We start from the raw sequence: 144,179 nt of genomic DNA, 5'->3' as shown, positions 1-144,179 counted from the left end.
TAATGATCTTAAAACAACAATAAAATCAGAAACAGCAATCATAATGAAAAACAAAGACCTATCAATAAAATGCTACAGGACATATGAATAACTAACCAGCAACAATTAACTAATACCATGATCTCATCTTATGTCAGACCACCAAAAATGTGCTCCAAAACAGCCATGCTTTTAGATGCTTGCTAAAAGATAAAGCATTGTCTGTTCTGAATCCTGCTGTGGTTTGTATGAGTCCAGAAAAATCCTTTTCTCCAAGAGAACCTGGAGTAGTCCCAAACAGCCCACTCCATTATGCAGCTACTAAATTAGATACCAGTCTAGAATTGTTTATATCAGAGAAAGGGGGCTTTTCCTATAAGGAGAAAGTTACAGCTACTTTTACTTGGTCCCCCGAATGCCCATTTAAAAGCTGTCAAAAAGGAACTCAGCAAAAACTGGTTGGTTTTTACAAGCCATGATGATCAAGGGCAACTCCCACATTTACAATTTCCAAAAATCTTACCCAACAAAATGGCACAAGCAGAAACTTCAAATACAATCACACCTAGGCCTGCAAAAATGCCAGAATCCGAGTTGGGAGAAATATCAACAATTGTATCTGTAAAATATCTAGGAAGCTGGGCACAGCAGTCCATTGGCGATTATTTACACTTTGGGAAAACTGAATGTAATAAACGCTTTCCTATTTGGCAGAACTCAACTAGAGGATGTCGATCAGATGCTGTGGTGCCAGAGAAAAATAGAGTTTTGCCATCATCAAATAGACTTTGGGGTGTCCTCTAATTTGCACTCAGTGTATGCTCTGGCTATCTCTCTTGCAACTTCCTATCTTGGAGCTCCTGTGATCAAGCCAAAAGGGCATCAGCCACATTCACACCATATATTTAAAGCACTACGGTCCCATTTTGAACAGGCAGCATTTCTCCCAAAGAATTATTGGAGCTGTACTTTGTTAAAACTGCTGAGATTTGTTAAGAAGCCCCTCACAGAGCTACAATTCCCAGAGTCCCCCATCAAGAGTATTTGATTGTGGTTCGAGGACCCGATCCCCGCTTAGTGAAATGAAGACACACGGACACGTAATATATGGTTAATGGGCAAGAAAAGGCCACAACTTTATTGATTACAGTATTGGATCATGACAATAGACTCCACCCACTCAAAGAGGGGTGAGCCTAAAAAGGGGGTTTATTCACCAGTAGGTGGAGCCTGTTGATGCTAATCCAACTATAAGCTCTCCCCTGATGTCACTGAGGGTTGTGCCATGGCCCCCCGCCACACAGGCATCGGACAGGATCCACGACCACCAGATTCCTTTAACGGAATACCCAAAATTGAAGGCATAGGCGATGGCCACACCTAGCCCTTCCACACACCACAAACACATTCCAATGCCTAACCTACCCACCAATACCAAGAAAGTTGTAACGATTGCTACGAAGTAGGCAAAAAAACCACAAGGGCTAATGCCAAATGGAAAAATTCCTACCAGGCCCCCTGGACAACCTGGGCGACCAACCTAAGGTCCATAGCAAGGCCAAGAGAAAAAAACCCAAACCCTGAGCTCTAAGGGAGTGGAGGGTGGGTGACGGGAAGGTGGAAAATGAGGCCGCATGGCTGGCGCAGCAGCAAGTTGAGCTGCAAACCCCACCCCCTCCAAGCCACCCTGTGGGCGAGGTGCGCCAGCCAGGTGAGTGGGGGGAGCAGGGGGCAATGCCCCCTGCATGAGGCAGACATCGGGTCCTGCCCACAACCCCTCCCCTCTTTGCAAGAGGAGAGGCTTTCTTAAACTACTCTGAGAATTGCAGCTCTGTGAGGGATATCCTAAAACCTTTCAGCACCTTTAATGAAGTACAGTTCCCAGGATTTTTTGGGAGAAGTGCTGCCTGTTCAAAATTGGATTTTAGTGCTTTAAGTGGTGTGAAATGTGGCTTCCTTTGTTTTCTTGTCAACAGAGAGGCCATATGTGCATTGTCATGTCCAAAGCATAGTCCTGTTCAGCCATGCTCTTTCCATGCACTCAGTTGTGTGCAACTGCATTTAGCTGCACTCACAGAGCACCCCTCCAGTATTCGTATGTGTGGCTGAGCATAGATAGGTCAGGATGTGGTCTGCAGGTGTACTCCTCCCTCATGCTTAAGAACAGGGGTTGGCAACCTAAGGCCTATGGGCCACAAGCAGCCCATGGAGGTCATTTAACCGGCCCATTGACCCCCGCCACCTGCTCGGGGACCCCTGCCGCCACTTGGTCAGCTCCTGTGTGCTATGCTAAAATGGCACAGAGCAGGGACCACTTTCCGTGATGCCAGCCGGCTTCCCATTGGCTGCACACCTCCTCCACACCAGAAGGAGTGCCAGAAATAGCATTTGCGCATGTGTGCATGCACACACACACACACACTCCGGCCCACTGTGGCATCTGTGGGACCCTGAACTGGCCCAAGCCACAAAAACTTTGCCGACCCCTGCTTAAGAAGAAGGCCTCAAGAAGAAAGGCTGTGGCTGAAACCATTGGGTCCACCAAGGTAGTGATAACCCCAAATTACCAAGGCATCTCCAAATCATTCTAAAAACCAAGTGGATTCACAAGTCTCTGTGGGTGAAGCATCATAGCTCCTATGCACAGAACGAACTTTCCTCCTAATGCAAGCAGAAACTTTAGCAACTTGCAGGAGAGGACATGGCTAAACTCCCTTTCCCCACCTACTGTGATCCTGGTAATCATCAGCCAAACTCCACAGTGATTGCTATTTGCATTTTTAAAAAAACAAATAAATGTGCATGCCATGTTCAAGGAGTCATTTAATGTTACATCTAGCTTGACCAATAAAGCTGAAGTGTTTAGAACTATATCGTTCCTGTGGAGTAATGAATCATAGGGAGATAGACTTGGGTAATACTTAAAAATCATGGCAAAGGACCAAAATGTAGCTAAATCACTTGGATTCCAAAATGTACTGCACCAGCCTCTGATGCTGTTACCCCAAGACACACCAGTATGTGCTGTGCAGCATTGTCATAAAATGTGATATCACACCAGGATTGCAGTTACAGGTAGGTAGCCGTGTTGGTCTGCCTTAGCTGAAACAAAATTTAAAAATTCCTTCCAGTAGCACCTTAGAGACCAACTAAGTTTGTTATTGGTATGAGCTTTCATATGCATGCACACTTCTTCAGAAGGATTGCAGTGACGCTCCAAAAATCTCTATACCACACTAGATTGTTTCCCACAAAACTCATTGCTGATGATTACTTGCAAGGCTATGATGGGGTAGAGTGAGCTGCAGATGTTATAGTTCTGTCTTTAAGGCAACTATTAAAGTCGCATGAACCCTGTCCCCAAAAGAGTTCAGAAACCCATGGGAAAGGGACAGGAAGGTTGTCTTCAGCCGGACCATGACTCATCTTTGTAACTTATTTCCGGCTATCATCAGCCTAGATAATGGCTGGAAATTAAGCAAAGGGACTATGGTCAAGTCTAAAGGGAGAAGGTTTGGGGAGGGGGGAAGGAAAGCAGGGGGCACAAGGACCTCCGGCAACTAAACCTACAGGGAGTAGTTTGAAAACATGTGGTCTATGTCTGCTTGAGGCTCAGAAATGAAACAAATCTGTGGGTGGGGATTGGAGAGAAATTCAATTCAGGTCTCCTTTGAAACTGAACCTATCGAATTCACACTTTCTGGAACAATTATGAGAACTGAAACACGTATATCCCTTGAATTTTGCACTTACTGTGCAGTTTGCCAACCTTTTTTTACACATGCACACAAAATGCAAATATGTTTTTAAATGAAGCGCTGCATCTGGTAAGCACGTGATGGAGAGCTTGGCAAGCATCTCTTCAAGCAGGACTGTTTAGATCCTTTCACACGCAGCCTGTTCCTCAGTTTTATGGGGACACAGTATCATAGGATTCAAGACTTCCTTTCAAACAAGTCCAAATCCTGGTGATAATTCTTTTGAAATCCTTGAAATATTGCTTGACCTTCACATTACTCATAAAAGAAAGCTTATGGAATTAGGCTCCCTGAACTCTTTCATGTTTTCTGTTCCTTCTTACAGATTTTAGGGAGCTTATTGTTAATTGCTTTTAATACAATTCTAAACACTATAATGCCATCTCTACATTAAAGTATTCCCCTACTGGGGAAAAGTTAAACAACACGAGGATTTTATCTCCTTTGGATGACAGAGAACTCCCTGGAAACTTTTTAATGCCTTTGTACTATTTGCCAATATTTGCTTGATTTACAGGTAGACAAGCAAATGATGGCAGTCCTATAGCAGGCAGTGTATCTGCTTAGCCTAATTCAAACAATTCCAGAGAAGGTAAAAACAAAAAAGGTGAAGGACCCCTGGACAGTTAGGTCCAGTCAAAGGTGACTATGGAGTTGCAGCGCTCATCTCACTTTCAGGCCGAGGGAGCTGGCGTTTGTTCACAGACAGCTTTTCAGGTCATGTGGTCAGCATGACTAAACCACTTCTGGGGCAATGGAGCACCATGATGGAAGGCAGAGCGGACGGAAACACTGTTTACCTTCCCACCGCAGTGGTACCTATTTATCTACTTGCACTGGCATGCTTTCAAACTGCTAGGTTGGCAGGAGCTGGGACAAAGCATTGGGAGCTCACCATTACAGCACCCCCACTTTAGCTAACTCTAGCTAAAATTTTGGCTCTCTCTCCCCAAATTCAAAAGTGCAAACTCTTTCCTTTGCTACATGCATACCTCAGCAGTGCATTGTGGTCACAGATTCCACTTCTTGCAGATAGATTGATGAGGGGTAGAGAAATCTTCAAACTATTATCTCCTCCTGAAAGAGTTTTCGACTGTCCTGGATTATCAGCAACTCAGCAGCCAAGAAAGCTGCAACAACACAAATTTAAATGGCACTGAACCATCTCTTGAGAGAAACGTGGTATAGATATGCCCCTATCTTAGGAAATATACTGCTTCTATTGGTACAATATGGTGAAGGGTTTTATGTAAGTAGCTACAACCAGCAAAGCAAGAGAACACCGAATACTCTTATGAACCCTTCTTTATGAATCAGCAGAACCACAGATTTATTCAATGCTGTAATATGTTCTTTAATAAATGGGCATAAGAGTGGCAAGTGGGTTTGGGTTTTTGACTCCTTTCCTTGACCCTACTTCTCCCTGGAAAGGAATTAGCCTTTAATAAGCTCCTGACCTCCAGGAGGATGTGTCCTGGAGTCTAGTGCACTCTCTTAAATCTCACAACCTCCTAAATTAAGATTCCCACATGTGGGAATTTTCAGGTTTCCAGCCCATCTGGATTCATATAAAATGTCAATTTAGCTATCTTGGTGATGCTCCAAATCTCATAAATCCACTAATCTCTTGCCATTCTTTCTCTCTTCATTTACAGCAAGCCATTTGGCTGATCAGTAAATAATTTACAGTGCAATGTTAATGATAGGTACCCAGACTGAAGTCCTATTGAATTCAGTGGGGCTTACTCTCAGGTAAGCGAGGTTAAAATTGGAGCCTAAATGAAAGATCCTCCTTGTAGAAAGGGGGAGACAAATAATCTGCCTTCCAATTTGCTCATCTAGCTGAGTTCATGCTTTTTTGAAGCAATTATTGGCATTCTTTCAAATGAAAATATAATCATTTTAGTGATTTGTTAAGTTATATATGTATCCGTGCACCATGGAGGGGTAGCAGCAAAATGTTAATGGATGTTAGCACTAGTAGGAAGTTTTTTAGTCCCTTGTGGTGCTAAAAACCAGATAATTCTTTGCTCTATTATACAACATTAGTGTTATGTTCCCAACAGCAATCAGTATTTCTGGCTGGCATTTCGGACAGATAGATTTCCTATCAATCACAGTTGTTTCTGAGGTGCAGTATGGGCAATTTTCCTCTTACAAGAAAATAGTAAGTAAAGACTAAGTAACGTAGAACAGGGAAGACTAGGAAAGATAATGGAAACAGCTTTGCTTCAATAATGGGAAGCCATCTCAGGAATTGATTGTGACAGGACAGTCTGCTTCAGCTGTTTGTGAGAAGAGAGACCTACCATTGATAAGGAAGAAGATGAAGAGTGGAAAATAATTGCGACTGACTGAAGACAGAGCCAACACATTCGAGTTTGTAATGCAATTTGCTGCTAGGAAAGAAATGCAAGGGAAACTGGCACTAAAGCAAAACATAAAATTAAACTGAATGCAAATAATAAGTATTTTTAAATATATATATCTCCTCCTCCCCAAGTATTATGTTAAGTAACTGTATTCCTGAATTGAGCAAAATATTTTGCTTTCTCAATAACAAGGGGCATGTTCAAACTGTTCTTTATCATGTGGCATTACAATGGCCTGGTTCATGAGTCATGATAAGCCAAACGGTGACTTACCTGGACTGTGCAAACATGTGAACTCCCAGAGAGGAGCTCACAGCTGCTTTGCTCCTTCCTGGTAAATTCTCTCTTCACCAACCACAAGTTGAAGCTGGGGTTTAAAGCCATAGTTTAATGTGACCTGCCAACCAGTCCAATGAGTGTGAATGATGAGATTTCAGATGGACCAGAGGGAGAGAATATCACTTATAAATGCTAACACCTGATGACAATCTTCTCTTGAAAACATGATACCCTCCCAGTGATGGCCTGGCGCTGGTCCTCTTAGTTATTGTAACTTTCCTCGAACAGGAACATGTTGTGGGCTTTCCCAAAGAGTCTAGTTTGTTGCTTCTGCTTCTTGGGGTCACTCTGGAAAAGACTCTCAGCAGACAGGCCAAAGGAATTAGTTCTTTTTAAAACTGTTTTTAATGCAAAGTTTTTTATGATACGGGGGGGGGGGACAAAAGTGGGAGGGAAGGAAGAAAGAATAATAAAAACACAGGAAAAAACCCCACAACCACCGGTTAATTAAGAATACAATAAACATCAATTCTTCCATCTTAGTTTGCATACAGAGTGATATAAGCTAACCTAACATTTGAACAGGTATCTAGGCAAAGTTGGTGTTTATCAAAAGCATAAGTGTACTATGGGTGTTAAGGTCTTTGGACATTTGCATAATCAGTGGTGCTGATTCCAGGCGCTTAGAGACCATAACGGTCCATAAAGTCCATTTTTGTCATCCTGCCATTAATCCCCATGCAACTGGAATATAAGCAAAAAGTACATGAAACCCCACAGATATCAAGGATTTCACCTTGCAAAGTTAATACAGGGGTACCTTGGTTCTTGAACGGCTTAGTTGTCAAACAAATTGGCTCCCGAATGCCTCAAACCTTGAAGTAAGCGTTCCAGTTTGCAAATGTTTTTCGGAAGCCAAATGTCCGACGCAGCTTCTGCTTGAGTGCAGGAAGCTCCTGCAGCCAATCGGAAGCAGCGCCTTGGTTTTTGAACAGTTTTGGAAATTGAATGGACTCCAGAATGGATTAAGTTCGAGAACCAAGGTACTACTGTATGGACAACGACTTCATACCATGTGCCTCAGTGAGGCATTTCTAGGATTGCAGCTCCATGACCTATCTGAATGAGATGGCGCCTTCCCACAGAGATGCTGTGGAGTCTACTATACCTGAAATATAAAAGGAAGTCATTAGTTCATTGAAGGCATTTAGTGCCACAGGGTGTGGTCATAGCCGCTGGCTGTAAAAGATGCTGCACAAATTTGCCTACATCCAATCACCAGTGTGCTACTAAATACTAATGGTTTCTGAGCAGTGGTGATAGTGGGAAATGATGGTAAGGGACTTAATAGAGGCCTCTGGTGAGTACTTCTGTGAAGCAGGATCCTGGACTAAGTAGACCTTTGGTGTGATTCAACAGGGCTCATCTTATGACCTTTATCTTATTGTCTCATCATTTTGCCAGCACCATGTCCCTTTCGTGGTCTCCATTACAATAGAGTCTAGATTTATTAACATTGTTCTTTCAAGCTGTGGTTATAATTCCTCAGAGAGCCCTGTCTTTTATCATGGGATCTTTCCAAACTCACAGGTTTTACATTTAATTTAAATGTTACTGCAGAATGATCTATTGCTCTTCCTTATTTCTTTTGGATACAGGTGAAGAACTGCTGACTTTCATAAATCACTGCACTTCTTAGAATTCAGCAATATTCACTCTCAAAGGTAAGTGTCCCTTAGTCTCTCCTTTCACATGTGAGAACAAAGAACTCTTAAACACCTGTGGATTTTCTTTGTGAGCTGGATTCATTAAATAAATGGCATTTTACTCAACTTTGCCAACAAAGTTGAATAGCTTCACAGTTATTGTTTCAATATGATTTGAGTTCTAATCTCACATTCAGACTCCATTTTGCTTTCTAGGTGGCTGTAACCTCACAGTTACCTGTGGCACACAGCACAAAATGCAGCCTTAGCATTAAACTGGATGCCAGGATTTTTCTGTGTAATCATTTTATGAACCGGTGCTACAGTTCCAGGTTGAAAGACTCTGGGTAATTAGTTCTGACAATGGTGACAGAAGTGGCTCATTAGCTTCAGCTTGGATTCAGTAGGAGGTTCAACTGTTAAAGAAGAGGACTCTGTGGTGGAACATATGTTTTGAAGGCAGAAGCCTCCTAATTCAAGCAGATCCTGTCTTCAGTTCTGGAGACTGATTGATTATTTAATTTACACACCACTTAGCATATTTAAAATACGGCTGAGTGGTGTTCAAAAAACTGAAGCAGCGACAAACAACTTGAACAAAAAAATTACATCAATACACAGTTACATATAAACATGTTACATCAATACAAAGTTACTAATATATATAGAAATCAATATCAGTTCATTTTCCTTCTGATACACCGTCCCTCTCAGCACCAGGGTCTAAACAAACTCTCAACTCAACCACAAAAGTCTCACAACTTAGAAGGGTTCTGAAAACAGCAGACATCACCCTAGTCTTTCACTCTAGACTTGCTTTTTGTGGGCAGGCCCAAGGTGGATGCTATTCCCTCAGACAGCCCATAGCTGTGTCCCAGACAGCTGTGCTCTCCACACCCAGTTCCAGAAGCAGTCGGTTTCTTGAGTTCTCCAGGAGGTCCAGAGGATGGGAACCCCCCTCCACTCATAGCTCTTTCTTCACCCTCTCCTGCTCTACCAGCTGGAGAGCTTCTGCCATTCAGTTTAGAGACAGTATACATGGCCATGCTATTGACACAGGAAGCTATAGCAGGTATCAGCCCAAACTGGTGGTTTTGCACAAGCCAAATTCTCTTCCGCTTGTGCCACAGCACCATTGGGTGCAAGCCAATTCAGAAGAAAAGTTTCTGAGTTGGGTTCTCTGCTTTTAGCAACAAAACAACTGATGGAAGTCCTTTTATTTTCCAACAATCAAGTTGGAAGGCGGGGTTGGTTATAGCTGATTGACTACTCTATATCAGTGATCCAGATTGCAAATGGAGTAACATTAGGACTTTGACCACTGAGCTTATTAACAAACATGCCGGAACTTTTGATGTCATTTTCTGAACTGCAAATTTCCTGTCTTGCTCCACAATTCTGCCTTGTGTTTTTATGAATTAGGATCCCGGTTTTCTCACAGGGTGCATATACTGAAGCTATCTTTCATGTCCTTAAACACTGTTTGAGTAATCAGAGTCTCTTTCTGGTTATGAGTTGTGGCCGAATGCTGCTGGACAAAGGCCACAGTTCTTGGCATGAAGTCAGCAACTGCTTGTATGTGTGATATGAAATCGATGTTCAGATTAAGGCCTGTTTCCGTATAAATCGAATCCACAAACGATAGATTGGTGCAACGTTGTTTTTCAAAAGTGCGTAATTTAATTCAGAAAGAGTAATTTTCTTTAGCACTTTTCCACTTCAGTTTAAAGGATTAAAATATTTCCTTCACCTAATTGTTCTTGCAGGCTGCATAAATAATAATAATAATAATAATAATAATAATAATAATAATAATAATAATTTGAATTTAGCATGAAGGGGCTTAAGTTATTAATTTGGTTCTCAAGGCCCTCCACAATACAAAGCAATTCATTCCATTTTTTATATTGAAGGTAATGAAGTTCTTTGCAAATTAGGATAAACCTTTTTATTTGAGCTTTATGTGTAGTTCAGCACTACACATACTAGGGAGTAGGCCCCAATAAAAGGCAGTGAAACTTACTCTGGAGTAAACATGTGTAGGGTTGTGCTGTGAAGCTATATTTCACGCACCATTAAAGCTTCTGTACATAACAACAAAGCAGATGTGCTTGGGAAAGCTCATGGAGTGTCAAGTTTAGCCCAGTGAATGAAAACCAGTTCATTCATAACACTACTGTAATCAAGCATTTATATGAAAACACAGATGTACACATTCCCATAGAAAAGTGCTGATTGACAAAGACACGCATTAGCCTATAGCTGTATTCTGTTAACTGTAAGTTAGAGCTTGCTGAAGTTTTCCTGAGCAGGATCTATGGTTGGGTGAGGAGATGGGAGAAGCCGAGCAAAACAGACAGCAGGGTGGGTGGGTGAGGCTGAAAATATGACTGAATGTTCACTAAAATCTATTCCACATGCCTAAGGGGTAGATAGGCTTTTTTCTTTAGCTTTTCGATGAAGGGAACACTAGTAATCGTCCTTTAATTTTCAGGAGCTGGAGGAGAAGCACAAACACCTTGATTCTTCCAGTTCTTTTCTACCACTGCTAAATGAGGGTGATGGACAGCAACAAAGTCCTTTGACAGATGAAGGAAGCTGAAAAATGACCAGAGCTTGTTGCAAATGTCCCACATTACAAATTTGGAATCACTGTTGTTTGTTTGTTTGTTTTTATCTCATGTTTCCTAGGAAATCATTTTCCATTGCCAAATAGACAGGGAGGCCATCGTAAAGTTACAACTCTCTCTTAAAGGCTGTACTATCTGTAGATATTTTCTTTTTAAAAAGGAATTTAACCACCCACTCCTTCCTCCTAAAGGCTCCCTGAATAAAAAGGACACTGATAACACAAAAAAATAAAATAAATGATTTATTTTAGAATGGTAGAACCAGCATAAAATCAGAATGAAAACCTAAAGGATTTCTTTAGGGTGAGAAAACCAAACGGGGGAAACATGTATGTTGGGTTCTTTAGTATTTTTAAAGTGGTCCACATTGATGGATTAGCTGTGACCCGAATGTGCACTGTCGTGAATAAGAACAGCTTTGCTTCCTTAAAGTTAGATGACAGTATTGCTTTCTAGGGGTGAAGACAGATGTGTGTAGGGGCCTCCAGAGTGTTGCTGTTTTGTGGGAGGAATTTAAGCGCATATCGGAAATCGGGATTTGTGCAATCAAAGCAGAACAAAGCATTCTGTCACCCTAGTGCAACAAATCTACTTGGGGGTGGGAAAGATTTTTTGCAGTAAGGGCAAGGAAATGCTCTGAAAAGTGTCGAATTAATGAATTTCTAATGGGAAGACGTATAAACACTCTGTAAGCAATTCAGTATGAATGTCCCTTGTTGTATAAAGGTAAAGGGACCCCTGACCATTAGGTCCAATCACAGACGACTCTGGGGTTGTGGCGCTCATCTTGCTTTATTGGCCGAGGGAGCCGGCGTACAGCTTCCGGGTCATGTGGCCAGCATGACTAAGCTGCTTCTGGCAAACCAGAGCAGTGCACGGAAATGCCGTTTACCTTCCCTATTTATCTACTTGCACTTTTGACGTGCTTTCGAACTGCTAGGTTGGCAGGAGCAGGGACCGAGCAACGGGAGCTCACCCCGTCGTGGGGATTCGAACCGCTGACTTTCTGATCAGCAAGTCCTAGGTTCTGTGGTTTAACCCACAGCGCCACCCGTGTCCCCTTGTTGTATAGCCACCCCTCAAACAGATCAGAACTGTTGCTCAAAAGGTCCAGACATATTCTAACCTCCATGTAAGCTTTGTGTGAGCAAATCAGGATGAATGATCAATAAACTGGTCATATGGAGCATTTACACTAATTTGAGCCTGCCTTCTCAACAGAACAGTCAAATGATCTTAACAGGATACCATTCTGGTCTTGCTTCCTACTACAGGTGACAACCATTTTAAGCATATCCAATTTACATGCGATTGCTGACACGTGGGTCCTTTTTGACCCAGAAGAAGGCAAAATGAGGGCAGAATAGGGCAGGGCATAAGGTGCACTTATATGTACTTATATGTGCCCCACTGACACAGACTAATATAACACAGTGTTGCATGTTATTTTCACTAATGTATACATTGTTATACACACTTTCCCCTAGGCCATGCATTTTGGAACACATTACATGGCTGGAGAATTGCATTGCAAAATGTGGAGATGTCTGAATTTTGAATGATGGGTATGTTCACTATAATTCAAATATATCATTGCTGAAAACAACCTTAAAAATACTGTGGTACACCTGATGTGATCTCTTGGCAGCCATGCTACTTTAGTGCACGTCATGGAACCTTTAATAGCAGCAGAAATACTTGCAATTACGCTGAGATTGAGGTAAACATTGGATCAGTGTAAGTATTGTACCCATTAGTCACAGAAACTGAGCACTTAAATCTGGAGCGTCATTGTTCCAGTATTGAATGTTATGTTCTTTAATCCTTTGTTCATCATTCAGAATTCTGCAAAATTCGTTGAGAGTCTGTGTACTCACTTGGCAATGTGCCTTGCTTTACATCCCACTAGGAAAAGATTTTTTGATCCACATGCATGACAGAGTATTTTATTCATATGTTCATAAATCCCTTAAAACCTAGGGTCTCTAAGTAGTCATAAATTAAAGGTACCTTTTAAGCATTTGTATGGGGAAGTAGCTGTGTTTGGCTTGAGATTAACCAGAATGGTAAAAAGGAGCTTTGGCTAACAAAGCATATAATTCTGGAAACAGTCTCAACTTGTGAGAAAGACCACAAATATGAAAAAGAAATGCTTGTACAATTGCTTGTACAATTAAGAGATGTTCTTCTGAAATAATTCCTCTGTGTTTTAGGATATTAGATGTTCTTCAATTGTAATTAGCCAACAAAGCTATTATTTGTCTGTATACTTTTGCCTTACAGGTGGTAAAACCTAGCCTTACAGGTGGTAAAAGGTAAGACCCCCTGGATGCTTAAGTCCGGTCAAAGGTGACTTTGGGGTTGTGGCACTCATCTCGCTTTCAGGCCAAGGGAGCCGATGTTTGTCCACAGACAGCTTTCCGGGTCATGTGGCCAGCATGACTAAACTGCTTCTGGCACAACAGAACACCATGACAGAAACCAGAGTGCATGGAAACACTGTTTACCTTTCTGCTGCAGCAGTACCTATTTATCTGCTTGCACTGGCGTGCTTTTGAACGGCTAAGTTGGCAGGAGCTGGGACAAAGCAACGGGAGCTCACTCTATTGCGGGGATTCGAACCACCAACCTTTTGAGCGACATGCCAAAGAGGCACAGTGGTTTAGACCACAGCGCCACCTGCATCCCAACAAGTGACTGTCATCCCAACTACCCACAGCACTTAAGAACAAACACAGATATATCTACGGTAGCCCCATCACAGTTAAGGATCAGCCTTATAACAGTCTTCCTCCATTTTTATGTACTGAAATGTTCAATGTTGAAATGTGTGTTTGTTGGATTCATAGCTTTATCATTAGGTTGGCCTTATGATTCAGGGGAATTAATTTTATTGATTAGGACAGATCAGCCTTGGCCAGTCCAGTGCTCTCCAGATGTTTTGGAATACAGCTCCCATCTGGAAGGTACACCAGGTTGGTCAAGGCTGAGATAGATGTTTACTTTTACTAATTTGAATAAGGGTGATGTCCTATCAGACTCTTGTGAGAAGAAAGGCAGGGATTTCATAACTTCCTTACTATTCAAGCTCTCTGTGAATGACATATTGAAATCATTGTAACATGAAAGATTTGGTTCCCTGAAAACTGGGAATACAAATCTCTTTCTCATGTATGTTGACAATATGATATTCATACGTTTCCTCTCAATCTCAAAGATTTGTGAAAGTGAAGCCTGCATGCGGGGGCAAGGGGGGCTTGTAAGCATGCTCCTCTCTTTAAGCCAAGACACATTCACCTCAGAGGCCCAAAGACTGTGGTGAGGACTAATGTAAACTTAAAATCAATAATCAGTTTTGCATGTTGGTATCATGCCCATAAACTTTCACTGGATAGTATCCAAATCAAACCGGTGGGATCCTTTAAATATCTGGGAACCTTTTCTTTTCTTTCATAGTAAGCTGGAAATGTCAACTTGACGATGCTTAGTGTCCAAGAGCTTAGTGTTACAGGTTATTATGAGGTTTCAGTCAAACAAAGCAGCAAGCCTGTTTCTGCCTGCCCTTGAGGTTTCCTAAAATAACCCAAAACCTTATTGGCTCCTTTGGGGCACTGAGGTTTGGCACCCTTCTACGATAAAGTATCTGAAATAACATTTAATACCACTTTTTTTTTGTTCTACCTACACTCCTGATTCCATTTTGGGGGCTTGAAACAGATTTAGCTTCTTTGAAATGTAAAATTGAGGATTTTCTCTTTAATTATTGGCTTAGGTGTCATTAAAATAATCTTTAAAAAGTGATGCCTTGCCGGGTTGCTCATAATCTAAAAAAGTTACTTTCCAAATGATTGGCTCACCAAGCAGCCTTTATGGCGAAATATGCTTGCATGCTTATTCAGATGCATACAGGATGCTAAAGTTATGAATAATAGAAAATGAAATGATTTATTACTGCACTGAGCCTTGCACTCAGTGGCTAATGGTCTTTTAGGCATACAGACCCCTTCCTAAGTACAATTTTAAACTTCTCTCTCCTCTTCTGCTTTCCAGAATATTTATCTCAGACTATGTAAACAGGGATCACAATCTTGCATACAAAAGTTTGAGGCCCTCCACCTGTTAGTAACTGCAAACATATAACTTTGTCCTGTGCATGCTTTCTGAAATGTAAGTCCCGTTGCGTTCAAGTGTGCATTTAGGATGGTTGCACAGAGGGGAAACTTTCTAGAGTTAGATGAAAGAAACAAAGTTTCAAAACTGGTTACCTCCAGAAAACCTGTTTATTGAGCATTTGCCATAGCTGTCAACGTTTCCCTTTTTTAAAGGGAAATTCCCTTATTCCGAATAGGATTCCTCGCAAGAAAAGGGAAAAGTTGACAGCTATGGCATTCGCCCTGATTTGTAGATGGGAGATTAGAAGACACTGGTTATTTACTGAAGGTTCTTATGAATTGTTTGCAAGGACATTAGATAGCACTGCATCTAGCAAATGCCTCCCCCCACTTTCAGGGACCTTTCAACATTGCTTTCCTTTTCATAAAAAGTTCAGATTTGAGAGGAAGCCGTTTTCTTGCACAAGTGCTTCAAATCCACTATGATTGTGCAACCTGAATTTACCAGGATGTGAATGAATCTCACCTGAAAATAGTGAGTCAGAAAGCACCCTGATCAAGAATCAAGAAGAATGAGGGATGATATATAGCACTGTAAATTTAAACAGGGAAAACAGGTAGAGAAAAACAGGACTCCACATTGCCATCTGGTGGCACAATGTTATATCACATATACAACACATATAAATCACTTTTTCTTTACCAGTCTATCTGAGTCCATAGAGTGGGCTGAGCTACTGTAGCATAGCCAGCTCTGGCTGAATGCGGAGAAGGCTTCCATACTAGATAAAAGTCCTGCTGGGATAGCTTAATAGAACATGACACTCTTCATATCAGGGTTATGTGTTCGAGCCCCACGTTGGGCAAAAGATATGACCCTTGGGGTCTCTTCCAACTTTACAATTCTCTGATTCTATCAGAAGAAGCAATTTGAGACTTCTGAAAATATGTTTTCAAGTTAAATTCCTTCTACCATTTGTCACCGCAGGAGCATGATCTCCACGACATCGGTTGGGACAGACGATATAAATAAACACAGGAGATCGGTACTTGGGTTAAAACAGGCCACAAGTTTATTTATTACAGATGTCAGTAGGTGAGGCCAAGGCAATGGGTATGTATTTCATATCATGCAGCCCACATGTTGATTGATAAAGGCATTGAGATCGGTCCTGAAGTGGAGAGTCACCCCTGACATGAACCAGGTGACATGACCCTGGGAGAGGTGTTTTGGCCCATCAGCCCCTTCCTAGACCCCTTTATTGGGGTACTCACTCAATTAAGGTTCCAACCTAATGCCTTATCAAGGTAAACAATTTCTTCCACCGTTTCTAAGTGAATTTAGTTCTGTTTCCAGACTGTTAACAAGATTCAGTCTTTAAACCAATGTGACAGATGTCTGATTTTCTCAGATGCTAACCAGCTTAGTATTTCAGCAGTCCAGTTATCTGACATTCTGAGTCTTCGAACAGCAGATTCACACTTTACAGAGCAATCTGTTTCCTGGGTGTACACTACTGATACACCAGCATTTACTGCAGCAAACACATAACCAACCTTGGGTGCCCAGATCAGGGGTGGAGCTGGGTGCTCCGGGACCTGAAGTAGAACACATGCTGTGCACCTGGGGGTGGGGACAATCCACCCATGGGGGTGGGGACGATCCGCCCAAGGGGCGGGGTGATCGGCCAATGGGGCTGATCAGCACGGCTGCACGATCCTCCCCTACAGCGAGCCAGGGGAAAGCGGAGAGCCACAGTTTCGTCGCTCGCTGCTTTGCTGCTCGCCAGGCTTGGAGATGTCACGGCGGGGAGCATGCTGAATGTCACCCCCTTCAGGATGACACCCGGGGAGTACCATACCCCCCATACCCCTCCCTACAGCCCTGGCCCAGATGTGTGTACAGTGGTACCTCAGGTTACAGACACCTCGGGTTACAGACACTTCAGGTTACAGACTTCGCTAACCCGGAAGTAGTACCTCCAGTTAAGAAATTTACCTCAGGATGAGAACAGAAATTGTTCTCTGGCGGTGCAGCGGCAGTGGGAGGCCCCATTAGCTAAAGTGGTACCTCAGGTTAAGAACGGTTTCAGGTTAAGAATGGTTTGTAACCAGAGGTACCACTGTACTGTGGTGTTTACAGATGAATTCCCGTGCATTAAGTCTTCACAGGAAGCGCTACTGTAACATGCCATATACAACATTATTGAAACACAAGCCGAAAGAATGGAGTTTCTCTAAGACAATATGTGCTTTCAATTCCATTTTGTTATGTAAGTTAGCTGTTCAAAAGTTTGCAGAATATTATTTGCTTTTGTGCTTTCCTCATATCTACCGGTCAGATATTTTGCAAGAAATTGTTCAGTCCAGCTTATTATGTTCTCTCCCCCATTTATAATACAATACAATACAATTGTATTTGTATTATAATTTGGCATTGTTATAATGAGGCTACTATTGGACCATAATGACCGCTCCCCGCTTAAAACGGGGGCCGCCCTTTGCGTGGACGCGCGCAGCCCCTAGATCTGAAGCGGCTCCAACAGCATAGGCTTGGCTTTGCCTCCCTCAGGTGGGATACCTAGAGGTCTCCGCCTACCTCAGTCAATTGTCCAATCCCACCTGGGGAAGGTATTGCCAAGGAGACCAGGCCAGGTAGGGGAGGGATTACCTGCCCACACAATAGAGGGAGGATCTTAACTGGGAATCCTCACTTGGCTCCAGAGCTTCTCCCACCCTACCCACCCTCAGTTAATGTCTTCTTTTGCAGGTTAATTTTCTTCACAGGTTTTGCAGGTTAGCTTTTCTTCACAGGTATGCGGGCGCTGCTACGTTAAGGTCGCTGTTAAAGGGCCAGAAAGGAATTTCCCTGCATTGGCAGGTTTCGCCTTTCCCGTAGCAAAACGTCACAACTTTGGCGGTATCAGGCCTTGGGCGGAATCCTTTAGTCCATCTTCCTCTTTGCGGCGGCGATACCAGGGTTCCCCGTTAAAGGGGTTTCTGAAGGGAGGCTTTGACCGTATGCCGAAAGGTCGTCATTGCTCTCCCCTGCGGTGGCGGCATACTGGGGGCGGCCTATCTCTGCTTGAACATATGTTCTCCAGAGCAGGCCCATCCCCCCCCACACTGGATAACCCTGATGCTCCCTAGGTCCCCGGCTTGGGACTGGGGAGCGAGAACGCCCAATGCCTGAGCCAAGGTCTACCAACATTTGAAATTTAATAAAGTTGTGGCCAATTTAATCCCATAGCACGTTGTCTTGAGTCGTTATTCCACATGACGGGGGGGGGGACCGCGTGGGATCTGGGGACTCCGCCTGTCCACGCAATTGAAAACTAATAAAAATTATTATATATAAAAATATGTTTTCTTCCCAGCAGCATTATTGTTATGGGAATTTTTTGGATGGTATCATTACTAGCCTTAGGAGTTCCTGATATAGCATTGGCACAGTCCTCACAGCCAGATGAACTGCACCTTGAAGTTGCATGTAGTAACTGGTATAGATGAATTATGGTTTGGAAGGATATTTATATTACATAATTTGCTTACTGTGTTATGTTTCCTTTCCTTTCGGTTCTATCTTGTGTTCCATCTCTTCCATGCTGAACTATGAAACCATATACACTAAGCACCTGGAGCATTTATTATTCCACCTACTTTTGACTTTAGAGCTCTAGACTCTCTTAGCACTGGCAGGTGATCCCTGGAATGCAGCTCTGGGACTTATCATTGTTATTCACCCCTGCTTTTGACCAAAAGGGGATTGCAACTTGCTGAAACTACTGATAGTCCACTGGTAGAGATCCCTACTCAGCCAATGGTTCTCTGGGGAAAGGGCAGCTTATGTCTGTGGTAAAGATACACCCAAGGAGGATACCTTTATAAACATCTTTATTTTTGTGCTTTATGTTTCCCACATCCCTCAAAATGGTTCTGAAGCATTTATTGTGCAGGGTCTTCGTCAGAACAGAACAGATAAATCTGAAAATTCCACAGGGCCACGTTATTTTGAGGCTGACTATATCACTCTATCACCTGCATGTTAGCTTAATAGCTCTTCACATCCATCTTTCAGGTTTTCTTTTCTCCAAGTCCATACGCTTTGTCTCTCTAGTTTCCCTTGTGAGCTAATGATTAAATTACACCATGCCCAGACTATTACTAGAACAAAATACATAAATCTTGTGACCATCTTTTACAGTTTCACTGCTTGTACGTTCTTAGCAGGTAATAAAATGTTGCTTAGGAAGCAAGTATGATGCTATATATCTACTTAGTAACAGTCTGGGGGGCTGTTAAAATGGATATAGATTATTAGGCTCACTGTTCTGCAGCCCCGGTGGAAGCAATTACCCTTAGTATTTATTCAGGTGATTCTCTCTCTCTCTCTCTCTCTCTCTCTCTCTCTCTCTCTCTCTCTCTCTCTCTCTATTATTCCATAGTCTGATATAATTATTCAGCAGTGTCATTTACACTTCTTATTTCTTGCTCCAGAAGCAATGTGTTCAAAGTTATGGAAAACTCATTTCACTGGAGAGAGAGAGAAAAAGCTGCAGAACTTAGCTGCAATCCCGCAGCAAGGTGACACAAAATCTTTAGATGGTCTGAAGCCACACAGTGCCACCTCCTTGCTGAAGCTAACCAAATCTGTGTCTAGTCACTTTCTGAACTGGAGACCTCCTAAGGACTACATGCGTGTCACCTTAGGTGAAGAAGGTGGACTATGGATGGAAGAGAATATGATAAATGTCTGGTGCAAATAAATAGTTCAGGAAGAATAGATACTGCCCATGCACTGAGCTCTGTAAATCTTCCTCTGTTGTGCAAATTATCATGTGTGGGGGACAATAGGCAACTGCAGTTGTACCTTGGTTTTTGAACAGGCATTGGTACTTGTACATTTTGGCTCCTGAACGCTGCAAACCTGGAAGTGAGTGTTCCAGTTTTCAAAAGTTCTTTGATACCCGAATGTCCGACACGGCTTCCACAGCTTCCAATTGAGTGCAGGAAGGTCCTGCTGCCAATCACAAGCTGAGCCTTGATTTTTGAACATTTTCGGAAGTCGAATGGACTTCTGGAATGGATTACGTTCCAGAACCAAGGTACGACTGTACTTTACATCAAGTCAGATTGTCTGTACATCTAGCTCATATCTATTCTCAACTTGAGTGAACAGCAAGTCTTCTACAAAAGTAGAATTTAGGACCTTCTGCATGCAAAGAGCTGTCACTGAGCTACATTCCCTTCTTGTGAAAGATCTAGTGGTCAAGGCTGTCAAGTGCAGAGATACAGTTTGACTGTGGGTACTGTTGGATGTTGTGCCACACCATGCACCAAATCTTATAGCTTTGCTCCTCAACAGTTCCCCACTTACCGGTATGTTCCTGCCTCCTTTGGAGAAGATGCTCTAGAGTTTAGTAGCTGCATCTCTGAATGTGGCTGTGTATGTGGTGCTCTGTTGCAGAATGTCATCCTCCCTTACATTCTTTATTCTCAGAGTAGAAAACTGTTCCTGTGCTGGTCCAGAGATCCAGATGTGCTTAGCTGTGCATGCAGACTTCCTGCATAGCAGACTTGCTCTGCTCATTGAATACAGAAACTTAACCCCTTATGCACATTGCCTTTATGGATATGGATTGGGTCCTGATGTTGAAAAAGAATGAGGAATCTTTTTGTTTGCCCCAGAGCAAGAAATGGTAAGGAAATTTGCAGAAGGAAGCACAGGGAAGCAGTGCTAGTCTTAAAACAACAGTAGCCCCCAACACTCCCAGCTGCAGCATCTCAGGAGCCCCCCCAAAAAACCCACTTCATTGAACCACTCAAAAAGCTTAGAACTTCTTTCTCAAGTTCGTATTATACAGTCTCCTCCTTTCAGCCTCTACCCTGTGGGTTAAATGTGGCTTCCTTTGTCTTCTGCAGTGAGCTTTGAATAAAGATGGGCCATTAATGACTATTAAGGAAACCTCTAACATTTCTCACCGATCTGCTGACTTTACAAGAACCTAGGAGGAGTAGGTGAGACATTTGATTGGCACTCTGAACATTATCGCCCACAGGAGGCTTTTGCAGCTGGGATCAGAGTTCCTTCCTTAATAATTGATTGCTGGATTGGAATGTTTTTGTTCTGAAGCCTGGGGTGTTTCCAGGGAGCTCTTCAGCATCCATCTAAGCACCTTGACTCCAGTTATTTCCATTTTCCTTGGCACACACTGACTATGCAGGCAGCTAGGGCTGGAAAGTTCTAGTTTGTATTTGATTACCTTGGTTTATATTAGACAATGAGGTACTCTTGTTAGGTATGCATACCAGCATGAGAACATGCAGATGCATTTCTTACCTTGCAATTCATAACTTACTCAAGGCTCACGAGCTCAGTCACAGTAAAGCTTCACACTTAAAACATCTTCACTGCTGGTCAACCCATTAATAGCTGTTAGTATAGTTTAATGGTAGAAAACTTCCACCGGAGGTATGTGCAGGACATCCAACTATTTGATGCTCATCAATACCTTTCCTTCTCTTTGTTGTTGTGCAAAGGGGGAAAGATCTCTGGCTATAATTTGACCCATAAGAGGATTCCCAATTACCGGTAGGTCTCAGTGTTCAGTCTTGGGTAAGCTCTCAATGGGTTTGTTTTGTAGGTGAAGGACGTGGTCTTACTTCGTGGGATGCTCAGGCTTCTCCAACAGCCTCCTTAGCTTTATTTCCTTTCTTCCTTCTTTCCTTGGTTTCCAATGCCCTTTTTTATTCTGTATTTTTGTGGAGTTTGATTCAGGGATTGGAGAGAGGAATGTATTCTTTTTTATTATTAATTTCAAAAACGTTATACTGAAAACTGGAACACTAATGCATCCTACACTCCAGTTTTGATGAATGGGGAACTTTGGTTCTTAAATCATCATCATCATCAATGAGCAGTTTCTGTCTGTGAGTAGTACAGAGGGATTCATTGCCCGGTGTACATGCAAGGATACTGGAGGCTCACAGTTGCTGAATTGTTAACTGGCTGTGCCTCACTGGCTCATGCTGTGGAGGTTCAGTCTCACATTTTGTGACTTTTGTGTCTGACAGCATAGAGTGGCATGGGGAGGGAGGGATTGTCCCACCACTGAATGAGGATTGGCTCCATCGGCACCTGGCAACTGTTGACATAGGGCTCCATGATTGGTGGGAGCATTGGCAGTCTTACCACAGATGCTGGCGGTGTGCTTGATAAAGGTGCTCTGTTCTGTGTCTCTTGTGTTACCTTTGTTTTCTCCTTAGTATAAATTATACTAAGACTGTGTACACACTCTACCTTGAAATCACATTTGAAGCACCTAAGGGCTGCTGGGAACTCTGTGAGGGGTAAACTGCAGTTCCCATAATTCTCTGAGAGGAAAAATGTGCTACAAGTGTGATTTCAAGGTGGAGTGTGTATGCTGCATCATGCCAATGTTATGTCAGTGTAAGTGGCCCTCTCGTGTGCCAAGACCATAGGATTGCCTGGTTAATGTGTAATTAATGTTGTCAAATCTTGTTCATTACACAAGTTCTTAAAAGATGCTGAAACTAAAAAAATTCAAAACCTTCAAAAACTCACCTAGTAACATCAGTAAGAAGGCAGAACCTGTTTATGGAATAAAGCACTGATATTTACAAGCATGCAGATGCAGATTGAGATTAATGAGGAGGTATTTAGTGCTGTGAGTGACTGTAAATCTGATTTCATATACAGTTTGACAATGAACAAAGTTTTGTACAAGTTATTGCTTGCACCAACACTCTTGTCAAATGCTTTCAGGCTAGCCAAAAAACAAATGCTACAAATGATGAGCATTTCAATGTATGAAATGATAAAGTTTTCTTCACATAAGATATTTTAATTTTGCTTCTTCAGGTGCTAATAGTTTGACATGGTATTGCTGCTCCCTTGATTACTTCCTGCCTGAAGTGGCCTGTCCAAGCCACTTCTCACATGGTTGGTGCCTTGTTTTGATCCAGCAGAAGACACTTGTGGAATATCCTCTTATTTTGTGAGGGAGTGGAAAGCGTGCCAAATTACAAGATGGCAGGACCAGCATTATCATTAGGAAGAGCGAGGCAACCCCCTTTGGGCAGCTGATGTTGGGGGGGTGAGGTGACGGACAGGTTTATTGATGGGGGCTGAGGTGTTGGAGAACAGCCCTGTGTGTGGCACATGACTTATTTCTCTCCCCCTACCCCTAAGTGAGACTGGCATCTTGTCTACCTTAAAAAGATAACGGACCCCTGACAGTTAAGTCCAGTTACAAACGACTCTGGGGTTGTGGTGCTCATCTTGCTTTACTGGCCGAGGGAGCCGATGTTTGTCCACAGACAGTTTTTCCGGGTCATGACTAAGCTGCTTCTGGCGAAACCAGAGCAGTGCACAGAAATGCCATTTACCTTCCTGCCAGAGCGGTACCTATTTATCTACTTGCACTTTGACATGCTTTTGAACTGCTCGGTTGGCAGGAGCTGGGACCAAACAACGTGAGCTCACTCCATTGCGGGGATTCGAACTGCTGACCTTCCAATCGGACAGCCCTAGGCTCAGTGCTTTAGACTACAATGCCACCCACGTCCCTTGTCTACCTTAGGGTGAAGTAAAATTCAACTGCCTGCCTAGTTTGCTTTCATTTGCTGCCTGGTTTTCTTTGGCCACAAACAGCAAAATATTTTGGGCCAGTCCTGCTTGCTTCCCACAGAAATTGGGCTGATTGAATGTGGTTTAGTTAGCAGTGTCTGGGAAATCAATGTTCTCCATTTAGCATTGCTCATAGCCCTTTTGGTGAGTGATTGTGGTGATTCTCTTAAGTCTCAGGTGGGATTTAAAATAAAGATCCTGCATTTAAATATTCTGCATTAAAATATTTTTTAAGGGCTTTGTCTCCATGTGCCAGAGTTCATTTAATGAAGATAATGAATTTTCTGGGAGTTGCCTCTAGCCTGTGTTTCTTCAAAGAGTGTCTGGTGCTTGCACACTTGGCAGAATGTGGCAAAGAGTCTTTCCTCGTGCAAAGTGGCAGAGCTATTTTGATTTCCATGGAAATCTGTTTCATAGTTGCTGAGGACCTCAGCCTTCCCCGCACAAGTATGCTTTCAGAGGCCATTTATTTATACTGTAAGGTGCCCTTGGTTCTGAGAATATACCATGCTGGCTTGGCAGATGCACAACACAGCCCAGCTAGCATGTCTGCCATTATTAATCTGAGCCGGAGCTCAGTCAAGGAAACCAGCCAAAGGAATCCCCAAATAAGTTTTTCTTCCCTAGCTGTTGACGCTTTCCTCCTGCCTGTTTCTTCTCAACTGGAAGAAGTATTCATCCCTGTCCCACTGAAGTTTATTTACACTGCAAAATCTGTAGTTCTAAAGCTAAATTTTAAAATGACATGCCGTGTGGTTTCCACCTTCTTTGGAGTATGCAAAGAATTGTAAGCTTTGTGGCTATCCAAACAACTCCTGCGGAATTCAAATGACTCCATCATTTTCAAAGCAGCACCCTTCTCTCCAACTCCTTATGCAGTACCAGAAGTAATCTCATTAGCAGTTCCACACAAAAACTGTAACTTTTACAATTCCAGCTACATTGACTAGGCTTTGTTCCTATAAGCTCCTTGCTGTAATCAGATTTGTTGGGGAAGCTGCACTTACCTTCTTTGCTGGAAGAAGCCAATTAAGCAAAATTAATAACCCTAACCATGGGGGGGGGGCAGGAATCTCCAGTAGCTTTGAGCACCATTGACCTAAATTTATCCTCACTTAGGACTTATCCACACTTCTCCATGTATCTGAGGGGAAACTACTCTTTAACACTCAATCAGAGCAAACAGCAATTTGGGTCCCCCCCCCTCTGAATTACCATTTGTTCTGCACACTTCTTCAGATACACTGAAACAGAAGTTTCCAGACCCTTCTATATAGTGAGAAGGTGGGGAGGGGTATTACTCAGAAGGGTGGTGGGAATGGGTGATTGGCAGATAGCTGTGATGAGCCTGTTGACGACTCTTAACGACTGCAATAGGTCTTACAGGAAAAAGCAAGGGGTGAAAAGGTGAAAAATGGCTTTGTCATGTATAATGAGATAAGAATCCAAGGTCTTTGTTCAGACCAGGTTTTTCCATGGTTTTGAGTTTGGTGATAAGTTGTAATTCAGCAGCTTCTCTTTCCAGTCTATTTCTGAAATTCCTTTGTAGTAAAACAGCTACTTTGAGATCTTGTATAGAATGTCCTGGGAGATTGAAATGTTCTCCTACTGGTTTCTCTGTCTTGTGATTCCTGATGTCCGATTTATGTCCGTTTATTCTTTGGCGTAAGGTCTGGCCTGTTTGTCCAATATAGAGAGCTGAAGGACACTGTTGGCATTTTATGGCATACACAATGTTAGACGATGAGCAATTAAATAGTCCCGAGATGGTATGTGTGATGTTGTTGGGGCCAGTAATGGTGTTGTCCGGGTGTATGTGGCAGCAAAGTTGGCATCTGGGTTTATTGCAGGCTCTGGTGCCAGTGTCCGTGTTAGGTCTGGTTGTAGTATTATTGTGGGTTAGGAGTTGTTTAAGACTGGGTGGCTGTCTGTAGGCAATGAAAGGTCTTCCTCCCAGAGCTTGAGAAAGAGAACTGTCATTGTCCAGGAGAGGTTGTAGATCTCTGATGATGCGTTGTACTGTTTTAACTTGGGAGCTGTATGTGATGACTAGAGGTGTTCTGTTATTTTCTTTTTTGGGTCTGTCTTGCAGCAAGTTCTCTCTGGGTATCAGTCTGGCTCTGTTGATCTGTTGTCTAACTTCATCTGTTGGGTATTTTAGTTCTAAAAAGGTTTGTTTAGTTCTTTAGTTTGTTTAGTTCTAAAAACCTTTTTAGAACTAAAATACCCAACAGATGAAGTTAGACAACAGATCAACAGAGCCAGACTGATACCCAGAGAGAACTTGCTGCAAGACAGACCCAAAAAAGAAAATAACAGAACACCTCTAGTCATCACATACAGCTCCCAAGTTAAAACAGTACAACGCATCATCAGAGATCTACAACCTCTCCTGGACAATGACAGTTCTCTTTCTCAAGCTCTGGGAGGAAGACCTTTCATTGCCTACAGACAGCCACCCAGTCTTAAACAACTCCTAACCCACAATAATACTACAACCAGACCTAACACGGACACTGGCACCAGAGCCTGCAATAAACCCAGATGCCAACTTTGCTGCCACATACACCCGGACAACACCATTACTGGCCCCAACAACATCACACATACCATCTCGGGACTATTTAATTGCTCATCGTCTAACATTGTGTATGCCATAAAATGCCAACAGTGTCCTTCAGCTCTCTATATTGGACAAACAGGCCAGACCTTACGCCAAAGAATAAACGGACATAAATCGGACATCAGGAATCACAAGACAGAGAAACCAGTAGGAGAACATTTCAATCTCCCAGGACATTCTATACAAGATCTCAAAGTAGCTGTTTTACTACAAAGGAATTTCAGAAATAGACTGGAAAGAGAAGCTGCTGAATTACAACTTATCACCAAACTCAAAACCATGGAAAAACCTGGTCTGAACAAAGACCTTGGATTCTTATCTCATTATACATGACAAAGCCATTTTTCACCTTTTCACCCCTTGCTTTTTCCTGTAAGACCTATTGCAGTCGTTAAGAGTCGTCAACAGGCTCATCACAGCTATCTGCCAATCACCCATTCCCACCACCCTTCTGAGTAATACCCCTCCCCACCTTCTCACTATATAGAAGGGTCTGGAAACTTCTGTTTCAGTGTATCTGAAGAAGTGTGCATGCACACGAAAGCTCATACCAAGAACTGACTTAGTTGGTCTTTAAGGTGCTACTGGAAGGAATTTGTTTTGTTTTGACTATGGCAGACCAACACGGCTACCTATCTGTAACATTTGTTCTGATTTATCAACAAAGAGCAGGTTTTCCCTTGGAAAAGGACTGGGGCAAGGGGAAACCACTCAGACTCATGTCTAGAAAGTTCAGGTCAAGTGAAAACCATTCTGTCCTGCACATTCAAGGCATAGCACAAGCGGAGGTTTGGATGAGCCCTTATATTTCCTGTAATCCCTTACCATTGACTGGGATGTTTTCTTGAGACAGGGATAGAAAAGGCCTCAGTCACCCTGAGCTGAAATGGACACTGTTACATGCTACAAGTTTCACGTGACAATTTTGGCAAGGGTAACACAACATGTTTGAGAGAAAGAGCATCTGATTCTCCAGATGATTTCAATATATATCTGGATTTCTTGTAAATTTGTTGAACATATCCAAAGAAGTCTGGATGAAATCTGTCTGTCTGTCTAATCTATACACACACCCAGACCCATCTTACCCATAGAGGCTAGTGGCGCAGGGCACCAGGGCACCAAGTTCTGGAGGATGCCAGGTGAGAGTCCAGGGAACACTGAATGAGTGTGCTGAGTGCACTGCTCCTGCTGAGCGTCAGCTCAGGTTTTTCCCTTTTAGCCTGCAGGCGCCGAATTCTGCGGGGCACCTGAAGGCTAAAAGGTAAAAAACCTGAGCTGACGCTTGGCAGGAGTGGTCACACACCCTTGTTCACTCAGCGCAGGCCCACTTGCTCAGCATGCTGCCTGCTGTGGCCAGCTGAGCCAGGAAGCGCTGCGTCCAGCCTTCACCTCTTCTCCGCTGGAGGAGCCGCCTGCCAGCCTCCTCCAGCCCTAAATAAAGGTCAACAACTCTGGGAAAGGGGGGAGGCGCCGGATATGCTTAAGATGGCCCTGCACACAGCTTTATTAAATACAATGAAAGAAAATAGTGCACATGTTTTGCAATTCCCCAGACCTCTTTACCAATCTTTATGCTACAAAAAACAAGGGGTGGAAAAAAGCCATTTTTTCAGTAAAAAAGAAAGTGTTTTACTGGTAATTGATTATTAGTATTGGTGTCACTCTAGTGGAATTGGATTATATTGCTTTGATTCCTCTGCAGTTTGCATGAAATCTATAAATTTGATTTAAATACTTGCTGGCACTGCAACATTAATTACTTATGGCTGTGATTATCTGTGAACGGACTCTTGCTACCATCTACACTTCTAGTCAGATGCATAAGTGTTAGACAGTATTTGCTTAATTAATCTAGAATCACAAAGGAGTCTTTGTTCAATCCAGTTATGTTCTGGAGAAAAATCAGGCTCATTTCTCCCCGATCTAAAATGTATACCTTTCAGTCTGTGGTTTCTGAGACAATATGTTCAGCTTGTTTCTAAATTAATTTCTTAAATCTTGCCTTCCCCCTATGTATGCCACAGCAAGAGTCATCCATAAGAGTCATCATGGGCAAATGGCAACCTGCTTAGAAAGACACATTCTTCCCAACTTGGTTTCAGAGCGAATTGTTCCCCCTGTACGTTTATTCTTATTATATCCTCAATCACAATGTCTGCAGGGTGGAACTGTTCAGAAGAGAGCCAGAATTCCTTAAGAACTTGAAAATGCTAAGGACACACCAAACCTCCTGATACTTGCTAACGGGAAGAAGCGTGTAAGTTTTTGCAGGTGTCCCCATAGCCTGACTTCTGCTCTGCCAGTATGGGAAGCATTTGCCACTGCGAAAGCTGCTGATACTTTAAAGCATGACCAACTGAACACCACTGGCAGCTGTGTTCCTGCTGGCTTTGGCCAATGTGGTGCCTCAAAATGGAGCATTATGGTTAGCAAGGGCTGGGCATGAATCTACTAGATCATAAGTCAGTCCATTACCTGGAGAAGGGCCTGATTCAGATTTGTTGTCTGCAAGCCAATGTTCCTGCTATGCAGCAGAAATGGCAGGAAAACTGCCCTCACTTTCTAACACGACTAGCCTAAAAATGTTACCCTGAGGAAAGTAGCTTTGGATAAAATGATCTGACCTTCTCTGTGACTATCCCACCCCGCTCTGCCACCACCTTCTTAAATTCTGTCAGCTTGCTTATATCGTGCAAGAGGAGCAGAAGGAACAACAGCTTTGTGGCTTTAAGGAGACCATTTGCAGAATCTTGAGGCATCAACATTAGAGCCTCTGGGATTTAGTAAGGCCTTGCGCTCTTTGCAGCTTGCTCCATGGACTGTATACACTTAGTGCCAGTTGGCTGATGGATGGCATGGGAAGCTGTATAAATATTTCCCAACTTTTTGTGCATTAGATTAAACATGATAGGTGAAGGGAGGGCTTTTTGTACTGAGCTGCAATACTTCATAGGAGAAGAAAAGAAAAGCCTTCATCTCTAAGGCTATGTCCAGAACCTAATCATCATTGAATATATCGCATTATCTCTTGAGACCAATGTTTTTATTTTCAAAATAAAGGACATGCTAGGGTACTTGCAGAATTTCTCTTCAAGCTAGTATCCTAAAACCATCTGTTACAGCAGGATGTAGCAAAGTGAGAATAGATTAAATGAAGAAAGAGGAGGAGGGACTTGCTGGAAGGCCTCCAGTCTAATTATTTTAAATGGAAAAGAATGCACAAGATACTATTTTTGCAGAACCACAAGAACACATTTTTAATAGAAGTGTACTCCCAGGGATTGGTCTGTGGGAAAAGTTGTAACAAATCATCTCCCACCATTGTACTGCCAGGCAGACTAAAAAGCAAATAAACAAAAGTTTCCTTTCCTTTTATAGAAAATTTCAGCTGTTTATGAGGTTGCTGTTCTTTCACTCCTCAAACACCACAAGGTCTATATTAGTGGGCAAGGACGTGGCGAATTTCATAATCTACCCTGAACCAAATATTCCTGGTCATTTTCAACTAAGTTTTTCTCAGAGTTACAACCATTTAAATTAATGAACATGACTAAATTAGGTCCATTCATTTCAGTGGTTCTGCTCTGAGAACCAACCTCTATATCCGGACATAATAGACTTTTAGAAAAGTCAGTCTTTTTTCTTCAAAGCAGAATTCTAGTGACCAAATGCAGTGTCAATTTGTTTTAAATTTCATCAGTGGACAGTCACCACTGGACATGGCTCAACGCTTTTAATGTCTAGTATCTAAAGGGGTATTTTAATTGTTTTATTTAAAACATATGCATCAATTCTATGTGCACCTACTCATAAGTAAGTCTCAGCCCTCCAGAGCTGATTGGCAGGGTGCACATGGGGCTGAAGGAGGCACTGGAGGAAGAGGGAGTTTCATTGCTTGCATGGAAATCCCTTGCTTCAACAGAACTACAGTGTTGGATATGGTTCATTCTTCTCATTTAATATTTTTAGGTCCATTACAAAGAATAAAAGAACAGTTGACTACCAAATCATTCTGACTTAACAGAAAAGGATCTGGGTGGGAAAGAAGGAAAGGAATCCCTTGCTTGCTTATTTACTTAGAGAACCTATGGTTCACCTACAGTACAGAGCAGGGTTATCCAAATTCTGGTCCACAGATGACGCACTTCATTCATGTGGTTCACAGCATGTTCACATTAAATATTCATATTTATTTTTATTGTCTTTCTATTGTTTCTTTTATTTCTTATATTGTATTGCCTTACAATTGGCATTCCATAGAATTCAAACGGCAATACAATAAAATACAATATAAGAAATAAAAGAAGCAGTAAAAAGACAATAGAAAATACATGGCATCTACCATAGCACATTACATTTGCAACAACAGGCAGAAAAATCTACTAAGACCATCGGCAGTTTTCAAATGGGAAAGTTTGGGAACCATTGTTCTAGACAGGGAAGAGAAATATACAATTCAAACATCAATAAAATGATCCGAGGGGGATAATAAACAGATTAAAAGTACAGCTACCAATATAAAAGAAAGTAAGCACACCTTGCAGCAACTGCCCAAACAGGTTACACATGGATGCCCATCTAGATACTAGTTGGCTTACCTTTTGATGTTCTATTACAGTCAACAGCAGAAGGTGAATATGCACCACCAGATTCTCGGTCAAGAGAGTCAGTTTGGTTCCTATAGGCCAAATCCAGATTCTAAGTGTTTGTAGCATGAAGCTTGGCAACTGTCCTTGTTGACTGTCGAAGCTAGGATTTTTATTAGGCTGTGCTTGTCTGTATCATTCCTGAGTTCTTTTCAAAAGGTTTGTTATCACAGCAAGCACAGAAAATTTAAATGTAGGTTTCTGAGTGCGAAAGAAACACTACCATATATACATAGTTTGCCTAGATTCCTCTGTCCTCTGAAGAGATGACAAGCCATTCTGCAACACATAGAACTAGAAACCTGGTAGCCACTAAATGAAAAATAAATGAAGGAGTTTGTGTCATTTGCATAACAGAGGTTGAACAGCTGTCACACTAGACTAAGGGCTTGTCCACACCTCTGCTTGTCCCATGCCTAGAAGGCATGGGTTCAAGACAATTTGCCTTTGCCCCATCACTTGCCCCCCTCCAAATCCATAGAAAACTCAATTGCCATTTGTTCCAATCCATCGCTAAAGATTGGGGTTCCCCAGGGGAAAGTGGTGAGGCAAATGGGTATGTTGTTGAGCCCTAAGCCACTGTTTTCTTTTAAATTTATGATGCTGTCATTCTTTGTGACTTTAGTTGGTGGAAACAATGTATTGCTTTAAATACATGTTCAGATTCATATCTATTTTTGCTAATGGTCATGAATGATGAGAGTTGCAGTCCAGCAATATCGATAACGCCAGAGGTCTTTCTCTACCCTCGTTGTAGAGGACAGTCTACATGGTGGGAATAATAGAAAGGCAAATACTAATACTGTCATTTTCCTGCCAATAATTCTGGGACTGACCACCCCAACCCCTTCTCCAGAAGAAAAACATGCTCTGTCACGGTTCTGCCATTCCACAGATCTCAGACAGTGCTATTTCCTTCTCTTTCCATGAATTAATTCCTCTTTAATTCTGTTATGTACTGAATTGAATAGGATCCAAACTGCAGCAGTCTGATTGGTCCTAGAACAATGCAGCAGTATGATTGGTCGGCAGGAGCCACCCAATCCAGCTCCAGATAGAAGTGAATCCACAACCTGATTGGCTTACAGGAAAAGTCTGGAATTAGCCAATCACGTGCAGCCCATTGTGTAAATAACGTATATAAAGCAGATACTTTGCGGGGACTTCCATTCCTCCTCACCACTATGAGCTGAATAAAGAGCATGAAATCGCTTTGCGACTCTGAGTATATTTCAAATTCTCAAATCTAAGAGCACTGCTTTGCATTTGTTTAAGCTGTGGAGGTAAACTACCCCCATTTTAATTAGCAAACCCATCTTTGTTGATATATGATGATGATTAAGAAAAAGTACTACTGTACAATAATTATCGCTCACAGGAGCATTATCAGGATCATGGCCAACTAGCAGCATTCCAAATTCAACTTCCTTAAGCTTAATTCTATGAGATGTCGATTGTGGTGTTTGGCAGGACTATTTGTTTTTTGTGGGGGGTTTTTTTCTTTAATAAGTCCTAAAAATCTCTTAATTAATGGTTTGAATGCATGCCATCAAACCAAATTAGGCCAAGGAAGCAATCCTAAACACATTGCTAGGGGATATTTTGAACTAGGAAGGATTTTGTACCTAGTTTCTGTGACTTTTTGTGGCATTTGAACAGAACCCCCCCCCCCCGATGCATTTTTTTTAAATTTTTATTTTTGCATTCCTTTTAACTCCCTGGTCCAGGCACAGCTCCAAATTTCTGGGACGCAGGGTATCAGTGGGCCCTTGGCCTCTCCCCTTCCACCTCAAACCATACCCCTTCCTCTTAACCCTACCCATTTAAACTAAAAATTGTGTCCTCCCTAAAAGAGGATGTGTGTTGTGGTGAGACCTAGAGACTGACCCCCTGCGTTGTGGGTGGGTTGGATTAGTTAGCCACAATACCCGATTGGTAAGTCCCTCGATGTTGGGTTCAAACTGCCAATGGAGTGTAGTCTAAATGGATCGAGGGACCTATATATACCCATGCACGTGCCCAGAGCTTCCTCTTTCAGCTTGTGCATTCGGAACACCCGCCCACCTCTCCCTACTTTTAAGGCTTGTGCACTTGACCTTGCTATGCCGTCGTGTGTCGTCTGTCATTGGGACAGGGGCAAGGCAGGAATTTCCCCACTTGGCTGATTGGCTGTTGCTATTTGGGTTTCACCTGCCGCGAAGCAAATCGTCACAACTTGTAAGGTTGCGGATAGGCTCTGGTTCAGGTGATAGGGATAGGAGAGCGGTCTTGCCATCCCTATGTGAAGGGTATTCTGTTAAAGGAATCCAGGGATTCAACTGGTTTGGTCAACCCACAAGAGGGGGTTGTGCCCATGCCTGAATCCAGCGGGGTATCTGGGTGGCGAACATAGTCTGTTCCCAGCTGTTCGCCTTCCCAGGTGTTCACCCTTGGCTGACCTATGCAAGGGTGCAGGGAGCTAGTTGAACCAGAGCCTGTGCAACCACTCACCTTCTGTAATCAATAAAGTTGTGGTCTAAATTCTGCCAAAAACCAAAACTAAAATTTTAGTCATGTGTGAATTTATTTAGTGGGGAGGTCTCTGGGTCTGAACACGCAAACAAATGGTGAGCAATATCTCACTCGGGATTTGGATGTGAACCAAATCAGGCCACTTCCAAAGTGCTTTGGACCAAAAGCAGGTTGTGTTCTGAAGCATTGAACCAAATCTTGTGGTTGGTGCACACCCCCAATGTACTTTTCAAGGTGATGAATTCTGGGAGGTTCCTCTTAACTGAGAGCTACTAACTTTGTTAATGCACTTGATGTGCATGGTAAATCCAGATCAAGAAAAGCTCAACATCAAGACCCTTCTTTTGTTCAAATGTTTTCTTTTAAAAATATGTAACAAATAATAACTTTACTGACTTGTTTCCCTCTTCTGAACAGTGCTAGTGCAGAGTATGTTCTTTATCCCAGAATGGGCCCTTGAAAGCCACAGAAGTATCTAGATGGATTGTTGGCCTTTCTGTGGAAGACTCAGAATAAAAATCTGATTCCTTATCCTGCCTGTTGGAACATATGCAAACGCCTGCATTAAGTTTATTAGAAAGTAATTAGGTGATTGGATTTGTTGCTGGAAAAGCACTAATGTTTTTTTTAATCTGCTTTGACACTTTGATTGAATTTGTTTATTTGGCCTTTAGATGGCTGATATGGTTTTCCTTCCTTACTAGTTGTTTGCCTATTTTTTTATTATTATTTAAAAGGGTCTCTTTATCCTCCCACTGTTTTTTAAAAAACAGCTGTATTTCAGTGATTACAACATAGCTGTCAACTTACAGATTTGAAAATAAGGGACCAGCAGCCAAAATAAGGGATTTTAGTCAACCAGTTTAAAGGGATCAGAAAATTTTGGAGAGCAGCGCCAGTTTTTAGCCCTTCGTTTCCAGAGGTTGCTGCTCAAGACACCAGCCGATGAAACACTGCAATTAAATAACTACAAGCAGCAACCACTTTTCGCGCAAAACGAAGTCCAAGCTATGAAGATGCTGCTGCAGTTCTGTATCTTTTCTCTTGTGCTCCATCTGCAGCTCTCAATTCCATTAGGTGTGGGGTGGGGAGGGGAAATAGCGCCCAAAGTAAACCCGCAGATCAGACCATCTATGCTAGTCTACCACTACAAATCTATGGGAGAAGCACTTGTCCTTCCCTTGTAGCCCTTGGAACACCTGCCCACGCCTCCGCCTCCTCCTCTTCCTCCTCTCTCTGAACTGCTTTCTCTATGGTTGCCCTCGCTCTCCTCTCAAGGCTCCTCAGCAATTCATAGGCCATGCCAAGCTGCCCATCTCATCCGGGTCCTTCGGTGGCACAGCTGCAGTACAGCCTAGCGGGAACGGGAGTGGCGGTGATGGGCAGAGGGGAGGCCCCAGGCAGAGATGCTCAATTCGGCAGCCACAAGGAGGATGGCGGCGGAAGAGCCCAAGGCTCCCGCCAGTCCCAGCGGGGAGGGGTTCCCGGGGGCCGAGGCTGGTGAAAGGAGGCTAGAGGAGGGTGGACCGGGCAGCCAAGCAACACAGTTGGAGCCTCCCTCCTCCCTGGCTGGCAGGGAGGGAGGGAGAGGAGCTGCTTCCTTTGAAACCTGGGAAATTTAAGGGACATCCATCAATAAGGGACAGCAGTGGGACATGGCGCTGGGATAAGGGACTGTCCCTCCAAATAAGGGACGCTTGACAGCTATGGATTACAATCTTTTGGTATCTCTTTCTTGCATGCAGCAAAAGTAAACCACTCATTACTCACTTTTTATGATGTTTCTTCGATGTCAATGTTCAAAAGACAGTTGTCATGATAGTGGTATAGATGAAAGGGTTCTACCCACCTAAGTCCTACTCAGAATAGATCTACTGAAATTAATGGGGCTAAGTTAGTCGGGCAGATGGTCTTCTTGGTGGCGGCGCCTGCCCTGTGGAATGCCCTCCTATCAAACAACTATTTGACTTTTAGAAGGCAGCTCTGTTAGAGCGGAATTGACATCTGGGGGGAATTTCCAAAATGTGGCGCTTTTGCAAGTCAGTTGCAAAATTGCATGGTGTTTGTTTGTTTGTTTTTTTGGTGTTTCTGTAAAAAGAAAAGCTCAACTTTGGGAGTTTCCTAAAAAAGTTCAACCGTTTCAGTGGTTTCCTCAAACAAACAAAAAATTCAACTTTGGGGTCTTCCTAAAAAAAAAGCTCAAAACTTTTGGGGTGTCCTGGTTTTTACTTTTTGAAATGTTTGATATTTTATTGTGTTTTTAATATTTTGTTGGGAGCTGCCCAGAATGGCTGGGGCAACCCAGTCAGATGGGCGGCGTATAAATAATAAAATTGTTGTTGCTGTTGTTGTTAGTCGTGTCCAATGATTTCAATGTAGGGCTTGCATTGTATGCAACCCATAGTCTGGACCAGGAGGGTCAAACGTTTTATACCAAGTGGGCCACAAGAGTACTTCAACATGAAACCGATGGGCCACACACTGCCTTGTCATGGTGTGTGTGGATTCAACACTCCCAGCCCTCGTGCAGCCTACCCAAAGCCAGCTAAGTGAGGCGCCAGGCTTTGGGAAGGAGGTGCAGAGTTCTGGTAGGTTCCTAGAGCCCTCCGTCCTCCTTGCGTGTTGAGGTCCACAAGCCACCCCAATAACTCACATTTCACATGGAATTTTAAAGGTTTTTGGCATAATTTTGGCCACAACTTTATTTAAATACATAACTGTGATTGGTTGCTTAGGCATTGGTTACGACTATCTGTCCTTGCCCCAGGGACAGAACTGACTTCCGGATTCCAGCGGAAGCCAGTCAGGGAAAACAATATTGGGGAGCGATGAGGCTGGGCAGCAGACCCTCACCTCATCCCCGCATGCTCCCAAAGGCTTGCGCGGTCCAAGCCCGATGCCAGGGACTTGGACGAAATCATGGCAAGCCCCTGGATTCCTTTAATGGAATTCCCTTACCATCATTGTGACGATTTGCTAAGCAGTAGGCAAAAATCAAATGGCTGCAGCCAATCAGCCAAATGGGCAAAATTCCTACCAGGCCCCTGTCCCAAAAGCAGGTGACCCCATGACAGGCATAGCAAGGTCAAGTGCAAAATCCCTGATTCAGGGAGGGTGGGCGGGTGATCCAGTGCATGCAGCAAAAGAGGCCGTTCAGAGCTGCGTGCCCAATATTTAAAACCTTTGAGCCCAACCCACAAATTGGCAACATCAAAATCTTCCCAGAAACTCAAGTGCCCAATCATAGCCTGTGGCCATCCAAACAGATCTGCCCAGCAACAGTGGGGTGGCCTACAAGACCCCACCGCAACATGTGCTCTCTGTTAAGGAGAACACACTTTCCAAAAGCTGGGAAAGCACTAACAAGGCACTGAGAAAGAGACAGGAGGACTCTGGGACCCTGTCAGAGCCCTCACGCCTTTCTCCCAAAGCCCAGCACCTCCTTACTTTGGTTTAGGAAGACAGTGTGAGGGCTGTAGGCATGAGGTGTAAAATGTTGTCGAGGGCCACCAAAAAGGCATAGAGGGCCACTTGCATGTTAGACTGCCCTGGTTTGAACTGTTTGCATACTGCAGATGTTTATTGCTACTGTTCAGCATGCTACACAATCCTCACTTATTCTGGGTCAGGGAAATAAGTCTTGCTTGTGTGTTTGTGGCAAGCATCCAGCAGGTAGCAGTAAAAGAGGTAACTGCCCAATGATCAAGTTGCAGAAGAAACAAACATACCTTGGAAACAGGGAACATTTTTCTGCAGAAGGGTCATGCCCTCTTCTGGGCAACTTTCTGAGGGAAAGCACATGCCACTGGGGGTGGGCCAGAGGCAAAAGTGAGCAAAGCAAGAAATGGAATTTTTACTTCTGTGCAGTAGGCTAGCTTCTACACACATTAATTGCCTTTTCCTTTTATTTGCTAAGAGAGAGGGGAATAACACTTGTTTTCCATTAATAAACATATGGCTCCTCCTTTGTTGGTAGTCCTGAAAGGATAAATGTTAAAAGACATTCAGTTCCATGGGCAAGACAGATGAATTGTCATAATATTCAACAAGGAAAATGAAAGCTATGAGGAGGAGGAATGTCTAACATGCAGGCCGTTTGGCATTTGTGCTCTTTGGTCACTTAAAACTGATACAAGCCACACATTCTGCCTTTCAGCTTCTTTAATTGGGCCTATTTTACTATTACACTTCATTCACCATGGCACAATAGCTTACAAACAAAGAGGCGCTTGTAGTCTCCAAAGAATCTTTTTTTTCACAAGTTCAAGAAAACCTCTCATTTTGCCAAAAGAGACAGAAAACTGCCCCTGTGTTCAGGCCTGGACAGAAGCCCAAAATGTCACATACGTCTGGAAAAAATGAATCTGTGCTCTGAGTTTCTATTCTTTTTCCATGGAATTTACCAGAAGGGGCTGGAGGTCAAAAGGGCCATACTTGTTTATAGAGTCAGCCCTGTATTATGCCCAAGTTGTTGAAGATGAATGAAAAATAATTTAAAAAGACCCTGGGGGGGGGGGAGTAATAGCAATTTAGAAACGAGAAGCTGAATCAATACCTGCCAACATTTTGCAGTGCCTAGATTTACAATAATATAGCCTATCATTTTGTTTGTAAGTATTTGACATTTTGGACCAGTTACCATTAAAGCTCCCCTCCGCCAAAGCTATTTTCTATTCAAGCATTGTAGATAAACAGAAAGGATTATAGAAAGCTGTCTATCTAGCTCAGTATTGCATACCCTCCAAGTGTCCAGATTTTCCAGGGTCAGTCCCAGAATTATGAAAGCTGTCCCAGCTTCTGATTTGATCCCAGAATGTCCCTATTTCCCCCACTGCTGCCGTCAGTGGCTTCTGTAATTCCTGGACTGTCCCTGGAAAATTGGGACACTTGGAGGGCATGCCAGACTCAACCAGAGAAGAAGTGGGTATGAAGTGGATGACCTCTTATCAAAGGAGCTCCAAGTGATGGAGCTAACACTGGCCACTGTCTGGAATCTGAGGAACCACTAGGTTGCTTGTGCAACCTGATGCCTCAGGCGTCTCTTCCATGTGGAGTCTCTTGGAAAGTCCTACAAGCGACACAATTAAACACAGTTAGGAGCAAAATAAAATTAGGCAAGTTCCATTTGTGTGTGGAAATGATGCAGGGGACTTTTGACCCAGGCTAGAGCAAACATTCTGTTTTTAAAAAATGTATAAGAACATATTAGTACATGACTGTGTGCACATATGCGTGCACACACACACACACATTTCAGTTCCTTTATAATTTATTCTTATCCTTAGAAGAATTTCAACCATTAGTTTGTAAATAATTGATGGTAGAAGTAGACGGAGAGCTCCAACTTCTTAAGCTATAGTAGAACTTGAACTACTGAACCTGCTTGCCCCAGTAAAACAAGATAATGTTCCCAGGTTTCCAAAACGTCCTGTAAAAATGGCTTTTGATAGCTCATATGGAAACACTCCATGTTAACATGTCAGCTAGAATTACATCTGCATCACTGGGTTGGATTTTTGTCTAATGTAAACTGATGTAGCAGTAGGAAAAGGCATACAGCTATGAAGTTCTGCAGCAGCCGAGAGTCAGAGTTATAGGTGAAAATATTAGCGTTTACATTAATTGCGGGGACATTTTGGTTTCTATTACTCTGGAAAAGGTGGCCTGGAAAACTGGCCTGTCAACCTCCCATCTAATTTTCAGAAGCTCATTTGCTTGTAAAATTGGAGCGACAGGCTTGTAGGCTAGGTGATGCTGTGAACTATTATAGTGTATTCATACCTGCTTTCCCCCAGAAGATCATGTCCAGGAGCAGCTGGGGCATTTTGTGTCACATTCCCTGTGGAGTCACTGATGGGCAGAGCAACCCAACCCCCCCTTGTCTTACGAGTGGTTTTCTCATAGCTAAGCCAACCTGTCACTGCCCATGTGGGAACATCCATGGAGGACCAGGGCAGGTGCTGTCCCGACATGCACGTGGGCATGTTCCCAAGGGGTGCAGAGGGTGCTCTCCCACGCGCGGGGTAGCCATGCATGAACCCACCCATCCTGCTTCCTTCCTCTCCCCTTCCTGCTCGCCTGCCTCCTCCAGCTGGGAGCACGGGGCAACGGCACACCGCCCACCCTTGACCCCCGTGCCTACTGCCAACTGTCAGGGGGAGGGGAGGAGCTGCTGCGCCAATGGCTCACAGTAGGCATGGAAGTCCGAGTCACGGGTGGGGGGAGCACCAAATGTCACCCACACTCAGGAATGACACCTGGAGCGTTCCTCCGCCAGCAGTCAGCACAATGGCTCTGAACAGAGTTTACCAGAAGTTTGAGGGGGGCTGATGCAGTTGGGAATCTATTGAACCCAAGCTCGCCTCATTGCCATCAGGGCTGATCACTGAACCAGCTCCAGGCTGCTGTCCTTCTGCCTTGGCTGCTGTGTTCAGAAGGGTTGCAGATTTGGCTCTGCCCCTCTGGAAAGTGTGACTGGATTGCAGCATCACTGTGGTTACAGGAAACCATGTTCCTCACCCAACACAGCATGACTTGTTATGCTCCATGTAACATCTAAAAAGATGTTGCCCAGATGTTGCACTGCCTTCTTCCTCAGCAATGAATTCTGAAGGAAAGTTTTGTTTCTGCACATGACTAGAATGTTCAGTTCACATTGAGTTCATGAAAACATTGCATCCTGACCTGTTCTTAGTGCTTGGTTGACCACATCTACGGATGAATGCTATATATTAATCACTAGTAATAGATTAAGTCTTGCTATATCAATCACTGGTAATAGTTTAACAAGGAGATTTTCATGCCTGTCCAATTCTGTGTTCCCTTTCCCAGCCTTTAATCTATTGATGATTGATGCCTATATGCAACCTTTGCATTGTACTTGTGTTGACCAATCAACAACAAGCACATATGTGGCAATGCTGTAATATTCAATAAAAGAGACTCCCCGAGACATGCTCGGGAGATGCCTCCCATATGACACCCACCACTCGTCTGCCGTTCATTTCAACCCAACAGAATTCAAGGGCTGCGATGTGCGCTATGGAGTGAATCTGTTTTGGGTTTGGTTTTTTTGTGAGCCATGGAGTGAATCTGTTGAAGATGAAGTCTGATCTCCTGGTGACTAAGCACATCATCTTGGCATTGTTTAACCGTCTAGAGGTTCATGCAATTTTCACCTCTGAAGCAATTTGCTCCAAGCAAGGAAGCAGGGCAGCCCGGCTTCGTGCAGTGCTGCAAGGCATGGCATAGAAGCATCCAGTGTTCTGCACCCACTGAAGATTTCACCTGTCAGAAACAATGCCCAACAGTAGAGGTTTTTTCTTTCTCCCTACCAGGTGCAATGGGCATCACCTCTGTTTGCTGGGCCCTCACTTGTGGGGTGCCTCAGGGTTCCGTCCTCTCCCCCATGCTTTTTAACATCTATATGAAGCCACTGGGAAAGATCATCAGGGGGTTTGGACTGGGTGTCCATCAATATGCAGATGATACCCAGCTCTACCTCTCTTTCAAATCAGAACCAGTGAAGGCGGTGAAGGTCCTGTGTGAGTGTCTGGAGGCGGTTGGAGGATGGATGGCGGCTAATGGATTGAGGTTGAATCCTGACAAGACAGAAGTACTGTTTTTGGGGGACAGGGGGCGGGCTGGTGTGGAGGACTCCCTGGTCCTGAATGGGGTAACTGTGCCCCTGAAGGACCAGGTGCGCAGCCTGGGAGTCATTTTGGACTCACAGCTGTCCATGGAGGCGCAGGTCAATTCTGTATCCAGGGCAGCTGTCTACCAACTCCACCTGGTACGCAGGCTGAGACCCTACCTGCCCGCGGACTGTCTCGCCAGAGTGGTGTATGCTCTAGTTATCTCCCGCTTGGACTACTGCAATGCGCTCTACGTGGGGCTACCTTTGAAGGTGACTCGGAAACTACAACTAATCCAGAATGCGGCAGCTAGACTGGTGACTGGGGGCAGCCGCCGAGACCACATAACACCGGTCTTGAAAGACCTACATTGGCTCCCAGTACGTTTCCGAGCACAATTCAAAGTGCTGGTGTTGACCTTTAAAGCCCTAAACGGCCTCGGCCCAGTATACCTGAAGGAGCGTCTCCACCCCCATCGTTCTGCCCGGACGCTGAGGTCCAGCGCCGAGGGCCTTCTGGCGGTTCCCTCATTACGAGAAGCAAAGCTACAGGGAACCAGGCAGAGGGCCTTCTCGGTAGTGGCACCCGCCTTGTGGAACGCCCTCCCATCAGATGTCAAAGCGATAAATAACTACCTGACATTCAGAAGACATCTTAAGGCAGCCCTGTTCAGGGAAGTTTTTAATCTGTGATATTTTAATGTATTTCTGGTTTTTATGGAAGCCGCCCAGAGTGGCTGGGGAGACCCAGCCAGATGGGCGGGGTACAAATAATAAATTATTATTATTATTATTATTATTATTGCTGTGAGGCACTGGCAAAAGCCAGGTCTCCCCCTCCTCCGCTAGTGATTGGTGGTGGTAGCAAGTAGCTCATTCACACTCCTGCATGTGCTGCAGCTGAGTGCACAATTGCTTATCACAACATACATATCTTCACAGGAGCCACTCCTGTTTTCAAATTTCAGAGGGAGAATGCTGTAAAAAACAGCATCACTAGATGTGGCAAATGTTAAAACCTCATCATCTTGCTTATACTCATGCACTAAGACCAAGCTTAAGTCTTTGCTAATAGGGTTTATCAAGTTTGGGCAAGTATCTAAGAAATTGAGTTCCACAGGTGTAGGACTGTCGAATTTGCTCCTTACAGGCTTCTTTTTTCCTCCAACATGGGCACACATAAGAAACTAATTCAATGCCAGCTGAACAGCTGGCCATCTGGCACAGTTCCTTTGGTGAGCATTATAGTAATCTAGCCACAAGCACAATGGCTCCAGGGTCAAAATCCTAAGGCTGCTAGCTGTTTCACTAGAATATAGCCTCTCTAAGTCACAAGGTCTCATTTGTCACCAATGTTTCATGATTGTCTGGATTCAACTACAATTGAGTCACATGCACCCAGTCCTTAAAGGCTTCGATTCCAAACATCTGGCAAAGTGCAGTACAGTGGTACCTCGGGTTACATACGCTTCAGGTTACATATGCTTCAGGTTACACACTCCACTAAGCCAGAAATAGTTCTTCAGGTTAAGAACTTTGCTTCAGGATAAGAACAGAAATCTGGCTCCGGCAGCCCGGCAGCATCAGGAGGCCCCATTAGCTAAAGTGGTGCTTCAGGTTAAGAACAGTTTCAGGTTACGTACAGACCTCCAGAACAAATTAAGTACTTAACCTGAGGTACCACTGTACTAACAAGAAATACATACATTGACTGTTGCAAAAGGTTTGACTAATAGCAAATGTGCTGATATTAGGAAACAGCTTTGGGACCATTAGGAAGAGGATTTCCTTAAAGATCTAGAGAGCTTTCAAAGCTCATTAAGAATATAGCAGTAATAATACCATGAATTCCACAGACGATGGAAGGAATCAATTAGGGATATGAATTTGTGTTAGTACCGTGTACACATCAGTGTATATAATATTGCTGCTGGTGGAAAAGGGATGCCATATTTAAAAAACTGCTGATCTTCCCCAGGAAGCCTCTCCTTATGGAGTGAATGAAAGGAATGAAAGGAAAGCACTCATTAAACCTCAGTGCATAAAATTCATTGTTTAGAACAATAAAGCATATGTATATAATTTCAGATTCAACCAATATAAAAAAGGACAGGGGTATACATCTATTTTTAAGAGGACACATAAGATACACATTACATTTTATAAACTTGGTCAATTAACCTTCAGTCAGATTACAAATACACATCAAAATATACATAATCTCAATCCATGACCGAGCCAGCAAAGGAATATATCTGTCTGATAAGAAGGAGCCTGAAGTTTCTGAGTTCCTAGGACTTAAATATATTTAATAATAATATTTTTTTTTTACATGGCTTCTTTTAAAAATACAGGTGAATGAAATTACTAGTGATACAGGGGAAACTGTTATGTAATTCTCAAACTCTTATTCCAAATAGCTGAAACAATACAAACGTAGCTTTTTGATTTAACAATTAAATAGTGTGTAGTCTGGAGAGTCAACCACATTCAAAAGAGAAAGGAACATAGCATGGCACATTTGTATTAAATATGGATCTAGAATGAGCTTGCAGTGAAATAAGTACCATTAAGTTATTCAAGTAAAACCTCTTGTAACATAGCATATTGAAATTTGCCCTATGTAGCTAGCTGCTTCTGTTTCCACAGAAGCTATCCATGAATTCACTAGATGCACTTTCACGAGCTCCATAAGGGATAAAATGATGTAGGCTTAATTGATCTATTAATTTTCTTTAAAAAACAGCATTTTTATTCTTTTGGAGGAATATACAGTCGTACCTTGGATCCCGAATGCCCTGGAACTCAGACGTTTTGGCTCCCGAACTCCACAAACCCAGAAGTGATTGTTTTGGTTTGTGAATGTTCTTTTGGAACCTGAACGTCCAATGGGGTTTCTGCAGCTTCCGATTGGCTGCAGGAGGTTCCTGCAGCCAATCAGAAGCCGCGATTTGGTTTTCAAACATTTTGGAAGTCAAAAGGACTTTCAGAACAGACTCCTTTCAACTTCCAAGGCACGACTATAAGGGCCCCTTGCTGCAAAACACCCACCTCCCCCCCCCCCCAAAGAGCACTACATACACTACACAAAGAGAAAATGTTGGATCTGGAGATAAGTCACTGGGGGAAAAACATGGGCAGTGTCACTGATTTGCATACTGTTGCACAGGAAGTAGGTCTTTGTTCAACACAGACTTTGCACAAGCACACATCTCGAGATGTTGTGCAACAGAAGCACACCACTGGATTTCCCCATGGAAGGATCTTGTGCTGTTGTTAGGAGTAGCCCTTCTGTTTGTGGAAGGACATCACTTGATCCAACCCAAAGGATGTTTAAAAAGGTTTTTATCTGAATGATAATGGTGGCTCCTACCCTTATACTCAGTAATCAACAATCCAAAAGAACTCATAAGCACAAAAGAAAACCCCGCTGGGGTTCTGCCCACACAAAAACTGATTCATATCCTCAGTCTACTGCTAACTATGCACTGAGAAGACAGAAGAAGTTCCCCCATCCAGATTCTGAATTTAACTGAATTCTTAAATGGTATTGGGGTGATTAATCTGCATTAAGTGATCTTCAGTATGTGCTATGCCAGCTTCCCACCTCTATTTCTTTTAAAGAGTGTTTGCCCCTTCTCCATGCTGTTGTGAATGATCCCTTCACGAAACACTTGGAGCTGCAACATCGCACACACAGTGATTGGCATTGTCGAATCTAAAACAGAGCTCTGTGACTCATGAAAGCTAGACAGCCATGCTCTACTTCCCATGAAGAACAACTAACTCATTCCTTTAAAAAGAAATCAGATAATGTGGCCACTCTGAACTATTTGCCTTGTTGCCCAGAGTCCTGGCTGTGACCAGGCTGGATCCCAATTCTGGCACAGATACCAATTTTACCTTTCTGGTGTAGTCATGCTCTTAAACTCAATAGTAGCCACTTTGACAATTCCAGAATTCAAAATCTGGCCACGAATCATTTTAATATCACAATAAAAGGGAAATGAGCTATGTCCACAACCAAATTTAGGTACAAAATAAACAAACTGGATTTGGATCCAAAGATTGTTCTTCCTCGGATGGAGATATCCATCCCTTTACAGTTTTCAAAGATTAGGTTGCCAAATGGTAATCCTAAGTAGTGAAGTAGTCTCCAGATATTTCATCTTTGTGACATTCAACTGAGATGGCCCAAACCACTCAGTCAAATGTCTTAAGCATAAAATGCCAAGGAAATGCTATTCACTGTCAAAATGATTATTCAGTATTCAGCTTTAGTTTTGATGGGATGGTATTCCACTTTGTGCTAATGGAGGTTATTTACATTCAAAGCGAGAACAATGATTGTTATGCAAGCATGGTAAGGCCAGTAGGATTATACTTGGAATTTTTCGTTGGCTCTGTAAATGCCTCTTGACCTTAAATTTGTCTCGTTCTGTTTTTTTGGGAAGGGAAAAAGAATGTGGCATTGTTATAAACCCTGCAGTATAAATGAATCTTTGCACAATATGTACTGCAGTTTCCAACAAGTATGCAACGTTACCTTTAAAGCCATTTTAATCAAGCAACAAATGGGTCCTTTGTTCCCTTCTGAAGATTTTTTTTTTTTTTTAAAAAAAGCAGGTTTCGGATATTGCATCCACAACTGTGTTCCAGAACACTTACTGGAATGTGAAATGTTGTCCATGTTTATGATGTGCATAGTGATTTACTGAGGCATGTTACTATTGACTGAGGCTCTAGTTTCTACCTTGTCGGGGCCTGCACTAGAGCTACATTCAAGCAGATCTTCCTATATCTTTAGGTTGCACAGAGATTTTCATGATTTTCCAACTCTAAAGATGGACAGTCACAATTGTAGGCTCTGATCTAGCTATGGGCTATAGTCACAGACAGATGCTGGTGGACCTAGGCATCATCAAGCCAGCTCAACAGATCAGCTCTGTCATTTGGACTGCAACATGCTTCCCAAATATGCCTCATAGAATTGTAGAATTGGAAGGGACCCCAAGGGTCTTCTAGTCCAATGCCCTGCAATGCAGGAATCCTGCTCAAAGCCATCCATCCCTGGGTAGGCTCCAACCACCAACTTTCTGGTTAACAGCCAGACACACTGATCTCATCCTAATTTCTACAAATGGTTTTGGTGGTACGTATGCTGTCATTTGGCTTCGATGCCAGCCAAAAAAATAACAGGACAGAGATTTTAGGAATGCCAGATTTGTGTTATTTTTAAATCTATCCTAAATACATTCTATAGCTTTTCATATATTATTTCTAAGAGTCTGTGACATATATGAAAAATAAATAAATATGTGAAAATCTTTTAAATAAAGTATCCCTTAAGCATAGGTAATTTAATCACTGCGTTGTAAATGAGCATTTTAACAATAGTTAAACTTTTAGTTTAACAAGAGTTAAGATTATAGTTTAAGGTTATTATTGGATTAGTAGCTTGGAATGTAGAGCAACCCAGCTGTTTCACAGAATACAATATCCTGTGAATATCTCTTCCGGAAATAATAATAACTTAAGTAAATTCTATATGGGCTCTGATTAACTTTTAGTGCCCTCTTTTAAATTTATGAATAGCAGGTTATTTTCAGTCTTGGATTTGTTGTCCACAGCTTTGCTACAAATAATATCAAGAGGCTGACAACTATTAAGAAAGTTTTCTCTTTTTTTATTTGAGCTGAACTAATATAATAATTGATGGAGAAGGCTAAGTGATGAGAAGTATATTACTTTTAAAATTCATTTGCAAATATGAAATGGCATACAGTAAAAGCTAAACTAAACCTTAGTATCTTTGAGATGACATGATTTTTTTGCAAATGTCAAGAACAAAATTGAATGTTTATATGCATTTTAAATAGACGTCATGGCATTTTTTTTTTTTATTCCTGAAGCTGACTTCTTTTCTCTCTCTCCATTTTCTCACTGGAACATTAATAGGAGTCTCCCCAACATCAGGCAGCCAATGTTCCATTCTATTCCAATTGCCCCATTTTCATGATCCAGTGTTTACTTCTCCTTGATGGATATTAACAGCTTTGCCAAAGTGTATGTTTGTTTTCTGTGACATGGAATAAAATTTCACTTACAGCTCGACAGATATCCAATCTTATTTAATATGAACCCAGTTCCACCGATGAAAGAAAGCTAGCACATTAGTCCACTGCATAACCTTACTTGCAAGTCTTATGTACAGTGCTGAAGATTTGTATTCTCATTCATTTCTGCGTTTTTCTCCCATTCAGAGTTTCCTTTTGTACACAAAATGCAAATCTCCTGATGACTTTTGGAGTTGGATCACATAAATCCAGAATTATTTGTTCATGCATTCGCAAAATTCCACTGCAAATTTGAAGATGCAAAGAAACAAATCTGTCTGAATATAAAAATACAGTCCATTTCAGTGCAGACTCTTCTTTGATGTTTAATTCAACGTTGGTTTCACAGTAGCACACTCTTTGTCCACAGCTCTATATTCTCAATATGGAGTCACGGGCAACAACAACAGATGCAGACTCAGTCTGTCACTCCAGAAGGAATACAAATATGCTTAAAGCTGCTTCATTTATGAAGCAAACATGGAACTGTTAGCTGCCTAGTAGAGAAGAGAGGGGGAAAAGAAAAACGCAATAGCTTTTGGGAGATGTTTTCTTGAAATTTGTTTAATTTCACAAATTAGCAAAAGGCACCTCCAAATGACAAAACCAAGCAAATTCCTCCATGTGAAGCAGTTTCAGCATACATGCATTATGTCTGTAGCAGAATGGACTTGCCCTTTCAGGGAAGGAAGTGATAGCATCACGAGGTATCAGGGAAGAAGGAAGAGAAGAAGATATAGGAAAGAGAGGAAAGAAATGTTGGGCAAAGTGTGAAAATTTATGAAAGGAATGGACACAGAAGAGGGTTAGAGGATAGGACCGTGGGATGAGAATATGGGCAACAATGAAAGCATAGAAGAATATTATCCCACGCTGTGTTAACTAGGGGTGTTTGTTCATATATTACCTTCAACATGTCTATGTGTGCCATGCAGACGTACGAGTTGAACTGTGCATTTGTAGTTATAAAAAGGTAAAGGTAAAGGGACCCCTGACCATTAGGTCCAGTCATGGCTGAGTTTGTGGTTGCGGCGCTCATCTCGCTTTACTGGCCAAGGGAGCCGGTGTTCAGCTTCCGGGTCATGTGGCCAGCATGACTAAGCTGCTTCTGGCGAACCAGAGCAGCGCATGGAAACGCTGTTTACCTTCCCGCTGGAGCAGTACCTATTTATCTACTTGCACTTTGACGTGCTTTCGAACAGCTAGGTGGGCAGGAGCAGGGACCGAGCAACGGGAGCTCACCCCGTCATGGGGATTCGAACTGCCGCCCTTCTGATCGGCAAGTTCTAGGCTCTGTGGTTTAACCCACAGCGCCACCCGCATCCCATATTTGTAGTTATACAGATGCAATATTCAATGAGCAGTACTTTTTTCTAAAAAAAACATGTTTACGGGGTACTTTCATTTTCCTACTCATATTGAGCCCCTCAATGAGGCTAAACTTAGATTCACAAAATGTTTAGGGGTATGCGTACCCCTGCGTACCCCCAGGGGGGAAAAAACACTGTCAGTGAGTATACGGTCTGTGTAGCTCTATACACAATAGTGTGCTCTTTCACATCATAAACACATGTATGTGTGTAAAGATAGTTTGTACCTGTGTTCAGTGTAAAGTAGGACAAGTCATGTGTTAGTGTATGCATGTTTGAGAGGGGGGCGGAGAAGAGGAGAAATGTTATGGTGTTTGCCAGCAAAAACCTTGGCCACAAACCTCATTTTATGTACATTCTAAATCTTTAACTTAAACTCAGTTCACATCTGAAACATATTGGCCAACTTAGCTTAGTCTTGTCAAAAAAGTCAACCCCTAGATACAATTGACAATCAAATTATACCAGTCAAGGAGGTGAGATTGTCTTCAGGAAAGCAGCAGTGAAGGGAGGTTTAAGCCTCCCTGGCTGTGATATTGATGAATATCACCCCCTCCCTGCCCTGGATTAGGTGCAAATTGTAAAGCTGCTATAGGTCGAGGGCTGGATTCCCCCCCCCCCCATATATGGCTGCAATACAAAATGAATGCTATGGTGGAAACTGGAAACCCAGTGAAGGCCCTTATCAACCCACTATATGGATAGGCCATAGAATGCCATATTTTAAAGTGGTCGTTTGTACCACAGCAACTACTTTGCAGGTAAATATCCTTTAATACTTTGGAATGCTAATGCAGAGTTTCACAGGAACACATGAAATTGCTGTATACTGAGTCAGGACCATTGGTCCAGCTAGCTCAGTATTGTCAACACTGACCGGTGGTGACTATCCAGTATCTCAAGCAGGGAATATTCCTAATCCTATATGTAGATGCTGGATATTGCAACCGTCTGCATGCAAAGCAGATGAGAGTTCCTGGGAGTGCCAGTACTAGATGAAATTCTAGCCCCAGAAGGGCACAAGTTGTGTTTTTAGATACTAGAGCTCAGAGGTCTCATTGAATAGCCTACCATCTCTTGAATGCCTCTCTAAAGGGAAGCAAAGGGGCTTGCTTTCAAAGGCTGTGACTCTACTGTTACTGAAGCAGTACTTTTTAAATTAACAGCCTGTTAGCTTCAAGTTTTATAAAATAATCCTTAGGGAATAGTTACTACACATTTCAACAGGCTAATCATTAGAAAAGGTTTGTGGGCAATTCAAAATTGTCTTTTCCAGAACTTACCAAGACATGAAACAGTAACAGTGTATATATATAAAAAAGCAACAGCTACACCTGTAGAAGTATTTTCTCTTTTTGCTGCAGCATACTGAAAGGTAAACAAAAACCAAAGTGCATTTTTTATCATATGGGCAGCAGAGAGGATCAATTTTAACACAATTTTAAAGGTTAAAGAGCATCCATTTGTAGAGAAAGGTCATAGGTGGGTTTCAGACTTATTGTAAAGCATAATTGGATGAAAATTATGATTTTTCTGTTCTTAAGACTCCTCTGAGTTTCCTGTAGGTAAGACCCAGTTATTCAATGGGCCTTATTTCGGAGTAGGCATACAAAGAACTGTGTTGGAAGCTGGCAAAAGAACTGCAGTAAACCTGACGTCTGCATGGGAAGAAAGCTTTCTTCTAACTTTTCAGCTGTTTGTTTTACGTTCTGACAGCACAATCCTTTTGCATATCTACTCAGAAATTAAGTCGCCCTATGTTACCCTGAGTAAGTTAGCTTTGTACTGGAGGCTTAATGGAATATAGTATATGAGACATGACCCAAAGTTTTCCCTCAGATGTATTTCATGTTCAGGCCTCACCTTCTTCCTATCCCTGAAGCAGCACTGCACAGAATCAAATCCCCTTGATTACCAGCTGCTAAACAGGAGGAAGAAGAGTTTGGATTTGATATTCCACTTCACTACCCTAAGGAATCTCAAAGCGGCTAACAATCTCCTTTCCCTTCCTCCCCCACAACAAACACTCTGTGAGGTGAGTGGGGCTGAGAGACTTCAGAGAAGTGTGACTAGCCCAAGGTCACCCAGCAGCTGCATGAGGAGGAGCGGAGTCGTGAACCCGGTTCACCAGATTACGAGTCCACCACTCTTAACCACTACACCACACCCATCCTGCATAGTGCCAGTCACTACTTCTCTGTGAGTGGCTTCCCTCACATACATGAAGCCACCTGCAAAGGGGTAGCTTCCCATGGGATCAGATTATTTAGCTTACCAGCAGGAGGATTTGATCCTACGTGGTGCTATTTGCAAAGGAACAGCACACCTCAGGAATGAACCAACATCCTCTAGTCAGCACCGCCACCTACCCCCACCAGCTCCTGTTTGTTAAAATAGGGTTTTAAAAAATCCTTATGCCCCTTCCACTCCATCCCCCAGAGCAGCACAAAGCAGATTGGTCTGATCCAGGAGCCATGGAATTTATTTATTTTTTAATACCTTATTTCGTTATCCTCTTGGCAGATGTTTGATTCTGTATTCTGGTCACTTTCTGAAAAGTGTTTGCGGGTTGTTTTCTATAGAAAAACAGTGGTATATAAGTATTTTTACATGTCAGCAAATGCATAAAGTAAGCCAGCGTTCTATTTGGCATATCTCACCTTCCAGCACAGAGCTCCCAAAATAAAGCCAATAAGAAGAGTCACCAGCCCTGTTAGTGCTATGCTGATTCCATGCATGCTGGCGCTGTTGAGGAAACCCAACTCTGCGTCTGTAATTGAAAACATTTCCAGTTAGTTTAGGCAGATTTCTTTCTTTTTAATCTCCGGGGTAACATTGTTCATAACAGGTAGTTAGGTATCACCTCTGCAGACCGTACATTGCAAGTTATACCTTGAGAGATTTGTTTGTCATTAGGAAGCATTTGGCTCCCTGAAATTCACAGCTTTATTTGCACTCCCTCCGGAAAGGCAAACATTCTGGCAACTGTATAATAACAATTTTACCATCTGCGGAGCAACATTTACCAAGCTATTTTCTTCCTCTCTCTTTGCAGCAAAAGATCTCCTCTCCCCGTTCACCTCCCAAGGCCGCTTAGCAGAACACAACAGACTTTTCAGCAGGAAGATACTAGGAGTAAATTTCATATATGGGCTCACAAGGGACTGAGCACTATAAACTTAAATACTCTACCACCCCGGAAGTATTTCCCCCCACTTCTCTGGAGTAATAATAGCAATGCTTGGAAATGAGCAATGCTGTTGACCACTGGATGATGCTGACCACATATTTCCAATTTACAGGTTATGATTTTAATTAGCAGCCTGGAAGTAGCTCTGTTATATGCAACAGAGCAGAGGTGTGGGGGTGGACAAAAAATGAAAATAATAACAACAACAACAACAACAACAACAACAACAACAACAACAACTAAACCAATGAAAAATGAATATCGGTCCCTATTCTTTGCAAGCAGCCTTTGCTTGTTAAAAAAAAATCCTTTCATACCAAATGGAAACAATTCATTTTTAAAAAATATTGCAGCTTTGTGTAAAAATATTTGATTGAGCAACCTACAAGGTGTGTTTATACGTGTTTCTCACACACTGTTGCGTTGTTTTACAGTTCAGAAAGATGCTAGTGGCATATGTGTGTGGTGCTGTGTTATGTGACACATAACTGGGCAGGCTGATACCATAAGTGAGTGATATCATTTGGCCCAGAGTACTTAAGTCTGTGGTTTTATCCCTCCGACCTATATCAAGATTGCGTCCAAGCCTCCATTTCATGATCATGACAGCCACGATATGGCACGTTCCCACAATCTTGACTAGGCTGCAAATCCACTGGATGTCTTTTGAACTACAGGGGAGGAGACATGAGAGCTACCTACTGTTTAAACCAGGGGTGGGGAACCTGATGCCCTCCAGACTTCACTTCCCATAATCCCTGGCAACTGGCTATTCTAGATGGAGCTGATGGGAGTTGGAGTCCAATAACATATGAAAGTTCCCTATTGGGGCAATCGTAGTCTTGGATGGAGGGGAGGTTGTAGTCTCTTTGCCTGCCCCTCCAAATACTGGGGTATCCCATTAAAGGGATCTGGGGGGGGGGGGAGTTGCCTGTGGGGTTCACCCTATTTGATGTAAGTATTAGAAACCCCTGCACAGAATGACTGATAGCATCACTTTCAGCAGGTAGGCTGGAATAATTTGATTGCCCCATGCCCAAGCCAAACCTCTTTCATCTGTATTCAATAAAGTTGTGGCCTGTTTTGATCCAAACCAGTCTCAGTTGCCTTTTACTTCCTTGTGGGGTGGGGGACTGGGGGGGCATGACGCCTGGGCCTGCAACATCTAGACCAGGGGCAGGCAACCTAAGGCCCGGGGGCCAGATGCGGCCCAATTGCCTTCTCAATGGGCCCATGGACGGTCTAGGAATCAGCATGTTTTTACATGAGTAGAATGCATCCTTTTATCTAAAATGCATCTCTGGGTTATTTGTGGGACATAGGAATTCGTTCATTATTATTTTTTTCAAAATATAGTCCGGCCCACCACATGGTCTGAGGGACGGTGGACTGACCCACAGCTGAAAAAGGTTGCTGACCCCTGATCTAGAGGTTACCCATCCTTGCTCTCAATCAGGGTATCCCAAACTTGGGTATCTAGCTGTTTTTGGACAACAGCCCCATCATCCCTGACCACTGGTCCGGCTAGTTTAGGATGATGGGTGTTGTAGTCCAAAAAATATCTGGAGACCCAAAATATCTAATTTCCCAAAATATTTGGGAAACGCTGATCTAAACCAAGCCTGTCTATTCCTGTCACAGTGCAGGTGAAAAAAAACTATTGTTGCATGTTTTAGTTTCGATCGTTTTTCCTGCAGACAAGCAGCTAAAAACTCAACAAAATCAAATTAAGCACACTAGGGAATGGGATAAGCAGCAGCTAAGATGTGCCGGTATGATGTGGTGCCAGATATACTCGCCATTCTGATTCCTTCCTGTAGACTTTCTATTCATTAGGAACCACTTCTTCTGCCGATGAGATTTTATTTTCCCACTTCAATTCTACCACAAAAATCCTGCCCACTCGAGTTCAAACCACATCTCAAGCCTCAGTGCAAACAGGGACTGACAATTTACAGTTCATAAAGCTGTCTTGGATTCTAAACCTTGTTTCTAATCAAATCTCTAGCCAACATTGTTTGAACTTTGCGTAGCCCCCGCAGGTGTGCCAACTCTAAAAGGAAATTTTAGTCAAGCAGAACAGAAACTTCATGATTGCATAATGGGAAGGTGGTTATTTTACACCATGCACGCTAACCGTAGTAGATAAAAGGTGAAGCTCTGAAAAAAAAACCTTAGTAGAAACTTAGGAAGCTGCCCTTTCCAGACTTGTGTCCCTGCCTGGGGCATCTAGGTCAGTGTTGTTTGTGCTGACTGACAGTGGTTTTCCAGGTGACTTGGAAAAAAGGCAGGATACTCCCCATCCAGCTGCCCTGTGGCTCCAATCAGGCTGGACCAACCTGCTTCAGCCTGGATCTGGTCCCAAATTAGTTCAGTGAAGGGACTAATGTTTAATTGGATTTTTAAAAAACAAAAGCAAAAAGCAAAACCTTAATTAAGCATCCAGCTAGGATGGGGGCGGTGATGGGAGATTTTGCATCTTTCAGAGCAGGTGCAATCTGTCAAAGTACCAGAGTAATGGACTTTCCCTCCTTGCTCTGCCAAGTGATTGAAGTGCTTTCAAGCTTGTCTGTTGCAGATTTGCACAGAGCAGGGGGGGCTTACCTGTCTCCCCCTGCCCTCCAGGATGCTGATAGACTTAAACTCTAATCAGCTTCAGCCAGAATGACCATTGGCCAGGGATGATGGATAGTGCAACTACAATGGGGAAGAAGTGGCACCGGTTTGCCACCCCTCGCATAGAGGGAGTCAGAGGATGAAGAAGGTTCTTTTCTTTTCTTTGATGGGGTCGAAAAGTAAAGAATTATATAGCTGCTGGCTTCGGACCTTTGGTTCAGGGTGTTTTATAAGGTGAACCTCTGCAGTCAGCAGTAGGCAACAATGGAGCAAGCAATGGAGCTTACTCCCAGGAAAGCATGAAGAAGATTATGGTCCTGTTATTCTATCTACAGCTGCCCTATGCATATAATGGATCAACCTTCCTGCATTTTTGGATTCTATTTGGAGGCATGGACTCTCCATAGGGAGTGATCAATGATCCTGTATCACTTTATTTTATGTTTTCTTACAAAGAATTTTATTTGCCATTTTGCTGCCCATTTATCTAAGTTTGGAGCCCTCTGCAATTGACTTGGGCTTCCACTCTCCTGAATATGTTGGTTGTTGTTGTTGTTTAGTTGTTTAGTCGTGTCCGACTCTTCATGATCCCATGGACCAGAGCACGCCAGGCACTCCTGTCTTCCACTGCCTCCCGCAGTTTGGTCAAACTCATGCTGGTAGCTTCGAGAACACTGTCCAACCATCTTGTCCTCTGTCATCCCCTTCCCCTTGTGCCCTCAATCTTTCCCAACATCAGGGTCTTTTCCAGGGAATCTTCTCTTCTCATGAGGTAGCCAAAGTATTGGAGCCTCAGCTCAGGATCTGTCCTTCCAATGAGCACTCAGGGCTGATTTCCTTCAGAATGGAGAGGTTTGATCTTCTTGCAGTCCATGGGACTCTCAAGAGACTCCTCCAGCACCACAATTCAAAAGCATCAATTCTTTGGTGCTCAGCCTTCTTTATGGTGAATATGTTGGTATCATCTGCAAATCTGGCTTCCTCACTGCTTGTCCCAGAATCTGGATAATTTGTGAATAAATTAAATAGCAATAGTCCCAATACAAATACTTGGGAAACTTCACTGCTTAGTCTTCTTCACTGTGAACATTGTTTGCTTGCTCCTACTCTCTGTTTCCACTTGCACAATCAGTTACCAATCCACAAGAGGCTATGTCCTCTTATTCCATGCTGTGTTTACTCTGGTGAAAGCATTTGGTCAAAAGCTGGATCCATCCAATCTACATTCTTGTTGATACTCTCAATGTACCCTAAATGAGGCATGCCTTCCCTTTGCAGAAACCATAGGGATACTACCTTGCAAAGATTTGTTATTCTATATAACTGAAGGGTTAAAAAATGCTTTCCCTGCTCTTACCAGGAACAGAAGTCAATGGACATTTTGCTTCCTTGATCTCCCTTGAATTCTTTAAAACAAAAACAAAAACCTGGCATTGTATTGCTTACCATCCAGTCCTTGGAAAGCTAATTGATTAGTGGCAAGTTGCATTTTGTTTTTGAGTTCGTTAAGCAATCTCTGGTGTAAGTCATCTAGATTTTGTGATTTTTTCATTTTAAATCTGTCAATAAGCACTCAAGCTCATCTGGTCATCGCTATATTACTCGGCTCTACAGATGCACCCCCAACCCCCACCCAATGTAGTTCAGTTCTGAGTCTGTCCAACAGTTTTTTAAGTGTAAGGTAAAGGTAAAGGGACCCCTGACCATTAGGTCCAGTCGTGGCCAACTCTGGAGTTGTGGCGCTCATCTCACTTTATTGGCTGAGGGAGCCGGCGTAGAGCTTCTGGGTCATGTGGCCAGCATGACTAAGCCGCTTCTGGCGAACCAGAGCAGCACACCAAAACGCTGTTTACCTTCCCGCTGGAGCGGTACCTATTTATCTACTTGCACTTTGACGTGCTTTCGAACTGCTAGGTGGGCAGGAGCAGGGACCGAGCAACGGGAGCTCACCCCGTCACGGGGATTCGAACTGCCGCCCTTCTGATCGGCAAGTCCTAGGCTCTGTGGTTTAACCCACAGCACCACCCGCATCCCTTTTTAAGTGTAGGTGGTTGCAATGAATTTGTTTGCCTTCTCTTGTAGTAATCCTTTCACATCTTTGCTTCCTGGCAGCCTGAGTGCTAGCTTCTTGCTTGTGATTTTCCCTTTTTTAAAAAATACACCTCCATCAAGCACATCACCCCATTTTAATGGTTGTGCTGATCTGGTTGTTGTTGTTTTCCTTCCCTCAAACTCTGCTGCTGAAGCTGTAAACTGAAGTAGAAGACTAGTTCTGAGAAGAGGCAGTAGAAAGAGGGACTCACCTGTCTCCCCCTCTAGAAACTGCCGCCAAAGGGAGACAGTTAAGAAGTTGCTCCTCTGCCCTCCCCATGCCAGTCTTCTGCTTCAGTTTACAGCCTCCACTGCTGCATTTTGTAAAACACACACACACACACTAGGGTAGGGCACAAACTTGCACACATGTATAGCTTGGGTTTTAATCAGCAAAGGCGCTGTGGATCTTAATATTTCTATTGTAACATCGTCAAGCTTCAAGAATGCAGCAACTCCCATCTGGTGCCAGGCAAGGTGAATAGAGTTGGAAAACTGACACAATGAACCACATACTAATCCTGCTGCCAGCTTTGTCACCCATGGATTTGCTCCAGATTAATTAAGACAAGATTTTAATCTATGTTACTTCAATGCTTTTCACACCTGCACATTTAGTCATATAATTAAAAATAATTGGGCAGAGGAACAAATATGCAGAGCCGATCCACTCTGCTTTAAATTGCAAATGTATTCATTCTTAGGGAACTTACTGACTGAATGCCATGGGTTTTTTTGGTATTGCTTTTAAATGTTTGATTAATTGGGGACATCAGAGACTGAAAACATGGAGCCACAGAGATCAGAAGGGTGGTTTCTGAAAGGATGCGTGCCAAGCTTCAGCCAAATGGCAGAGGATGGTGCTTTGCTATAGCAGAGAGTCAAGCTCTCTGTGAAATGCAGTCACTGATACAGAGGCCAGTCGGAGAATAATACAAATAAATACAAAATGAAGAATGTGAAACTGGGTAGCTCCACATATTGCATTAAAAAAGATCCAAAAACAGCTTCTCTGCCTTTCTCTCCATGCAAAAACCTTGCTGGAGAAGGCACCAGAACACATCACGTCACTCTCTGGGGCACCTGTGAGAAATGACTATTAGCCACTGTATGGGATCTCGAGGAGATAGTGATCTGACATGGTCCACCCTTCCGTCTCTGGTCTCTTCATAATTCTCCTATCTGTATTTTATTACTTTCAATATCCCTTGTGAAAAGGCCTTGGATGTACTGATGACACTGGTCAGCAAAGCCTTTGATGTATAGCCTGGCATTTTTGTCTTTTGATGTAGAGTAGCTCTGGTTGAGCCTGTATCATCCTAATATAGGGGTCAGCAAACTTTTTTCAGTAGAGGGCCAGTCCACTGTCCCCCAGACCTTGTGGGGGGCCAGACTATATTTTGGGGACAAAAGAAGAAGAACCAATTCCTGTGCCCCACAAATAACCCAGAGATGCATTTTAAATAAAAGGACACATTCTACTCATGTAAAAACATGCTGATTCCCGGGCCGGATTTAGAAGTCTATTGGGCCGGATCCAGCCCCCCGGCCTTAGTTTGCCTACCCATGTCCTAATAGGACACAGGTCTATAAAATACCTGGCTATGGAGCATGCCAAGTAGAAGCTCAGCAGAGTCTATCGGTCATAGAGCTGTGCACCAAGACTATCTGGGGGGACACTTTCCCACTCCTTCCAGGCTTCTCAGTGGCAGATTGAGGTGCTGCTTGGTAATGTATATTTTGCTTGCTATATGTAATAAAATCTGTAATCTTCTTACCCAATTGTGTTTGTATTGCTTCTGAATCTAATCATTCAAAGAACCATCTTGCATTTAGCAAAACAGCCACAATACCCCCACAGATGGAGACAGCAATACTTCTGAATACGAAGTTGCTGGAATCTACAGGTGAGGAGAGTACTCTTTTGCTCAAATCCTGATTGCTGGTTTCCCACAGGCCTCTGGTTGCCACGGGATGCTGGACTAGATGGACCATTGACCTGATCCATCACGACAAGTTGTAGTGAGGAGTTAGCAGCCCCCAACAGTTCCTGTTTAGCTGATTGCAGCCTCTGGGAGCTTGTGGCCAGGACTTGTAAACAGGGGTGTTTGCGAAGGTGTTTTGAGGGAAAGGCCCAGAATGCGGTCTCGTGGTGTGCATAGGACCAAGAGACAGTGACCTGCAGCATCCTTGCTATATTTGTCTTCCTGCCTGAGAATGTGCACTATTCTACCTGCAGCAAGTGCAGTCTGGTTGCCTTGCTGGAAGAGAAGGTGTAGAAACTTGAGGCCCACCTATAACCACACTTCAAGCTACTGGGCAAGGTGAGGAATTTCTCGATAGAGCTGAGTGGACAGTCCTGGAAGAGCAATGCAGGTGGGGTGCCCCCAAGGAGGAGGAAAATTTCCTATTCTGGGAGACAAACCCCTGGAATTATATCTCCCCCCTACACACACATGGATAACCTCCAAGTGCCCTCACACACCTGCCTTTTTGCTGCACATTTTAACAAGGTAAACCCCTGACTTGGATTCTGAAGGATAACCAGCTTGGCTTACCATCACAGCCAGATGGCTAAGCAGAATAGTAGCTTGTCCTTCTTTGGTTGTCCACTATGGAACTATGCCCTGGCTCTTGAGACAAACTTCACGTGGCAACTTCATGTGGCAATTTTGAGTCATCATTATATTAGATGTTAATGTGTATTTCCAGCCCCTAACAAGGTTCCCGGAAGCCTGAAACAGGACCTTGTGTAGCCATGTACGGGACTTAGCATATACTACTGAAACCTTCCAGCAATGTAATATAGTGCTAAGAGAGAGGTAGCTCACAACCATAGCATACATTTAAAGCTCAAGGCTTCCTCCAAAGAGTCCCAGGAACCGTAGTTTATTTAGGGTGTTGGGAATCGTAGCTCTGTGAGGAGTAAACTACAAGTCCCAGAATTCTTAGCGAAAAGCCATGTGCTTTAAATGTATGGTATGAACACAGCCAAGTTCTCTTGAACTTGACTGGGAAGCAGATTCCACAGTTGTGGTGTTAATAATACCAGCCAATCATTTGCAATATGGACTCCATCCTGCAATTCCTAATTGGCGCCATTATATAACTTATACAGTGGTACCTGGGGTTACAGACGCTTCAGGTTACAGACTCCACTAACCCAGAAATAATACCTCGGGTCAAGAACTTTGATTCAGGATGAGAACAGAAATTGTGCTGCAGTGGCACAGCAGCAGCGGGAGGCCCCATTAGCTAAAGTGGTACCTCAGGTTAAGAACAGTTTCAGGTTAAGAACGGACCTCCAGAACGAATCAAGTTCTTAGCCTGAGGTACTACTTTACCAGCTGTGGGGAACCTTTGTCCCTCCAGATGCTTTTGAAGTAGTACAACTCTCAGCCCCATCAAGCATTGCCAAAGGTCAGGGTTGATGGGAGTTGTAGTTCGGCAATATCTGGATGGACAAACGTTCCCCACACCTGCCTTATAGCAACAAATAAAAAACAAACCCATGTGTTCTTTCTCACTATGTTGCTGCCTCCACCTTAGAAGTGATGTCAATTCTAAGTGTTATTACTACTTACTAACACTTATAACTGCACAATGTGCTTGCAATAAACTGTATTCCTTTGCAAGCACAAATGCTGATTTATTTATTTCGTTGATATTCTACCTGTCCTCCAAGGACCTCATACTTCTCTTCCTCCCCATGTTAACCTCACAATAACCCCTGTTAGGCTGAGACCAAGTTCACCCAGTGAGTTTCATGGGTCAGTGTGGATTTGAACCCCTGTCTCCCAGGTCCTAAGTCCAGCAATCTAACCACTACGCCACATTAGATACTGACAACACACACCCATTCCCTGCACAATGCAGTTGTTTCCCCCTGTATAAATCAAATACAAATGGGTACAATACTTACGCTCGCTGCTATCTCCACTGCTGTCATTCTTAAGAGAGCTGGCAGCAACAGGATGTAACAAAATGGGCTCTGTGACACTGTTGCCGGCATCTAAGACAAACAGAGTGGATTGGTGGTCTATATTTGGGGAAACTGCAGATTATTTTGCCTGTATTATAGCATTTAACCAAGTCAACGGAACTGTTTGCAAATAATATTGACCAATAGCAACAATGCAAATATAAAAAATGGATAATAGTGACCCCCCCAAAAAAATCTGTTTTTTAAAACTACTCAGCTGTACCTCAGCTCAAACTTCAGAGCTGTCTTTCCTATTGGGCTTAGTGGTGCGTTGCACCAGGGTGCTGGCCTTTCAGGGGCGCCCCAGTGAGTGGGAAAGCTGTGTGGCTTTGCCGATGGCCTCCCCTTTCCCTGCACGCCCACCAGCTGTGCCCTGTCAACCATATGGCTGGGGGGCATGCAGCCTCCTTCCCAAGCCTCCGCGGGAGGAGCGCGATCTCCGCAAAGGCTTGGGTAAAGGTCGACAACTCTTGCAAAGGGGGGGGGGGCGCTAGAGGGATCTTTGAACCACGGCGCTGGATATGCTTAAGACGGCCCTGTCGAACTCCCTCATAATAACCCCAGAATATGCTTGCAACCATTTTAAGAAATAGTCACCAGAAGGCCTACTGATGTGGATCAGCCCCAGTATATTGGAGGGAGGTGGAGAAAAACAGGGGGATTCAACCCTTTGTCCTCTCTGCAGTCCCGATCCAACTTCCCCCAACACCTTTCACCCCATTCACATAGGGAAGAAACCTTCCATTAACATCAAATGATTGTCACATTCAGCAGCTGATTGTCACTACTAGTAAGATCTATGTCCATATATAATCAGCTGCAGCTTTATATAACTATATGTGCCATATTATACAGAATTAGCACAGTCTTGCTAACAGTGCAGTCCTGAAGTTGGCATGCGGGGCAATCCACAGGTAGTTTAGCTGTCCAACCAAATCCCTACTGGGCTCATTCCTGCAGGGTGAAAGTGAGTTTGGAGGAAACTCATACGGTTCTCTGTCCATTTTGTAACTCCCAGCAACAACCTAGATTGATGGGATGGAAAGAAAAGTCACAGGTGGTTTGGGATACATTGGAACCAAACTGCTTCCCAGTCCTCTACAACATGCCCATGGACCTCAGAGCTCAGAAAGCAGCTGGGCCAGGGCATCAAATGTTTCCAAGGTGGCAGAACAGGGAAATTTGATATTGGACCTCCTTCTCCAAAATCTGAGACGTCTCTTCAGTGTCTGAGTGGAAGATTAGATATTTCCTCCGGCCCCTGAGATAGCTTCCCGGGGACCATAGATGATCAGAGTTTGTGTCATTTGAGGACACATCCAGATAAAAAGGAAGTCTTACCATTTGGGGAGGGCTCTGTTGCCGAAAGCAGAACACAGTCGCTCTGTTCTGGTGCTTTTGCAATGCTTTTGTAGACATCAATAGTGCTATTAAAGTGCTTAAAGAACTCTTCTGGAAAGAATTTACCTTCTTCATAAAGATGGTCATTATATTTTCTAAAGTTCTAAGGGGAGAAAAATAACAAAATCCATTTGTAAAGGAAGCACAAATAAGCTGAGCTACCACAGCGTGAAATGGTATGGATCATGAATAGATGGAAATGGGTTTAACAGGTGGTACAAACTGGGAGGTCAAAACTGTAAATTATAAATGTCAAATTCAGTTGGACACATTTTCCTTGATACAAAAGCTCTGTTCCCTGGATTGCAATTGATTTCTTTCTTGCTGCAAAACTTTATCAGTTAATGGCAAAACTGGCTCCAAACAATATGGTTTTCAGTTACATCATACTTCTTTAACATGATATTTCAGTTAACTACTAAAACATGGTTACTTTGTGTATTGTAAACATGGGGATACCTTGGGCCAGATTGCGCAATACTCTCCTGATCAGTGCCATGCATTTGTTTGTTTTTTTATACTAAGACTTATACCCTGCTTCCCCCTTCATTTTAACCAGCAAGTTAAGACAATAATACTAAATTCATGAGGCAGGGAGTTCCACATGCAGTATGCTGCCACCGAAAGGCCCTTCTGCCACCAATCATAACACAGAAGTGGCTGAATCTAGACTCATCAAAGAAGTGTTTCAGTTTAAAGCGTTGTATATCGCACATACAACACATAAAATCGGTTTTTCTTTACCTGTCTAGCTGAGTCAAGGTCTTGACATGCAAGAGGGTATCAAGGCAGCTTCACGTGGGCAGCAACTGATACTGATATAACTTGATCCCAAGATGTTTAGGTCTTTAAATGGAATACCTAGTGCTTTGAATTGCACCCCTAAATCATATGGCAGCTGGTGCAACTGATAAAATAAAAGTGGTGAATGAACTCACCACTTGGCCCCTGTCAAAATCATGGCAGTGGCATTTTGCACCAACTGTGGTTTACAGGTTGTTTTCCAGAGCAACTCCATGTGGAATGTGCCACAGTAGTTTAATCACAATGTAATAAAGACACATGAATCCATGTGGCTGAAACAAGGGCAGGTTTTACACCTGCCTGCCTTCAACATCATGGGAGATCTATGTGAAGGCATAATTACTTCAACAGTATAATGTTATATGCCAGTAACATTTGTAAGATTGCTATCACTTAAATTTTGGGGTAAGCAGTCCTTGAACAGATTTCCTAAATCTGTTTTAGCTATTCCCAATGGCTCAAATGTGCAGTGACTTTGCTTTTGGAAATGTGTGTGTGTGTGTGTGCGCGCGCGCACACACGCACACACACAAACTATGCAGGTGGCGTGTACGAAACTGCCTCAGAAACTCACTTAGATTTAAAAAATAGTTCTGTAGATGTCCAGAGCTTCCTTAGGTGTGTGGAGCCTTAGGTGTGTCTCCCAGACAACAAGGAGTCCATCCATACTGTATATAAAAAGTAGTATTGCATCCCCAGTCAAATATTAAGGATGCAATCCAAAAAATGCTTACTTGGGAATAAGTACTATTGAGCTCAATTGGGCTTACTTCAGAGTAGGCATCTACAGAATCACACTGAAATAAATGATAAAAAGTGGACAGGAAATCTAGTTGCAGGCAGACTGAGGGTCTTAAATATAATAGCAAGAAACTAGTACAAAGTGAAACAATCCTAGAGACAAGATAATTTCCGTGTAACACTCAATAAAGATTTAGCAATATAGGCATAAGCAAGGGCAAGCCCAAGCAAAGTCTTGGGCTTGTGTTTTCCACACACACACCCCCTTCTACTATGATTGGAAAAAGGACCTCTGCAGCATTTAGTTTCACTTTTAGAAAATCCTGGCTTGATGTTGTTACCTGTGAACTACAGACCATGGTTTAAAACAAATTCCAAAATTTTAAAACAATCAAACTGCAAACTGACTTGTTTAATTAACAACTTTAGAATAAATGTCTCTGATTTGCACATGAAGAGCTGGGATTTTCTGAAGGCAAAATGAAGCACTGCAGAAGTCTTTTGCCTGGCTGTGCAGGAGGCCGAGATGGAAGCAGGTGCTGAAGCTCAGCCAGGATCCTTCCCACTACATACAAACCAGTCTATTCTGTTCTGTTCTGGTCTGCTCTCTATACACAAAGGTATTATTTTGCAACCAAGAGGGAAGATTAATCTTAGATTATTACCTTATTTTTATTAGTAGACAGGCATGCCATTAGATCATTGATGATCCTTGTGAGATTATTGATGATTGAGTAATTACTTAAGACATCTGACATATCTGAAAAGTCTTTAAATCTGTGCAGAAGATTATTCAGACTCGCTGACAATTCAGGAACCATCAGATACAACCAACAATGATTAGGCTGTCAGGGGTGATAAAAAGAAAAGAGAGAGAGATTACACTCCACACACAACTGTTTAAGTAATTTAAAGTGTGTAAAAGTAGATTAACGTGTCCTTTCCAATAGGTATTAGCTTGCACTTTGTCAGATTGAAAATTCAGCTGCCATTAGGTTACCTGCTGTTTTCTTGAGTCCTTTTTGGAATTCCTGACAGTCCTTCTTAACATAACTAGGTCAGCCATGACTGTCAGTAGATGTTGCCAGTTCTGCTTTATCCCTGAGTCTACCAGCTTCAAAGCTGTCAAAAAAATCACTGCTAGCGTTTAACTTCTTTCACACTGAAGTATGCGGGAATCTAACACACAATCTTGTTCTTCTTTACACAATGACTTGTAGATTGATTATTATGCCTTTTATTATTCTAATTATGCTATACTTTTTTTAAAAAAGTGTATCTTCACATTAGGTTCCACAAGACACCTTTGCTGTAAAACGCATTATGCAACCCCACCATCCCACAATTTATGCCTTGAATTTGTCTATCTCGATGTCAAACATGGTTTACTAACACTCACAACTAAAGCACAATTTGAGATCTTTAATGCAACGATTCGGTGGAGCTGCACAGGGCAGGGATGGAGAACCTATGGCCCTCCCGATGTCACTGGATTCTAGCTACTGCAAAAATCTTAACTGAGAGCAAACAGAGATGTCAAAAGCAAATAAACCAATACTGTAGAATCATCTTGGAAACTGACCCAAATGATGAAACTCATGGTGTGTTCATTTGAGAAGCAGAAAGACCCAACTGAAGAAGCCAAGGGCCTCATTTACAAATTTCATGAGGACGAAGTACAATTTTGACCTGAAGTATATCAGTCTATTGCATTTATTTAATGAGCATTTATATGTGCCTTTATTTGTATTTGCACCCACTGCCCTACATGCAGAATTCTACAACACAAATCCTCGCTGCTAATTTCACTATCCTTTTTCTGGGTGGTCCACCATAAAAACAGTTGTTGGCAACAAACTAGGAAGATGGTGGGGGGAGAGGAGTAAAGGAGAACCATAAAATTCACTATACAGCTTGGTAGCATATTTCAGAGATAAGAGAGTAACTCAAATCTATTAATTCTGCTGCTCCTACAAACACTAACTTTCAGTAAAGAACATCAAGTTTATGGAAAACTGAACTTAATAGTAACATTTAAATCATAGAATCATAGAATTGTAGAGTTGGAAGGGACCCTGAGGTTCATTTAGTCCAACCCCTTGCAATGAAGATGTCCCGTATGGGGATCAAACCTGCAACCTTGGAGTTATCAGCCCCATGCTCTAACCAACTGAGCAAGCCACAAAACTTGGATTACCCACCCTATCTTTTTCAACACTCGCAGAAGAAGGTTCTTCCTCGTTCATGCTTCCGTTTGCACATGCAAGAATGCACACACACACATACACACACTAAAACCATTTTACTTACTCTTCCTGCCAGCAAACAGACTTCCTTTGGCCTTTAACTGAGCAGCACCCACCCACACTATTCTTTGCAGTTTGTACATTTGCTTTTTGGCCCACAGAATTAGATGCTTGGCTGAAAGTAATTTGCAATGCATTAATTTTTTTTATTAAAAAAATGTTGGCATTGGATGCATTTTATAGATCTGTGTTGCTGACACATTTTGGCTTGGAATATTTTTTGTTGCACCAAGTGCCAAAATCTAATATATTTCTTCAGTTGACTGAAAGCATGCTAATTGGGCTTGTTCCACCTTGCCCTCCCCCACATATTGATTTAAGTTTAAAACTGATTTAAGGGCTATCACATGGAAGGTGAAGAAAGCTTGTTTTCTCCTGCTCCAGAGGGTAGGACCCAAACCAATAGTTTCAAGTTACGAGACAGGAGATTTCTACTAAACATCAGGAAGAACTTTCTGGCTGTAAGAGCTGTTTGACAGTGGAGCAGACTTCATTGGAGGTTTTTAAGCAGAGGCTGGATGGCCATTTGCCATTGATGCTTTAGCTGAGATTCTTGAATCACAGGGGATTGGACTAGATCAGTGTTCCCCAACCTTGGGCCTCCAGCTGTTTTTGGACTACAACTCCCATCAGCCCTCGCTAGCAAGACCAGTGGTCAAGGATGATGGGAACTGTAGTCCAAAAACAGCTGGAGGCCCAAGGTTGGGGAACACTGGACTAGATGACCCCCAAGATCCCGTCCAATTCTACAATTCTATGGTTCTGTAAGAACTTCATTAGATGTTTTGAAGGGCGGTACTGTTATAATACTGATGATCTGCAGCTTTGGCTTTCTTATTCATCAAAGCAGAGCTGTACACTGTGTAGATGAGGCAGCATGAAAACACACCAATGGAATTTATGAATGACCACTTCACATCCAAACTATTGTAAAGAACAGTCCAGAATGGATTCAGTGTCCATGTGTTTTTAATTTAAGGTACTGAATATTGTGAGAAAACTGCACCACAAGTATGAAAACAAAAAGCTGCTCCACTGATGTGGATATATTGATAACCGCAGTTCCACATTTTGGAACACTTGGGGGAGGGGGAATAGTGGAAGGAACTAAGGGCCTCAGACAAAAGAAACTCAGAACAGCTGTGCTGGAGCAGACCAAAGGACCATCATTTCTTATGCTGGCCGGCTGGACGCCTTGGGAATGCATAAACACAGCATGAAGATCAAAGAAACATTGTTGTTGTTGTTGTTGTTTAATCGTTTAGTCATGTCCAACTCTTCATGACCCCATGGATCGGAGCACGCCGGGCACTCCTGTCTTCCACCGCCTCCCGCAGTTTGGTCAAACTCATGCTGGTAGCTTCGAGAACACCATCCAACCATCTCATCCTCTGTCGTCCCCTTCTCCTTGTGCCCTCCATCTTTCCCAACATCAGGGTCTTTTCCAGGGAGTCTTCTCTTCTCATGAGGTAGCCAAAGTATTGGAGCCTCAGCTTCACGATCTGTCCTTCCAGTGAGTACTCAGGGCTGATTTCCGTAAGAATGGATCGGTTTGATCTTCTTGCAGTCCATGGGACTCTCAAGAGTCTCCTCCAGCACCATAATTCAAAAGCATCAATTCTTCGGCAATCAGCCTTCTTTATGGTCCAGCTTTCACTTCCATACATCACTACTGGGAAAACCATAGCTTTTACTATACGGACCTTTGTTGGCAAGGTGATGTCTCTACTTTTTAAGATGCTATCTGGGTTTGTCATTGCTTTTCTCCCTAGAAGCACGCTGCATTATACCAAGTCAGAGCCTTGGTCCAGCCTAGCTCAGCATTGCCTTCACAGACTGGCAGCAATTTTGATGGCCTCAGTTGGGATTTTTTTGCAGATCAACCTGGAGGAGATCTTTCCATGCAAAGCATGTACATCAGGCAAGCAGCAATGTTGAGAGGCTCACACGGCAGTCCAAGAAGTAAGGATTCCCATCTCCTCTTTTCCTTGTCCCACTCCCAGTCCTATATCCAGCCTCCTCCCCTCCCTATTTTATCGCTTAATATATCTGGATACTTGTCCTGGAAGCTTACTGTCTTTTCCACCTTTTCCCTCTACTGGTTGGGCAACCTCTATCAATTTGACACTTTCTAATCTTAGCTTTCACTGTTATTACAATATTAATATTTTAATAATAATGTTTTTTATTATTTGCTGGGGGCAGGGAGTGTATTAGCAGAAGAAAGGAGCTATGTTGCCCCATTTGAAAACATCTTCCAACATCACCTAAAAAGGAGGGAGTCTCTTTCTGGAAAGAGAATTAACCCCTTGTGGCATTGTTATTAACACAACGGGGGTGTTAATAATACCAGTTGTAGGATTAATTATTATGTTCTAAATATAGTTTGGGATGTGGGTGGCGCTGTGGGTTAAACCACAGAGCCTAGGACTTGCCAATCAGAAGGTCGGCAGTTCGAATCCCGCAACGGGGTGAGCTCCCGTTGCTCAGTCCCTGCTCCTGCCAACCTAGCAGTTCGAAAGCACATTAAAGTGCAAGTAGATAAATAGGTACCGCTCCAGCGGGAAGGTAAACGGCGTTTCCGTGTGCTGCTCTGGTTCGTCATGCTGGCTACATAACCTGGAAGCTGTACGCCGGCTCCCTCGGCCAATAAAGCGAGATGAGTGCCGCAACCCCAGAGTCGGCCATGACTGGACCTAATGGTCAGGGGTCCTTTTACCTTTTTAAATATAGTTTAAAATATACCTACTAATGCAAAATTAACCAATCTCATAAATTTGTTTTTGCCACTCAAAACAATGTTAATCTGAAGGGAAGTGTCCCTGTTTTAATATTCCTCACAAAACCAAACAATACAGCACTTAAGAGCTCTTACCAAGGCTAACAAAATTTGCAGGCATTTCGAGTTTTATTCAACTAAATTATACTCATGAGTAGAACCACGGAACTCAATAAACAAAATTTAACAATGGCCATTAACCATGTCCAAACTTTCTACTCTGAGTGGATTAACACTGAATACACTGAATACACTGATTTATTTATTTATTTTATTCTACAAGCATCTGGATATTTCTAAAACAGCATGAATATTGCATTGGAATAAGGAGCATTTAGGACTGGCAGAATTATGCAAGAAAACAACAAAGAAAGGCATATATGTCAGGGAAATAAAATATACTTTTGATTACCCAGTGCATTCATTAAAGAGATAATCATAATAATTATCACAACTAAAGAAGCTGTTCACCTCCTTTATCTCTGGCAATGTCTTGTATGGATTTCCACTGTGGAAATGATAATTATACATAGGCTTATCCCTTTTGCTGCCAAAGTCACTGTACAATAGGATCGAAAATATAAATCAAAGATTCAAACCAAAAATCTATGTTCTCTGCCTTGCACACTAATGAGCATTTATTGCATTTTATCACTAAAGAAAAGATATGGGGCACTCTCAAGCAGAAATATAGTGTGGTTAATGGTAAGGGGAAAGGTTTAAGTCAGGGGTTGTTAGATGTTGTTGTTTTTCCCCTGAGGGCATTCACCTGTGGTCCAGGCTTGGGGCAGAGCATCCCTTTCTGGGTGTGGCCAAAAAGGGGCATTGCGATCCCACACTCTTGCATAAACTCTCTCACAGAATAATAATAATAATAATAATAATAATAATAATAATAATAATAATAACTTCAAACATTAAAAACTTCCCTAAACAGGGCTGCCTTCGGATGTCTTCTAAAAGTCTGATAGTTGTTGTTCTTTTTGACATCTGGTGGGAGGGCGTAGCACTTCAGTGCCCGGGCTGAACAATGGGGGTGGAGACGCTCCTTCAGGTATACTGGGCCAAGGCCGTTTAGGGCTTTAAAGGTCTACACCAACACTTTGAATTGTGCTTGGAAATGTACTAGGAACCAATGTAGGTCTCTCAGGACCAGTGTTATATGGTCTTGGCAGCCACTCCCAGTCACTAGTCTAGCTGCCACATTTTGGATTAGTTGCAGTTTCCAAGTCACCTTCAAAGGTAGTCCCACATACAGTGGCGTAGCGTGGGGGGTGCAGGGGGGGCCGGCCGCACCGGGCGCAACATCTGGGGTTAGGGCAAATCCACGGGTTAGGGGGCGCAAATCCACGGGTTAGGGGGCGCAAATCCACGGGTTAGGGGGCGCAAATTACTTGCCTTGCCCCGGGTGCTGACAACCCACGCTACGCCACTGCCCACATAGAATACACACATGGGAATATAGGCCTCCACATCAGCGGATTTGGGCAGATCATTTGAGGAAGTGTGATTAAAGCTCACCTCCATGCATTAAATGACTGATCCGATAATGGGTGAGGAGGTAATTTCTGTCCCAATGAGGGTGTTGGGCTGGGCAGAGCATTGCATATATTTACCCTTCTTAGATCTGCCCAAATTTGTGGGGGTCATAGGGTGTGCTGAAGCTTAGCCACTCCTGGTTTAAGCTTAACTCACCCACAGAAACCACTGAGTCTTAGTACTGATCAATATCTTTTGAAGTAAATAGCTTTTGAAAGGCCTTTGTTTAGTAAGAGCTTTAACAAAACCTGAAGTTCTCATCTCATAAGAGCAGAAAACAAGAATCATCAAAGACTCTCATGGTTGTTTTACAAAGAATATAATTCAAGCGGTTGTACATACCAGACTGTCCATCTTCCGGACATATTTAAGGGTTATCATATAATCATTTGGAAGATTTCCAACCTACAGACAGACAATAAAGGACATTAAAGGTTATTTAGTGGTTCTATATAAAATAAAGCTTAAATTTAATTATGTGCTATATAGAAAAATATCATTAAATGTTCTGCTAAAGCAGGGGTGGGAAACGCATAGCTCTTCAGATGCTGCTGGACTAAAACTTCCATCATCCCTGGCCACTGGCCATGTTGACTGGGGCTGATGGGAATTGGAGTCCAATGAAATCCTATACAAAGGTAGTGCATGAATCCAAGACTCATCGTGGCTTGTGCTTATTTTCTGTTCTGAACTGGAACAGTAGGTTATTGGGAAAGGCTGCTAATTCCTCATCCCAGTCATTGCTGGAGAAGATTTTCAGCTTGCCAGATGGAATGATTCCCCCATACACTGTTCTTAAGGTTGTCCGGATCCCCCTAAGCCAGTTTGGGGAGATGGGGGCAGAAGAGGAGGCAAAGCCCCATTGCATTAGTGGAAGTCCTTATGCAGGCATCCATGAGTCGAATCCCACCCTGTATTTCTCATCATCCTGACAGCAGATAATTTGGGATCCAGCAACAGCCACACTTCAAGCAAAAGGGAATACATTGTTTTCCATACTCGGTATGCAGGAAGGGACTTGATACTTAGCAATGTCAGCAACTGTATATTCCTTTAAGAAAGGTCACTGCAAGATTAAATTTGTTCCAGATCAACAAGCACTACAAGAATTGGCATGCATTATGTATACAATCTACTTTACCGGCATCAGGGCCTGTCAAGCACTTTTCACGCACAGTTAAAAAAAACACACACAAAAACGTAAGTGGTCAAGACTACAAATTCAAGGAGTAAGAGCATTACTTCCAAACAGAAAACAACTCAGCATGAGGCAGCTTGTGCATGACAGTGGATAATATATATGCATGGTGTCTTACTCAGAAAACTTTCCTTAATTGCAAATTATTTATAGAATTGTCTATCAAATATAGTTGTAATTTTGCAGTCTCATCTATGTCCAAGTCACAGCAAGTCCAAAGTGGTCACATGGATACTATCTCAGCAAAGCTCATACTTAGAAGGATCCTCCTCAGAATCCTAATCCTCCAACCCTTTCAGCCTTGCATTACCTTCCTTGATTTCCGAAGTATTTGCCTTTCCTGCCTCTCTTAACACTGTCAGCTGATCTTCTTTGAAGGTTGCATGCCTCCTCTGATGTCACAGAAAGCACTTGGATAGACCCTTACAATTTAAATGTCCACAGCCAACAGTTGGGAAAATTACATAAATCATGTGAAATTCAGTAAGACCTTTCAAGGTCTCAGTCAGGGAGATAGTTGCACACCCTTTGGCCAAAAGATAACACAGGCCTGTGTATCACTTCCTTAACCCATTTGCAATGGGTTGTTCCTGGTCCAGTAATCTGGTAAGCAACCAACTCCAGCGCTACTTGTGACACAGCTGCTTGCAAGGTGCTCTGTAAAGCACCTGCTTCCTGCATGGGAACTGGAAAATTGAGGTGTGTCATGCCCTTGGCAGGCCACATCACACGGAGCAGATGAGCCACTTTGGCTTGTGATGGCACAAATTCTTCTGCAAAATAATGCTTCAGATGTCTTTGGGTGCCACTTCTCTTTTTTTTTTTTTTTTTTTTTTTTTTAATTTTTTATTGAGTTTTGCATAAGTATATTTCACAAACATACAAAAGACAAAAGACAAAAGTAAATAAAACAAACATAAAAAAGAAAAAAGACATACAGTGCATACTACCTAAACAACACAACTTAACATTAATTTTACAACAACATTGATCGACTTCCCTTTATCTCGATTTCGGATAATGTTATCTTAGTTGTCTATCTGCTGTATCTATTCCAAAATGACATTTGTAACGTAGTAAGCGTTATCTCATGCCTACTGTGATTTTTTATTTTTTTTGATACATATATACTTCTGATTAACACTTTGATGTACCCCTTGTCTCTATATCAAAGAAGAAGATAGGACCTTTTTCCAATACGCAACAGCTGCCGCTAGAACCCTCATAGCACAGTGCTGGAAAACACCAAAAATCCCAACATTAAAGGAGTGGCAATTTAAATTATTGGATTATTTAGAATTGGCAAAATTGACACAAAAAATAAGAAATCAAAAACGTACAAAATTTAGTAATGAATGGGATAAATTTAAAACATTTGGGTGCCACTTCTCTGGCAACAGAGACACTGTCAGAGACCTAAGAAGGAGGGGAAATAATCTACTACTACTGTGACTTAGGGAAAGACAGCCAGGAACACCCTAAGGAAGCTGCCTTAGTCCAGCCTTCTCCAACCTGGTGCCCTTTAAGATGAACAAAACCTCCAGCTGGTGAGAGTGGTAGTCTAACCAGGTTGGGGAAGCCTATCCATTCAAACTGGCACCAGCTCTAGAGGGTTTTTCTAGGCTGAAAGTTTTCCCAGCCTAGATATCTAATTAATTGGGCTCTTAACACAGAATGAACATCATTTTTTTGTGTCACTAGCTCAGAAGACCAATCCCCTTCACCTGCCTGCTTCTCTATTTGCATGCCAAGCTGTATATATAGTACTCCAAACAAACATACATAACTAGACTCAGAAAATAGGCCTGACATTTCTGGTAGAGCTGATGACTAAGCAATGGTGAGGCCTGGGTAGAGCTGCTCACTAGGAAACCTGTACTCCAGTTCTACCTCTCCATCATTTCTCAACGAGTAGACCTGCTGTCCATCTGTGGTTGGGCTGGGCACCCAGATAATGCTTTTCTATGCACTACTGCAGCTCTCAATTGCCCCGCTGCACCTTCAGCCCTTCATTAACTGCAATGCTGCTACAGTCAACTTCACAGATTCCCCACCCCTCTATTTCCCTAGGAAAACCCACATAGCCATGATGATAATACTGGACTACGTCTCCTCAAAAGGAACATGAAATAGTGGGTTGTTGTTGTTGTTGTTCCCCGCCCATCTGGCTGGGGTTTCCCAGCCACTCTGGGCAGCTTACAGCATATATAAAAACATAATAAAACATCAAACATTAAAAACTTCCTGATATAGGGCTGCCTTCAGATGTCTTCTAAAAGTTGTGTAGTTCTTTATCTCCTTGACATCTGAAAGGAGGGTGTTCCACAGGGAGGGTGCCACTACTGAGAAGGGTCTCTGCCTGGTTCCCTGTAACTTCACTTCTTGCAGTGAGGGAACCTGCAGAAGATCCTCGGAGGAGGACCTCAGTGTCTGGGCTGAGCGATGGTGGTGGAGACTTAAAGTGGGCTGGGGGTACCTCAAAGCCCAGAGGCAGAATGTGGACCTCTAAGCCTCTTGGGGTTCTCACCAGTCATATTCCCCACCAGCCTTCCTCACCACCCTCCAACAGACCATATGGAATGTGGGCTGATTCCAATTTTTTTGAGGACTGTTTACTACCCAGCACCTCAGCTCTGTGGTGCTTCTGTGTCCTTTTCCTCCTTTATGTGATGTGCCCTGAGCCATTTTCTCCAGCTGGTTCCTACTAGGAGGATTTGGGGAAAGCTGTAGAAAGATGAAGTGGGATTACCATTACCGAATTATCAGTACAATAAATGTTTATGTGTTCAGCAGTAGCATTGCTGCAGGGCAGGATCAAGAATGAATATCTGATCCGTAAGTTTGTTTTGGGAAGGAACACTGAACGTTTTGCTCTTGGAACTCAGGTTAAAAGGCTGCAATGATTGCCATAAGCAATTACATATACTAAATGACAAACACATGTATTATATACTTAGCCAAGGCTGTATTTGTTTTGTTTGCCTAATGTTAATAGTTTAGATATGATGTTTCCAGTGTGAGTAGACTATGAAACAGTAAAGTGTTTCTTACCATAAAAATGAACTATCTTAGCATATACATTTTGATATAAGTTGAGCTTGGCCAGCCCTACCACTAGACAGAGTGAGGCAGATGCCTCAGGTGGCAAATGCCAGAGGACAGTAGTATCCCTCCTATCATTCACTCCAAGGGTAGCGCGCGCGCGCGCGCACACACACACACACACACATATATATATATATATAGGGGGAACCTCTGGTTGCAGATATCTTTGGGGAAATGCCGTAGGTCCCATGATTAGTGCAACATATAGTACTTCTGATACAGAGAGGAATCTCCTCTTTCATTAGTATGTGCACAACTACTCTGGAAGCACTGAATGACCACTCACTTTGCATCCCTTCCTTGCATAAGCAGAAAATGATCTGCGGACTTGCTCTGCTAGCACACAGAGTACATGTTCTGCATGTGCAACAATCCTCACACACACCCAGGTGATACCTAGACCAGAAGAGTTTTATTGAGCTTTTTGATCACTATCACAATCTACAACCGTGGGACCTTTTCCCCTTGGGAGCTTTCCCAAAAGTTTCAAGTGTGCTTTTATAATTTTAGTGTGCTTTTAAAATTCACTTAAGGCAAGTTAAAATTTAATTTGTTGTTACTCACAGTCAGAGTTTTCCGGGTGCAAATTAAAAACAAACAATGAGAAGAGTTGGAAAGGCACAGTTGTTGTAGGATGATAAAGAGAAGGTGGGATGGTTCAAGAGAGGGTAGAAGGAGCAAAAGGACTGGAGTGAGTTCCTTTCAGATGGCAGAATTGGCTTCAGACAGTGAAAAGGAAGGTCACAAAGGAGGGGTGTTTGAAGAATGATTCCAAAGGTTTAAAAAGATGCCAGAGATTATGAGCAAATTGATGGCCACCTCTTTCTTATTGATGGTATCATAAAGAATGGCAACTTAATGTGTTACAGGATCACAGAAAACCATCACAGTAATCCAATCATGGACACACAAACTTAGAAACAGCATCAAAAGAGCAGCACCAACTAATCAATACAACAGCAACAGAATCAAAAGTTTGTATATCTGAAGAAGTGTGCATGCACACGAAAGCTCATACCTAGAACTAACTCAGTTGGTCTTTAAGGTGCTACTGGAAGGAATTTTTTTATTTTGTTTTGACCAACTAATCAATACAACAGCAACAGAATCAAAAGTTTGTTTAAAAAGCAAAGTTTTCCACTGCTAGTAAACACAAATAAGGAGGAAGATGATTTAACCTCTTGAAGCAGGGAGTTCCACATATGAGGTCTGACCACAACACACACACACACACACACACACACACACACACACACACACCATAAAAACATTCCTGTCTTGCCAGCAAGTCTCCTCAAAGGCAAGGGAACATGCAAGGGAAACACCCACAGATGCTCTTGGGGACCCCAAGCCTGGGGGCCAACTGTGCCCCCACAAGCCTCTTTATATGGGACTCTTCCCAGCACTACTTTGAACCCTCCTCAGCTGTTTTTGCCTAGCTGCAATATGCCCTCTAGCTCTGATAATGCCTCCTTGAATGGAGGAGAGAGGGCGTGTGTGAGCGTGTTTGTAGAAACTAGCCTACAATACAAAGATCTAGTCAGCCTTCATTGCTCTGTCAATTTTTGTCTCTGGCCCCTCCCACCAGTGGCATGCAGCCCCTGGAAGGTTTTCCAGAAGAATATTCACCCCTTGTGCTGAAAATAGCTCCCTCTGCAGCTGAGACAATGAAGGGGCCACGTGATCTTTGCTTCTTGTCCAAGTCAAGATTTTAGCAGCAGAATTCTGTACCAACCAATACTTCAGAGTAGTTTTCATGGGCAGTGGCACATATATCCATTATGGTAGTCCAGCTGAGATGCAGCTAATGAATGTAGGACCATAGTCAATAGGGGCTTAGAGAATCGTAGAACTGTAGAGTTGGAAGAGACCATGAAGGTCAACTAATCCAAACCCCTGCAATGCAGGAATCTTAGCATCCACGACAAAGGGCCATCCAACCTCTGCTTAGAAACCTCCCAGGAAGGAGAGTTCACCACCCCTCATGGGAGACCTTTCTGCGGTCAAACAGCGTAATACAGTGAAATGTATGAGACTGACAAAAATCAACCTGTTTATGAGTCAATGCTTATTTGTGTCATTTGGTTCAGATTACTTTGTTGGTTGTATAATACCTTCCATTCAAACGAGGACAATAATAATTTTTAAAGGGAAGTTACAGATAGGTAGCCGTGTTGGTCTGCCATGGTCAAAACAAAATAAAAAAATTCCTTCCAGTAGCACCTTAAAGACCAACTGAGTTAGTTCTAGGTATGAGCTTTCGTGTGCATGCACACTTCTTCAGATACCAATCTGATTGGTATTCAGATACCAATCTTCTTCAGATACCAACCTATCTGAAGAAGTGTGCATGCACACGAAAGCTCATACCTAGAACTAACTCAGTTGGTCTTTAAGGTGCTACTGGAAGGAATTTTTTTATTTTGTTTTAAAGGGAAGTTTGCACTTAGACCAAAGCTTATATGTGGCTTTTGTGTAGGAACAGGCCATTTGTTGTTTGAATAAATAGCTGAACAAAGCCTTATGGCTTCACTTAGCACAGCTGCTAGATCTTCCGTTTCATTTCATTTGCCCCTTCTCTGTATTTGCAGTTTGTTTCTTCTGCTTAGATGTCTGATTCTCACTTTCTTTCCTGCTTGTACATTTCTCCTCTCTTGCCTCTTGTTTATATTCTCCCACACTATACATTTCCTCTTTCTCAGCTGGAAAAGTGTGCCTCCCTTCTAAGTAGAGCAATGAAACAGTTAATGATATTTACTTATTTAACAGTGCAATACTAAAACCACTTATGCCAGACCACTTCTACTGAAGTTGATGACTCTTGAGTAAGTGGATTGTGAACAGTGATCATAAAACTGTGCGGCATCACTCATAAAACCATATTACATTAACGCAATTAATAGAAAATGAATATTATGTGCATAGAATGTTTCCAGGCAGCTCATGAAAATATAAAAAGCATTGTTTCAGAGTTGCCACTTTAAATTAAAAGCCTGGAGAGTAGGGTAATTAAAATTAATCACAGCAATTAAAAAATAGGAACAGCAGCAATGCACACTAAAATTGTAAATTCTTCCAGACCCCCCATCATATTGCCTTACATGAGTAAGCTGAGCAGAGACACACATAAGAGCGCCTTTGAAATGGTTTGTAAAAGGCCAAGCATGTACATTTATTTTTAGAAATCTGAAAAAAGACTGTCTGTCAAACAGAGAAGGGCTGTAGCACAGTGGTAGAGCACAAACTTTACATGCAGGTTCAATCCCTAGCACCTCTAGATAGGGCTAGGAAAGATTCATGACCCAAACCCTGAAGAATCCCTGCCAGTCAAGTATATTGTACTGAGCTGGATGGACCAGTGGTCTAAGCCATTTCTTTTGCCTCACAGATCTAAGCAATAACTTAAATATTTTGGCCCCAGTGTAATGCTCTGCTTGTTCTCAGAAAACTCCCAAGAAGTGTGGCATAATGGTTCAAATGTTGTACTATGACCTGGGAAACCAGAGTCAGAATCTTCATTCAGCTATGAAGTTCACTGGGTAACCTTGGGCCAGTCACCATCTCTTAGCCTAACCTACCTCACAGGGTTGTGAGGATGAAATAGAGAGGAGGCGAACCATGCACACCACCTTGAGCTCCTTGGAAGATAAAGGTGGTATATAAATGTAATGTATAAAAAAATAAAGAAGTTCAAGCATAGAATCACACTAGGAACTGTTCTTGGCGCTTGAGTAACTGGCGATGGTGGGGAACCATGCAAAGGTGGGAATTGTCTGCACATTGTGTCTGAAGAACTGGACACGGAGGAAGGGGTTGATTTCCTTCATGAGCACAAATCACTCTATGTATGAGATAAGCCAACAGGTGCAGAGTCAGCCCAGTCAGTGCTGACTGTATAAGTCAGGCATTGCCAAACTTGGCCCTCCAGCAGTTTTGGGACTACAGTTCCCATCATCCCTGACCACTGGTCCTGTTAGCTAGGGATGATGGGAGTTGTAGTCCCAAAACAGTTGGAGGGCCAAGTTTGGCCATGCCTGGTATAAGTGATTACGGCATATCACACTCAGTATTGTGCTGTCTGTGTCAGAATCAATCTTGAGAAGTGATTCAAAGATTTGAATTGATGGAGCAATGGAGGTATTTCTACTTATCTGTATCTGTATCTGCAAAGCCTACAAGCTGTATGTATATATCAACGCCCAGAAATGTATTACTGAAGCCTTATCTTCTGCAACAGTAAACTATTTGGACCTTAAGCTGCCTCTGTGTGGCGAATGGAACTGGGGGCAACTTCCGCTGTGTGGGGTATCTCACCTCAGATTTCCAACACATTTGAGGATCCATGTGTGCATTGTTTATAAACCTCACCACCACCACCAAACAAACAAACAAACAAACAAACATTAAACTCCTTGTTAGGAAAAACAACAACATGAAACTATTTCATTTTCCCTTGGGAAGCTGGTAGGTGTGATTGTTCATACTGCACAAGCTAATAACCACATTTCTTCTGATGTCGAGATCAGCTTCACCATAAATATTTATGGTAGCATGAAATGGATTGCATGAAAGCATGTAAGGTGCAAGAGCTCAAAAATCTCAAAGGTTTACTGTACCGAAAGAGAGATGATCATATGCAGGAATGTTTCACACCACGACTTACCATCTCTTTTCCCTCCCCACAGCCACACACATTGCAAATACCACAAAGCTAAACCATGGCTTGACACAAGCACATGACTGTGGGGGCTCCAGAAAGAATATTGTGGTTACTTGCTCCTCCTTCGGTCCTGCTACATTGCTGTGACCTAAACTATGGTTTGGCTTAGTGTGCCATCCAAACCTGGTTTTGTAATTTATCTCCTCCACATAAACCACAAGCCAAATGCTATAGAACAAACATTTGTTATAGTTCATTGTTTCTCTAGAGGGAGAAAAACCACTAGCCTGGATATGGATGACATGTTCAGCCAAACCATGGCATAGTTCACAGAAGCACAGCAGCATCAGGACTGGAGGAGGAGCAAAATGACTGCAACCTCCTTTCTGAGATCCTGTGATTTCACACTAAGCAGGGCTGTAGTTAATGGAGCGTTAGCCAGGCTCTCAGCCCTGGGTGAAGCTTCTAGAGGGGCACCACTGAGGCTCCCAGCTTACAGGGGCTTCCTCTGACCGCAGCACCTCTTTGCGGCTCCATAGTCTAAAAGTGTCCTTTGTAACAATGTGGATCTTAAGCTGCTGAGCACCAGAGGGGTGCTAATTTGCCAGGGGAAACAGGAAAACCTGGAAAACGATCCTCCTGCTCCTTTCCCCCTGTCTGTTATGGAACTGTGTGTGAAAGAGAAATCCTGGAGAAAGTTGCTCTCCAAGCACGTTGAAAAGGCAAAGTTTTCTTTCTTTCTTCTTCTTTTGCTTCTATCAACGTCTCAAAGATCAATTAAAAGTGGTGAAGAGATCAGAACACCACCTCCTACCCGTTTTGGGAACAAAAGCACTTTGGAGTATTGCTTGCTTATGTTCGTTCTCTCTCTCTCTCTCTCTCTCTCTCTGTGTGTGTGTGTGTGTGTGTGTGTGTGTTTGGAGCTAGAGGACAACATACATGTTTACACCATATGAATACATAAAGAGGGCACTGCTGCAAAAATCAGCTGCAAACATTGAGTCCTCTTCATAGTGAAAATAAAATATCTGCAATGAAATAAATGTGATCCTGACATATGAAGCACTTTGTATTTATCCCTTCCTGTAGTGTGTGTGTGTGTGTGTGTACACAAACACATGTGGGGTGGTGGTGGCAAACCGAGTCTTTGCCCCCGGTGACAGAAAGCCTAATTTCAGCCCTGCACTAAACCATGGGTTTGGCTTAGCTTAATGTGCAAACTGGGTCAATGTGGAGCACTATCAGCTAATCTTTCCCTTATTTTATTTACTCATTTCCACATTAAAAGCAACATGTTTCTCATAAGTGAGGGAACATGTGTTTTCTAGAATCCATGTGACTTTAAAAAAACTGTTCAGCTCACAAGATCACTGTACATTGTTCATAACTGTACTGCATGCTGTTTTTCTTGCTCTTTACTTGGGGGTAAAACATGCAAGGCTGTGTGTTACGAATTGTTTCTGTGACATTTCCATTATCTGAGTCTTGCTGGGATGATCTAATCTAAATTGGCAGAAACCCCTTTGAGATGCATTTTTGTAAAAGAAAAAAAAAATACAATTAATAAAAGATTGCCCTTTTTCTAATTAGGGAAAAAGCACGCGATTTAGTTTTTCTTCCATAAGATTGTGAGAACACAAGCAGAACGCTCCTCAATCCATTATTTTCAAGTAAAAACACACAAATGAAACTCTCAGGTTTAGGTTAAGGGGCCAGGGGGCCTATTTACCATGGGCTTGAGAGAAAAGCTAATACTAGCACTTGGGGAATTTGCTAATGGGCATCAAAAATGGACCAAAGAAAACAAATTAAGGACATCTGAGATATGCTGCTGACTGTTAGAACAAACATTTGAGTTGAAAAGGAAGCCCTTGAAGGCTTCTGTCTTGGGTGCTGCAAATCTGGGGTAGCCAACATGGTGCTCTCCAGAGGTTGTTGGATTGCAGCAATTATTGCACGCCAAAGTGCTGTGAAACCATTGCCCCACCCAATCAAGGACTACACATGGCAATATTCATTTTGGATTGAATTAGCCACAACCCTATCGATTACAGATGTAAGGAGTTTGGCCTGGGCATTGGGTATATCCTATATCAACCAACCTACTTGCTGGATGTTTTATGGGGGTCAATCCAGAGATGGTTAGGCCCTGTGACATACATCAAATATCTCCTTGACTGGATTGATGCCTTGAGGAGTGCTATGACCCTGGACCCCACACATGGGCATCTGGGCAGAAGCACCTCCTGCTGGATTCCTTTAATGGGATACCTGTTCCCTCAGCGGGGCAAACAGAGGCTTACAGACTCTCCTCCAACCAAGACTAAGGCCTAACCCATCAAAGTTGTGACAATTGATATGAGGAAGGTAAAACCTTCAGATGAGGCAAATTAGTCTGACAGAACAATTCCTCCCTGGTCCCCAATATGGGGACTGAGATCATCTATAACAAGGTCATGCACTGAGTAATCACTCACAGTAACAGGTAGGCACAAGATGAACCCAAATGGAAAAATGGCAGTGCCATGGAAGGGCCTAGCTGCTTTTTATTTCTGAGAAGTGGACCAGAGTGAAGTCTTCCTTTGGACCTTGTCTGCCCTGGGCCCATCAGCAATTGGTTAATTTTCAGGCAAGTTGAATCCAAGTCCCCCCAGCCGACAAGAGAGGGACCTGGTCCCTCACTGGCTGGAGGTCCTTAGCAGAGAGAATTCCCTTGGGATGAGGTGGTGGAGTCAACGTCTGACTGCAATGCTGTGCTACAGTGGAGATGAGCAGAATTCCCATCATCCATGACCATTGGTCATGCTGGCAGTGACTGCTGGGAACTGGAGTCCAACAGTTTCTGGTGGGCACCGAGTTGGCTAGCTCTGCTGTAAACACAACCATTTTTGTGAATGCACTTTCAATCTTCAATTGTCAGTCAAGAAGCACTTCCGTCAACATGCTTTCCCCAGTGTCCCTTCTCGCTTACTGTAGTCTGCTTACTGTGGCTGCTTAGCATAGTCACAACACTTAGTATATAAAAAGAAGGTTACAAGGAAAGCCACTTGCCAGTTTTGCAATGTCATACACATCATCCGTCACAGGATTCCCGCAGGGACTTTGGGCTCTGATAAGAGGATTAAGGAGGAGCAGCTGAAGATAAAAGCAAGTGATAATCCAAGTCTGTAAAAAAGAGGGAATATTTGCTTGGTAAACTTCACAAGAACCAATTACATACAGTAACATGTGATACTTTGAAGTGAAACATTTCTTGGCTAGTAAAATAGTCAGTCACTAGCTTACAGTGATAAAAATGCTGATATCATGGGTTAAGATTTCATTGGGCAATATTTGCAGAAACCAATTCATGCTTCCAAGGCAAATATAAAGTTCTCTACAGAGCAGACTCATTGAAATTAATAGACCTAACTCTGTAATGTTCATTAAACCCCATGGATTCAACTCTGAATAAAACTTAGTTGAATACTACCCAAAATGTTTATCTCCCCGACCCAATCGTCTCAAGGAGACATGAAAATGCCTAGAACAGGCTCAAGATGCCTAGAATGTATTTCATAAGTTAAAATAAATGTTTTTGTTAGTTGGATAATAGGGACATAAAATAGGCTATTCATTTGACTATAGGTTGCACCCAAGTTTTACTGAGAGTAAACTCAAAATGAAAGGGATGCACCTAAGTGTTCATTCATTTAAAGGGGCTTCTGCTGAGTAAGGCTAACGTTGGATGCAAACCCTACTTATATACAGATTTGTTTACTGCTCTCATGAGCCATTTTAAGCATCATTTGGAAAAGTGGCAAATGGATTATTTTGAAGATTAAGTACCAGTAGCTGGACAGGAACAGTGGGAAAATGTATTCTGCTTTTAAGCCATGCTGGTGGACTTTCCAGGGAAGTTGGCTTGGCCACTGTGAGAAGAAGCAGGATGCTGGACTAGGTGGCATTTTGATCTTGATCTGGAAGGGTTCTTCATTGGCCCTTACCATATTCACACAAGGAAACATGTGAAATCCTACTTCAGGTAACCAGTTCCATGCAAACAATGTTCCTGAGATACGGACACACTTCAGACATTAGAATGGCACATCCAGCTTTCACATGCTACAGCTGAGCATTTCTCCAAGCCAGAGCAGCACACCCAAGGGTAGCACTCTTTGAAATTGCACTTCAGTGTAATGAAGTTGATCACAGAGACTTGCCTATAGTTTCATTTTTGCACTTCCCCAGCAAACCACACATTTTTGCTTACATTTTATCTCAAAATATGCATTCTATATGCATTTTAGCACCTTTTTTAATCCAATGACTGTTATCTCAGAATTAGACATGCAAGAACCAAAGGATAACCATGTTCTGATGCATATATTTGTCTCGGAATTGTGAATTAGTTTGGCTCCTTAAAAATGTAAGCAGAGGCCTGCCAGATCAGGCCAAAAGTCCATGCAGTCTAGCATCCTGTTCTCACAGTAGCTAACTTGATGCCTTTTAAAAGCTCACAAGGAGTGCATGAGTACAAGACCACTCTCCCCACCTGTGATTGCCAGCAACTGACAGAATTCAGGGCATACCGCCATTGAGAGCCTTCTACTCTATGAGTTTGTCTACTCCTCTGTTAAAGCCACTCAAGTAGGTAGCCATCACTACCTCTTGTGGGAACAGATTCTAGAGTTAAGTACTGTGTGAAAGTACCTCCTTTCGTCTGCCCTGAATTTTCCAATATTCACCTTCATTGGATGAACCAGTATCATAAGAGAGCAGGAAAAACCTTCATTGCGTGCCTATAAACCCAATGCACACATGGAGTCTGTTCTCAGCTGTTAAGGCTACTAGGAACATCCAGACCAATTTGTTTGATCCTTTTAACAAACCGATCTGTTCCAGTGACCCATCTTGCAGCAATAAATCTGTAAGTCAACTGTGTAGGAAAGTCACTCGTTTCACAGTTATCAAATTACTAGCAATTAATTTAATTCATTGTAATTATCTTGAATTCTTTGTGTAGAAATGGACTGCATATAGTTTATTTTGTTTCCATATTTATTTTTGGTAATTGTATGCTGCCCTATAACATGAAGTTCTCTGGGTAGCTAACAATAAGTAAGCAAAAACAAGTGAAATACTATGGTAACCATTAAAAGGGGAAGAAGCCGGACAGATACAATGAAACAGAACTTGCCACATCCTCAATTTTTTTTTTTTTTTTTTTAAAAACATGGTTCATAAGCAGAGAGGGAGACTACTTAATTTATGTCAAAGGCTTGGGTGAACAAAAAGGTATTCAGCCTGGCAGCAAAAAGACCACAAAAATGGCTAGTCCCCCTGGAAACCTATTCCATGACTGAGATGCCTCTACTGAAAAGGACCTGTCTCTGGTGATTGCTCATCTCACTTCATTAATCAGAGGTACCAGGAACAGGACTTCTTAAGAGGATTTTAAGGTTTGGGTCAACGTGTGTAGGAGAAGACAGTCTTTCATATAACCTGGTCCCATGCTGCTTAGGGTTTCTAAGGTTCAAACCAGTGTTTTAAATAGGGCCCAGGGGCTAGTGCAACTGACAACCCACAGGCATAGTGTAATCAAGCAGCCAAGTCTAGATTGATTCTTATTGTGTTTTATTTTGGATTTTTTATATTATTATTATTATTATTATTATTATTATTATTATTACTATTACTATTAAACTGTTGAGTCTCAGGGCACTTTCAGACCTGTTTATTGGGCATTCGTCATTATTCGTTTTCAGGGAGATTAGATGGCAATTGCTGTTTAATGAACATTCACTCCAGTTTGCTTGTGGGAAGGTTGGGTGCTGCTGCCTCAAAGCAAAAGCTTTTCTACACTTTCCAGTGACTCTCCCCATCACTTTCCTTATTACAAAAAGTCCACTCTTTGGGGGAAATGGTTTTTTTGCATAACACTTCCCACTCATCTGTGCAATTGTTCGACCTAAATTTGTATGCATGTGACTGAATTCCACCCCAAAACAAATATTGTCTGGAAGCAGCTTCAGTTAATAAACTCGTGACCCTCTTCTGCACCAACCACAGTTTCTGGATTGCTTTTAAAGGCAGCCAATCTATCATGCATTGCAAGAGTCTAAACAAGAAACAAGCAATTCATAATTTTCTAAGCGTCTCTTGTGCTACCTACCGGTCACCATCTCTTTACCACTAGCTAAAAAGCAGTATAAAGCTTTTCTTCACAAGAAAGCTGCTCCACTTTCCTTATCTTTTGCCTTTTCTGTAGAGGAGTTCTGCAATATCCTTTTTGAGAGGAGGTGGCCAGTGGTGCACAGAGTGTTCTGAATGTGTCTCTCTTATGTGCATCTCTCCATATTCTTACAAGTTCTACTCTGTCATATTTTGTTTTTTATATTTTATTCCCTCAACTTTTGCCTGTGGTTGGACATGATTTTTTTTGTCACTCATGTCCACCCAAACTAGCAAAAGCTTGATTTCATAAACATCATCTTAAGGTGCTTATGGCTCCTTAAAACTCTAAGTGGTTTGAATCTATGTTTGTATTTATAGCTATTTCCAAACGTGTGTTTCAAAATACTCTCCACATCACATTATGTATTAGATAAATGCTAGGGTAGATGCAGACGACCACTGATCTACTACCTATTCTATGATTAAAAAATTCTCCTTACCAGTTGACAAGATGATACAATAACCTCACAATAACCTCACAATGAGAGAAGTGACCCTGAAATGCATGGGCTTGTAGTTTCTTTTGAATTGAACCTGCCTCTTGGGTTCACAGAAAAACCTCAAGTTCTTACATTTTGAGAAAGAGGGAGATTTTGTTATGCCTTTCAACTCAATTTTCTAAGTCTGTATCATGTCATGCCCAGTAAGTGAATAAATGCACACAAAAGCAGCTTTGTGAGTGCTGACTTTTTTTAAAAAAAGGGTATTTTCTGCAGTTGAAGTATATTTCAAAAACCTATAAAACCTTTTATTTTGTTGATGACTACCGTTGGCAGGGTTTAAGCTGTCATGAAGTGGAGGGGTTAACAACTGATTATTCTTATGACTTTAATAAAATGCTTCTGTGGTGGAGCTCCTCTCCTCTGTAGCATGCATCCTATCAGCTTGTTGAAAGAGTAGTCCTCACTTTGCAAAGCTCCCTTTTGGTGAGCCACAGCTATCCTCCCCATCACTTACATGTGAACAGAACTGAGAATGAGACTTGCAAGAGTCCCCCCAAAAGACTTTCTTTAACTGATGTGTAGGAGAATCTCCAGTGAGCACCTCGCATTTCAGTCAACAGGTTTTCTGATACATGTCAACAGCTGCACAAAATTGAATATGACAGCAGATTTCACAACACGGATTATACGTATTAATTGGTACTTTGATCTAGTTAACATTATGCTGTTAAAACAAACCTCCCACATACTGTTATGCCTCATAGCTACATGCAGTTATAGAATTGAAAATAATTAATCCTAGAGGATACAGGGGAAGAGCAAAGATGGGAAAACTGCAAGACAAACCTTGGCTGCATACGCAATATCCCTTTAAAATGCATTTGAAGCACATTATTTTCCTCTAAGAATTCTGGACACTGTAGTTTACCCCTCACAGAGTAACAATTCCCATCAATCTGCTTGGAATGAGCTATTGAGTTATAGTGTGTATGTAGCCCTTCTTAACATTTTCCTGCGGAATTAAATAAATGGGATTACATAATGGAGCATGACCCCAAGCGATCCATGTGAATCTCGTCTGCTCCCAGAGGGGGAAAGGGGAGTTCCAATGTTTCCTGCGGCCTGTGAAATACCCTCTGAACTGCATGGTAAGATGTATTAACTGGATATTTCAAGACTGAGACCACAGTGGAAGGCTTCAGAATTTGGGTGTGCATCTCAAGTTCCCTGCTTTTTTTAAAAAAAGCAAGTGGTGCACAACTTTCTCTTTTACAATGTTCAATCAAACATACCCATCAATATCACACATTGTTTGCCTAAAATAAATTCGAGTGGGGCAGAGCTTTCGATCTTAACCAAGGAAAAATGCAGAGCTTGACTTAGAAAAAGACCTGATTTCCTGGCCAGCAGAATTAGTTGTTCAAAGTGCATTTGAACAAATTTTGATCTTTCATCATTACTTGGTCACACTAAGGGTCAAATTAAATGTGAAATTAACTGTAGGAATATCATTACATCAAGCTGGGGGTCTTAACTGGAGGAACAATAAGTTTTGAAATGGAGAAGACCATTTGTGCTCACTTTTAACGTAAAAAAAATGTGTTGTGAACTTAGCAGTACAGGAGTGGAAGAGCAGAAATCAAACTGGTTTTTACTCTCTCTTTTTAAAAAAAACAACACAAAAACCCCCAGCTTTTAAAATGTTAGGACATTTCTTGAAGGGAGAGTGTAGCATTTCATTGTGGGGTTTCAACAGGGGTTCATATACGCTGGAAAAAACAATTTAAAAATAAAATGTATTTTTACAGCAGCACAAAAGCTGTCAAAGTGTTCACAGCAGGGCAGTCATATTAAATTGCAGCTCACAAAATGCTCTTTAATGCTTGCTTCCCTTCAGTACAGGTAAGTCTTCAAGGTACAATGTCTGTATCTCTCACAAAGGAATTTTAAGGTCACTTTCATTGTGAGTGTGTGTGTGTGTTTAAGGTCCATATAAATTCATAAAAATGTATTGCCAATTCAGTGGTCCTTTTGGAATCAAATGTGGAATGCTGTCACAAAGCTTTATTGACAACAAAAGGTCTTTTTATTTCCATCCAAAAACACGAACTAGGGGTTTAGTTCCACTGAGCAAATTCAGACTTGCCTCTGAACAGGGATGGGGGAGTGGGGAGATTCAATTCAGTTTGCATTTTAAGGCAAACCTGGGTAATTTGACTTTCCAAAACAATATGCAAGCAAAAACCCAGCCATCTTTCGAAATTTGCTCTCTTTCTGAATTTTTCACTGCTGTTCTTGGTGAGTACAGTGGTACCTCGGGTTAAGTACTTAATTCGTTCCGGAGGTCCGTTCTTAACCTGAAACTGTTCTTAACCTGAAGCACCACTTTAGCTAATGGGGCCTCCCGCTGCTGCTGCGCCGCTGGAGCACGATTTCTGTTCTCATCCTGAAGCAAAGTTCTTAACCCGAGGTACTATTTCTGGGTTAGCGGAGTCTGTAACCTGAAGCGTCTGTAACCTGATGCGTCTGTAACACAAGATACCACTGTATAGTCTGCATAAAATTGCACATATTAGGGAAAACAGCATACAAACATGTGTTATATTAGGAGACATTTGTATTAAGCACTGATGAATTTTCATGCAAAAAAAAGTTTGGTGTAGAATTGTGGAGAACTGAACTAAAATAGGAAAACTAAGAAACAGAGGCAAATTGGAATTGACAGATCCACACATACTTACTTTTGAATAAGCGTGTTTGGACTGAGCTATCAGGCACAGTAATAGTAGCAATGACACAGGAGTATTATTTTTTCTACCACATTAGACGAATTTGAACTTGAACTCCCTCCACCCTGTCCCAAAGAGCTCCAAACAAAGCATAGAATATTCAGTTCAACATTCAGGCAATTTGGATCACCAAACCATGACAACTGAGACACTTTTTCTGATATCAGTGGGACTTCTCTACATATCCCAAACACTGTGGCTGCTAACATTTTGCATGAATGGCACATCTATGCAGTGAAGTAGGAGTATGCATATATGTAATAATAATAATAATAATAATAATAATAATAATAATAATAATAATTTATTAAATTTCTATACCCTTCATCCAAGAATCACATGGCAGCTTACAATATAAAAACACAAAAATGCATAACATAGTAACTAACAAAAACAGTAACTGTCCCCCGTCCCATAATCATACTTGACTGGTTGCAGCTTCCCAAAATGTATAAACATATGACAGGTGGATTGTTTCATGCCTTTTCCTACAAGAAAATTCTCTTTTTGTGTAAGAAATGTATTACTTCTGAAGAAGCCCTCAGAGAATCCTGGAGTATATCTATAACTTATACCCAGTGCATAGTTTTCTTTGACGGATTCTCAAACACTTTGCCTAACTAAAGATCCCTTTCCTTATTTTCAATGCATTTCACTTTTAATATTTAATGCATTTATTGAACCTGTGTTCATTATGTATTTACAATGCCATTCCTTGTTCACGAGAACCATTTATCAGCTGCAAGAGACTTGTTTATACAGGATGCAGAGCTTTACATAGGAGCTTTTCCAAGACTCTGGAATGTGCTCCTTCAAGAACCAAGGACTATTGTTCCAAATGCAAAATGTGTTTATCCAATCTCCTATTTATAAACATTGTCCTTAAAATCATTCCTCCTGGGAATAAAGCAAATGTTAATAGCTTCTCTCGATTTTGTACCTGGAAAAGTCTCAAATACTTCAGCAATGTTACAAGAAAGTGCCACAATAGATTACAATAGTTCATGGTGGCCAGTCCTAGAATATTAGGGCTTAGTGAAATTTGTAGTCATCTTGTTTAAACTACTACAGTAAAACAGCATCCTCTGTGTATTTTCATCCATATTTGCACATATGCAGTGTAGTGGTTAAGCATGTGAGCCAGAGAAATCTTCATTCAAATTTTGCCTCAGCCATGAACTCAGGAGATAGCTTTAGGCAAGACACTATGGGCCAATTCATTTTTATTGGGAAATCATTGTTCCCTGTTCCATGAACGAGACTCAGGCCTGTGCGCTTCCTGTTTCACCCTCTTCTTCTTTTGTGAACCACAAGAAAGGATCAGAAGTTTTAAGTTCCAACTTTAAAGAAACCACAGTTTCCCATTACACCCATACTTGAAACACTGTGTCTTGTTAAAACTTAGAGCACAGCAGGATCAAGCTATGGTTTGTTCACTAATTAGTTTAAACAAACCACAGTGGCTTGAGATCAGACATAACAGGGATCTGTGGTTTATTTGAAAGTGGAAGTTCCTGAATGGCCGTCACAGCCACAAAAGAGGGGAATGAGTGAGAACATGTAAGTCCAGGGCTCACCAGTTTTTTCATGTAGCAGGAAACTATGGTTTTCCCAAGCCATCTGAAACAGTCCTCTTTCTCAACATCAGCTCATCCATCCATAAGAGAACAGCTGTGGCTGACTTTATAGGATGTTGTTGTTATTGTTTGGCAAGATTAACTAATTGTTATCATTCTTATACAACTGAACTAGAAGTAATGGGGAGTAAAAAAAACCATACACTCTGCCAAAAAGTGTCTGTGAGAGAGTCTGTTAGGAAGACTGTTGAAATCCACCCTGATAGCTCTAACATATTTACTACTGAACAAAACATTGACCCTAAATGTTTATTTGTCTTGTTCCTTTCAATGGGACTTGCTTCCAAGTAAATAGGATTAGGGCTGTTGGCCGAACAGTCATAGGCACACTTTGGGAGAGTTAAACCCCAGTAAGCACATAGGGATTTACTTCTGAGTAAGCATGCCTAGAATCACTCTGTACATCAGCCTACTGGGTTGTTACTGAGTACACATTGTAACAGATAACTTTGGAAGATTAGCTACTGAAAATAAAAACTAGAGAGACTTTCACAATTTAAATTACTGCTTTTGTTTTCCCCTAACGTCAACGTGAAACAGTTCTGCATTGCTAACATCCTGTCAGAAACAGCACCAGACTGAAGGCTCAACTGTAATTCATGCACAAACATGCAGAGTGCATACCACATGTTGGAAGAGTGTTTTATAATATGCATATGTAACAAGCCAAGATGCTGGAATGGAGAAAGAAGACAAAGAGTAATCAAAGTCTTTTATAAGGGTAGGGGATTTTTGTGTGTGCCAGAATCAGAGAATTGCAAGACCACTAAAAATCCTCAGGAAAACTTGGAGGGAGATCAAGAGAACTCTGACTCTCTAGAGCACAAATGGGGGACCTGTAGCTCTCCACATGTGCCTGGACTACAACTTGCATCAGCCTTAACCATTAGCCATGATGGCATGGAGTGAGCTTGACAATGTAGCCGCTATGCCACACTGGTTTTCCTTGCATCTTCATCAGTCAGTGTATACAGGCAAAACTCTTACTTGTTGTTGTTGTTTATTCGTTTAGTTGTGTCCGACTCTTCGTGACCCCATGGACCAGAGCACACCAGGCACTCCTGTCTTCCACGGTTTCCCACAGTTTGGTCAGACTCATGTTTGTAGCTTCGAGAACACTGTCCAACCATCTCGTCCTCTGTCATCCCCTTCTTCTTGTGCCCTCAATCTTTCCCAACATCAGGGTCTTTTCCAGGGAGTCTTCTCTTCTCATGAGGTGGCCAAAGTAGTGGAGCCTCAGCTTCATGATCTGTCCTTCCAGTGAGCACTCAGGGCTAATTTCCTTAAGAATGGATGCGTTTGATCTTCTTGCAGTCCATGGGACTCTCAAGAGTCTCTTCCAGCACCATAATTCAAAAGCATCCATTCTTTGGCGATCAGCCTTCTTTATGGTCCAGCTCTCACTTCCATACATCACTACTGGGAAAACCATGGCTTTTACTATACGGACCTTTGCTGGCAAGGTGATGTCTCTGCTTTTTAAGATGCTGTCTAGGTTTGCCATCGCCTTTCTCCCAAGGAGCAGGCTGCATTATACCAAGTCAGAGCCTTGGTCCAGCCTAGCTCAGCATTGCCTTCACAGACTGGCAGCAATTTTGATGGCCTCAGTTGGGATTTTTCGTGACAGCTGTGATCATGGAGCCCAAGAAAGTAAAATCTCTCACTGCCTCCATTTCTTCCCCTTCTATTTGCCAGGAGGTGATGGGCCCAGTGGCCATGATCTTCGTTTTTTTGATGTTCAGCTTCAGACCATATTTTGCACTCTCCTCTTTCACCCTCATTAAAAGGTTCTTTAATTCCTCCTCACTTTCTGCCATCAAGGTTGTGTCATCTGCATATCTGAGGTTGTTGATATTTCTTCCGGCAATCTTAATTCCGGCTTGGGATTCATCCAGCCCAGCCTTTCGCACTCTTACTTAGTGCTGCACATTATTATTTATTAATTAAATCTGTATCCTGCACTTCCTGCCAAAGGAGCCCAGGAGAGTACACATCAAGACATTAAAACAACACAATATAAAGCACATTTAATACTATTAAACACAATCTAAAAACATATAAAAACAATCACATACCCTCACTGTTGCTAATTTCTAAGTTGTCTTGGCCAATAACTGTCAGCCAGCAAATGCCTGGTTAAATAGGAACATCTTTCCATTTCTCCTGAGTCAGCAGTTATGTACCAAACCAGGCTAGACATTCCACAAACAGGGAAGCACCACTGAGAAGACCTGTCATGGGTCAACATCACCAGACAGCAGTCAGAGGTGGCACCAACAGCAAGGCTTTCCTGCCAGTCATAGGGCCTGAGATGGTTGCTATTGGGGGAGTCACTCCTTTTAGAACTTTGTACGTTGACACTAACACCTTGAATTTGCCTCTATAACCTGCCTAGTATAAGAAGACGGTGACCTAATCTGCAGGTAAACCAAACCAAAGGGAAAGGAAATCAAGTATATTAAGATAAAATATCAAGATAAACTATTAAGATAAAAACAAAGTTGGAAAGGATTTGCTGAAATATCTAATTGAATTAGAATACAAAGATGGGAGGTGTGAGGAGGTCAAGGAAGTAAGTGAATGAAACCAAGTGATGTAAAGGTTTGATTTGTTCTTTTTTTAATTGTTTGTATTTTTTCTGCTTTTTCTTTTTTTCTGTTTTATTCTTTTTCTCTTTGTAACCTTTAAAATTTGAATAAATATTATTATTTTTTTAAAAAAAATCAAGTATAATTCCAGGCAACCAAACCTTGTGGTGGTCCAAGGCTGTTTGCTATGCATTCAGTGTACTTCCGGTTTGGGAAGTGGTGTTCACATGATCCATATCTATCCTGTTGTTTCTTAGGTAATTTTGAGTTTTGATGTATTTTAGCACAAAACATAATTCAATCCAAATTGAAAATAGTACAACCTAGCTGTGTGTTAAGCCAGTAATGTTTACAGCCTAAGAGGCAGCTGGGGGTGAACAAAAGAGGGAGGCCTAAGAAAACTACACTGAGGGATCCAAACACTCATGGGTGACAATGGAGATATCAGATAAGAAAGCACAATAATTTGTTCATAATAAGGAAGGCCAAGAAGTTGTTCATAAGTTGATCCAGGTCTGTTTTGAATACAGTTAAATACCGTATTTTTTGCTCTATAAGACGCACCAGACCACAAGACGCACCTAGTTTTTGGAGGAGGAAAACAAGAAAAACAATATTCTGAATCTCAGAAGCCAGAACAGCAAGAGGGATCGCTGCGCAGTGAAAGCAGCAATCCCTCTTGCTGTTCTGGCTTCTGGGATAGCTGCGCAGCCTGCATTCGCTCCATAAGACGCACACAAATTTCCCCTTACTTTTTAGGAGGGGAAAAGTGAGTCTTATAGAGCAAAAAATACAGTACCCACAATTACCTGGAGGATTGCTCCTGATTTTGCACTACCACCAGTTCAACATACTGTTTAAAATAATTTTTATTAAAGATTTTCCTTGTTTATAAAACACATGCATTGTCTCTTTCTTCAGGTTGTGTTTTCTACAGATCAGTTACATTTGTTGTGAGACATTTAAGTATGGGCATCTAAAATTAAGCAGAATGTCTTGTTTTTACTCTGGGGTTATTTTTCTTTTCTCTTCCTTTTCTCTAAATTAAGTTGCTTGTACAGAATCCAGAGATGCTGAAGTAGCTTAAAATAGCAACTATGATTTATCACCACCACAGTTCTGGTAGCATACCTGCTCCTGGACTAGGTGGGCACACACACATACACACATGCATGTTATGAGAAAGTAGCATTTTTAGAGTTATCTGGAAAAGCCCCAGACCAGGGGATTTTTGCAGAGACTTTGTCATATTCAGATTCAGATGCATAGCACAAATCAATAAACAAAATAATGTGAACCTCTCTGAATAAAACTCTATTTCACAATGAAGGTGACTGGATCAGAGGTCACTCTCATCCAAGGCACAGGGCCAATCAGATCAAAAGAAAAGAAAAGGGAGTGAGCATTTTAAGTTTCCCAAGGACAGAGGGACTTGAGAGATGACTGTGTGGGAAACTTTACACCAAATCACTGCAGAACACCTGACTCAGCATTCTGCATTTCCTTATATTAAGCCCTCTAGGGAACACAGGAAGCTATCAGGCCACTGGTCCGTTTAGCTCAGTACTGTACACTTGACAAGCAGCAGCTCTCCAAGATTTCAACCCTGCCTGGAAACACCAGGGATGGTATGTAGTACATTTTGAATGCAAAATAGGTCTTCAAAATAGGTCCCTTGCCACTAGGGACCTGTGGAGCGGCCCTGCTCTGTAGAGGATGTTTCCTTAAGAACAACCTTAAGAAATAAGCTTCATTTTTCCAATAAGACTGAAACACACAACTCCTGCTGCATTTGAACTCCCAAAGGAAGGACTGGGGTTCTCAAAATTTCTACCCCCAGGACCCACTTCGGAGGGCTAGAAATTACTGAGACCCATTAATTGCAAAATGGTGGCACAGGTGCAAAGCCCGTCACAAAATGGTGGCAGATAAAGGAGAAGTTGGGCATAATCAGCCGGCATCCACTAGTGGTCATTTTCTATTGATATGGAATATCTGTTTGGGAAATTGTTAAATTCTTTTCCTGGTAGTTTATATTTCCTCAAGTTGTATACAAACTGTCTCAGGAGGTATTGTGCATCCATCTCTCCAATTTGGGCAGAACTTGCCAATTCAGTGGCTGTACTTGGAGAATATTTTTATTTAATATTTTCGCTTTCTTTCACAATTAATACTTCTCTCTTGTAATTTCGTCTCCCTTTTTACTTCCACACTTAACTTGTACCTTTCCACTATCCCTTGCTTCAAACTGCTAGGTTCTTTAATTTCCCCACTGTGCTCCTTTTACAGTTTTTTTCTCTTATTCCTTTTGTTCCTTTTAAATCACATTTTCTCTCTCCTTCCTTCGACTGCTCTTCTGGCATTTTCCCTCAAAGAAGAAAGGTTTCCCATTGCTCCCCCCCCCCCCGACCTGAACCTCTCTGTTACCTGCACATTTTTATCAGGATATGGGGAGTGGCTGGTGCTGGTATCCATCCAACCAGAAGGGATGCAGGCAAAGCCATGGGGCAGGGTGGGAAAGTGATTAAGTCCTGGGCAGGCTTGAGGTGGTGAGGCCCACGCTGGGACAATCCCTTTGATATGCCCACTCAAGCCCAGCAATCTCCTTTTTAATTAACACATTTCCAGCCTCAACGCCTGGCTCTGAAAGGTGTTAAGAGCACTTTCCTAGATAATAAGCAACTTGGCTCACGAGTCATGCTCAACCCACAAGTCAGTCTCTCAAGGCCACCCAGCCTAACAAGGAACAAAATAGAATAATGGGCCCCAATCTAAATCAACTTGGGTTGCCCTATGTGTATGTGGACTCCCCTTCAACAATCTTTCATAGACTAGCAAGCTTTTAAACATTTTTTGACAAGCTTTTTCACAAATCCATGGAAAAGATGGCTATTAATGGCTGCCGGCCGTAATGGCGAAGTTCTGCCTCAGCAGATGGAAGCCACAAGAGAGGACTGCTCTTGTGCTCAGGTCCTGCTTATGGGTTTCCTGCAGGCATTTGGTTGAGCAGGCACTGGGAAAACAGGATAATGAACTAGATGGGTCCTGGATTGCTAGCTTGCCCTGGAAAAGATGCAACTCATAGTGCTAGTCTCCTCCCAGGAGTTAGGGCATGAGAAATACAAATGAAGATTTTTGGCCAGCCTACTCCCCAAGGAAGCTGTGTTCACAGTGCCTGTCCCAGGACCACTTCAAAATATTAAAATAGCTACTACTGCTTGATTTGCTTGGAACAAACCATAGTTAAAAATAAAGTATCAACAAGAAGCATGCAGGTGCACACAGGTAATACCGTACCTGCTTGGCCCCTCTCCTGCTGTTTCCATGTAGGGGGAAACAGAGGCTGCCTTAGTTTTATATGCAAACCTAAATTCATTGCTTGTTTCCTTCAAAGAAAGCTTGAGAGGTTGGCCTTGACTCCCAATCACAGTTTGTCTGGAGAGAAACAAAGCATGAAGCTTTATGTATGAACCAGGCCAGGCAAGATACAACAACTGAAAGCCATACTGAAATTCAGGCCATATCTGCGTAATTCATTCAGCATCTTCTAGAACAATACTATAAATAAGTGTATTCATTGTGCATGCATGTATTCCTGTCATTGTGGCACTTTGCAAAGAGAAATCTAGCAGATTTGAGACAGATTAAACTTTGAAGTTCTGAGAATTGTTCTGAACGCTTGGCAGAGTCAAAGTACACAGCTCTCTAACCTATTGAAATATTGACAAGCGTAGACAGGTGACAATTACTTTACACAAATGAATAATTCCCATTTTTCTCCTCACAAATTTGGTGGCAAAGAGGCCACCAAAAAATCTGGGGGGAGGGAGTCAAGCCTTAGGGTTTGGAGGTAAAGGAAGGGCCATAGTTCAGTGGTATAGCATCTGCTTCGAATGCAAAGGTCCCAGGTTCAAATCCTGGCATCTCAAGATAGGGCTGTGGATTATTCATCTCTGAATCCTTGAAGAACTGCTGTAGACAGTTAGTGTGGACAGTATCAAACAGCAAAGGAATACAGAGAGAAAAACCTCATAAAGCACAACTCTGCATAAGAGAGAAGCACTGACACAAGTACAAACAATTTGCAGGGAAGTGGAGGCAGTGGGGGAGGGACCCATGTGGGAACCCAGAATATTAAGACACTATGACTGTGTACACATTGCCAGCTTAAATAGGGATGTGGGTGGCGCTGTGGCCTAAACCACTGAACCTCTTGGGCTTGCCAATCAGAAGGTTGGCGGTTCAAACCCCCACGACAGGGTGAGCTCCCATTGCTCTGTCCCAGCTCCTGCCAACCTAGCAGTTTGAAAGCACACTAGTGCGAGTAGATGAATAGGTACTGCTGCGGCGGGAAGGTAAACAGCATTTCCATGCACTCTGGCTTCTGTCACGGTGTTCAGTTGCACCAGAAGTGGTTTTGTCATGCTGGGCTGGCCACATGACATGGAAATCCTGTGGACAAACACCCTTGGCCTGAAAGCGAGTTGAGCACCACAACCCCATAGTCATCTTTGACTGGACCTTTTTTTTTACCAGCTTAAAATGCAAGTAGGTTTTTCTTTTTTCTCAATTTGGATGGAAGATTGCAGCATTTCATAAGAAACCACAGAATAGATATGGGTTGTGGCTAATACTGTGTGCATACCTCTTCCCAAATCAGCAGTGGGAGCACACTGGATGCAGAGTAAACAGGACAACTGGTGGGGAGGGGATGGGGGGGGATAGCATTAAGTGGTTGGAAGAGAAAAAAATCTAATATAGGTATCTATTAGGGTAGGAAACCTGCAGCTATCCAAATCTTTGTGGATAACAGCTCCTATTATCTCTGACCATTGCTCATGCTGGTTGGGATGAATATCTGAAGGGCAACAGATACGGTACCTCCACCTGGATGCATCTAATTGGTAATTCACACTCACACTATTTGCTCACAGACATTAATGGAGAAACTAACAAATTTACTGAAGCTAGGATTAGGTATGAGTGTGTCTACCTCCACCCCCCAAAAAGGAGAAAAAAACAGAACAGTCCAGTGCATGGTCAGCGGGCACAGAATGCCAAACAATTGTTTGTTTTGTTTCTTAGCTTAAGTGTCAAAGGAGGGAAGAAAAAGGAGAGATGAGTGAAGGAATGTAGTGGCTTAAGACCTCAACAGAAGCACTCCAAACTATCGTCCAGTTGAAGGGCTCACTTGTAAGTACGCAAAATCATATGTGAATGAAAGAGTTTCACTACACTCACATCCTTCTAAAAATTGGATCCATTCAGAGACTTTCTTTTACATCGGGGTAGAGCCAAATGCACAGAGCTAAAGTGAAACTTGCAGGGTGTTTCCCTATATAGTAAATGGGTATTTATTGATCCAAGCCACGTCATCTTGCAAGCCCAAAAGCTAAATTCCACGGAAGTGGATAAATTAGTAACTGAGACTAATCTTCAAATCTTACTAGCAAGTCTTAATGTAAGTAGATGCATGAGTCGGATGATAAGCCCTTTATCTCAGATGGCTAGTGCTTGTAATGACTTACCTAAATGCTTACAGCAATTTAAAGCTGAGTGCTAATAATTAGCAGATCCGTAATACCTATTTTTCTAAATTTCTGCTTTGATGTAGCCATTTTTTTAAAAAGTAAAACTTGAATCAATCATGTTCTGGTTACTGCAGTGTAAGTTGTATTACTTCTGCAAAATGGATAGGGGGTCACATGTTGAGATTCCTGCATTGCAGGAAGTTGGATGAAATGACCGTTGAAATCCCTTCCAACACTACTAATCTATGATTCTATAATTCTATATGTAGCAAAAAAAATACAATTAATTATGTATTACCCTATGTAGGTCACATTTATTCAGATTTTCAGCTGTAAAGGTCTCCCAGCTTCTTTGACTTCAGAAAAGGTTTTACTATAGAAGAGATTTTGCTAGCCACTCCTCTATAAAAAATGGTCACATCTGAAGTGTGTACTGTGCGTATGCACTACCAGAAAAGGAAATGCTTAATTGCTGCTTTGGGAAGCAACCCTCCCCTTTTATTTTTCTTGGTAGAAATGCAATGCAATCAGCTATAAAATGCTAAGCTTAAAATAGAAAGAGAAGGGATGGGAAGGGGACAAATCCTTTAACATGAAAAGCCACTTATAATGTTATTTCATTAAAGACACATGTCAGTCTCGTGTTGTTGTTTTTAAAAAAGAATCTCTAAATTTCTTTTTAAAATGGTTTCCATCTGTTATTATTTAATTAGATGTGTATTTAAACATCATTTTGGTATATATTATAGAATATACATTGATAAAACTGACATGCATCTTCTGAACTGCAATGGTTGGACTACTTTTCTCTTCCACCCTTCAATCTCTTAGCAGAAGACTTTGTATAAAACCCTTTTAAGAGCTGGTTACAAATTATAACAGACTGAACAACCTCCTGTTCTCCCCTACCAGAACCTGGAGTGCCTTGGATTCCAGTTTAAGTCACAGAGTAGACAGGCCTCATAAACCATCTCAGAGTATCTTATTCTGATGGAGCATCGGAAATGTGTTGGAAGAACTGTGAAACATTGGACCAAGGAGGCATATTCTAATCCAATACTCCTGCAAACACTGCTCCCTGCTTCTATGCTGAAGTAATGTTACATTGAAGTAAGTAGCAGGGCAAGTTAGAACTACTCCATTCAGCTCAAAGGCAACAAGTGAAAACATAATATTGGCAACAAATATATTACTGGCAACAAACAAAAACATACTATCGCAGCACCCTCTCCCATTCTGCCACCACAGAGCACAGCATTCACTTTAACTGTATCAAATCACCACAGCAGTATAAGAACTCATGTCAACACACCACATTTGGCAAAAGCTGCAGCTCCTGGACCAGTCTCAAGGGCAGCCCCTCCTAGAGCACATTGCAGAAATCCAGCCTGAAGGTTACCAGCAAGTGGACTAAAATGGTCAGGTTCTTCCAGTCCAGAAATGGCCATAGCTGTGTCACCAGTTGAAGTGGGTCACCTGGCCTCTAACAACAAGGATAGAGCATCCTTGGACCACAAGCCATCCTTCAGGGAGTGCATGACCCCACCCAAAGCAGTCAGTCATAGGCCTCCCATTCCTACTCCCAGCAATTTTCAAGCATGTACTATGCTGGCCAACCATTACTTTCTTCTTCAGCAGCTAGGAGAACTACATAGGAGACCCAAGGGAAAGTATGCAAAGTGTAGAAAAAGCAGCCAAAGATCCCCCACTCACTGTTAAGACCGCAAACTAACCACACCAGTGGAAGTCAGAGGCAGCGCAGTTATGCCATTGAGAAGTAGGGATGTCAGAGAATTTCAGCAAAAACAGAGAAGGAAATTGTCACAGTTTTATGAGTCTGTCTCTGGTCAGGAATGCAAATCAGTCAAGCAAATATAATGTTCACATCAGTTTTTTTAAGTCTGAAAAAAAAATATGATTACCGTAAGCCTGAAATTTGTGCACATTTAACTTGTGGACATTCAACCTTACACGTGTGGCTTAAAAACAAAAGGTGGACAGTGGGTGGGTTTCTGGGGGAAAATGTCTTTAACAATCCCACCCATCGTTGAACTCAATGGGTTTTGACTATATTTAATTTCAGCTTTAGGCATGATCCCTGGATCATAACCCAAGTGTAATTTGCAGGCTGACTGTACCTAGTTTTTAAAACATTGTCCTGACATTTCCTTTACATTGAAATGGATGCAAGGTACGTAAGTTACATAGTTACATAACTTAGCTGAGGCAAGAAAAATAATGCAGTATCTGGCAGAAACCATACTGCAGCAGAACAGAAACACTTCTGATTGTGAGATCAGAACAGGAATCACTGCTTCATACAAGCCTATTGCTAATCAGCAAGCACTCCACTCTCATTGTTGCCATGGCTGGCCAAGTATTCCCTCCCCATCCAGAGTTCCAAAAGAACTTCCCAAAGCGATCATACACCCTCCCCCCAATAGGTTGAGGCACAGAGACAGGAAGAGATAGCACCACGGTCATGGCATCCATTCTAATAACCAGCAGACACACAGCATTACTCATTATTCTTCCTGTCTCTCTATCAACTCTCCACAGAGTGCCAGAACAACCCCAGTCACTGTGCTTCTTATGGCTTCCCCATCTACCTGTTTGCAGGAAGAGTTTTGGGGCAAAGGTAGAGCAGCGGTGGTAGGCATGGGCCAAAGACAAAAATTGTCATAGCAATGAATGTAAAAGTTATAGACTAGTTTCTATAACATTTACTTTCCCCTCTCTAGCTTTCATCCAGGGAAGAGGCCTTATCAGAGTCCAAGGACGTGTTCCAGCAAGGCAAAAACACTCAAGGAAGGTGCAGTGCAGTGCCAGTGGGAGATGTAGTCTGGGAAGAGTCCCAAGGGACAGACAGAGAGATTTGAAGGGTCACATTCAGATCCTGGACTTAAGGTTCCTCACCCCTGACATAGAAGAATGGGCCCTCCTGCATTGCCCTTAAGAGAACACAAGCAACCTTGTCTTCCCAGAGCTGGTGAGGAACCCTCTCCTCGGCCATTTGGGAACAGCAAAATGAACATGCACGACACTAACATTGGAAGAGGAGCAGGTGGCATGGATCTATGGGTTACAGGATTGGGAAGGGGAAGTGTGTGAAAAACATTGCCCAGGGAAATCACTTTGATCATAATGACTTGCCATCAGTGGTCTTGCAGCATGGCAGGGCTGCCCGTCAAATGAAATGAATTCTTTCCAAGTGTCTCTGTGATAATTCTGAACACAATTATTGACGCAATCTGTGATACTTTTGGTAGACCACATGAACACTAAAGTAAGATTATACAACACGCCATCTCCTTACTTGCATAAGTAGCCATGAAAATGAAGGTGTGATCCTAAACATACTTGCCAGGGATTAAACCCCTCTGAAGTCAGTGTGTCTTTCTTCTGAATAAATATGATTAGGCTTTCATTGCTGGGGCCTACAAAAGTGCTGACCAGAACAAGCAGCTGCTAACAGATGGTGGCTTAGAGGTAAATATTTGGAAGGCTGACACACAAAGAACCACGAGTAAAGGTACTTAGAAGTATTTCATGTTTAAATATGGGGTGGGCCTCACACCAAAAGGACGGCCTTACAGTTTGTGCTGGCCTAACGTTCATCCTCGTATTCACAGTCGTATGTGTTTTGGAAAGTTGCTGCATTTCCCCAGGTTTGCTTATATTGCCATTTGTAGGGGTTAGTGAATAGAGGAGTTTTCATAGTTGTGAAGGACTTTACAAAGAGTAAAGGTAAAATGCAAGACAAAAAAAAAAGGTTGCCTCCTTCTCTATGACTCGGAACACCCAAATTTTAGATGTGCACAGCTTTCCCAACAATACTTTATATCAAAAATCATGTCATCATATTTTAAAATAATTTCTGAAAGAAGGGAGAGAGGGAAGATTTTATATAGACATATAAAAAACACCACAAATAAATGAATGCTGGGATTCTCCAGATTCTAACAATAGCTCACAGGCTTCATAAAAGCCATTCTGGGGTGACTTTTCATATGTAATTGGATTAGATGTCATTAAAAGGGGATTTAGAAAATTGTGCAGGCCTTGGAGGACTGAGTATGCAAAAAGTGCTTCTGGGGAGAGGTGTAGATCTAATCTTTTACCAAACCAGCTTAACACTACTTAGTCACTGTTACTCAGTTTAAAAGTTTGGCGAGAGACCCTTAGGATAGAACACAGCTGAAGTGAATTTTGGGACAAAGTATAGCATTATGTAAGCATGATAGCTCCCACATTGATAGATGTCCCAAGCAGCTCCAACATTGCAAAGAATACAGTGGTACCTCGGGTTAAGTACTTAATTCGTTCCGGAGGTCCATTCTTAACCTGAAACTGTTCTTAACCTGAAGCACCACTTTAGCTAATGGGGCCTCCTGCTGCTGCCATGCCGCCGGAGCATGATTTCTGTTCTTATCCTGAAGCAAAGTTCTTAACCTGAAGCACTATTTCTGGGTTAGCGGAGTCTGTAACCTGAAGCGTATGTAACCTGAAGCGTATGTAACCCAAGGTACCACTGTAATAGAATTGTAGAGTTGGAAGGGACCCCAGAGTCATCTAGTCCAACCCCCTGCACTGCAGGAATCTCAATTAAGGCATGCTCCCATCTCGTTTCTCTCCCCTGACATCTGCAAATAGCTTCTGCAAGGACAGGGCCTTCATGGATGCACACACAAGTTTCTACAAATGTGGTTCCCCTCTCGAAATGGAGAGTGCTACATCCAGAATGGGGCTATTTGATGCGGTCTGGCTCCTTGCTCCCACATTCATCAGCAAGGCAGAGGGCTATAATCACCATCAAAGTGTTATCCATACTTGTACAAGCTAGCAATCTATCACATGAAGGTCAATAATATATTATGCCTCTGAGAAAGTCATCCCCGTAATGGTCGCTCACTCACCTTCCTTACGAATAAGATTACTTTTGTGCTCAGTCATTTATGAAAATGTATTCCAACATTTTGAATCTTATATCATGCTGCTAGGAACAACTTAAATATATCATGTTGGTCTTTCATGATCAAATCGTGTGATTTGGATTTAACAAACATGCTGTGTCTTATAATACAGTTAATAGGGTTGTCAAAGCTACATCCCATTTTCTAGGATGACAGTTTTTATTACCTTGTTCTGGCTGCCCTCTACTCTCCAAGAGCCCTTTCAGATACAGATTACTTCTGATGCCATAAGTGTGCCGCTTCTTCATTTGTAAATCATGTTTGGAATGTGCACGGACAATGGAAGCATTCACACAAACTTTGCCCCCGCTGCAAAATAATCCCCACATGCACCCCATGACAATCAGTAAGACATGAAATAGTGTATTCACTGTTCCTCCCCCCCCAAAAAAAACGGGGCTCAGTTCCTTCTCTTGAAATGGTTCCAAAGATGTGGGTATAATAATGGGATCACCACAGTCCAAGCCAACAATCGCAGAATAACTGAGCCCACGACACAATACCAGAAGAATGTCCAGAGCTCAACCCCTGGTGACAGCAGAGTGTGGCAGAAATGGGCTTACTATTTTCTCTATCACACTATGGCCTCATGTTTCCCTGGCAGTGTTCACATGAGAACAAAAAAGAAAAGGATTTAGAAGCACAGTGGAAGGAAGATCTCTGCATAGAAGCCATAACCTTTGCTTTTTCCCTCAAGCAATACAATATTTTATCAGGGAGATTTAAAGTCAGCTACAGACTTAAGGCCAACTCCATCTAAATGAGATCTACAAACCTACTGAGCTTTGCCTCTTGCAGGACTCTGTATCTCTTGCAACTTTTCCAGCAATCTATAGTTTCCTCTAGGGACGTGGGTGGCGCCGTGGTGTAAACCACTGAGCCTTGGGATTGCTGATCGGAAGGTCGGCGGTTCGAATCCCTGCAACAGGGTGAGCTCCTGTTGCTTGGTTCCAGCTCCTGCCAACCTAGCAGTTCGAAAGCACATCAAAGTGCAAGTAGATAAATAGGTACCACTCCGGTGAGAAGGTAAGTAGCATTTCTGTGTGCTGCTCTGGTTTCACCAGAAGCGGCTTAGTTATGCTGGTCACATAACCCGGAAAAACTGTCTGCGGACAAATGTCAGCTCCCTTGGCCAGTAAAACGAGATGAGAGCCGCAACCCCACAGTCGTTCACAACTGGACTTTACTGACATAGTTTCCTCTATCGTCTATTCTCTCTTCCTATATTGTAACCAACCATCAGGAACACACAACCAGTGTGGTGTAGTGGTTTGAGCGTCATATTAGAACTGGGAGACACAAGCTCAAATCCTCACTCAAGTCGAAGGGTTAACCTTAGGTCAGCTAAAGGGGTGGACTTAGTGGGCCAAAAAGACTTTGGCAATCCCACCCACCACTAAACCCAGTATGTTTTGACTATATGTGATTTTGGCTTTAGCTGTGATCCCTGGAATTTAACCCCATGTAAGACACGGGCTTACTGCATATCGTTCAGAAAGCTGCTATAGTTCCATAACATGACTGGTAAAGAAATGCAAAGAAAGAAAGAAAGAAAGAAAGAAAGAAAGAAAGAAAGAAAGAAAGAAAGAAAGAAAGAATTGGTGTTATAATAGATAAAACTAGCACAATAAATCCCAGTTCTTCATGCATTTCTTTTGCCAACACCTTAGTTAGACTTTGGCCTTGGCAATGTCTAACCTGCCAGGTTTTGCTATTGTTTTTCACTTTCACTTTGCTAATCCATGCTAGCCTCAATTGCCCAACGTCATTAATAATTCTATTATTTTCTCTTCAAGGTCAATGTTCACTGTACCTTTTGTACAAAATACAAGCAAGCCTGATCTACTCTGATGCACATCTATTCCAGCGGGTTAGCCACTGTGAAATGCAAACATGGGCCATCGGTCTGATCCAGCAGGGTTTTGCTTACATTCACTTGGTCCCTTTAAAACCCACAAAAGCAGGAGCCCCATTCTTTACTGAGCATAGATTCTGAGGATGTAGGGAGACAGAATGTGCATCCTTCAGACATGACAAAAGGTGCATGTATTTTGCAGTTGCAGATAGATCCGTGGTCAACTACAAAATGAAAAGAGACTCAATCCCAACAACAATATACAGTGGTACCTTAGTTTAATCTGTTCCAGAAGTCTGTTCTTAAACCAAGGCATGCTTTCCCATAGCAGTGGGGGACTCAATTTACAAATGGAACACACTCAACAGGAAGCAAAACATGCTCTGCTTCCAAGGCAAAGTTCACAAACCAAAACACCTACTGCAGCATTCTTAATCCAAGTTGTTCATAAACTAAGTTGTTCTTAAGGCACTGTATAGCCATTGTAGGCACAGGAGTCTAAGGTACCTGCCAATCTTGGGACCAGACTTGGCAGATCTCCTGAAAGTCTTTTGTGTAGCACACAAAAGTGGCACACCTCAAATTTCAGAAGTGCCCCGAGCAATGCCCAAATTCGGGGGGGGGGGGGGGGCTCCACCTCTCACACTCCATTCTAAATCATAGTGGAACCCCCAAGGCTCTGTGCTCAGTGTGACCGAACAGGCTGCATTCCCCTAAATCCGTCTCTGCACACAAATTCTGATCACTGTTCATTTAAGCAATTGCAAACCTGTACCTACTTATCGGCCAGTAAGCCCCACTGAATTGAATGGAGCTTAGCTCCAAGTAGACATGTATGGGATCGCACCAGCAAATCTGTATTCCTCACATCTGCAGAAAACAGTTCTCAAATGCAACGATTTCACCGAACATACCTCAAAGGCTCTGAACAACAGCACAGATATTTGACATTTTTCATTAAGAAAAAGGGTGCCCTCGAGATATGGAATTTCCTGGCAGGTGGGAGGGAATCACACCTCCCAGAGTGCCCTTGTATGGAGATGGCAGACATGTCTAATGCAGCTTCATGCATCATTAGTGTCAAGCATCACTATGAATAAGGAACTTCAATTTACTGCAGGCACAAATCCCAAATATGTATTAGACCAACAAATGGAAACAGTCTAAACAAGGAAAATTGAGCAAATTATTTTAAAAAATGTAACATAAATGAAATTAGTCGTCATGGCATGCCACAGCAGGATTCTCTCGGATATTGGCACTAACCCAGAGTTGCTTGCTTGGAGATACAGAATTTATGATTTCCTACCTATTTCTGTAATGCACCATGGAGCGATCCTTTACTGAGTTCTTGCCAGCCAGTTGTGGCCTCTTCAAGTACACTCCATTCCAATGCCCACAAAAAGTCGCTCATCGTTTCAGGCCCACTGGGCTTCATGTTAGGTCCCACCCTCCAAATTATTTATTTTTGTACTTCTGCAGTAAAAGGTTAGGGGCAGGCACTTATATAGTAAGTTAAAAAGCAGTATATAGAATCTTTTATATTTTTCCTTCCATAATGGAGTAACTGCCAGTTTTTCCTAAGCCAGCTTGAAGATATCACCACTCCACATAACTATAAATAAAGTGAGTTTTGGAAATACCTTCCCATATTACAAGGTGACTCATTACTAGGCTGCAGCACCACCATTCCCACGACTCAACTGTATATGTCTCCTTTAAAAAGTTGCTTTGCAAAAGCATGCAGTTTCCTTGGCTCCCATGAAAAGCAGTAAAGAGGAAGTGTGTGGCAGTATAAAAGGCTGGCGCAACCCTACTGAGATGGGCTGAATACATCAACGCAACAGCCACTTTTGCTATATGCTGTAATAACATAAGGCACTTTTGGGGGGTAAGATTTCACCCCCTTCCTTGATTGGTCAAGTGTTTTCAGCATATTTCTAAGAAGCAAGATAATTTTCTGCATTGTTTTACAATGTTTTCTTTGCCTGGAAAGAAAACCATAAGGACAAGAAACTAAGAGAGAAAAAGAAATTTCCCATGTGCCAAATCTTGTTAACTACACAGTAGTTAAAACTGTGAAACTTCACAGTTTGACAGTCACATTTAGTACCCTCATGTAAGGAAATGCACCGAAGTGTAAATTGCTTATTGTCACTGAGTGGTGCCACGGAGGGCAAGGAGACTTTTACTCTTGAAGCTAATAAAAATAATGTGGTAAGCTACAAATTGGGTTTACTCCTGATTTGAAACGTTTTGCTAAGAATGGGCAAGATTCTAGAAATAGCCAGTCAGTGATTATTGTTTGTAGGTTTTGTATGAGGGCTGGAATGCCTTTGTTTTAAAGAACAAGACCAGGAAAAGGAACATTAAGGGAACAATGTATTTAGGTTGTCAGGGGTATTTAAAGTTTGATTCATATTGAAATGTTGCAATAAGATTCAAAAGGAATAATTTAAAAAAACAAAGCAATACAAAGCACACCCTCTAATAACCTTCACTGCATATACAGGAAAATCATTTGCAGCCTATGGAAGTATTGAGGCTGTTGTTTTCATTTCTTTCATTTTTAGCACAGCACAATGTCTTCGGCATGGGTAATGATATTCCAGGTTAGATGCCTATAAAATATTAAAACTCTCAAAAAGACAGCATCAGAAAAGATCACTGTCAAATATTGGCTTTAACAGCTGCTGAAAATGGATGAAGCAAAAGATTGTGGCTGCACAAATCTTGACTGGCCTTAAGTAGCAGGACCTACAGCTAACTTCAGAGGCCTCTCTCAAGCACCACCCTCTGGGAGCGCCCAGCACAGCACTAGTGCCCCAGTCCCTTCCTAAGGGTAGCAGATGAACAGCTAATGCTGAAAATGGGAGTGGCAGGTGTAGTCGCCATCTTGATTTACCCAGAAGGCCTCTGGATCCTACATTGGGGTCCAGAGTTGTTATGGGAAAATTAAGGTGACAATGGCAGCAGACGCTTCATCTGGTGCTTTGTTTCAGAGCAGCAGGGTCTAAAAAGTGTGCTAAAACTGTTTTAAAATTGTTCATTTACATCAGCAGTAGCGTGGAGGACTCTGTGGGCATTGTGCCCTGGCATTAGCCCTACAATGTCAAATGCTGATTCCATCAATGCTTAGCAGTCAGGACATGTGTTTACCAAGAACCTGCTTCTCCTCAATGGACTCCCACATACGAATTCATTGGCTTATAGGCAAGGTTTCATAGGAGCAAAAGAAGAGCCCTGCTGGATCAGACAAGGCCCACAAGCAGGGCTTGAGCACCATAGCACTCTCCTCATCCTGATCCCCAGTAAGTGGTATTCAGAGGCATGATGCTTTTGGTTCTAGAAGTAGTAGCTATCATGACTAGTTGCCACTGGCAGCCCATTCCGCTATGAATTTCTCTTGCCCACTTTTAACTCTGTCTACATTCCTTATTAATAAGATCACTGTGATCCTTGGTACAATTTGTTCTTAAACACATGCCACTGTGGACAGTTTGCCCAGGCATTCCCTAACCTGTAAGAATAGACTCTGTTTATTATTATTATTATTATTCACTTTTATGCATTTTTATATTGCTGCACTATTGCTTTAGGCCAAGTTTTTGTTTTTATGACAGTCTGTTTGTTTTTTAGACTGTACCATTAAGAAGTAAACAAATGCTTTTAAATAAATTTATTTTAATTCAATAAAATAACTAAGTAATAATAAAAATACATTATGGCTTCATGCCTGCAATTTTTTTGTTTCTAAGTCTAATTTTTCATTGCTTCTTTTTCCAAATTCATTAAAGGGAAAAAAGAAGATATCAATTTTAAAAAATGATTCCAAGGCTACATCTTTCACCTATTATCCGAGCACATGATTTGCACACGTGCAGTCTTACAATACAGTTAACAGAGTTATCAAGTTTACCTCTCTTCTAGGATGACAGTTTTATTACCTTGTTCTATCGGTCCTCTAGTCTCCAAGAGCCCTTTCAGATATAGATTACTTCTAATGCTGCAAGCGTGTTGCTTCTCCATTTGTAAATCATGTTTGGAATGTGCATGGACAATGGAAGCATTCACACAAACTTTGCCCTGGCTATGAAATAATCCCCAAAAGCGCCCCATGACAATCAGTAAGACATGAAATATTGTGTTCACTCTTTGTTCCTTTCGCTGATTCCAACAAGCCCAGCTGTCCTCTCAAAACATGGTTCCAAAGCCATGGGGAGAAGGAGTGTGTTGTTGTTTTTTAGAAAATCAGGGATGGGGAACCTGAATCCTGCCAGGTGCTCTTGGACTCTGGGCTCCCCATCAGTCCTGACCAGTGCAGCTAATGATTAGGGAAAATGGGAGCTAGAATCCAGCAATACCTGGACGGCCATGGTAGAATGAATGGGACAAGGGCTGCAGTTGTCACACTCAGTGCTCTTCTTCAGAGCAACAGGCTCTGGCCTTTGCCTCATGGGTGCCAGTGCTGTGGCTACTTGGTAATCATCCAAAACATTCAACTGCTAAGAATCTGCTGTTCCCCCAATAGAAATAGAAGAGGGCAGGGCTTCAGAAGCCTATCCAGAGATGGGGAGGAACACTTGCCATAATACTTGCCATAATAACCCCTGAATATTGTTCATACTGTCACCTACAATCAGTGGCATGTGGTCAGTGGACTAGGGGGACTAGGCTAGTCTCCTAAATGTTCCCCTGGTGCCCCCTTTCCAAAGCCTGGGAAGCTTCTGCCCTGCTTAGTGAAGGAGGTACAGGTCCAAGAGCCCACCTTCCACCTTCCCAAAGCCCGCCCAGCTTTGGGAAGGAGGCAGAAGGGTTCCAGCATCCTGTCAGAGCCCTGGCAGCTCCTCCCCAAAGCCCAGGAAACTTCTGTCCAGCTTAAGGAGGAAGGCACAATCCTCTCATGTATCACCCTCACAAGCTGGTGCCTCTGGTCCTAACTGTTCCCTTATGAAAAAGTTCACCGCATCTCACTGCCCACAATTACCCTTTGGAGCAGCGGTGGGCAGCTTATGGTTCACTAGATGTTGTTGGGACTGTATCACCCATCATCCCAGACTATAAGGGGATGCTGGCTGGGGCTGATTAGGAGTTGAAACCCCCAAACCATAGGTTCTCCATCCCTCAGGATGACTATGTAACTACATAGTAATCATTGAACCCAGCTCTGCAACTGGTTTGACGCTGAAGCCAATATGGTGCTTTGGGCTGATCTCATAGGCACATTGGATCTAGCACATATAATACTAAATAGCAGGACTTGGTTTTATAGAAAATCCGCACAAACTAACAATTGTTAGGTGCAGACTTGTGGAAATGGACAGAGACTAATATTTACATATTTCAACTGAGGCTTCCCACTGCACCCCCCCCACCCCCAGTTTTTGATCCTGTAGTAGGAACTGAAATTTCCATATGCTGCCGCCGCCACCACCCTAATAAAATTATTATCATTAATAATAATAATTTATACCCTGCCCATCTGGCCGGGTCCCCCCAGCCACTCAGCTGTACTAAAATACAGTTGTCCATCAAACATTAAAAGCTTCCCTAAACAGGGCTGCCTTCAGATGTCAGATTATGTGGCTGCCATTAGAAGCTATAGAATAATTTTGTGAACTACAGAAACTGAAGGTGACTCATCTTATCCAATGTGGTTCTGATTAAATTTGGCCTCAGGAACAGCCCGGTAGTCACAATTTATGTGCAAAAATGTGTTAAAATGTTACAGACAAAATAAGGTGATAGACAAGTCACCATCTCTGAGACGTCTTGATAATTTTCACATTCCCTGTGCTAAACATGGGATGACATTTCTGGAAAAGGAGCTTTTGAAATGTGTCTGGTGAGGAAGGAGATAAGCCAAGTAACAGTTGACAAAGTCATGTTTCAAAAATGTAGAATCTGCAAAAGTCATTGTCAATCAGCTATTTCAAATATAGAAAATAATAAGGAAAGGAAAGTGACTGTATGAAAGTCTCCAATGCAGAAGGACCACAGAGATTAAGAGATGAGGCTTCATTCACAAGACCCAAAAGTCCTTCTGTGAAGGCAAGGGTCCTAGATTTTTTAAAAACAACAACAAAACAACCCAAATTTAAGAAGTATTAATATCTTTTTAAGTGACTGACTTTTGGAAGGCAATCCTGAGAAGGCGAGTCCTTACCAGGTCTCCTTTGAAATTTGCCCCACAGAGAGTTGACCATTTGTCAAAGCAGCCCTTGCCCTGATTAAGTGTTAGCCATGGCTGCAACAGAGACTCACACAAAGAAACGGAATTCGTTTTTTCCAGGTGTTTGCTCAGCCCCTGCTATGCTGCCTCCCGTACTGTTCTAGAGTATTCCCAGTGCTCTAAAGCAGATTTAAAGAGGACTCAGGAGGTTGCAAGAGGAAGAGAAATTGACCAAAACCACCTCCCTGCTTTATGCTGGTGGGACTCAGGGCCACCCTTTCCATGAGCATGTGGATATGCAATGCAAAGTACAACTGCTCCTTCATATCAGGAGCTCCTATGGTCTACAAGCTCTTTCTTCACCAATCATCATAAGGAAGAAAAATAGCCAAAGGATATTGCCTAATAAAAAATATGTGGCACCCTCCAGATTTTGTTGGACTACAACTCCAATCATCCCTAATCATTGGCTATGTTGGTTGAAGCTGATGGGAGTTGGAGTCTAACACCTTATGGAGGGCACCATGTTGGAGACCCCTGGTTGGATAGGCCTTGCATGGATGACTGGATAGAAGAAATGTAACTGATCTTGAGAGAGAGATAGCTTGGGCAGAGAGAAAGTGGTATTAGGCATTACAAAAAGCAGGTGATAGTTAAGAAATGCCACAAAGGATTACTTTGTGTTTGTCAAGTGCAGGGTTGCAGGAAATTTTCAGAGTAAGAGACATTGGATTTGTTGCATCTCTTTTGAAGTGTCCTAAGGAACTTAAGTGCTCTGAAATAAGAGACGACTGACACCTGGCAATCATTCTGGGAGGACTAAAGGAGAAAAGGAAAAAGACTCCCAGTGTTCTAGCAACAACCCCAGTACAGCTAGGCTCTAGGCATTGCGACAGGGAGCACTTTGAATCCCCTTATATTCCTCACAAGCACAGGTAAGTGATTTTTTCAAAAGTGAGCTGAGGAACAAGAAGACAAACCACAGTACCCACGAGGTTCTCTGGGCAGGACACCTGCACACACACAGCACACACATAGCACACCTGGAATGGGACTCAAGGCCCACCTAGGGGAAAGGCTGTTTTGCAAGCAGCCCAGGAGAGGGGCCAGGACACACAATAAGGATGTACACAGCACACAAGCGCTGCAGGGCATAGGATTTGGAAGCTGGAGATGAGAGTTCAAGCCCCACCCACCAGAGAAAACAGGGGAAATTCTTCCAGTTACCTTTTTGTAGTCTGGCAAAAAAGAAGAACGACAGTCATATTGAGGATATTGTGGCCCTCCAGATGTTGGAAGGCTTCAACTCCCTTCACCCCCGGCATGCTCAATGGTCAGTGATGACAGGCATTGTAGAGGACCACATGTTTGAATTAACTCCATCAGGAGAAGCTAGCAGATCTTCCATGCTGCCATAATTTATTGTCAAAGCTAACAGTAGGAACTCCCTGAGCATGCAGAGTTCTGGATTACAGTTTATGGATTTGTAATCAATGAAGATAAAGTTTGCTTGCTCTGGAACAAAAACATGTCAATAGAAAATCTTTATAAAACATACAAGAGATGTCATAACTTAAAACAGGTGCCAATTTCAAATACTCAAAAATTATTCTACAGAAGGAATTCTGCACATTCTTCTCTATGGAAGCTTAGTTTGTACGTGAGGTTTTAAAAAAATCCAGAGAGGGAGTGTGCCAAGTAATATTATACAAGTTTTCTAAATTAAGCTGGCTGCCTATTGTTCACCCTCCCACATACGACTCAAAGCGTATAATTTTTATTTTATTTTATTTTATTGCTGCTCAGTTGCTATTCAGTTCAAACAAGAGTTGACATCCAAATCTGTAACAGTTTTAAAAAGGAGTTGCTGTGTAATTATTGCATTAGATACTGGAACAACAGAATTCATTGCACAAGCCCTCTTGGCTACAGCATGGACAGAACTAATGCTTTATAAAGATGTTGTTCCATATTAAGAGCCTCAACTCTGGTCTACACACACATTAGCATGAAAATGCAGGCTCCTGTGATTACCATCAGGACTGTGACATTTCAAGCTATCTGTCCACAGAGTTCCATTTTTTTAATTCTCCCTCGGGTAAGAAAAGTTCCAACAAATTATTTGAAAACATGCACGAAAATCCTTTGTAATAGCTCTGTCTGTTTCCTGCTACATTTGTCTTCTACCTGCAGTGAGAGCAGTTTTTTGGGCATGGCATGGCCATTCCAAAAATATAAACCACTCACCCAAAATCTGAAATGGGGTAGTACGTTTATCCACTGTAAGTTTTTAGCCACATCATTCCCATCTCACTCTGCCAAGTTTAAGACCCTTATCCAAAGATACAGCTATGGTCTGTTTTGCTGTGTGCATGTATCTACAAGTGCCTAATCATCTAACACAGAGACAACACTGACCACTGGTTTGTGGCTGTTTGCAATTCAAAGTGAGCTAAATAGCAGAAATTTCCCCACTGTAAAAATACATCCCATCATGTTGATAGGTTATATCCCATCTTCCCACCAAGAAGCTCAATCAGACATGCATGGATCTTCCTCTTTCCAACAACCCTGTGATGTAAGTTAGGCTAGAGGCACCAATCAGCAAAGGTCACACACTGAATTTTCATCACTGAGTGGGGATTTGAACCCTAACCTCCCAGATCCTAGTCCATCTGCTATGTCATGCTGGCTCCACATCAACATAACACCTTGTGTCAGTACAGTCATACCTCAGGTTACAGACCCTTCAGGTTGCGCGTTTTCGGGTTATGGCCGTGCCGAAACCTGGAAGTACTGGAACAGGTTAGTTCCGGGTTTCAGCGCTCATGCATGCACAGAAGTACTAAATCGCACTTTGCACATGCGCAGAAGTGCCGAATCATAACCTGTGCATGCGGAGACGCAGTGCTGCGGGTTGTGGACACTGCAGGTTGCGGACACTGCAGGTTGTGAACGTGCCTCCTGCATGGATCATGTTGGCAACCTGAGCATCCACTGTACCAGCATGGGAAAAGGAGTGTTCTTTGCTCTCTGTCAAGGAAATGTAAGACCAATGGTTCTGCCAAGTGATATCTCAATACTGTGGAACAGATCAGTAGGATACCCTCATTCTTTTACCCAACGCCCTGCCCCAATGCCCTGAAGGCTTCCTTCCTCAACACCCCATCTGTATCCTCTAAGAAGGAAAGAGAAGAGATCACAGTGGGGAAAGGAGGGTGGAAGAGTGTTTGTCCTTGCCTTCTCACACCTACACACTCCTCCAACATGGTTATGTGCAACAATCAACAAACAAGCACCATTTGTTCTGCAGTGTTGTTGTTGTTGTTGTTGTTGTTAATACCCTGTCCATCTGGCTGCATTTCCCCAGCCACTCTGGGTAGCTTCCAACAAAATATTAATATGCAATAGTCCTTCAGATATTAAAATCTTCCCTAAACAGGGCTGCCTTCAGATGTCTCCTAAAAGTCTGGTAGTTGTTTATTTCTTTGACATCTGATGGGAGGGCGTTCCAGAGGGCGGGCACCACTACCGAAAAGGCCCTCTGCCTGGCTCCCTGTAACTTCACTTCTTGTAGTGAGGGAACCGCCAGAAGGCCCTCGGCGCTTGACCTCAGTGTCCAGGCAGAACGATGTAGTGCTTAGTGTGTCAGACTAGGACCTGGGAGACCAGGGTTCAAATCCCCACTCGGCCGTGAAGCTCAGCAGGTGACCTTAGGCCAGCCACTGCCTCTCCACCTGACCTACATCACAGGGTTGTTGGAGGGATTAAGTGAGGAGAGGGAGAACCATATGTGCCAAATTCAGCTCCCTGGAGAAAAAGGTGGGATAGAAATAAGATAGTGTTAATGACCCACACCACAGCATCAGAAAGGGCACCTAGAAATAGCTTGTTATCTCTTTCTCAATTCTGTCCCTCACTCAACAAAATGGCAAATGTTCATAGCATGTTTCTCTCTGACCAGGCAAGGGTTGTAGTAGGACAAGGCTTATTATGGGCGGCTGCTGCTTTTCTCTTCCCTCGCCCCACTTCCTTTTTGCTGCTCATATGACACAGAGCAGAATATAGCCACTTTACTGTGCTCTCTCTGGTATGATTGCAACTGTGCCCACTATCTTACATGTATAATGTAGCAGGTTTATTTTTAAACCTCGGTCTAAGGAGAGCAATGCATAGAAGAGGGAGAGGTGGGGGGAAAGATAGCTCATTAGCGGTATCGGGGGGGGGGGACTGTCATACAGGCAGTTAATTTTCATTGTACTGCTTTGCCAGCTGAGACAGTAAATTTTTTTAGGAAAGAAGATATGTGCTTGCCTTACATACACCTTTGAAATAAAAACCAATTTAAAAAAACAGTCCGACACAGCTTTTTCAGGCATAGAAAATGTGAATGGGATTAGTAATAATTTGGAGTGCTTGCTTGCAATGATTCACAACTTGCGGTAAACGAACAGAAGAGGAGACGAAAAGAGCAATCTGCAAATTTAAACAGCTTCCCTCCTCCCCATTGCTTGATGTTATAAGCATGTTTGCACGTGAACTTATGCAACTATAGATCTCTGCTTGCATAATTTTGAAAACTGCTATTTCCAGCACAGCCAGCAGATGAGAACTGACTAGTAACTTTGCAGTGCAGGAACTTCATAAGGCGGCAACATTTTTAACTTTTACACATGAGCAAATGCATACAACAAGATTTTGCTCATAAGCAAACTGACCGCTTGCTTCATTTTTCATTTTTCTGGTTGACAAACTTGTTCCATTTTTAAAAAGTACTATTGGATAGTCTATCATGCATTCTAGATTTAGAATATGAATATGTATATCTGTATTATGTATTGCTAAGAATGTATCCTGGCATCACTGTGCTGCAATTAGATCTGCAAAATTAGTTAGCTAACCAAATGAATGTCATTTTGTTGATCAAAATAGCAATGCTGATCAATCAGGCTACTTCCCTTCTTCCTAAAAATCCCACCCTATAACTTGAAGGAAAGTATGTGGGAGCTTTGACTACCAATCTGGAGGGAGCACAGCAATTTTGAATCTGAATTTATTTATTTTTTGATATTTCAAACTCATCCTTCACCTACTGGTTCCAGGGTGAGAACACAACAGTAAAACAGGTCAAGAAAACAATAAAATACAGAAGACCAAGTAGCAACAGGAGACAATCAGATTCTAACTGACTGGTTCATTTCAGGTCTCACTACCTTCCAAAGGCCTTGACAAAGACCTGGGGTAGATTTCCATTCAAAGTAGGGTTGGGTGACTCTCAAATTTTGCTTTAAAAACACATGAAAATTAATCAGCACTTTAGTGCTACAATATTTTCTCCTAATGTACACATTTTGTATGCGACTTTTTCCTAACATCCACAGTTTTGAAAAACAATTTCCCCAAATAGTGCTATGAATATGAGTCACACTGAGTCTTGGGCTCAGCAACATTTCCATCCCATATTTTCATCCAGCATGGGCACAGGATCAATATTAGAATCTTTCCATGCCATTAAAACCCCCCACAAACTGTAATTAATTTTAACTATTGTATGTTAATACAGTACAAGGTAACTTCAAACCATAGTTTATGAAGGCTTGTTTCAACTAGCTATAGCTACAACAAATTACAGTTTAGGGTTTTGATGACATGTGGCTAATAATAAAGAACTCAAAGCTTTTGAGCTCCTCCACGCAGTCACAGCAAGGTATACCAGCCCAAGCTCTGTGAAACTTGTTCTCATAAAAGCTAAAATATGGTTTGGCGTTAGTTCCAAACCAACCCATTGACTGAGTCAAGGACTGTAAGTGCTCCAGTGTTCTTTTGCTAACTGGAACCTTCCTGCAGAAACACAACTGATCTCACTATTTCAAATGTTGGGACATACAAACCTGTACATGTTACTCACAGATAAATCATTAACATGTGAGGAGAGCAGCCACATTTTAAGACCCTTCCCAAACGTCACCTCTTCCCTCCCCCTCAAAAAACCAACTTAATGGTTGAAAAGACCAACATGTCTCCATCTGGGTAAGACTGAGCCACTGATATGGTTGAAGGAAACATTCTAGCCATGCAAACAGCACTTGAGAAGGGTGGCGAATACCTGAGGAGATTTCTGGGGGCAACAGGAATGCATCTGAACCCAAGCCAGAATCTCCCCATCATGGCCTATACAGTGGTACCTTGGCTGTCAAACTGAATCCGTTTCAGGAGTCCGTTCGACTCCCAGAACCATTCGAAAACCAAGGAGCGACTTCCTATTGGCTGCAGGAGCATCCTGCACTCAATCAGAAGCTGAATCAGACATTTGGCTTCCAAAAAATATTTGCAAGCCGGAACACTCACTTCTGGGTTTGTGGCAATCGGGAGCCAAGCCGTTCGACAACCAAGGTACCACTCTACTGCCAGTCAGCAGTTCTCTGTGATTTCATGCAGGGAGACACATGGCAGTTCTTATATTACCAAAGCGGAATATTTTTTTAAGAAGGTGGTGTGCTAAGGAAACAACACCCGAGAGGATTGTTGTGGGGAGAATTGTTGTGTGCCACCTTGCATTCCTTCTAGGTGAGGTAGGGATACAAATGTGATGACTACACACAGTCAACTGCTGATATGCACCAGATGCTACTATAGAAAATATTAGATCAGCGGAACTTTAAAAAAACAAATTATTCTCAGTTAGATATATAGCAGAGTAATGAATAAAGTCATTCCTTTTTTCCCAACAGTGTTTTAGAATTTTCACAGGTCAGTTCCTTTTTACACAACGTGCTACAACTGTTCTCATCTCAGCTTTATTCTGTTGCAAACCTTTCAATAAACCTGAACATCTGTTTACCAATGGCACCCTGGGCTCCCTTCTATTAAGCTTCAAACACAATCCTTCAAACCACAAGAAATTGCTGTTTTCACACAATATAATTCCATTTACAATTCCTAATCTAGGTGTCAGTCGAACAGAAAAAAAATCTAGGGATGTTCAGAGTATAAACAAGGTCAGCAGGAACATCCCTGAGGAGATACAATTTCTAGAAGTATTAGTGTGAGTCGCCATGGCAAGGAGCAGCGCAGCAGGGTAGGAAACGTGAGGAAGGATTTGGAGAGAGAAAAAAGTGATGTCGGGAAAAGCCAGACATGGCAGGAAAACTCACACAAATCCATTAATACATCCATAAGCACAACAACGGTCGTTCATCAGCTTAGCATTTCATTACCATCAATACTATTGGCACATTAAATGGAACACACGATGAAAACATTGTGGTTTTTGGACACTTACGGTCCCCCCCCCCTTAAAAATCTATTTAATCTACAAGAACAAATTCTTTAAAAAGATAAAAATCCAAATTTATTTCTTTGTTTCTTTGTCTTTGGGATATGATTAAGTCAGAAATAATATTCAAAGAGTTAAATCCTACTATGCATGTCTACAAATTGGGACTTACATAGTTATGTGTAAGATTGCACTGTTAGTGAAAGGAGCATGGTTTGAATACACACTTGCTGCTTTGAAAACAAATGTCTTGAAAATCGTTAGCTTTCTTACTAAAAGAAAATATGCAAGAACGCAACACTTATACAGTAGACACACATGATGTGGGGAAGAGATGAGGAGGCTCGTCATTGCTCACTTGGCTATTTGTGAAATCCTTATGTGTGCTCAAACTGTATGTTCATAGGATTTGTATGTGTATATTTCTGCTACACAATGTTGTCTCCTTTCATCCATAAGTGGAGGTGAGGAAAGAGTGTGTGTGTGTGTGTGTGTGTGTGTGTGAGAGAGAGAGAGAGAGAGAGAGAGAGAGGGAGGGAGGGAGGGAGGGAGGGAGGGAGGGTTTTGTTCCACAAATGTGAGGGCACTCAAATCTATGCAGCCAAGGGAAAACATCTTGTGCCAAATACTCTCTACACTGAGGGTAATCAATGTGATGCCCTACAGATGGTTTGTGACCCTGAATGCATCCCAAGCGCTCTCATGACCACCAGGCATTCAACAGCTTTTCTGCACCGGGGCTACAGATTCATCCATCCATCCATCCATCCAACCATCCATCCATTCGAATATTTACTTCCAATGCATATAGGTGATCAGGATCTGCCCAGAGAACTCCTGCTACAGGGCAGCTACATAAACACAGTTAAATAAATAAATATGCTCTATTTAAATATATCAAAAGTGGACAAGTAGATAAAAATAAATGCTGGCGGTTTGCCTGACTGTTTTCCCAATTGGGCAGGCACACAACCTATGTGCATATGTACACATATGACACAGCCCTCCCCTTTCATGTGCTCAACATACCCAGGGGGCCAAATGAACAGGCTTTTATATTACAATCACCTTTCTACCAACTGCCGCCAAATGGATAAGAGTCTTTGAGTCTCAGTGAAATTTGATTAGGAGCCCCTCAAACTTGTGAGTTGGTCACTCTGCTCTACAGCTTATCGCTTTGGCATTTTCCCATCTCCCAACCTTCAGCGCAAACCCTTGCTCTGATCTTTCCCATTAAGGGAATTTTATTGATTGATGGGTTGAAATGATTCTTACACCACTCCTCATTTACAAAGAAATACTAAACTGGTTCGCATCGTAGCAACACAGCACTGTTGGTATCTGGCTCTGATCTCAACAGGGACTGCATTCTGCACAGTTGCACCACCAACAAAGAAGGCCCTCCTCTGGATGCCCAGTAGATGAACATAAAGAGATCCCTGCTGGATCTGGCCAACGGCTCATCTAGTTCAGCATCCTCTTCTCACAAAGGGCTGCCAGATGCTCATGGGAAGTCTGCAAACAGGACCCAAGTGCAGAAGCTGGGATGAACCTTTGTAGGTTATTTGGAAGAACAATGGAAGAATATTCAACCCAGTTGGCAACACCTGTCCTCTTCTCCCCCTAAACTGAGTAATCCGATTATTTAAAAAAAGGCAGTGCCAACTTGATCCTGTTTGTTCATTTATGCAGTTTTTACACCACTTAATTTAATAATTTAAAAACCTTAAGTGGTTTACATAAGCAATTTACCAATGTCCCCAAGTTAAATTAAGCCAACAGAGCAAGCGTACCTTTTCTCTTGCCTTCTCTTTCCCAGCAACCTGTTGAGCCTGACCCAATTCTAGGAGTTGACTCAGAATTTGGGAAATTACTAGATAAACAAAAACAAAAAAAACCCTCACCCTGTCACAAAGATTCGGAAAGAGCCATCAATAGCACACTCTTGGAATCTTGTTTAGCCTTGCATTTACAGCATCTACCTAGATGTTGATGTCCACCTCAACTACTGCTTCCTCATATCTTATAACCAAAGGTGGGTTACTCAGTTGCCACTCTCCATGCTATCCCAGAGTAATAAGAACACAAGAAGAGGTCTGCTAGATCAGCCAAAAGGCCTATCCAGTTCAGGATCCTGATTTCCACATTAATTTACCAGATGCCTTTGGGAAACCCTCAAGGAGGAGGAGCTCCTTTGAATTGACCTGTCTGGGTGTTAATGGCACTGCCACCGAACTCTATGGTTTTTGAAGGGCAGGGGAATATGAGAGAGCTGGTTCTATGGTGGTTCCCTGGCTTTGGAATGACCTTCCCTCTGAAGTGCATTGGTATGCCATTGTTGCACACACTTTTTTCTCATTCCCTTGAAAAAAGCCATCTATGTAGGTAGCAGATGCCATATCCTGAGCAGCAACTTCCAGAAGTTAACTTTGCCCTATGTGTAAATACATCCTCGTGTCTGTCTTGAATGCTCCCTTATTCCACTTTGTTGGATCATCCCAGGCTCTAGTGTTATATGAGAGAGGAATAATGCCTTCTCTTTCTCTGAGCCACGCATCATTTTATAAACCTCCATGTCCCTCAGCCCCAATCATGAGAGAGAGAGAGAGAGAAAGAGAGAGAGAGAGAGAGAGAGAATATGCATTTATCTAACCACTGTAGGTCACTACAAAATATGTACGGCTGACTCACAACATTTGCGTCTTTAACATGCTCGATTGCAGATTTACATGGTTGGAGTCTGGCCAGCTGACATGGCACAAATTAAATGCATGCAAGGCACAGGAAGATCTTTTAGGCTCTTCACCTTGCTTACTGGGCTCTGGGAAGCTCTCATGAGATCTCACAGGGTCATCCAAGATCTTGCATGAGCCTTCCACAGTCTGCACGAGAGCTTCCAAAAGCCTAGTAAGCAAAGCGGAGACCTTAAAAGCTCTCCACCTTGGGGTGAGGTAGCAGCAGCAAGGCATGCTCAGTGTACCAGCTTCAGAAAGGGAGGGGGCAATTTCAGGGTTCTTTTGACTATACATGATTTCGGCTTTATGCACCACCCCTGGAGCATAACCACTGTGCAAGTTGCGAGTCAGCAATATGGATTTTGCATGAATCCAATGGAAAAGCATTTGCCACTGTAGGAGTTTGTTGTCCTTTTAACGCCTTTGTCCACTCTCCCCACACACAAAATGATAGAATGCAAGGTGTCTCACCTCTGTCCCATCTTGTATTTTCCTGGTTTCCCTCCACACACTGCTTTTCACTAAACTTGATTTAGGTATGAAATAGCCAAGATGCTTCTATCCAGCATGCCTGAGGATAGGCCAGCTACTGTCATGCAAACCCAGTGGGTTTTATGCAACTAAGTCCAACACAGACCAGACCCACTGAAATGAATAAACCCAAGTTAGTCGTGTCCATTAACATCAATGAGTCTACTTTGAGTAGGACTAACATTGAATACCACCCTGTATATCCCAAAAAGGAGTCAGAGGAGAGCCTCGGTAGGAGGGAAGGATACATGAAAAGACAAGACACAGAAAAATGAGCTGTAACTCTTGCACGCCAAAACCACAGAAATGATTCCCAGGCCAGCAGTAGTGCAGACAAACTCTATGAACGTGATAGAATGGAAGTTACTCACATCAAATCACTTATAAACTGCATTTTGAAACAGTAACGACTTCCCAACAAAACCATTGCGGTTCAGCTCCTATCTTCCCCACATACCTTAGAGGTTATTCTAAGCGGCCAGGAAAGCATTTTAGCCAGTATAACTCATGTTTTAAGAAACCTTGGTTTCAGATCTCCAACTAATTTCTTAGTAGCAGACCTGATGGCCTTCATGGATCAATGCCAAAATGAGTAGCTTGAGAATTACAACCTGTGGATGCTTGCAGTTTTAAAATCAATTATTCAATGAAGATTACATCTCTGTGCTCCCCATACACATCCCCTCCAGCAGTTATTCACTTCATTTCCAAATGAGTTTTTTAACTAATAAAAGAACTAATATTCACACTTATACAAGTTTCGGTCATTACAAAGACTTTGGATCAAAAATATTCTTTTTTATTTGCCAGATACGCCCCTTAAGTGCCCTATTAAAATAAGAAATTCATCAGTTTAATTAAAATGATAGGCATTTTTAAAATGATGTGCTAAGTAAATGGAAGGATGTGCAGAAATGAAGCTCTCCTTCAACATAATATTTATTCTGTCTCTCTTTCATGGTGGCATCGCCCCACAGCATTCAACAGAAAGACTGTGAACTGGTTTTATATGCTTTCTTTGTAGCAGGTGCCAATTTTTAATGTACGTTCAATTTTAACCTATGCATCCTATGTTGTACAACTCCTGAGCTGGCTTCCTGGATGGAATAACAGCTTCCCCTATGGCACTGTATAAAGATGGAATAACACCATGCATTGCTGAGTCATGCAAAAGCAAGAACAACAGCAAGCTTCCAGCACAGGACTCTCAGGTCTATCATGGCTCATCCATCATTGAAATGTTGCATAAGGTGTTAGAACACTCATTTCAAGAACATGTGCCTAAATTAGATAATGGAGTTCTGCTGGAGTTATAAAAGAAATGAACCCTGCTAAAGGATCACAGATTTTCTGCAGACAGTTGGGGTGCAAGAAGTCCTCTGAACTGTGGGAGGGTTGGTTGCAGCCACGAATTCCAAGGAAAATTCCCTCAGCACCAATTAAAGACACATTTATTTACTATTATGCTTTTTCCAAAACCTAAGCACCGATACTGAAAAAAGATTCGGAAGCTTACTGCTGGTCTAAACCAAGCCCTGAAAAACAACGCCAGAGGTTTGTTTGTTTTTTAAGGGGGAGGGAAGAAACTGTCACTGAGTTTTAAACATAAGCATACAAACAAATGGCCAGACACCAAGATCACACTTTATTGGTCTAGGATTATGCCTGCAATAGTCAGGTGTCTCACTCTGGCTCACATAGAAACTGAAATCAAAACCCAAACTTATTTCCAGCTCAGCTCTTTTGCATCTGGGCATAATCATTGAATCTTTGAACCTTCTCCTCTGATTCTCAAGGAGGTGCTGCCTCTCACCCCAGGTGTTCTCTTTGGTATTCTTTTTATTATTAGGCTATTAGGAGAACAAAGTGGCGTTTCAGTACTACAGGGACTCAGCTGGATTGGTAAAGAGAAAGCGTTTTATATGTGTTGTATATGCGATATAACAATGTGACACCAGATGGTGCTGTGGAGTCCCGTCTTTCCCTACTGGATTTCCCTGTACAGTATGAGTTTACAACACATTTAGCTGAATCACCCCCTTCATGGATCACTACCTTGTCGTGGCGAAGGGGCTTGAATAACTCCAAGAAGCTCTGAACTATGCCGTGCAGGGCCACCCAAGACAGACAGGTCATAACCAAGAGTTTAGACTAAATGTGATCCACCTGGAGAAGGAACTGGCAAACCACTCCAGTATTTTGCCAAGAAAACTCCATGGACATAAAAACGGAGATTTGAGAAGCAAGTGAGAGTTTCCAAGGCATGCTCTGGTTCATGGGGTCAGGTCACGGAGAGTCAAACACGACTAAGATGACTAAACAAAAAGCTGAGTCACATCTTGGACACGTCTAGATCCAGACCAGGTCAGTAAGTTTAGCTGCCCCTTTATGAGTGCAGCTCTCATTTCCCAAAGCAAAGACTGCTTTGTCACAAAAATTGGGCCTTTAAGAAGGCTTCTGAATCAAGTGCACAAGTCCTTCAAGTGGTATGGGAATATGGGTGTCTTGGTTTGTCTTGCAAGATATGATGATGATGGTGGTGGTGGTGGTGGTGATAATATCATCTTCCCTTTATTTCTGCTCTCCTTCAGGAAGTATTCTGGTATGGTTTGCACTGCCTGCTTATTTCCAAAGATCCTCTTCAACAGCAAGAATGCTGCACTACCAGGACTGTCCTCGCTGAGAAGCCCTGAAGGTCATATAACTGCTGGCAATGAATGTACGCATTCAACAAAAGAAAGCTGTATTCTTTCTGCCTCTAGCTCTTTTCCACTACTAAGGTCTCCTAAAGTTTGCATGTCTAGCCAACAGGTCAAATTTATGACGGGCTCTGGGCAGTTATCACCAAATTCATTATTATCCCTCATATTTCAATGCCTGACATACAGTTGGTGCAATCACTGCAGTATCTTTTTAAAACACACACACACTTCTCCCAATATATTAGCTGCAGAATCGAAGCTGTAAAAATAGGGGCTTTTTTTGCAAGTCCAAAATTTTCTAAACTCATTCTCCCCTGCCCCCATTTTTTCTTAAAACACATTTCCAACAATTACTGTGAGAACTTCAATGTTTTGAATGATAGGGTCAAAACTGTATAGATTTGCCTCTTGTACTAGTGTTTCTTTTACTAAACTTATCATCCTGCAAATCCTCTCACCCAAGTAATCCTTCAATGTGCTTACATCAGTGTGCTTACTGTAAATGAGTAGCTGAATGTTTGAATCCTACATGGTTAATTTAAAAGGCATTACTACAAAGACATTTTTGTAAAGACCATAACATATAATAAAATCTTGTACATACATGCTCAGTTCCCAGTTATGAAAAGTGTTTTCCAATATGATAAAAGTGGTGCCAGCTTACTTTGGTTCTTTCAAGTGTGGGAGGTCACAAACTACCCAGCAAGGCTGTTATAAATGAAGTTCTTCTCTTGCACATCAAACTACTTTATTCATATGCATCTGTTTTTCTAACTGTACCCCTAACCATAATAGAAGAGTTAAACTTCCACGTTACGATATACTCACATATTTGTATATATAAGCATGTTCATATCTGGCATATGTCCTATAATGAATTTTAAGGATTAAAAATCATAATAACAACAAAAATGGTGATCTTCTGTGTAAGTCATACCAGTTGCTCAAAAACTTTATTTTTAAAGCCGCTCATAAATACACAGGTCTCACTGAGTTCAGTGGGACTTACTCCCATCAAGCATGCTTAGCATTAGAACCTTAGGTTGCAATACGAAGCATGCTTGCTACGAACAAGGTCCTACTGAGCTTAGTACTGAACTCAGCAGGACTTACTTCCAAGAAAAGACGTTTGGAATCAAGCTGAAAATCTGACCTGAAATATTTAACACAAATTGAAGCAGAAGCTATTCGCTTATCCACCTTGTTTCTCTCACCCCCCTTTTTTTTCTTCAAAAAGCCATTGGGTGAAAATGTGGTGGGAACAATAGGGCATAATACAGAAGCAAGATGAAAGGTATAAAACAATGGTTGACGTACAATGATGTAGTGGCTGATTACATCACACTCTGAAGCCACCTAGAGGTCATTCAGTACAATCCCCCCTCTCCCCGGGTCAAAAGGCAGGCACCTACTAACATCAACCTACATCCACACCTCAGATGAAACATCCTCTGGTTTAATCCATTTCATTCGCACTCTGTTGCATGACACAAAGGGAGCAGGGGGAAATCAGGTGTGCTTGACTATCACCACCAGATTAGTTTCCACTTGCCTTGAGTGTGGAATGTTACTTTTTCTAAAGTGGGGAGAGGGGGCAGAGGCACTTCCTCTTCTTGCTTGAAGCCTCGTCTACTCTGATCTCTCCGAAGGAATCAGACATTTGTTTTTGCCCTTCTCGGCTTAGATTAACATCTAACACTGTTCAGCAAGAAGAGAACAGATCTTTCGGCAAATGGCCCCCACCCTCCATTTTTTCCAATGACAAAAATAAAAATATCGCTCTCAGCCTGACCACAACCCTGAAACTGAATTCCAGCTCACAAGAAGGCTGAGTGTGTGGTGGTGGCTGATGGATGCTTCTCTGCTAAGTCAAAACGGTGCCATAGGCCACCGTGAGGAACTCCTGAGCTCAGCCATATGACCCAGAGCACCAAAGCTAACTGCCTCCTTCCTCAGATTAATGGGATGAGATCTATCATGTCAGCTTTGCTGGAATCTGGAATGTTAACATTAACATTACATTAAAAATAAACTTTCCTTTTCCAAAAGACTCAAGTTCTAGTCTAGGAGTGAGATCCGGCCAGCATTGCCGTTTAAAGTTTTTATTTTTGAAGCAAATCCCTTGTCCTCATTACATTATATTGCAACCAGCTTTTGGGAGGGCTTGTGAGTGCTCATTTAGTTCTAAGCAGATTCAGACACCTGGAAGTTTGCAGCATACAGCCTAACTCTGCAAACTTTGTACCCTGGTTGGGTACAAACCAGGCAATTAAGGGCCAACCACCAAACAGCCAAAGTTTGTAGGACTTTTACTTTCCAGGACTACAGTACTACAAAGACTGTCAGAGATCAATCTACCCTGCAAATAGGTATTAAATCTTTCAGGGTGCCTAAGAACTCAGGCTCCCAAAATTAAGTGCTAAGTGTCACATAAAATACAGAGCCTCCCTGTTTCATTCTTCTTGAGCAACCAATGGACCGATCTACCAAAGTGAATTTTCCTGATTCCCCCCTCCCACCTTATTTCCTTTCTTGCATCCACTGCATCCTTTCCCCTATTAGATACACATGAAAGACCTAAAATGGAATGAGCCAAGAGAGCAGCAGGTACCGAAGGAAGTTGGCAGGAAAGTAAGCACAGCTTTGCGATAAGGGGGCGGGGAAAGGAAAGAACCAGTTATGTGAAAACGTTAAACAAAACCAAGTGTCATGTAGTAAGGGAAAGTAGACACAACTTCTGCACACTACCCATTCCCTTTAAGTCACACTTTAAGCAGCTTATTGCAATTAGCAATAAAAAAATAAAAATAAATCCCAGAGCAATTATTTTCTGGTTGCTATCTTTGCAAACACCTTCTGCTTCATATGTAAGATACACTACCCGCCACTTGGGCGCAACTTGGGAAGCAATAATGGAAGAGGGTTCTAATAAGCGCACAGAGCCATGTATTAAACAAGGCTGGGCAAGGAGAGAGAAATGGAAGTGTATTGGTGGTGACAGATGCGAGTGTACGTGGAAGGGATGCGCACAGAACGGGAGGTTTGAATGAAGTTGCTGCAAGCCAGAAATAAGCAGCAGCATGTCTCTCTCTCAGCAAAATTTCAGCGGGGACAGGTTCCGTGCGCCTGCTTGCCAACCTGCTTATCTCGTGTGTGCATTATTCACACCATCTGTAATACATCATCTATTAATAGTGCCCTATCAGCGCAGCAAGGAACTTTCCCTCGAAATTGCACAAAGGACAGTGCAGATAAGGAGGAAGGAACAGATAAGGGCAGCGTCTCGCTGCGCGAAACTCGGGAACAGCGCTGCAGTGGGGAAGGCGCCTTGGCGAGCAACGGACGCAGTGCTTCTGGGCCAGAGCAACCTGGCAGAGGGCTAGCTCATCATAAGCACATCCCAAGTGCTATAGGTCGATGCCCATCTTCTGGGAACCCAGAGACGACTTCCATGTCTGTGCCACCCGAATCCACGTGCAGGAAGTTAAGAGCTCCTGCTACACTCCGGAGACTCAGACGCCTGTCAGCTCAGCATTCAGCGTGCACTCCGACAGCCCCGGGCAGGTCTCTCTCAGTTGAGACAAGTGCCCGAGGAAGGAAGGCAGCGCCACTCCGGCCTAAGAGCGGGTTCTCCGAGTTCCCTGAGCAATTGGTCTTTTCTGAGTCATCCGGAGAGGAGACCATCTCCCCGCCGCCGCCACCTATCCGTGCAGAAATATATACCACAAGAGCGCATAACTTCCCCCGCGCGGTACTCACTTGTGCCTTCTTCATAAGGAAAGAGAGCGCTGCAATCCAGCCCCAGCAGCGGCGTGCAAACTCCGTTTAGCTGATGTGTAGCTCCTGCATGTTGCAAAGGCACCTAGTCCGCGCATTGGGCTTGCCCGGCGCCCTCGGTGGCTGCGCGTCTCCGCTCGCTCGCTTTCTCTTTTGCCCCCAGGCACGCAGGCGGCGGCGGCGGCGCTGCTTGGCTCTGCACGGCCTCGGTTCTCTCGCAGCAAGCAGAGGCGGGGAGTGAAGCCCAAGCCGTCCTCTGAGCAGGGCTTTTATAGCTCCGAGCTGCCTCCCGCAGCAGCAGCAGCAGCAATCCTGACAAGGAGGACACGCCTTTCTTGCGAGGCTTTCTTTGCCAGGGCGGGGGAAGCCCTGGGGAACTTCAGAGAGATGGAGCTCTCAAGAGCAGAATCAGGCCACCAGGCTACAAGAGGGAGGCTTGCGCTGTCTGTCTGTCTGTCTGCCAGGCGGGCAGAAAAGAAAGGAGGGAAGGAGGGAAGTTATGGAGACGGGAGGGAGAAGTGGATTAAAGAAGCCCACTGCACTCTCTGCGGGTTTCCTTCCACATCACCTTCCCTGTCAGCATAAGGGTCTGTCACATGTCATGAAGCAGTTGATTGACATTGATCAAGTGCTCTGGGCGATTACAAGGCCCTTGATGGCACATACGATAATGTGTGTGTGTGTGTGTGTGTGTGTGTGTGTGTGTGTGTGTGATATTCGCCCTGCTCCAATCTGAGACTTGCCATAAAATCTGGAGAAGAGGAGGAAGAGGCCCAGAAGACATTAATAGACAATTACAAGATCCAAGGTGAATGCTTGGGTACATCTGATGATTCAGTGAGTGGCGCTGTGGGTTAAACCACAGAGCCTAGGACTTGCCAATCAGAAGGTCGGCAGTTTGAATCCCCGCGACGGGGTGAGCTCCCGTTGCTCGGTCCCTGCTCCTGCCAACCTAGCAGTTCGAAAGCATGTCAAAGTACAAGTAGATAAATAGGTACCACTCTGGCGGGAAGGTAAACGGCGTTTCTGTGCATTGCTCTGGTTTGCCAGAAGTGGCTTAGTCATGCTGGCCACATGACCCGGAAGCTGTACGCCGGCTCCCTCGGCCAATAAAGCGAGATGAGCACTGCAACCCCAGAGTCGGCCACGACTGGACCTAATGGTCAGGGGTCCCTTTACCTTTACAAGATCCAAGGTGAATGCTTGGTACATCTGATGAATCAATGGATTCAAAATACAAGGAAGGAGATTCTGACTAAACATTAGGAAGAACTTGCTGTTGGAAGGTGGAATGGACTTCCTCAGAAGGTGGCAGACTCTCTTTCATTGGAAGTTTTGAAGCCAAGGTTGGCTGTCTATCTGTCAGGGATGCTTTAGTTGTGATTCCTGCACTGTAGAGGGTTGGGGTAGATGACCCTTGGGATCCTTCCAACTCTACAATTCTATGATTCTGTTATGTCATAATAAAAGGTCAGTCTTGCAGGTGCCACAAGACTGTATTTCTCCCCTTTTTTGCCACAACAGCCTCTGAAAATTATCGCCATACATACACAGTGGAGGCAAATGTGGCCCTGCCCTACCAACTTCAGGCTGCCCTCATCCAGCTCCCGCCTGCCTGTCTTCTTACTGGCATCCAGTCCAGCAAATAACACTGGCTATCAGTTTTCTCCTCCTCGATCTCAGTGTTGCCCTTGCAGAACTCAGTAACAGGGAGGATGAGGACAAAACTGGAATTGTTTGGCTCTGCTCATCATTGGCCCAGACTCCACCTACTGTTGGCATACCTGACTCCCACCCTGCCAGCCCTGATGGTCACCAGCTGCCATTGGGCAGACATTTAAGACAATTCAACTCACACACACTGCTCCAGAGTCAGGTAGGTAGCCGTGTTGGTCTGATGCAGTCGATATATGTATGTATGTGTATGTGTATGTGTGTGTGTGTGTGTGTGTGTGTGTGTGTGTGTGTGAAACCTATCCATTCTTAAGGAAATCAGCCCTGAGTGCTCACTGGAAGGACGGATCCTGAAGCTGAGACTCCAATACTTTGGCCACCTCATGAGAAGAGAAGACTCCCGGGAAAAGACCCTGATGTTGGGAAAGATGGAGGGCACAAGGAGAAGAGGACGACAGAGGACGAGATGGTTGGACAGTGTTCTCGAAGCTACAAGCATGAGTCTGACCAAACTGTGGGAGGCAGTGGAAGACAGGAGGAGTGCCTGGCATGCTCTGGTGCATGGGGTCACGAAGAGTCGGACACGACTAAACAACAACAACAAAACAATATATATATATATGTGTGTGTGTGTGTGTGTGTGTGTGTGTGTGTGCGCACACTTTTTCAGAGACACTGAAAGAGAAGTCACCAGACCCTTCTATATAGTGAAGGGTGGGGTTTTTCTCAGGAGGGTAGTAGGAGATGGGTGATTGACTCAATTGGTATAGTAAACCTGTTGACGACTGTTAATGACTGCAGTTAGTCCTACAGGAAAAAGCAAGGGATAGTATGCAGATGATTAGCATGTGTAATGAGACAGGAATCTAATATCTCTATTAAGACCAGGTCTCTCCATAGTTTTCAGTTTAGTTGTAATTCAGCAACTTCTTTTTCAAGTGTTTCTGAAATTCTTTTGTAATAAGACAGCTGCTTTGAGATCCTGGTTGAATGTCCTGCTCCAATAAGGCCATTTTTACAGCTTTGTTGCCCCTACATGTGTACGGTTTATACTGGTGAAAAAATGCATTCCCCACCCCCATGGGAAGTAATTGGCTTTCTTTCCCACATTAACAGTATTGACTCATGTACAAAATCAGTAGCAGAGGCTCAAATTCATTGTAAGAGCAATTTCACATGTCAGGCTTGATATATGGATGTAAAAATATGCATTGGCCAGAAGGCTCACTTCAATCTGTACAACAAAGAGTCCTCTTCCGCTTTCTCTTCCCTGTTAAAAATCTAAGCACCCTGTGAAAATGCTCTCAAGGGAGAGCAGTGCCTTAAGGATTCCGCCAACCACTTCGTTTTCTTTCAAGTGTGTTTGAGCAATGGGCCACGGAAGCCCCATCAGACGTTCGGGTTCCAAAGAACATTCACAAACCCAAACACTCACTTCCAGGTTTGCGGCGTTCAGGAGCCAAAACGTCTGAGTACCAAGGCGTTCGGGACCAAGATACAACTGTATACCCATTGAAATAAAGTCCTTAGTTTCAATGAATTTACTTTGTGTGTGATTAATGGTGTGTTGAAGGTCATTGGCACACTTAAGATGGCATATGGGTGGACATTACCATCCCACAATACTTGGAGAGTCCCCCATTCTGAAAGGTGTATAACCCATTTTTAAGATTATTTAACCTGTAGCACTTACCGTATCCTATAATGTCCTTGCCTAAGAGTGTTAAACAGTGTCCTGGGGCAGGAGGTGGATTAGGCCCCTCTCCGAAAGAAAATTATAGCCTATGGACCCACTGATTTTGGGTGCAGCAAAACATTAACAAATAAATTTAACACTGTGCTGAAGTGGGAAGAGAGGTTTACATTTCTCCATGCAACCCAGCACTCTGAGGGAGAGGCAGATCATTCCTTCCCTAGTCACCAGATTCATCATTTTATGACAACCTCCTAGCTGATCTGCACAGGTTAGTTAAGGAGTGGGAACTGTGCACATGCCTGAGGGTATGTCTGCAAGAGTATAGGGCAGTGCCAGACCATGGCACCTCAAATTTCAGGGGCGCCCTGTGCAACACCAAAATCTGTCCCCCTACCTCTCGTCTTCTGTTGAACTTCATAGCTGCAGCACCAGCAGCGACACCTCAGAAGCTCTGTGCCCAGTGTGACTGAACTGGTGGGGCGCCCCTAGATTCACCTTTGTATGGGGTGGCCACTGCCCCTCAGAGGGTTGGCCAAAGGTGAATGCAGTCCTTGGGTCAGAAAAGGTTAGCCACTTCTCCTTTAACTACTTTGTGAGGCTTATATAGAGGCATGCCCTACACACATATTCCTTTGCAATTTTTACAGTGCAAACTTAAGGTTGATAAGGAGAAACAGTTATGAGCTAGTATTTTTTCCTGAGTGCATTAACTTGGAGTGCAGGGATGAGATATTCTGTAGCTGATATTCTGTAGCTGATTTCCCCCCAAAAAAGTATCACTGGGTTGAGCTTTAGAGAGGAAAGGAGGTCCACACCCACCTTGTTCAGAGATAAGAGAGGGAACTAATGTTTTGGGGTGGGGAAAAACATTTCCTCTAGAAAGAAAGAGCATGCCATAATTTGCTGAAGGTGACAAGACCTTTCTTTTTCTAATTCACATTTTACTCCCAGTCCTGCTTAATGCTAAGCAAGTGTATAACAATGATTCTGCCTTTAAAGTGCAGACTGTGAGCATTATAAGCACACAATGTAATAATAATAATAATAATAATAAATTTTATTTATATCCCGCCCTCCCCAGCCGAAGCCGGGCTCAGGGCGGCTAACAACACTAAAACAATACAACATTATAAAACATTATAAAAATGAGTTAAAAACAAAATTAATGGCAACCATAAGCTAAAGTCTTGAAAAGATTGCCAAAGGAGGGAGTCAGGCTGCGCCCTAACAAAAGGCCAGGTGGAACAGCTCTGTCTTGCAGGCCCTGCGGAAAGATGTCAAGTCCTGCAGGGCCCTTGTCTCTTGTGACAGAGCGTTCCACCAGGTTGGAGCCGCAGCCGAAAAAGCCCTGGCTCTGGTTGAGGCCAGCCTAACCTCTCTGTGGCTTGGGACCTTCAAGGTGTTTTTATTTGAAGACCGTAAGTTCCTCTGTGGGGCATACCAGGAGAGGCGGTCCCGTAGGTACGAGGGCCCTAGGCCGTATAGGGCTTTGAAGGTTAAAACCAGCACCTTAAACCTGATCCTGTACTCCACCGGGAGCCAGTGCAGCTTGTATAGCACCGGATGAATGTGATCTCTAAGCGAAGACCCCGTAAGGAGTCTCGCTGCGGCATTCTGCACCCGTTGGAGTTTCTGGGTCAGTCTCAAGGGCAGCCCCACGTAGAGCGAGTTACAATAATCCAGTCTGGAGGTGACCGTCGCGTGGATCACAGTGGCTAGGTCAGGGCGAGAGAGGTAAGGAGCCAACTGCTTAGCTTGGCGGAGATGAAAAAATGCCGCCTTTGTTATAGCTGCAATCTGCGCCTCCATAGAGAGGGAGGTATCGAAGATTACACCCAAACTCTTAACGGATGGTGCTGGCACTAATTGCACCCCCGCAAGAGATGGGAGTTGCCCCCTCAGTCCCAAGTCGTCCCGTCCCAGCCAGAGGACCTCTGTCTTCGAAGGATTTAACTTCAACCGGCTCCCACGAAACCATCCAGCCACAGCCTCCAAGCATCTGATCAGTGTGTCTGGGGCCGAGTCCGGGTGGCCGTCCATCAACAGATAGAGTTGGGTGTCATCAGCATACTGATGGCAGCCCAGCCCAAAACTCCGGACAAGCTGGGCGAGGGGGCGCATAAAGATGTTAAAAAGCATCGGGGAGAGTATTGCACCCTGGGGCACACCACACACCAAGGAGTGGCGGGATGACAATTCCCCCCCAAGCGCCACCCTCTGTCCCCGACCAGAGAGAAACGAGCGCAGCCATTGAAGGACTGTGCCCTGGATCCCCACGTCGGCAAGGCGGTGGTCTAGGAGTTCGTGATCGACCATGTCGAAGGCTGCTGACAGGTCTAGAAGAATCAGCAGCCCCGACCCGCCTCGATCCAGCTGCCTGCGGAGATCATCTGTTAGGGCGACCAGAGCCGTCTCGGTCCCATGACCAGCGCGGAAGCCGGACTGGAATGGATCCAGAGCTGATCCAGAGCTAATATTGCAATGTATCCCCAATCTCTAAAAAGAGCGCTCCTGTTCAGAGTCTCAGCTACCTTGGAAGCAACACCTAATCGACAAAGTAGTCGTGTGTCCTACTTTACAGAAGACAGTCCACTACTTCAGGGATGAAGAACATGCAGCCTCCTAGAGGTTGTTGGACACTAACTCCTTTCAGCTCTAGCCAGCAGTGCCAATGGGCAAGGATGATGGGAGCTGCAGTCCAGCTATATCTGGAAAGTCACAGGTTCCCTACTCCTGATCCATTTGAAGGGCTATCCAATCAAGTTTGGTTTAAAGAATGGGGCAAAAGGTAGGTATAGATAAGCTCTCAAAGTCTTCTCCACTGTGGTGAGATGTATTGTGTTTCTGTTTAAATCACAATGATTATTTACAAACTGGATGGGATGTTGATCCTTCTGTTTTTTCCTCCCATCTTCAACTAATTTCACAAACCATGTTGCTCCAACTCTCTCTCTAGCTACTTACTTTTACCCTAGTTCTCATCACAGCCCCAAAACTCTACTTCAGACTCTGGCTTTCTCCATCTAACTATCTCTGAATTGAGGGAGGGGTCGCGCCCATTTGTTGTCTCAAACAGAGCCCCCTTCCCTTTGTTCTCTTAATGGCCCATCACCCAGCCAATCAACTCAACACAGGGGCCAGGCTTATATTTTAACACTTGCTGGATCCAGGGGTTAGAAAGGTCTCAACTCTCCCCAGCAACTCATAACAATACTTTTATAAGTGTATTCAAACTACAGTACAACCAGTTTATTACTGACCAAGTTATCATGAGGAGGGGGCGGGCATCCTCCAACCATCACACTATCTTAGCTCTGCTGTCCCCACACATTCACATGCAGATGACAATTCCAAACACAGAACATGCATGCAATCTTATTTATGTAGGCTAACACTGTGGGGTCAATAGCTAAATAAAATATTGCCTGATGTACCTAGGCTTTTATGTACACAGGCTATAAGTGGGGTAGATATGCAGGGACAGTGCACTGCTCTGTGCAGTGAACCAGAAATGGAGTCACCCAAACTGGCCCTGAGTCTTTTACAAATCTCGTCTCTCTAGAGCAGCGGTTCTCAACCTGTGGGTCCCCAGATGTTGTTGGACTACAACTCCCATCATTCCTGAGCTCTGGCCTTGATAGCTAGGGGTGATGGGAGTAGTAGTTCAACAACATCTGAGGACCCACAGGTTGAGAAAGGCTGCTCTAGAGCATGGGTAGGCAAACTAAGGCCCGGGGGCCAGATTCGGCCCAATTGCCTTCTAAATCTGGCCCGCGGACGGTCCAGGAATCAGCATGTTTTTACATGAGTAGAATGTGTCCTTTTATTTAAAATGCATCTCTGGGTTATTTGTGGGGCATAGGAATTCATTCTCTTTTCTTCTTTTTTCAGAATATAGCCCGGCCCCCCACAAGGTCTGAGAGACAGTGGACCGGCCCCCTGCTGAACAAGTTTGCTGACCCCTACTCTAGAGCAACTGCAGCACTAATTGTGGGTGATCCGAAAGTTCTGCCTCTACTGGGATTGGCGTGCGTTAAATTCAAATGTGGCAGTTTACCTATACCTGTTGTAGTCACAATTTGTACACCATCTCAAAACTGGCTGATGAGCTGAAGCTTGACATTTAGTGGTGCACTGGTGAGTTTAGCGTATCTTTTCTAAAACTTTCTTTCTCTAATGTTGTTGGCATCGTGGCTGTGTTTGAAACATGAACAAATTCCTGAACACAGGAAGCTCGAGTCTCCCGTGTTGCTATTTAGCCAATTCAGCACCTCTCAGGTTTCCATGCAGCCACTCTTCTAAGCAATATTTATTTTTATTTTCTAACACAAAGGGTTGGCCTCTTGTGTTTCCAGAAACTTTGTCGGGGGGGGGGGGAGGCGTTGCGGGTGGAAGACTGGTATTGATATTCTCTCTGAAATGAAGTCCACAAAGATAGCAACATCATGTTCTTCATGTCATTCATCTGGTGATAATGGTGTCTGTAGCAGTGCTGTTGAAAGACTATCTGCTGCCATTAGCTCTTTCCCAGGGAAGTGTACTGCTTTATAAGGGGATTTTGTCATCCTGAGATTAAATCTTTGGATCTCTTGGGAGAGGTTTGTGAAGAGATTTGACTCTAGAAAGGACATAAGTGGCTGTTTGTAAGGTGAATGCCAAGCTGGAACTCTGGGAACCTATGGGAGCTTTTCTCCCAATATTAATTGCCACTAAATGTAAAGCATGGTAGCAGCACAGATTTTTACATCAATCAGGGCAGGAGAGAGGAGGCAGGGAGAGGGAACTTCAGGCCCTCCAACCAACACCTTCCCCTAGGCCCCACCTCCCCTAGGCCACACCAGCCATCCTTCATGATCCAAATGTCTCTTGCTTGTCTGGATGGAAGATAGAAAGGGATGTCCATATGCTCTATCTGTACACAATTTATATTTGTTGAGAGGACTAGGACCTGGGAGACTAGCAAATTCCCCTCAAATATTGCCTGGAGCTGAATGAATTTGCTAATTAATTTTAAAGTGGAATACAAGAAAGGGAGGTGGGTGGAAGTCAGGAAAATAAGTTTATGAAGGATAATAATTTCAAAAGAGGTTCTTTTTTCTTCTTTTTTATGCTGTTTTTTGTTTTTTCAATTTTTTATTTTTGCTATATTTTTTCCCCTTTTTTGTTGTGTTTTAACTGTTTGTATTTGTTGGTGTTTTGATGTTTGTTGTATGTTTGATATGTATTGTTTTTCCTTTGTATTGTTTTTCTTTTGTAAAACTTAATAAAATATTATTTTAAAAAAACAACAAATATTGCCTGGAGCTGAGAGGCCACCACCTGCTGTTTCACCTTCTCCCATCAAAAGCCAAATTGGAGATTCTAATTGTTCAAAGTCAAACCTCAGGCACTGGTGAAGGAAGAGGAGTGGGGGGGGGAGCACACTGAACCTGGCAGCACAACCCCCAGGGTGCCATCATGGCTGCTTCCCTCTGCCCACGCTGGGCGCCCCACCCCCGCAGGTGGCGAGCTTCACCCCTAGGACACACGCCAGCCCCACCCCCACCTGCTCTCCGTCCTCCGGTGCTGGAGCATGAAGCTCTGCCATTGACCTCAGGCCTAGGTATGGAACGTGGCACTCCCACTGCCCTCAGGATATTTCTTGGCTGTGTGGCAGTGCTTTGGCCAGCTTGCAATGTGTCCCAGAACTGTCGTAATGCCTCTTCCTTGCCTTGATGGAGAGGGGCATTGGTGTAGAAATTTCTCACTTTTGCATGCAACAGAAGGTAAGTATTACATCCATTGTTCCACTTCCTTTTGCCTCTGGTTCCACCCCCTACTAGCACGTGGCCTCTATGAGGTTGCCGATGAAGGAAAGTGGCCCTCAGTTTCCCACCCGTGGTCTAGCTAGCTTACTGAGATGTGGGTCTTATTTATGTAGTATGCAAGGAATCTAAATTGGTTATCTCCTGATGCTAATCATTTAATCAACCAGAGCCAGGGCTTTTTAGGCTGTGGCTCCGATCTGGTGGCACAGTCTGTCACAAGAGACTAGGGCCCTCCGGGACTTGACATCTTTCCACAGGGCCTGCAAGACAGAGGTGTTTCACCAGACCTTTGGCCAGGGCACAGCCTGACCCCCTCCTTTGGCAATCCTCACAGAACTCTAGCTCAATGGTTGCCATTAATTTGATTTGAACTGATTTTATAATGAACTGATTTTAGAATGTTGTGTTATTTTACTGTTGTTAGCTGCTCTGAGCCCAGCTTTGGCTGGGGAGGACGGGATATAAATTATTATTATTATTATTATTATTATTATTATCATTATCATTATTATCATCATCATCATTTCTCTGAGAGGAAAAAGTGTTGCCGCATTCTTGATGTTAACACACAATGTTGAAAAGGCTTAGAAATTGTGGTGCTTTCTTTTGTTTCCCCTGATTTATCTAGGAGAAGGGTTACAACCAGGGCTTTTTTCCCCCGCCGGAACTCACTGGAACTCAGTTCTGACATCCTCTTAGGTAGGCACCATTGCCTTTATAAGAGAACAAGGGAGGAGTTTATGGTGAGCTCTGCACCTCTTTTCATAGCACTGGTTAGAACTATATAAAAGTAAAAAAGGTAAAGGTAAAGAACCCCTGGACAGTTAAGTCCAGTCAAAGGTGACTATGGAGTTGTGGCGCTCATCTCATTTTCAGGCTGAGAAAGCCACCATTTGTCCACAGTAAGCTTTCCGGGTCATGTGGCCAGCGTGACCAAACTGCTTCTGGTGCAACGGAACACCGTGATGGAAACCAGAGCACACGGAAACTCTGTTTACCCTCCCGCCACAGCAGTACCCATTTATCTACTTGCACTGGTGTGCTTTTGAACTGCAAGGTTGGCAGGGGCTCCACCACAAGGTCTCTCCTTAAATAACTCAGCTCAACATGCTTCAAATCAGCTGAACACACAAAGGTAAGGAGAGAAGGGAGCAGGATTGGTGCACACAGGGACCCATGACCTCTACCCAGTTTGTGCCCCCAAGCATTCAGCTAAAAGCTACTACAGACCGCACTGATAATACAGTGGTACCTCGGGTTACATACGCTTCAGGTTACATATGCTTCAGGTTACAGACTCTGCTAACTCAGAAATAGTACCTCAGGTTAAGAACTTTGCTTCAGGATGAGAAAAGAAATTGTGCTTCGGTGGCACGGCAGCAGTGGGAGGCCCCATTAGCTAAAGTGGTGCTTCAGGTTAAGAGCAGACCTCTAGAATGAATTAAGTTCTTAACCTGAGGTACCACTGTACTGAGCCCTTTGAGGGGAATATATTTATTTAACCACAGCTCTTGACAGGAATGCCCTCTGCTGCAGTGGGCAGAGACTATCTAGATACCATTGTGTTAATGGGTGAAGTCAGTTTGCTGTTCCTCAGTTCCAACAGGACATCAACATCACAGGCTATTCAGTACATTTTCAGAATCCAGTCAGCTCTAGGAAACCTTTCTAGGACTCACCAACCTGACATGTCTCCTTTAGTAGAGAATGCTGCTTCCCATTGTCTGTTACACAATTCCCTTTCATAACTAGCTGGCTCAGAAGAAAATATTGAATAATGTAGTAGTAATGCTTATGAAACTGAATGAGATGTGTGAGAAATCTGACACTTATCTACATGCTGCAGGGATGTTTACCATTGGAAACAACATATTGTTATGAGTTTGTTGGTGCCATAGTTTGTCAGTGCAAGACACCAAATATTCCTGGATTTATTAAGTTTTGGGGTTTAACCAATGCTTGGAGTATTAAGATGAGCCACCAGACGCTGAATTTAGCAGTGTCAAAATACAGGCTGAACCAGTTTTTCCGTTTTCAGGAAATTGTTTGAGATATGGGACATCAGCAAAGCAGAGACTCTGTGTCAGTCAGAAAATTGGAGAAGTCCCTTCCTGAGCTCTAAGATCATTAGTCAGAAGGCAATGACAGAGTTTTAGTTAGGAGAAAGTTTTTATGATTTCATTTGGCTGTGGCATGATTGAGAGAACAGGGTGTCAGTCTGTTAAACGTGTCAAGCTGGAGAAGGGACATCAGGACACAATGTGGCTAAGTTTGGATCCAAGGTAGCAGCAGTGTGAGAAACAAGACCCTTTTGGAGGGTAATGCTAAAAAAGCCCCTCCACGGTAGGCTCAGGTTGTATATAAACCATATATCATAAAGACACCACAGTCTCTACTGTGTCTCAGTTCCTGAGGAAACACAAACCCTGTATAAATACCTGGAACCCTGGGATCTCACACTGCCCAGAGATGGGTGGCATGTAACACTGGTGTCAGAAGTGGGATTTGTGTTTCCTGGAGAAAAGGCCTGAGAGCAAGGTGTGCCTGAGCCAAAATGAAGGGAAGGATAGCAGCACTTCTTGAACAGCTTGAGAGAAGGGAGCAGTGACAAAGCCTCCTGTTCAACAAGATACACCAGCAGCAAGGCCAGTGGCCTGATAGAACATGCCAGCTGCTGACAAAGTGGATGAGAATCCTCTATGAAGATGCCTGATGAGGACATCAAAAGTGACCCAGTAGACCAGGTGTGAGGCAGCCAGATGGAAGGGGTGGCTGAGGAGATGGATGGATGATAGCTGGAAATGAAGAGCTGCTGCTAATTGATTTCTCTACTCCCTGGGAGCCTGCTGTGGAAAGCGGTCAGGAGGAAGAAACAACGTTCTCTGCTGTGCTTCATTTCCTAAGGAAACATGAACCTTGGGTAAGTGCTTGGACCCCTGGAATCTCACACCACTCAGAGACCGGGGTGGCATGTAACAATATTTAAGGCAGTAAACAAGTATGAGTCTATAAGGATGGCACCATTGAAAAATATTGTGCCTCTTCGCCTAGTTGAGCTAACCAAGCAAGCGAGCTTAGTATAGCCTGATATTATTTAAAATTCAGAATTAAAACAGAATTGCAATCTTTAGGGTCAAAGGCCAGGGTGAAGAGGAGTACCTTCAGCATTCTCACAAAGCTGTACAGTGAAGAAGTCAGATGCACTTCTGTGTGGCAGGTGGGGGTGGAAAGCCACAACTTAGGGGCTGCCTCAGAAAATGCCCTCTCTTGGGTCACTCCACCCCTGAGCTTCTGAGCATAATATCAAGGAGTTGGTAAACCTTCCCTTCTGCCCATGCCACAGTCAAAATGAAAATTCACCTCCCCTGCCCTTAAACAATGGGAGCTTCCTTTCCAGGGTTAATAGTTGTAATTTCTGTTTGAGCTACAGCATTTGAGGAAATCCCTGGGTAGGTACTGATGCCCAGCTGACCCATGTAATCAACACTGTGTTGCACATTAGTTCTGTCTGTATCATCCATCATACCAGAATGTTCAAATGACGCACACAGCACATTGGAACAATGACTGGTGGAATCAGTTACGTTCCACACACAATTTACAAAAGTGTTAGCAATTTGTTATCCCGAACCACATTATTTTTGCTTAATGAAGTACAAAGTTCTGCCACATCAGAACTTGGGGAAAGGATGATGCAAATACTGCTTTAATTCTATTGAAGTCAATGGAACTAAAGGAAGTAGAAATTGAATGCAGTTTGTTTCACAGAGATGTTGCTGCCTTTAAAACTCTCAGCGTTTACTTTAATAGGGATACACTGGTTTAAAACAAAGCACCACCAATTAAATGTGCTAACTCTTATTAATTGCTTGTTAATTAAACTGTTGGCATGTTATGAGTGCAAACATCTATCTCCTTCACAAGAGCACTTCAAGGTAGCTAGATTGTTTTACTTTTATTTTTCTTATTACATTTTCCAGAACACTAAGAACACCTTGGCTTTCCAAGGTGATCTAATGATAGTATTTATGGAGTTCGCTTTTTTTTTTTTTAAGTATTGAAAGCATTTCACATACATTAGTACAATTCAACCTCTCAAAGTTGTAAGCTAGGTCAACATTATTATCTCTTTAGAAAAGATGGCGCTTCAGGCTGAGAGACGGTACCCCAGCCTAGGCCGCTGGTTAGAGTGACCATCTAGCCTACCGTGCAAAGGCCAGACCTCTATTTGAAGGACTGCCCAGTCCAAATCTAGTTTTAAAGATAAATATTAGTAGAAAAAGCAGCCAGGCCCTTGAACTTGCCCATCAACAGCACCTGAACAGCAGACTGAGGAAGTAGAAAGGTCAACCAGTCCAAGTCTTCCCCACCATGGTGAGATGTACTGCCATTTTTATCAAAACACTATTTCTAAATCTGCATATTCAAATATTATGCAGATCACCACCCTCTTTGTCTTCTGTTTTGGTGACATTAGTGAATTCATAGCAGAAGCATGACTTGAATCAGGGACTTCCTGCTTTATTTCTCAGTCTGTTTCTTAAAATCCAACTGGACAATCCTTCCTTGCTTCTGTTTGCAGCCAGCTGAGCACCTGACATTACAGTGGTACCTCTGGTTATGAACTTAATTCGTTCCGGAGGTCCATTCTTAACCTGACACCATTCTTAATCTGAGGTACCACTTTGGGGTCTCCTGCTGCCATCACACCACCAGTGTGAGATTTCTGTTCTCATCCTGAGGTAAAGTTCTTAACCTGAGGTACTACTTCCGGGTTAGCGGAGTCTGTAACCAGAAGTGTTTGTAACCCGAAGTGTTTGTGACCCGAGGTAGCACTGTACTGCTCTTTTCCAAGGCAATTGAGGAAGGGGGGGAGAGGTATGAGAGGGAACCATTGGCACTCCCATAATAGACACATGGAACATCTTTTCCAGCTGTGGGTTGTAGTACCTCCAGTTCAGATCTCTGAAAGGAAAAAGACACTCTGTGCATCTTGTAGGAAATGGCAATCAAATATAACTAACAAGCTTATGGCTAGTTAATGCAAAAAGGGATTAAGACCACAGAACTGTATTCCTAGACTCAGTTGGGCCATGTTCTGCCACCTCCAGTGAGGAAGGAAGCAAAGCTTCCTTTGTTCACTTTCCTCTACTATGTGAAGCTGACCAGGCAACATGTCTCGGCTTGATCGCTTCAAACCCAGACCACATGCTCAGAAATATCTTTCTATATTTTGTAACCCAATAATTTTCTACCTGTGTTCCTCTTGCTGCTGCATGGAATAACACATGAATCTGACCTTTGGAATTTGTATGTAAAGTATTTATACTTACTAATGGTCTGCTCATTGCAAAAGGGGTAGAATTGGGGAGAGTGCTTTATTCAGACTAAATGGGATATTATAAGGGTCAAACATCCTATATTCATAACGCTTCACTGTCGCTACGCATTTTATGACTTTTAAACTCTGCTGGGGTTCTCTTACTGAAGAGTGCCCCATGCTTTGGATCTAGGGATCCAGCCAATTCTTTTACCGATTACCACACATAGATGATCTATAGATTTCATCCATCACATTTGTGGTAGGACAGGAGACAGAGAGACAGGCAGAGAGAGAGAAAGAGAGGGAGGGAGGGAGGGAGGGAGGGAGGGAGGGAGGAATTGGCTATCCTTGTGCTAAGGAATGCTTGGGTCATGTTCATGTACTCTCTGCCAATTCGTGCCAACTGCTTCGTGGTGCTTAAAGTTTATTTTTAGCTGTTCTATTGGCTCCACCTAAGAGATGAACCTGTTTCAGTATTAAAAACACACAAAAACAGCCTCTAGCTAGATTTGGTTTCTGTTCCCACGTTGACTTCTGATGCTCAGTTCAGGATGAACCAACAAAATGTTGCATCGAAGAGAAAACAAAATGTATTTTTAGAAACAGGTGCCAGTGCTTCTTGAAGAAGAAGAAGAAGAAGAAGAAGAAGAAGAGTTTGGATTTGATATCCCGCTTTATCACTACCCGAAGGAGTCTCAAAGCGGCTAACATTCTCCTTTCCCTTCCTCCCCCACAACAAACACTCTGTGAGGTGAGTGGGGCTGAGAGACTTCAGAGAAGTGTGACTGGCCCAGCAGCTGCATGTGGAGGAGCGGGGAATCGAACCCGGTTCCCCAGATTACGAGTCAACCGCTCTTAACCACTACACCACACTGGCTCTCTGATCTTGATAAAAGATATGAGTTCCTGAAACCCTATGACCATATATGTATGTCTGTATGTATGAACTAGAATTGTGATCAAGAGCTAAAAAAAAAAGAAACCCGAAGCAAAGGGGAGCCATCCAGATTGGGAGCAGTAAAGTCCAGAAAGAAGTCATAGTAATCACTTAGAAATAAACTGGGACACCCACCAAATTTGATAGTTCTAAAAGGAAGAAATTGAATGATATAATCCACAAATGGCATTAAGGCTATGAAAAGAGACAGAAGAAGGTGTAACCATTGCAGACGAAACCCAAACATCTAATTTATTTCTCTATTCTTTCTTGCTGGAGAGGAAAGGGTCTGGAAGGGGACTTCCCCTTTGTAGTCAGCTTTCCTCAGGAGTTGCTCTACAGTCTGACCTTTCTAGGAGATAAGAAGCCACAAACTATATGTGGGATATATAGTCTGTTGAAAATAATACCTAAAGTGAGAATGTGAAAGAGTTGCTGGTTATTGTTGTTGTTCACATTCTCAGATGGTTGTGTGTGGGAAGATGTCGTTGTGTGTGTGTCATTGTGTGTGTGTGCCTGCCATAAATTTTTGAGAAGTCATTTTGTCCATTATTCTTGAATCTAGACTTTGAAGAGAATCTGTGTTGTCCTCTCATTTCTTTAATTTACAGACCCCAGTGCTTCGTTTTTCTGCAGAAAAAAAATAGTTACAGTGGTACCTCGGGTTAAGAACTTAATTCGTACTGGAGGTCTGTTCTTAACCTGAAACTGTTCTTA

At 42.8% G+C, this 144,179-nt stretch overlaps 1 protein-coding gene across 3 annotated transcripts; it reads right to left on the bottom strand.

Annotated features, from left to right (window-relative positions):
* Nucleotides 1-42,935: 42,935 nt before the first annotated feature.
* KITLG (KIT ligand) lies at nt 42,936-128,284 on the bottom strand. 3 transcript variants are annotated; one of them, XM_081878326.1, is made up of 10 exons: nt 128,008-128,283; nt 81,852-81,965; nt 70,180-70,242; nt 63,879-64,058; nt 61,609-61,771; nt 60,208-60,297; nt 51,049-51,158; nt 50,888-50,964; nt 49,672-49,756; nt 42,936-47,511 (listed from the first exon to the last, which is right to left on the bottom strand). In XM_081878326.1, the coding sequence occupies exons 1-9, from the start codon at nt 128,020-128,022 to the stop codon at nt 49,717-49,719; spliced, it is 852 nt and encodes a 283-aa protein (XP_081734452.1). In that variant the 5' UTR covers nt 128,023-128,283; the 3' UTR covers nt 42,936-47,511; nt 49,672-49,716. The 3 variants fall into 3 exon arrangements, with proteins under 3 accessions (XP_081734452.1, XP_081734451.1, XP_081734453.1); XM_081878325.1 differs by having other exon boundaries at nt 42,936-47,515; nt 128,008-128,281; XM_081878327.1 differs by lacking the exon at nt 81,852-81,965 and having other exon boundaries at nt 42,936-47,515; nt 128,008-128,284.
* Between the last annotated feature and the right edge of the window lie 15,895 nt (nt 128,285-144,179).

This window comes from Podarcis erhardii (genome assembly GCF_964252035.2).
Source record: "Podarcis erhardii genome assembly, chromosome: 10".
In the NCBI taxonomy this organism is placed as follows: Eukaryota; Metazoa; Chordata; class Lepidosauria; order Squamata; family Lacertidae; genus Podarcis; species Podarcis erhardii.
This window is presented reverse-complemented; position numbering and strand designations above follow the sequence as displayed.

Excerpts from the sequence above, each read along its gene's own strand:
- KITLG (XM_081878326.1), bottom strand. Across the intron at positions 70,243-81,851 it reads TGTATGACATTGCAAAACTG|GTTGGAAATCTTCCAAATGA; the intron begins GCAAGTGGCTTT and ends GTCTGTCTGTAG. Across the intron at positions 61,772-63,878 it reads TGTCTACTAATAAAAATAAG|AACTTTAGAAAATATAATGA; the intron begins GTAATAATCTAA and ends TTCTCCCCTTAG.